The 144,179-nt window shown below is 41.8% G+C and overlaps 3 protein-coding genes across 6 annotated transcripts; all 3 read right to left on the bottom strand.

The window, feature by feature from the left end:
• Positions 1-3,526: 3,526 nt before the first annotated feature.
• Positions 3,527-55,383, bottom strand: PCP4 (Purkinje cell protein 4). The gene is made up of 3 exons (XM_057426386.1): positions 55,246-55,383; positions 35,393-35,444; positions 3,527-3,881 (listed from the first exon to the last, which is right to left on the bottom strand). Exons 1-3 carry the CDS (start codon positions 55,252-55,254, stop codon positions 3,754-3,756), a joined length of 189 nt encoding a protein of 62 aa, XP_057282369.1. The 5' UTR covers positions 55,255-55,383; the 3' UTR covers positions 3,527-3,753.
• An 18,032-nt stretch (positions 55,384-73,415) lies between these two features.
• On the bottom strand, positions 73,416-119,816 carry IGSF5 (immunoglobulin superfamily member 5). Of its 4 annotated transcripts, none has more exons than XM_057426371.1 (9): positions 119,404-119,816; positions 102,551-102,729; positions 94,521-94,841; positions 92,905-93,213; positions 88,300-88,431; positions 87,362-87,386; positions 84,375-84,487; positions 82,585-82,661; positions 73,416-74,112 (listed from the first exon to the last, which is right to left on the bottom strand). In XM_057426371.1, exons 2-9 carry the CDS (start codon positions 102,606-102,608, stop codon positions 74,044-74,046), a joined length of 1,104 nt encoding a protein of 367 aa, XP_057282354.1. In that variant the 5' UTR covers positions 102,609-102,729; positions 119,404-119,816; the 3' UTR covers positions 73,416-74,043. The 4 variants fall into 4 exon arrangements, with proteins under 4 accessions (XP_057282354.1, XP_057282352.1, XP_057282353.1 ...); XM_057426369.1 differs by lacking the exon at positions 119,404-119,816 and adding an exon at positions 105,523-105,647; XM_057426370.1 differs by lacking the exon at positions 119,404-119,816 and adding an exon at positions 105,508-105,644.
• A 410-nt stretch (positions 119,817-120,226) lies between these two features.
• On the bottom strand, positions 120,227-134,789 carry B3GALT5 (beta-1,3-galactosyltransferase 5). Its single transcript, XM_057426373.1, has 5 exons — positions 134,692-134,789; positions 130,121-130,190; positions 122,134-122,217; positions 121,829-122,018; positions 120,227-121,379 (listed from the first exon to the last, which is right to left on the bottom strand). The coding sequence occupies exons 4-5, from the start codon at positions 121,928-121,930 to the stop codon at positions 120,435-120,437; spliced, it is 1,047 nt and encodes a 348-aa protein (XP_057282356.1). The 5' UTR covers positions 121,931-122,018; positions 122,134-122,217; positions 130,121-130,190; positions 134,692-134,789; the 3' UTR covers positions 120,227-120,434.
• Between the last annotated feature and the right edge of the window lie 9,390 nt (positions 134,790-144,179).

Below are 144,179 nucleotides of genomic sequence, written 5' to 3'. Positions count from 1 at the left end.
CAGAGCATTTTCTCAAAAAGTTACTGATTTGCCCTATTCCCCTGGAATTTAGGCCACCACAAGCTATGGGTTGAACAAGGTGGCTATTGGGTATCTGAGCTACTCTACAACACATGGGTGATCCAGTCCTGGCGATATGCTGTTATTAATTTTGCCAGGTTACTCCATTCTCTTCTACTGATATTTAAGTTTGACAATGAATTCCTCAGGCTGATGTATTGCAAAAAAGACCGTGCTCTGGGCATTAATGCAAGATTTAATTCTAATTTCTGCAAGACCTCTGCTTCCCCACTATTCTTCAGTAGGCTACCAGTCTGCAGAGTGAGTTTCATTTAGAACTGTACTTTCACCAAACCACAGGTTGGCTTTGGCTTGTCTTTGTTTAACTTGGTAGAATTCACTTCCTTTACTGCTTTCCTCATTTAGGTATTCTTGTGCATCCTGATGTCGTTTCTTTATTCCTGATAGTCTCCGTTGCTGTTTACTTCTACAGGTTATTTTACAGTCCAGGCAACAATGTGAAAACAGGATTTCTAAGACTCAGGCAAATGTTCTGATCATTCAGCTGTAGGTTATTCTCTTCTGGGATAATCTGACAGTAATTTGGAGCAGAAGCAGTATGGATGTGTCTGGGGAGGGTGTGGGCGTTTGTGGTGGGAATGATAACCCTCTTCTCTGCAAAATCAGCTGCTCTGAATAATCTTTCATGTCACCTATGGGAACTTTTGGTTTATCAGCACAGATATCAACCTAACTTGAATGTTTCTTTCTATGGCTTGGTACCAGCTAGGAGTACCAGTTAACTACAGGGTTCAGTGAGTGTCCGGAAGTTAAAAGACCCACATAACACCTAGAATGTTTAAGTGTCCTCTTTTGCACATCATAATGAAGTTCCTGTTTGAATCAAACTCTTCCTCACCTTGGCAGCATCCAGACAGGCATTTAAAATTATGAATTAGTGGTAAGGAAGGAAATTAAAACCTGCCACCTTGGATATGAACAAAGGATCAATAAAGAGCAACTCAGGATGGAGAAAGCTCTCCTCTCCCAGGAACATGAATCTGTGATGCAAACCCATTTTCATACAAAGGAAATTTTCTGACAGGGGCAGGCACAATTAATCCAAATTCCATGCCAGTTCACTGTTTCCTCATTATGTTTCACTGTATATTAAGGATGTGTGTGTAAAAGGTGCACTCTGAACCTCACATTAAAGAATAGCCCTGCTGCTGAAAGAGCCATAATTCATTTGCTAATAGCCCTTGTTGCTGTGCTTCAATAATGTAATTGTTTTCTCTGTGTCCCAAGCATATGATTATTCCCGTTGTGTAGGAAATTGAAGACCAAGGAATGTCAGATCAAATATAAAAGCCTAGTGCTTACCCATAGTTTTTATTCAATTAAGTAGCCATTACAGAGCTCATGCTATTTCAAATGACATAATGCAGAACACAAATGCAGTCCTTTATTACAGATATATGTTCATCTAAACAAAATGGCACCAACACAATCCAAACCCATTACAATTTTTAAATTATTATGTCAAGGTAATTATTATATGGTGGGCAGTCTCTGTGAAAGGCAAGCATGGAATCCATGGCCTCCATAAACCACATTTGGAGCACAGCAGCAGTATTATTTGAGGTTTATTTGTGACATTGTTAAACACACAGAAACAGTGCTGCTAGAATGTGCTCTTAGAGGGAAAGCGCTGAGCAGCAGCTTAGAGAATTCTGACTTTGCAGGTGGTGTGTGGGTATGACATACATAGGACCGGGACCTGGCCCAGACACAGGTGCCTAAGGCAGGGTCCGGGCAGCATTTAGATATTTATCCCCAAACTAAGGTCTAAAGAGCCCTGCCCATTCCCACCCAGTCTTGCTGTGCTTATTAAGCACCTCACAGGTCTCTGCACTGGCTTTCTGCAACACCCACAGGATCTGCAGGGTTTCCTCTGCTCAACTTCTCTGAGGGCTCTTCCTAACCAGCACAGCCTCAGAGCTCCTATCACCACCATCATGTTTTGGCTTCTCACTAAATTGCTGCCCAGCACCTGCGTAAGGCTCTGTAGTCCCGTTGCCCTCACAGCTCTACACCCCTTCAGTGCTGTTGCTATGGTGTGCTCTCATGGGAAGCAACAGCCGCCAGGGTGAGACTCTTCCTTTCCTCTACTATTACCCCTTGTTTGCAGCTTTCTGTTTTACACAAGGGCACTAACAACACATGTGTCCTTTGCCCTGGTGATCAGAATACTTCTGTGGAAGGTGGGAGAGGAAGAAATGAATCCCTCTAGGCAAAGCTGGGAATTATACCTGCATCTCTCACAGCTGAAGGAGTCCCAGTTCCAGGTTGCCCAGTTAAAGGCAGGCAGGCAGACTGTCCCTACTCAGCATGCCTGCATCTGTCAGCCTGGAGGTGAGGCTCACACTCCCTTCTTGGAGAACCACTGCAAACACCAGTCTTCAGAAAACACTTCTCTCTCTGATTTCCCTAGAGACAAAGATGCCTACTGAAACCCCTAAATCTTCTGATGAAGCCAAGAAGAGGATGAGATTTTTTTGATACATCTCTGTGTAGTGCGTGTCCCGCTTGCTCAATCTAAATTGCTCCTTGCTCCTTTTTTAGAATATAAGGTACTTGTTTAAACCTTCCTCATGCATTATACATGCAGTCAATTCCTGATCAGGTCTGATGCCAGGCAAGATCTTTACTTAGATTTAGTCTGAAACTGGTCTGTTCCTGTTTTACAACAGGGAGAAAATAGAAATGTTTCCCAATATAAGAAAGACATTGTTGTGGATGCATTTTGTTAATTAGAAACTGGGCTAATACAGTGATAAAATGAGGGCTAATATAATGTTGAATCCAGAACAAATGGATACAGGGAGTCTGTTATGACTTACTCATCAAAAATTGAATATAAGATGAAAAGAGAGAGATGGCATAGAAATAGCTATTGATTATGTAGACAGTGAAAAGCTGTATTAGCATTTGGAGGGTCAATTTCTATTTTTACAAATTAAAACACAAAAACAAAGAAACAAAAAAACCCCAACAAAACAAAACAAAAAACTTTCCAAAGGTTTCTTTGTGTCTGATTTCTAGTTTTCCATAACAGTCAATGTGGTCCAAACTGGGTAATTCTGAATGTTACCATGCAAAGAAGACGGACAGGGACAATTTCCCCACTTAAGCCACTTTATTGGCATAATCACTAGACAAAAATAGACTGCTCAGTGCTTCCTACACCTCTTCCCCTCATGCCAGCTTCCCTCTGCAACATTTTACTTTCAGCTCATTACGAGAAAGTAATTTCATTGTCACATTTGGCTGGCAGCTGGAATTCTCCAAATGAGGTAAGCTGGGCTGAGATGCACACTCTCATCCCTCAGCAAAAACCTTGTAACATACGGTGTTGTTTATGTCTCCAAGCTTTAAGTGAAGAGGAAAACAGGCATCTGGGCTGGGCTCATTTGTAACGCGGTAGTTGCAGGATTAATATGAAAAGACAGATGAAGGCAGACACTTTAATTACTTCACCCTAACTTTTTATTACAACATCAAGTAAAGTGGTGAGTTACAGAGGATAATGGGCGTGAAACATCTGGGATGAAGTCACACACAGGTTTACGGTTTGTTATCTGCCAATGGGGGCTTAAATATTGATAATTTCTGTACATGCATCTTTGTGTTATTTCTGATTTTCTTGATAAATCATTTCAGATTACTTTGTTTTAAGCTGTGAGGTAGCTACTAAGACTGGGACCCCGCTTTTTTCTTCTGGAACTTTCTGAACTGGGACTGTATCGCCACAGCCGCCCGCTCTGTCTCTGGCGCGTCCATGTCTATGTCAAATTCCTCTTGAACCTTCTTCTGCCCATCTGCTCAAAGAAAACAAAAGGAAACATCAACAGTTTTTTCAAACTGATTATCACTGGCTAGCAGAGGTGAAAATCTCTGCCCCTCTCTCCTTCACAGACATAGCCATGATGATGTGGAACACATTCAGAAAAAAGAACTTGGGACCCAGCCAATCAAATCCCCCAACACACTCCCAATGGCAGAGTCTGTAACTAGGCACTGAGGAGTGACATTCAAACAGTGCTCAGCAGTCACCAAGCATCACCCTGATGTCTGAGCAGATCCTCTCGTGCCCAGGGAGCTAACAGAGTAACCTTCCTGTGGTACCCTGCAGGTGGAAGTTATTCATATCCTTCTATTTACTCTAAAAGGCACTTTAAAATATTTTAAAATAGGGATTAAGACCCTGTTCCTATCAATCTTCCTGCATTAGAGGAAGAGATAATACTTCCTAAGGCAAATATCCATCCTTTCACTTGTTTCCTGCCTCATTCCTTTCAACACATACCACTTCCCCTTTGAATCATTTACGTCCAATCTCTCCGTCGCTGTGCTGCTTCCATCACATCTCTCCAAGTTCTGTTGTAGCTCTTCATTCTCAATCCTTGGCTTTTTGCCCTCCTTTATTAGCAGTCCTCATCTTTTCATTCAACTGCATTCAGTCTCCACACTGACAACCCAGCTGACTTTGCTGAATTTACTTCACCCACCTTTGTGCTAAAAGTGCAGGCCTGGGAAAACTCCTGCTTCCTTGCAAAGATAACCCTAATCTACCTAGACTAATAAAGTCAGAACACATATTTACTCCACTGACCTCGTCATACCACTGAGTTTCTCTCCTCTAGAATCTTGATTGTTAAAGTCACTTATATAATTCTTGCAGTGAACACCATGCCAGGAGTCTGCAGACAGCTCTGCTTAAAACAGCTGTGGGCATTCACCTATTTTGAACCACTTTGCTTTTTATTCTTGAGATTACTACCTCTGGCTGCTCATCCCCAAGTACTGTTAATGTAAATCAAGGGAAATGCTTTCAATGTATTTTAAAATGCAAAGAAACTTTGTCCCCACTCACCCTTTCCTTTCCACTAGAAAACACAGATACCATTACATGAGCTTATAATGAATCTTGCAGTATTTCTTGCATTTACTTGTTCTTATTCAGAACTTGATTTTTGCATCCATTTTCCATGAACAGAATCCATTTTAAACTGAGAAAATATTTAAAGGGAAGGTTTTGGCATATTTCATACTGATTTTATTTTAAATACAATAATGAAATAGATGCAGCTATGTTAACATAAATGAAAAGCTCACTGAATATTTTACTTAGAAGAGCGTTTATGAAGAAAGATGAAAATGTAAGAAGAAAGAGAAAGTCTGGAGGGGAAGAACAGCTTGGAAGCTTATCAGAACTTTGATTATGCAGTATAAAGAAAAGGTAGGTTATCAAAGCAAAGATTTTATGGAAGAAAATGAATTGTACCAACATTATATCACACTTTCACAGGCACTAAGTCCTAGAATCTGCACAGTTTGTGTTAATTATTCAAGCAACACAACCACCTTAAGTACAGTAATAAAATTACTGCTTTATTTTTTATGGGGAAAGGGAGGTGAAGGTTAAAAATTACTTCCTTATGCTCACAAGTTGTTGACACAGAAAAGCAGAAAGCTGAATTTCTGAATTTCTGAAAATCTCCCATTAAAACCTTTGTTATCTACTGAAACTCTGAGTGGCTTGTTAAAGAAACAGAAATTTTTGTACCAGTTCCTAAATAATAGCTATAACACAAAACTTTATGAAAATTTTCCTATGGCCAGTTACCATCTTCTCCACATTGCTGTGCACACAGCAAAGAAACTGAGAATTTTTTCCTTAATCAAATTTCAAAAGGAATTATCATTTTCAAAATCACTTAGTACCATTTGGTTGGTACTTTGTGGGGCTGATTTTGATCTGGTATTTATGGGTTAAAGGGAAAAAAATCATTCTGTAAAAAAAAATTAAATTTTTCAGTCAGAAAATTCTATGTAAATATAGACTTTTGATTTGAAATATCTGAGGGAAAAAAAAATTAACAGCTTGATCAGCCAGCTCTAATAGCAACCACTTTGTGGCATCAGTAATGAGAAAATAAAACCTGTTTCCCTTCTCCATATGTCCAGATCTTTCCTCTATTAATAGGGTCCTATTAATTTATTCTAAAGAGAAGAGCATCACTTATGGAGAAACACCTTTATTTCTTATGGAGAAATATTTTATTAAAATGTCTATATTAATAATAAGTATTTAATTCAGCTTTGAAACTGATGACGCAAATGTCTTCTCATTGTTTGATAATTTTCATTTTTGTTGTAACATTCTAAGTTTTAGGTTCCTCCCTACCCACTCACTAGACACAGCTGTCAGTCTTAACAGTAGAAAACAGAACACCAATACTAGCTTTTCAGTAAATAAGTTACTGTCCCTTGGAAATGTCAATAAGGAAAACCTGATGAATGAATGAGTAGACACAATTGGTTTCATACCTCCTGAAATCTGGCTTGTACAACTCATTTCCTATTGCAGCCAAGTCTTAGCAATATGTTAACTTGCAGTAGTGACTCAGCAATCTTACATTAAGATTTTAGAGACTTAAGAAAACCCAGTATTTAGTATAATTTTTCTCTAAAATTTCCAGGCCAATTAATCTTTGCTTGTTTTGAATCATCATCACTGCCTTAAAATCAATTCTACTACAATAATTTACCGTATCTTAAGATCTGACTTCATTTTCGATGCATTTTTGTTGAAATCAAAACTAAAATTCCTTATGAACTCTTTCTGTATCTCTCTTTTTCCCATCCCTAAGGAGAAATGCTAGGATGAGAAGTTTTCAGCCATTACTCAGACTTGTAGATTAAGAAATCAGAAGTGTTCAGATAGGCCATAACATTAACATGGGCAATAAAGAAATTCATTATTAGCTTGTAGATGATATACAAATATCTATATAATTACACATATATGCATAATGTGCATTATAAAACAATATGTATATCTATATTTAATGTATATGACATACCTGTGTTTTCTTTCTCTTTTGATATACATGTATGGAATATCCAAATTGGAATATATAGAGAATATAGAGAGAGAATATTTATAAATAAATATATAGAAATACACAGACATATTTGCTTAAAGAGTTTAAGTTCTGTGTTTAGCTGCAAAGAGTTGGATGGGGTATTTCCTAAATTTTGGGAGTGGATTTTCTCAGAGTTCTCCCCAAAACATTTTCTATTGATGTCACAACTGTCATAACGCAGATACTTTAAAAGATGGATTGTCAATCTGGAGAGAGAATTAAGTTGTGTGCCTTCTTTGGCTTTGTCTATGCAAAGGGAAAAAGACTTCAGCTTTTACCTTGAGTTGCTTTACTAAAAATAGCCTAATGATCTAAAATAGATTACACCTTGCTGACTACACTATTTTGTTTTACTGGTTAGTTAGAATTAAGAACACAAGATCCTATCCCCCATGGCAGGGGTGTTGGAACTAAGTGATCTTTAATGTCCCTTTCAAACCAAACCATTCCACAATTCTATAATTCTATAAACTAAGAATTGACCCAGTTAATTACAGTGAAAACCCAGCCAGTGTTCAGGACCAGCACAGACTAGATATGACCTCACTACACCGACACTGAAAGTCTTTTGCACCCTTCCTACTTTATATGCACCTATGCCACACAAGCTTTTACCTGTCAGTAGTCATTTGTATATCTCAAACATGCAGGCTTCAAGTTTGAATGCTCAAATAATGAAAGTTACACAGAGAACTGAAAGCAAATCCATAGAAATGTCCTTCGTTCATTCACTGTCTGTCACTTCCAGCTCTCTTTTCACAAGGGAACACTAGCTTGGAAGCAATCTGAAAACCCAGGAAATTTTCACTCTCAGCAGGCCAGAGCATAGACAAACACTCACACAGGCCTTACTTTTGGACTTACTTTTTTCATTCCTACTGATGGAGGCCAACCATTATGCCTGATAATAAGCTACCTTCTTCTAAGCTACCTTTATATAGCAATAAAAGTAGATCTGGATTCTTTCCCCATCCTCAGTCACACACACACGCTTTTGTTGGTATCTGTGCTTTCTAATGTGCAGACTTCTTCCACATGGGTATCTCAGGATCCCTTGAGTACCACAGGCCTGCATGAGGAAACTAGTAGGAAGAAGAATTTTGGCAGTAAACTTCAATTCATAAGCTACTTGTGATATTGAGGGATTCAGAAATCAAAAAGGGTTGATAAGCACTGGCCTGTACTCTCCACTTTCTGTGAGGATCTGGTTTCATTAGCACCATAAAAAATAAACCCCCTAACCTTTTTCACTACACTTAGCTGTTTCAAGGCTTTCCCTGAAAGATTCCTTCATACTTAATCCAAACTCCCTCTCTGAGAAAGTGACTCCCACTCTTCCAAACATGCCGTGACAAGCCAGGGGTGTCAATACCTGTCCCTGCTGGGCTCTGATCACTGCTAGCAGGAGAGGTGACTAGAACAATTCAACACCAACAGTCATGGGCTGGCCACAAGAAGTCTAGGATCTGATGAGTTTACAGGCTGACCAGGAGGGTGGTGGAGTCTCCCTTTCTGGAGACATTCAGAACCTTCATGCACACGTTCCTGTGTAACCTGCTCTAGGTGGCCCTGCCTTGGCAGGGGGGTTGGACCAGATGATCTCCAGAGGTCCCTTCCAACCCTATAACAATTCTGTCATTCTGTGAGTTTTTCAAAATCACGTGTTTAATATGGACTGACTCTGGTCATGTGTCAATTCAGGCAAATCTGAGTTGTGGTGGAACAAGCTCCTTGGACCACAACATCAACTGCTTGATGAGTCCCACCATCATAAGGAGCACCCCATGACCCAGCACCAGTTTTGATGCTACAGACTACTTTGCAGGATTAAAGACTGAGACAACTTGCAGGTTGCAGATTTTACTTCAGTATATGCAATAGCCTTCCTAGCAGGAGAGCCTGAAAGAGCATCTAATTAGCTGTTTTCCACATCCAATATCCTGAAAGCTCATTTCACGTCCTTGAAATTGAAAAAGATCTATTTATTCCATTTCCAGAAGAAACGTTAGAATGCTGTCTCCATAACCTGCTACATTGCCTCATAATCCATTGCAAACACTGGATAGATAACTAAGCTGCTTGTAACAAGGAAAACAATCAAATCTTACACACCAATCTACCCAGCAAACTCTCAAGAAATGTGGTGCAAATGTAATTATCCACAAATATGCCTTCAGCTATTTCTTTCATTTACTTTTCAACTACAAAGTAAAATGAATTGTGACCACACTGAAAAAAAGAAAACATTGCTTATTCCAATGGGCCAAAAGCCTAAAGCTTTTTCTGTGACCTTCGAACACAGGCTAAACAGACTAGTCTTTCTTAAAAGTGTCCAAGGAAGGGCAAAAGCTGGTGGGATGGACACGGGGGAAAAGAGTACTCATGCTTTATTCTCAGAATGTCTCCATCCTCTAGACGATACAGCGACTGCTTGTCACCTTCTGGAAAAACATTCAGCATGAATGGAGCCTCTAACTGGCATTTCACAAGTGCTATCTTCCGCCCCTGCTGACTTGGCCCACATCCAACAGGAATTACAGAACTGTACTGAAGAAGGAATATACTCATGAAAATACTGCAGTTTTCAGGGGCTAAACTGCAGCATTTGGAAAATGACTAAAGTAAGTTTGGGACAGAATCACAATGCCCCATAAGAATGCCAGAAGAAGTATTTTGCCTCAGGCAGGATCATTACCTCCCACTGTTCAAATGATTATTCAAGCTGTGACAATCTTCATGTTACTCTGATCCTAAGCTATTACACCAGTCTGTCCAAAGAGGCAGAACGGTCCCTAATTAAAGAGGACCAAAATGGGCAGGAATTTCATGGATGTTGACATTCACGTGGAGCATTATCTTAATCTTTATGTGACAGGAAGAGTCATTTAGTCTGACTAGACTCCACAAAGCAGCCAGCCAGCTAGACAAAACATATGGGTGCTTAGATGTATGGAGGCCAGATTTAACTCCTTACAAGTACCAATTTTGAAAGCCAAGACTTGAAGTGGCCATTCTTCCCCCTCTGTATTTAAGTGAGGGCTGAGCAAGTAAAAGACAGGGTCTCATCTTCCTCTAGGAAAGTAATTTAGACTTCTGCTGTGCAAGGTGAGAGAAAATAGCACCATAACTGACCTTATGGCTGAAGAAAGGAGGCAGTCTACTCAATAAAAACTCTTCAGTCACTGCCAAGGCCACATTACTCAAGAGGGTGGCTCTGAGCTTTTCTTTTGGTCACTCTGCTGCTCCCCAGCAGATTCTCACTTCACAAGGCAGCTGAAAAGATGGCAATACTGGGGGAGGGGGCATTGCCCAAACCCAGCAGAAGAAAGGAAGGTAGTATTGGCATGCAGAAGATAGCCTTAACCTGACCTTGTCTCCTTTTATTTATTTCTTAGACTTTTCCTGCTGAATAAAATCTCAAGTAGAGGCTTCTCTGAGACCGTCAGCTCAGCAACTACAGTTTATTGCTTTCTGTGGTACCAGGACCAAGCACCTCCCAGAGCCCTGAGCATTGCCCTGGTTTTGCAGCCTTACTATCTTAGTATATACCAGTTTGCAGCTGTGGTCTGGGGAGACAGGCTGCTGTGAGGACTTTGCCTCGGCACCCTCCAGGGATGGAATGATCCAAAGAGAATTAGTTGTTTGAGGAGCCTGTTATAGCACAGTGGACTGATGAACTTCTTGGTACCTATCCATGTTGAGGGACAGACCTTTGTGATACTGCTGGTGTGATGCAATATTCCCATTGCCTAGAATGACTTTACTGCATCAGGATATTATTGGCCTTTCTGTTAGCTCTGTCTGTCTTCTGAGTTAGTGTCTAGGCACAAATGCCCTGAACTTTGCTTTTCTCATATGCATGTTTCTGATGTCACAACACAAAACTCCATGAAATTTTGGTCTAACTTTCCTAGATTGGTAAGAGTAATTTAAAACCACTGGTTCTTGTGATATTACTGGCTAATCTCAGTTCGATGGCCATCTGCAAAAGACCTGAATTCTTGAGAATCTTGTAATTACTTGGTTTACCAACATGCTAGCATAATGCTAATGCAGGACCAGGCCTTTGTGGAATTACCTCAGTGTGCAACATCTCCTCAGACACAAGAGGCACAATCCCTTCAGTCCTCTTAGCAGTAATCAAGGGACTGTGCAAGACAGAAATACTGTCTTTTAGTCTTTCTTATCCATACCTGCACAATGGGGTATCATGAGACTGTTTTATCCAACTGAAATGTTCAGCTACTTTATTTTTAAGGACAGAATTTTTCTCTAATTAGTTTATGAACAACAAAATAGTATCTCCTTTAAAATGCTGCAGGGTGAGATGATACTTATTTTGTAACAAGGACTACATAAGTACATTTGTTCTTGCTTCTTCACTTCATAATGAACTCAGACATTAAAGGGCCACCTTCCAAAGTCAAAGGCTGACTGTTGTGTTTGAGTGTTAGTAGGCAGGCACCCAGCACTGTGGGAGGTTATGGGTTTATACAAGGGTGCTCATTTTCCATGGTCAGTTATTTGAAGGTGGTAGGCACTGGAGAAGTGCTAACATCCACACAGCAACCATCTCTGAAACTGAAGAGCAAACCCTGGAGCTCAGCAGTCTCCTGTGACTTCAAAAGCACAGTGTGAAGGGAAATAAAGGTTATCATTAGTGATCAGATTACATGTAACAGCTTTTTTTATCTGAACCGCACCAACTGGCCCCTTAACATCACTCAAAGCAAGACAGAAAAGAATTAGCATCTTTCAATCCAACTGTAAATTGCAATTTGGTATAAAGAAGACGACTTCATTAGGCAACAAGAATCCTTTCTTCTTCAAATTGACCTTTACTTTTGCAATGCAGTGGTTTTATCTTGAATTCAAAACACTAGTTTTGCTGTAGAAAACAGTGGTTGTTCTTGTATGATTTTAAAAATGTTATTTCAGCATGAGGTATTTGAAGCAACAGATTAATCATTTTTTTCCTGGTTGTAATAATGCTGGAGAGCAGCAATACTATTTCTGATATTAGATAAATAAAGTAGCACAAAATCATGTATGGGGTAACATAATGCAACTGAAAGGAACAGTAACAAAATTCACTTTGCAAAAATTGTATTTTCAAATAATTTGTATCTAACTACAAATGAATTTTGTTCAACAATTAACACAGAGACAAATATTTCTTTTTCTTAAAATGCTAATATTATTTAAGCAATCATTCTCCATCTTCAAAATAATTAATATATCAGACTTCTAAATGGTTCTCAAATGCATAATTGACGCATAGATAGGTACATAATTGCTTATTAGGATCTATGAGGTGTTCTGGGCGTGAAACTAGAGTCTTGTGACAATTCACATCCCCAAGTGGAGATCAAGCTTTGTGGACGTTTAACTGGGAGCACAAGAAATTCAAATGACCATCTTAGCTTTACCATCTCATCTCATAATAGCTAAAGCTGCATCTGAAGACTGAGAGGCTGACTGGCAAATGCAATGGAAGCTTCTGGGAGCTAAAAGAAAACAGTGTTCAGGATCAAGTGCTGGCACATCAGGTCCCTCCCTCAGTTACTGTAGAAAGATACCACACCAGCAGGGCTAACACACAGCCTTAAATCCTCTGCTCCAAGACAGAGTGCCATGATCCTCATAAATTCATTCCAAAGTTATGGGAGTCTTTCTGCAGCTGCAAGCCTACAAATTCCAATGTCCCAGCCAGGTTTTAAATGTTACGATGTGTTTTTAATTTCCTGTACAATTTCCAGTTCTCACTTCCTCAGTAAATACTGTGCCTTTAAACAGCTTTGTTGGTCTACCGTGGAAAGAACTGCATTTCAGCAGTGCACAAAGCAAGCCACCCTCTTGACTCGCTAGTCAACTGCTTGATTAATATATGATCAGTTACTTCCCTATTATGGTAGCATTCAGGCGCTCCAAGTCATAGCTGGGAACCCTAATGTGGTTACAAAGGCAGAACAATAAATTCTCCCTCTCCACTGCCCCTCAGTACTATGACCTTTGCAAAAGTGACTTCAGCAATACAGTTTAACTATAGAACTTCCTCAAGGCTACCTCCTAGGATAAGGCTACACCAGCACACTACCCAAGGCCATGGTATACCTCAGTCACCATCCACAGCTTCTCTGGAGCATGTAATAGTCAGCACAGCCACTGGCATGGCTGGGACTGCTCCGGCTAGCCCACTGCCAGGTACTGTCTGGCTACTGCGGTTGCATAGCCTGGCCAGGACCCTACCTTGATGAGAAAACCCTAGGTTTTTGAGTGAAAGAGCTTTTAGTCTTATTGATTCAAGCCACTTCTAATAGAGATGTAGCCTCTAGCACTTCAAAACTCTTCATAGCCCTAGACTGCTAGAGAACTGACTGAAAATGAGTTGGCATTTGCTCTAACTGTGTGACAACCAGCAGTACCTGAGAGCCCTTGTAAGGAAAATGCAAAACAGAGGTGCTCATCTTCCATTGTGGTATTGCCTCCCTTTTGTGCTGCAGAACGGCCTCGCTTTCCAGGAATGCTCCCCCCCACCCCACCCTTTGCAATTTATAAGAGTAGCTAGGGAATAAGCTCAGAGAAATGGCAGTGATCACAATATGCCACACAGAAGCAGCAGAAAAGTGGGCTTAAATCCACGCACTGCCAAAGTGAGATGCATTGGAGAAGGTGGCATAGGTTACAGAGGAAAACCTGTCAATCAACAAAAAGGAGAGAAGTCAATCAAAATAATTATGGTATTGAGTCAGAAGGTGTTTCTCTTCACACACAAAATGAAGAAAATGAAGAGTGAGATACTGCCCTGCTCATCTTCAAAGTGGAAAATAAGTGCAGTTTCTAGACGTCATTGTATACCAGCAGAGTTCTGTTAGCAACTAATGAGAACGCTATTTTAAGTTTTCACAGTAACTTTAATAAAAACTGCTATATGAGAGCTTGGAAAACTTCACAGTGAGGAGAGAGTCTCCTCTTGCAAACTCCACCACCAGGTTCTAATTACAAAGTATTTAACCACACTCACAGCAGTGGACAGTATAAGGTACATGCACTGAGCTTTGCCATTCAACATTACACTCTGAAGCAAAGCATTTGTATTTTCAGTATCTTCTATGCCTTACCCTATGGCATCCAAGAAAGTTCTCTGTAAGAAACATTTACTGCATAAATGCAAGAAACAAACAACTTCTTATATTCAAACACTGCAGCCTTTATTTGCATGAAAACAGGCACTGTTCTGTGCTGGTAATAGGTTAATTACTTTGGCAGAATACCTCCATGAAAAAGCCAGTGCTTTAGTACAGATATATATCGTGTTTTTTTAATATCTTGCAATACATGCCAATTTGGGTGTGCTTGTGGAGATGATTCTCAAAGCCTTACAAACAGAAGCGGAGCTTGTAAGGTTAAAAATACTCCAGGAAGCATCTGGAGTCCTTTGGAGACACAGGGTACCTGATCCAGCCCACAGGCTGAAATGAACAGTCGTGTTCTAAGAAGTTCTTCCGGGAGTGTATCTTGCAAAAGGAAGTTTACCACCCCTCCACAAAACCAAACAAATCCCATCAGCTGAGCCCCAGAGATGTGGTGGATTTAAAACCTAGGCTTCTAGAGCAGTTCCAAGGTAGTTCAGTCACAGTCTGAGCAGAGACCAGCATAATCTGATGGACATCACATACTGAGACTCAGCCCCCCAGAAGATCTTACATGCTCCTGCATCAATTTGCTTTATAACTTGTGCATCAGCACCCACAAGTGCAACCAGACACAGTGCTGGATTGTTGCAGTCTGGCCAGCAGTCTTACTGTATGTTCTTTATAGAGAAATTCTCTCACAAAAGGTACAAAATTTTCGTGTCTCTGACTCCAAAAAGCAGATGGAGATTTCCATCATAAAGAAAAGCAATTCTGTTGCAGGAGGGTTCTAGGAAATTTCCACTGTTTTCTTTTGCTTGGGCTGTTATCCGAACATGCTTGGGCTGTTATTTGAACAGAATCATTAATTTGAGTTTACCATACCTCCGCTGAACACAAAAAGCCACATGATACATTTATTTCCCCTGCAGGCTGGTTTGCCTGACTTTCTTAGGAAGAGAGGAGCACCTCAGGAGAATGCATGTTAGCACTGAAATAGCTGTAAGGGGGGAGACAAATGAAGATCCTTTGGCAGTATGGCTCTGAAAGAGGATGAGAGGGAATAATGTGCTTGAGGGTGTCAGTGTATTCCAGGCTCTCTTGCCCAACAGCCATTTGGAAAGCCATGTTACATGTTGTGCAGATGCTCATTAGGCTGAACATTTTAAAACTGGATTCTAGACAAAAAAAAAAAGCAATTCCTGAGACAAATTCATTTAACCTGAGAATCACAAATCATAGAATCACTTAGGTTGAAAAAGATCTTTAAGATCATCAAGTCCAACAGCAAAAAGAAAACTACTAGCATGTGTTTGCATCAGAGCTCATCAGCAGTTCACTTTAGAAAGAAATCAATGGAGAAAAATAGACACTCTGAGGAGATGCAATTCTTCTGACCTACTTTAGGCAGACATTTTAGGATAGCATGAATCTCACCCTAGAATCCCTTTCCTATACAAGCTAGTTCTCTATTAGCTGTAAAGGGAGCTCAGGGTGACTACTTCAGATGTAGATCACAGAATCATAGAATGGTTTGTGTTGGAAAGGATCTTAAAGCTTATCTAGTTCCAACCCCTCTACCATGGGCAGTGACACCTTCCACTCCCATCCAACCTGGCCTCGGAAACTTTCAGGGATGGGGCATTCACCCTGTATCTGTGCTTGGGATTGCCCTGACCCATGTGCAGGACCTTGCACTTGGCTTTGTTGAATTTCATGAGGTTTGCACTGGCCCATCTCTCAAGACATCTGTCAAAGTCTGTCTGGATTGTATCTATTCCCTCCAGCATGTCAACCACACCACAAAGCTTGGTGTCTGCAAAATTGCTGAGGGTGCATTCTATCCCACTGTCAATGATATTGATACTTATCCAAATGAATAGCATGCCCTGAGCCTGAGTGATCCTAAAGTACTCATTGTAGAATTTCACATGAACACTCTTGCTATTTCATCTTAAATTCTTTTTCATCAAATAAATTATTTAGCCCTTATGAAAGGTACTATATTGACATGGTAGCAGCTAGAATATCTTATTTGCTTCAGGAAGGAAGAAAATAAAATAGAGACATACCTTCTTACACTATTCCATCTGTGTACTTCCATCCCATTGCTAGCAAGGAGAGAACACCTTTAACAGAGGGTCAAAACAAACATTTGTTCCCTCTGCTGAGATTGCCAGTGAAGCTGCCAGTTGTGCAGCTGATCTGGATCCTCTCATGCTCCCTCAGGAGCTGACTGAACAGTCTGCATACATTTCTCTTTTTACAGATATATGGCTGAACAGACAAAAAATCTGCATCAGCACCTCTTACCATCCTTTCAATTTATTTCAAGGATAGTGAATTTTTGTGCATGTATGTGTGTCTGTAGGCTATGGAGAGACTATTTCATGCTCAAACGCCTTTTTTTTGTTTTAAGTGTACATCAGTAATATTTCTTATATTTCCCTAATAAGAGACTGCAGTTAACACCACAGAAACTATTATCAATATATAAACCAGCAGCCAAATGACAGTTGCTGAGAAAACTATAACTGAATTTGTAAACTACTGTAAACACCAAGTATCTGCTCTGCTATTTAGCTATAAGGAGCCAGGTGATGGCTGCTGCCATTCTGCTGAAGAGTGGAGATGCTCAAAAGAACCTTGCTGTACCTAGCATGTGTCAAAGGCAGCCATTGCTTGATGGTAGGACTGAGACTTCATGAAGGAGAAGAAATAAAATAGGTGAGCCAGATGTACTACCTGTGCTGGACAAGGCAAGTATCTTTTAAAAAGTATTGCTAGCCATGCTTCTCACTGCTGATCTAAAGCAGGAATCATTGACAGGAGATTACAGTCTGCACGAATGGCACAGAAAAACATCATTTTTTCTTCTAGTACAGTTCCCAGCATGAGTCCCCTCTTCTTCCTTCCTGGGTCCTGTGCAGCACCTGTGGGTAAGGAGGAGGCATGGCTTCTGCACTGAAATCTTAGTTGATGTGCACTCAATAGAAAATTCTGATTTTGTGGGACAAGTGTACACACGTGTTCTTTAAAACATGCCAAAGCACACAAGTTACTGCTTCATCATTCGTTAATGGAACAAATACAACACCCTCCCCCATCCATCCCTGTCTTCTTTTTTTTCTTTCCCCTCTCCTACTGTAGAAACTGAAGCTAAGACTAATATGAGTATTGGCTCTGAGACAGCACGTGAATATAGCTTTGCTCTTCCACAAATTTCCTCTCATGGAGTAATAGGAAGGAGCTTATTGGCACATAGGACAATTTACGGTTTAGCATAAGAGAGTAAAAAATGGCAATGAATAGATTCTCTTTAAAAGAGTGGAGAATGAATCCAGAAGGGCAAAGTGTCCTTCTCAGCAGTTTGTTCATTACTTATAGACAGTTAGTATAGTGTGAAGCTAAAGCCTGGAATTCTAACAAGTCAATACCAAGGCTCTGTGGGATTTCTTGTCCCTGACTTCAGTGTCTGTATTTATTGAGTGAGGACTGATGGTATAGCTTAATGTAATTTTCCAAGTCTTTTCAAAGTAGCAGAGATCAATGAGCAAGATCAGGCACCAAAGGCACTAGACAGTACTTCAAATCCTGCTTCTACTGTTTTTTTTTCCTTTTCCCCATCTCATAAAAAATAAAATTCCAAATCTTCTAGGTTCCAGGCACTGACTCAGCAACATCCTTGTTTGAACTTGTTGCTATTTCACATAAATGATGGAGATGCTGTTCTCCCATAAGAATGCAGTTATATGTTCTGACAAGCATCTGATTAAAGTGTAGATCATTAAGGCTGGGCTGTATTGGGTTTATTCTCAAGTGTGCAGCAAGGAGAAGGAGCATCCACCTTGTTATATGTATCGATTAATCACATCCACACATCTTTTTTTTTTTTTTTTCATTTTTTGGATGTTGACAAAACCAAGCATGGTTTTCCAGAAAAGTCCTAGTGAAAGAAGGAAAAAGCAGGCCCATATTCCTAACTTTTTATCAGGAGGTTATGGAGCAGGGAAGGGAAAATGGTCTCATTACCCTGACAGATGGTGCACTTAGCAGACCCACGCAGTAGTACAATGAGGACACAAAGAAAGGTTGCTCATGCTTGAAGTGTGGTGCATTTCTGAACTGCCAATGCAAGTGGTGGCTAAGAAGTATTGCACCACCCCATCACTTAAGCTGCCTTCCAGCCCTCAGAGCTGTAATGAATTACTTTTGCCACCTGGAGCATTACTGACCTCCTCCTCCTCTGGGAGAGACTGTCCTCCTTTTTCTCACCCTCCAATCTGGTCCAGCATCACCTCCTTGGTTTAGTAATCCCACCTAATAGCGTTCATGCATGACCACCCCTACTGATGCATTCTTACTGCACCCCATTCACCTTTGCAATATACATGGCCTCAAGGTAGAGGAGTAAGAGAGCAGGAAAGCAGTGGTGATCCATATACAACATTGTCCTGGATGTCTGTGACTGGCTTTGTCCCCCCATAGATGTCTGCCTTGTGGTGAAAAAACTTACAGAGACAGTGAAACAAAGAAATGGCATAAAGCTGCGCAGGGATTTTGACAGGTGGTCACTACACATGTTCATTCGTCTGCTAGTTTTTTGTTTGGGTTTGGTTTTTAATTAAAAAATTAGGAGTAGGTGTTGATCCTTCATCTCAAGCACAATTACAAGGAAAACACCACACAGCTTCCAGGCAAAAAATAAGGAAGTGCTAGTACAGTAAAGCTCAGCAAGATTCTAAAACAAGTTCTTTGCTACAAATTGATAGTAAATGTTTTATACCCTTGCAAATCTACAATATCTCCCTGAAACTCAAAGATGTTGTGAGTGGTTTCTTTTCAAATATGAAATGGTTTAAATGCAAAAAATGTAAAAACTCTTTAAAACAAAAAAAAAAAAAAACAACAAATAAGCTTTATTAATGTGAGGTTGTCTGGAAGAAAAGAAGGGTTCCTATTAATTCTTTGTTTTCACCTCACTAAATTTTCACCTGGTGCTTTTTAACAATGGCTATTTAAAAACAATTTTATCAGGAAGAGTGGGCATTGATTTAGCTAAGTGCTGCAATTGCAATTAGGGAGTTATTAAGCCCAGTGCCAGGTAGTCTAATTGACATGAAAATCCAACTGAGGTCAGGGAATAAAGGTTTCCCTCCCACTTCAGTTGTACGTTTATTTCACACATAAACTATCTTAAAAAAAAAATTAAGGTTGCCAAGTCAAGCATGAAAAAGTTAGTACATGATGAACTTACAGCGATACCATCGTGCAATCAATTCAGTTAATTTTGCATAGACGACTTCAATTCCAGACAATCCTGTTTCAGATTCTTGACAGTGCAACTTTCATAGTCTTAGGAGCACGCTGTGTTTCCTTAATTTAAAGAAAAAAATTACATTCTGCTGAAACATATGGATACCCACATGGGTCCGCAGCATGACTGCTTGGAACTGTTAGATCCACCACATAGACACTGTGTTTTAATGAAGTAACTGATAGTGGTAGTAGGCTGGTGTCTTGTACTTGTATCAGCAGAAAACAGGATGAGTTGCATATTTTGTTGGTGGGTTTCATATGGCTGACAGGAAAGAAACAATGAAACAATGAAAGGTATGGACTTGCAGGATGGGGACCTTGATTGCTCATTGATGCCTTCAGATGCGGTGGCTATTTCTGTTCCACCTCATCTGTATGAACTCTGGGCTAGCACCATCTCTTCCCTGGCCTAGATCCTCATCATGGGTCTCAGTAGACCTTAACAATTCTATTTCTTTATTTGGCTACTTCTAATCTTCAAAACTGTACCAGGGCATCCCCTAGCCTCAGAATTCCACCCCAGCCCTTTCTCAAACTAGCTGCCTTATCCAGTTCTCACATCCCAGTTCATACTCCTCCCTCCCAGTCCCAGTTCCCATTCAAATCTATCAAGCCTTCCCTAATACTCTGGGCATCTAGTTTCCTGAGACTTACTGAACTGCTTTGTCATTGCATCCTTTGACCTTCCTGCTCCAGTTCCTGTGACCATCTGGTTCTAAGGAAGGAGGCACATTTTCTGCTACAATTGTGATGTTCTAGGAACACAGAAAGGGCACTACCATGCTCTTAATTTCAGTTCCCATCCAAAAGCATAGGTTACAGAAGCATGGAACAGCAATTAATGAAAACTATAATTTCTTTAAGTGTTGCAAAGACAGTGTTGGTTTAGTTGTTTGAATGCTTACCATTTGGCTAAGTGATGTCAAATTTTTATTAAAAAAAATAATTAACTGCTACACTGAACACATGCAAACATAAGACTTGTCTTTCTAAACATTTATAACTTGGCCAATTTTGAAGATAGAAAAGTCAAATTCCAGATGGCAAATCTTACATTTCTGCTGAAAATGACAAAGACTCAAAACAGTCAAAACCAAGGCCACCAGAAACTATTTTTAATTGCTAGACATGCTAGCATTTTTTTCAAGCCTCATACGGGAATGACTTTGTTGAACCCTTCCAAAATAATTCTGCTTGAGGCAAGCAATCAACATGACAAATTTGAGCCTAAGCAATTGGATTTTGGCAAGCCTGTATATAACCTAAAACGGAGCTTTTACCAGCGGAGTTCAGCAGCTCTGTTAATTGGCCTTGCCACCAGTCCAGATAGTAATAAACAATATAAATTTATATAATATAAGTAAAAGAATGTAAACTAAATGAAATAAAAGTTATGGACAGCTGGAAAATCTTTAAAAGGGGTCCAAACCAGACTGTGACTGTTCCTTTGCTGTTGTTTTGAGATTTGTCAATGATTTCTTGAAGTTTAACTTCAGAAAAAGATTAATAAATAGTTGAGTCATTTATAATGATTACATGGAGGACAAAAATTAATCAAAACTCTCCCATACACATTCTGTGTTTGAGCATTTCTCTAGCACTTAATCCTGCTGATCATTTAAAACTTCTCTAGGAAACATTTTCCCCTGTGTGAACTTAAGCTCTGACAGGAAATCCTTAAGTTCTGTTTGGATTTACAGACATGTCGGGTTGACAATAAAGCTGATGAGAAACTGCATCTTAGATGACACACATGGTTGACCAACCTCAGATGATTTTTCCAGCCCATGTTTTCTAATCGAGATGGATTAATTTTTCCTTCCCCTACTATTAAGGATTAAAAGCCCCATGAGTTTTCAGGGTTACATCTTAGAAGAAGGACTAGAAATTTAATGTTTTTCCTCTGCATCAGGAAACACAAGCTGGGTTAGTGCAATGAAGGATTTAAGTTACGATTGAAATTCCTAACTGACACCACAAGCGCTGGTATATGCAGAACGGGCAGTATACAGCACCCCTCAGAACTAGTCCCTGCTGCGCTAAAATCCACCTCATTTTCTTCACTGCTCAAATTTTAGACCTGAATGCAAACAGAACCAATTAAATATTTTTCTTCTCTTTTACTTAGGAAATACAATATTTACTCCTTCCTTCTGTCCCAAGCTAATAAGGCAGAGGGAACAGTTAAGCCTACTTGTTTCCAATCATGCTATTTTAAAGATTAGTTTTTCTGTTTCTTAGATGTGGTGCTCTTCCTCCAGGTATTTATTTGCTGCCTACTCACCTGGTCCTTGCTTTGATCTAGTCTGGGAAACAGTAAACGTTTTGTGAAACTGGAGAGAAATGAGAGACTTTAGGTGAGGGTCAACCATGACTACAGATCAGAGCATTAATCAGTAACCTTCTTTTGGTGACTGCATATTCTTTACTAAAATCCTAGACTGGAACTTTGCCTGGGAAAATAAGAGGAGACAAAATCAGGCAGTTAGAGGATGAAGTAGTGCTTGACTTAGCTGTGCTGAAGAGGCATGCAATTCTCTGGGGGAGGAGAAAGCATGAGAAGTGAGACAGAAACACAGCATGCAGGAGACAGTAAGAAAGCAAGTCAGAAAAGAAACTGCTTGTGGAAAAATGAAAGGAAAACTTCAGTTTTTATGAAGATTGGAAAAAGTAAGGAATAATAAACCTGACCCATTGTAGCTGCCTGGCAGAGAGGACCAGTAACTTCAAATCACTACAGAGCATACCAATGCATCATGTGTTTCAGCCCGCTCTCGTGGGCACACTCACTGCCTGTAAGTGTAAGGGGTCTCACTGGCAGAAAACTGTTTACCTATACAATGACTTGTTAAAAGCATCTTCGGCCTTGCATAAACCAGCAGAAACCATTGGCAGAATAGGTATGGCAATTTGCACCAGCTGAGAATCTGCGTCTCTGTTTTCTGCTGTTTACCTCAATTTGTGCAACCTCTTCTGACTAGCAACAACCAGAACATTTTTTTTTTACCAAATCAATCAGACTTTCTCCTGAAACAAGCCACTGGGGAGATGGAACATCTTTTTTGGAACTGCCTGAACTGAAAGCCAACATTGCTTTTTGTTTTCTTTTGTGGCACGCTTGGTCAAGCTTATAAAGTGTTTTGTCACATCCAGACAGCATTGCCTACAGCAACAAAAGGTATCCCTTACACTGTAAGAAAAGGCTGGCAGTTCTAAGCTGGATCACTCACTATCTCAGCAATTATACTGAAATGTTAAGCTGTGATGAACAAAAGTGGAAGTTGTACTCAGCCTTTTGCTGCTAGGCACAAAACCTCACAAACACACAGCAGAATAGAAGCAGCTGCTCTCTATTTTAGCTTAGGTTAATTAGATGCTAGTTTTTATTCAGCAAGTTCAATCAAGAGATGTATCCCTAAATATGCTTTGTGGTACTACATAATCCTGAACAAAACTACTTACAGGCATAGAAAATTATTGTGATACCCTAAGAGTTGCATGAAGCTTGAAACAAGGCTCAGATTTACACAGTCATAAAACCTTTCCATGCCAACTGTCAAGTAAATTTGGATTTATTTATACTTTGCAGAGGAAAACAATAACTTCCTGAGGATCTTTGCATCTCCAAAAACAATGGCAGTTGTGGATGTGCTTACATTTAGGTTCATTAAAACCTGAAACTTAGAACCAAACGGAGTGGGAGTTACAAGCTCCCACAGACAAATGGCGGAGAAACTACAAACAAGCACTAGCATACCTTGATGATACCTTCACCGATTTTGTGTGTGTGTGTGCAGCATCTTCCACTCAAGAAAAAAGAACTAATAAAAGGAAAAATGTAAATATTCTAATTCCAAATAATTCTGGACTGCGACCAGTCCACCACATAATAAAGAAAATGCTAATGTTAACAACAGTAATATTCTTACGATGAATAAAAACCAAAAATCTACACTAATTCTGCTGCATCTGAGAACAGCCTCTAGAGTGCATTCTTCACAAGGTCTGCCTGTGGCATAGGAGGAATGGAGGTAATATCTAAAAATTAAAGTTTCTTTTTGATGTTCTTCCATAATGGAATTGCTTTTAGCTGAGAGATCTCCTCCATCTCATGACTCAGTCTTCTGTTTTTTATTTATGTGGTCCCTCATTTAAAAAAACATAAATACTTGAACAACAGTTGGGACACTTTTGTCTGGCATAGGGTCACAGTTTAAAAGAGATCCAACAGTCAGTGCAGACTAAGTCCATCAAACCTCCTGGACATGGTCAGAACAACTCCAAGTCTTGCACCTGGCACATTAACTGGGCGTATTCGTCAGTGTGCTAAGCATATACAGGATCCATATATTGTATATGGATCCTTAATAACCAGATTTCTTTCCACTGGAATCTAACAGAGCTATTTCTTTCTCCTGAATTTACAGAGAAAGGAACTTAAACTGAAACCTGAAATTCATCTGAGATGAGACAAAGTAGTGCTGGTGGACTGAATGATGAGTCATGACTGATTAGCAAAGCCTGCGTCTGTAGCCTCTGCTGACAGCATCTATCACGCATTGACAAAAAGGTCCAAAACCTTGTATCTTACATTTGTTTCTTACCTTGTTGGCTGAAAGAAACTCAGAATGACTTTTCCCAGCTTCTCCTAGGTGATACAATGTGTCTTTGCCTCCCAGAGGCAGACCTCACCAGAGATACAGATTTTAGTTATGAATAGATTGATTGTAAAGGCCACTGAGAAATTTTTGCTAGTGAAAAATACAGCTGTCTGCTTTATGAACAAAATCATTAGATGAGATGATAATACAGGTATGCTTTGCACTGTCTGCTAGTAATTAGTCTGCTTGCTGCTAGACCAAGAGGTAGCTGCTTCAGGATGCCAAACAGCCTTGAATCCAGCTGCCTCAGCTCTGTCTAGACATCCTTCCCTATGTGGGTTCTGACCCCTGGTTATCTGAGGTAAAAAGAAGGGGAGTATCTGATTCCAGTATGTGCTGATGAACAGCCATTTATATAAGCCAGGATGAGGGTATATGCACTCCCATCTTACCCCAAGATAGGGCTCAAATGTAACCGAGGTCTGGTATTGCATGTGCATCAACATCTTTTCAGAAAGGTACCACACCTGATAACCCACATTAAACTCAGTGAAATCAGTCTAAGGCCAGAAGAATAAACATATCTTCAAGCTTTATTAATCTCTTCCCTCCTACCCTTCTGTTTAGCTGTACCACATCTGCCACAAATCAGAGAATCCAGACCAGAATTTTCTCCATAGCTAATTCTTGCTTCCTCTCAGAAACTTGGGTCAGCAGCTCTCTGCAGTGCCTATAGGGACCTCAGCCCCACATTCTTAAGGTGCTACCAACTCTAATGTTAATAAAATTATTTTATGAACACTGAAATAGAAAATTATTAGTAAAAAACATTTGCATACAACAGTGCAGCATGGTTTGGCTAGAGAAAACAGTACCTATATAAAGCAGGCAGAATGAAGAGAACAAGCTCTTAAAAAAAACCTACAAAAGGAAAAGAAAGAACTGATGAAGGCTAATCTAAGCTTCAAACTACAGAATGCTCAAGTCACAATGCATTGGAAGTTAATGCACCACCACTGCGCAATGAAACTAAAGATATCCAGGTGAGGTACTCTGTCCTACACATTGTGTTTGAAAGAGTCGTGGCAACACATTCTCAGAAAATAGCGCTTCTGGGGAACCTATGCAAGTAGAAAGGACACAGAGTGAAAAGGCCACTAGCAATCCGAAGGCCAACTCTTAGCTGTCTACCTATCAGTATGAGATCGGATTAGAAACTGTGGAGTAAGGATAGTTACTGTTAGATTAGTACACACACAATGAATCCCAGCATCCCAGCAATAATGTATTATTTTTCCTGGCTATTAGCCTGGATTTTAATTAGTTTGTGCTAATGAATGAATTTGTACATGTCTATTTTTTGTTGGCAGCTCCTAGAGGAGCTAGAAAATTGGTCACTGTGGAGTGCCCATGTTTCACTATAAACTAACATATAATTAATGCTTTCCCACCCCGAGTCAACAGCAGTCTCAGGGGGTTTTAGGTATAAATTAAAATGAAAGATGAGATACTCAGAAAACAGTTAGAGTACTCATTCATCAACCGTGATTAAATAATGTTACTGTGAGACCCTAGAGAAGTGCTGAGAGCCAAGTTCCAGTCACTGGGCTACCCACAAAATGCCCAGGAGCTGCCAAAGCACCCTGCACTTATTTCCGCTGTGACTCTTGAAAAGCCTTTTCCCTATCTGGTGCTATCCAAGTTTCTTCTTTTCTTGAGAATTCCTCCTTGGAAAATATGTATTTTTCTCAGTCATTCCTATTTGTAACCCACTGTAGGCTGGGGAAAAAATGAACCAAGTGTGCTGGACCAAAGCAAATGCTTTTGTCACGTCCGTTATGCTAGCTAACGAAGACCTCAAGCCAGCAACTATTTGGATATTTTCACATTCAAACTTCCACAGAGAAGAATCACTGGAAGAGCTGATATGAGGTCACCAGGGTCATACCAATCTAAATAAGGATAGAGTTGCTTCAGATTGGATTAAGGAGAAATTAAATGCCCAGGTCCAAAAATGACATTCTGAAAAATCCTGTTGAGCATCCATTTAATTATAGAGATATACAGGCTCTGTATATTTGCGATATTGCATGTATTTCATTTTATATTGTATATCTTTTATTTTAGTATTACCCACAAATTCCTCAGCCTTGATAGAGACAAGCAAATCAGAAGTCATTTTATGCCAACATCAGATTAGGGTCTATAAACACCAGGCTCTCCAAAGAGGCTCATTCTGATAAGTATAATGTCGCAAGAGAATACATTTCTCTCTGTTGACAAGAAGCAAAGCTTTAGGTGTCTCACAAAGATGTACACCGATACAGCCAGGCAAGAAGAATTTTACCCCTTATCTATAGACAGGGACAGAGTTTACTATTATTAATCCTAATACCTCTTGTTCATCATAGGAACTCGAGACACACATGGGCTGAAGTCCCACTTTGAGACACCCTTTTCTTACATTGTATAGCCAACCTAGGCACTTTACATAAGGTCCTGAAATAAGCTCTGAGCACTGGGACTGAAAGTGCGGTGTTGTGCTGGTTCATGTTGTAGCATCTAATTCCTTTTTGAAGCCTTAACTGGTCACTAGCTCAGCTAACGACCAAATTTTAATCACGCCTGTAACACTCCCGCTGTTCTAAATTCTGATGCCTGCTTACACAAGGGAGCTTGATAACATCAAATTACAAGCTAATTTTGGAGCATCAAGCTAAGTGCATTAAGACAGCTGTGTGCTAGAAATTAAAATCTTAAAAACTTCAGAAAAAAATGATTAATCATTTAACAAATTGCTAACAGACAAGGAACTTTTAAGTGGAAAAGCATTTTCATTTTTTTTACAAAACCAGGTCTTCTGGAAAAGAAAAATAACAGAAGTCAGCTGTATGAAGTAAAGCAGACAGTGCGTACAGTCAAAGAGAAAAGTCATGTTTCTACAACAGTAAATCCTGGTAACCACTGTTGTGCATTGATTGTGCTCCCCTTTCATTTTTCACTTCTACTAAATTAAAAAATATGCTGCTGAGCTACACCTACCTCTTGTAGCCTTTTAAACATCTATTGTTAGTGTCCAGAAACATGTAGAGAAAGATCTGCAGCTTGTGCAAGTCAGTCCAGCTCCACAGACTTTCAGTGTAACTACACTAGCTTACATATGCCATTGGATCTACTCCTGGTACAGATCCAAACCATCCTTGATAACGTAGGGACAGATTCATTTGACAGGTAACATTGGGTTTATTAGCATTGACCTGGGTCCTTCATTTGGGTTCCTACCAGCAGCAAAGCAGAACTAAACATTCCTCTTTCCCAGAGTATTGATGACAGCACATTTTCAAATGAGTGCACATTTGTGGAAGTGAGCCAGTGTGTGTCAGCTACGTGCCATGGAAAGAAATCTTGTTCTCCCTGGTGCATAGTTAGGCAGCACACTGATAATTAGACTGATTTCCAAAAAAAAGAAAAAGATGGCACTTATCAAAGGCATAATTTCAGTTCTGCCTTTCCTCATTAACGCTTGAAGGGAACACCAGCATAGATATGAGTCATCAAAAAGAAAAAACCACCAGTATCACCAGAGCTTTTTTATTATTTTCTTAATTTAGAACTGACTTTTTTTTTTTTCCTAATGACCTAGCCTGATTCTTACAGACCAGCTTCTCAAAAAGGATTAGGACTCCTTATTGGGATTGCATGGCAACCTTCTGGTAGCTAGAAGCCTACAGAGGTGGCTTCTAGAAGCTTCCCCTGTATCCAATAGAGCCAATGTCAGCTAACTCCAAGACAGACCTGCCACCGGCCAAGGCTAAGCCCAGCAGCAACAGTGGTAGCACCTCTGGGATAACAGACTTAAGGGGGAGGGGGGGTGGGAGGTGGGAGAAAGCTCTGAGACAGCATGTGAATCTGGAGAGGGGAGCGAGAATATCAAGAGGGAAAAATCTCTGCAGACACCAAGGTCAGTGAAGAAGGTGGTGCTCCAGGTGCCAAAGAAAGATTCCCCTACAGCCTGTGAGGACAACCATGATGAGGCAGACTGTCCGCCTGCAGCCATAGAGATCCATGGTGAAGCAGCTGTCACCTGCAGCCCATGGAGGACCCCACACCAGAGCAGTGGGATGACCAAGGAAGGCTGTGACCCCTTGGGAAGCCTGTGCTGGAGAAGGCTCCAGCCAGGACCTGTGGCCCCACAGAAAGAGGGGCCCATGCTGGAGCAGGTTTGCTGTAGGACTTGTGACCCAACTTAAGTTGGAGCAGTCAGTTTCCAAAGGACTGCACCCCGTGAAATGGACCCAAAGCTAGAGCAGTTTGAGGAATACTGTCCCCCATGGGAGCGGCCCCACACTAGAGCAGGGGAAGGCATGAGGAGTCCCCCCCTTGAGGAGGAAAGAGCAGCAGAGACAGTATGTGATGAACAGACTACAGCCCTCATTCCCCATCACCCTGTACTCCTGGTGAGAAGGGGATAGAAAATTCAGGAGTAGAATTAAGCTGGGGAAGAAGGGAGATGGGGGAGGGTGCTTTTAAGATTTGGTTTTATTTCTCATCATCCTACTCTGACTGTTAATAAATTAAACAAGCCACAATCAATGCAAATATATACATTATTATATATATAATATATACATTTATATATATTAAAAAACAAGGACAAAGGAGTAAATCAAGATCCTTGTGGGTATTCTGAAGAAGCTCGGGTGTCAAGACTTCAGCAGTGTTCTTTCTACCTTTAATTTTACAGACTCCATTCTTCCAGGCAATTTCACTCAGCCTCTTTGTTCCCACTGAACCTGGTTTTCCTTACAATACAGTAAGCTTTTGCCAGCAGACAAGTTTCCCAAGTTGCATGCAGGCACTGTGTGCAAAACAAAGACGCATAAATTAATCAAGTTATTCCTGTAGCAACCTGGAAAGAGATGTGCTGGGGAAAAAATTGTTATTGTGATCTCTATTTTTAAATACTTGGAAGACACTCGGTTACTATGGTGGTGAGGACCATATAAGTACCTAGGCAGATTCACTTGTAACAGGAGTGTTAAGTGTGAAGGCTTCTCCATCTTAAAGATGCCAGCTAGCTCTGGTACCTTTTCCTCTAAGGGAAAAGGCATAAATATATTTTGAAATAATTTCATATTTAGGTCCTTAAAAAGTGAATTTAAAAAGCTGACATTATTCTATGGCTGTGCTGCCCTTGTTTGCTTTTACCCTATGGGACTTCTGCATTTAATTTGCTCTTCTGGTGCATTTTCATCAGATAGGAAACCTCTCTTTTCCTCTCCAGAGCAGTCTCAGGGGGGAAAACAACCCCAAAACAAAAAGCAAAACAACATGTGAGAAAAAGCTGATTAATTGACATTATATCAGCATACACAGACATCCTTCATGAGCATAATGATATACCCTGTGTCAGCAGATGGACTTATTTGGTAGTGTTGAGAGTAGTTATAAATGATACACAAAATGAAAACTTGTGGGGGATTTCAAAGACAGGACATTAGCCAGACTACATGAGCACTACTGGCTCTGCTAATTGATTAAGCTTTTAATACAACGCTGGGTTGTGGGGTTTGGTTTTCTTTTTTTAGAAAAGATGCTTCTGCCTAAACATTTACAATTCTCATTACCAGATGAAGTGCAGCAGTAATGCACAGTATCAAACCAGACTTGTCAGGTAACAAAAATAAGAACAGCATCTGCTCTCTTACAACTATGACTTCAATTTAGATTAGGTATATTCATTACTTAAAACTCTACCAGAGGGATCCTCTCCATGAAACCAGATCGCTACTGGATGTGTACAAACACGTGGGGGAAGGTGAAGTTTCAGTACAGAAGGTGTCTATCCCAAACATGCAAAAACTATTGCTTTAGAAGTTTTTGTTGCTGGATAAACCTCAAAAGTTGTTAATATGAAGATTTTTGCGAGCAATCCTTCATTGTCATCACTGCCCTAAATAAATAAGCACACATTATTCCTCTGGAGAGAACTTATCCTCTGGCCTCAAGAAATGGAAATTCACCTAGGAGAAGAAATGAAGTTCATGTATAACTTCCCACTCTTCCTTTCGGTATCCTCTCTAGGGAAGATCTGTGAACAGTCGGAGAGCCTTGTTATTAAAGGCTAGATCTGCCATTTGCTGAGACATGCTTGCAGCCTGAAGATATGAACAGACTCCCTGACAAACAGGCCAGTCTGGGGCAAGGAAGGGATACAGGCCAGGAGAGGACCTGAAATATGTTTGGGTTGGTTATGGGCTTGTGTTGCTGTCCCCAAGAAAGTGCCTGAAATAAAACTCAGCAGATAAGGTTACCTGTACTGTTTTTGCTATATATAGCTATGCCTTAAGATGGCATTTGTCTAGAACTCTTTATTTTGAATTTTTCTCCTATTTCTCATCTGAAACATTCAACTACAGATCATGGTATTGAGCTCACAAAGGATTTTTTTTTTTTTTTACACCTTCTTCTAAGCCTGAGCAATCTCTAGATGAGCAAATACAACTTAGGTAACTATGCTGTAGGTTCAAACACTTTTGGACTTAGGCTTTGTGAAGCTGTTATTTGGTGGTTACATCTAGGAACACTGCTGAGACAGACTTCATATTTTAAGAGATAGGGAATGAGATGAAGCACAAATTCTCATCTCACTCTTAAATCCTCACTAATACTAGATTTGTTGTTTGAGATAGGACACAATTTGGCTCTGGATATAGACTGGAAGAAGAGGAGAGACACACTGCATTACTGGCTTTGAGACTGTATTGTGTGAAACACCACTTTCAAGGGACAAGAGAATTTTAGCAAACACCATAATGCAAAGAAACAAGAGGACAAGGTAAATTTCCTCCCAACACTCAATCTATTACCCAGGAAAACTCAGTATTAAGTAGTTTCCTATAGTTCTCCCCATTCTAACTTCTGATTAGTGCAGTATGGGTCCAGTATCAGAGAGAAGCAGTCTGAAAGGGTGGGGTTTGTGTTTCCTTTGGGGGTGGTTTTCTGTGTTTGGGATTTTTGTTGTTGTTGGTTTTATATTGATTCAGCAGTTGTTTGCAAGACCTATTTTATCTTTACCACAAAAGATTGTTTGTGTGGCAAAAGACAAAACACAAGAGGCATTGCATTGCTACAGCACAGTCACTGCCCTTTCCTGTAACTAAGGAAAATGACCTCTAGACCTGGGCAGATATAGCAAACCATGTTCCATGAGATCCTTTGAATATTTATACAAGTTGGCCTCATGTGTTCCCTCCCTTTCCAAAAGTTTTTTCCACAAGTTTATTTGTTGGGCTGCTCCCAAACCCAGTATATTTTTACCTAGTCTTTGGAGAATATTAGTGGAAAATTAATTTCAAGTACTTTAATAGATATTTATATTAGACCATCTTATAATAATGATCCTGGCCTCTTGCCAGGAATTAAAGCTCTATTAAGCTAAGCACTCTACATAAATAACTATTAAGATGATCATTCACTGTCAGACCAAGCAAGATTCTTTATTCCTGAGTGCAGTGTGCACGGAGTGCAGAATTTCACAAATTCCTTGAGTAGATGAGATGGGTAAATGGACTGTTGATAACACTGCAAGATTCATATCCCTCTACTGGGAAAGCTTACTAGAGAGGGATCTATCTCTATTCTACCACACATTATTGTTTTACAGTTCTTTACCATTACAGTTGGTGCTTTCAAAAAGCATTCTGATTTAAGTGACTTTAGGTTACTCTATTTTAGGTGTAAAGATAAGAATTTTACTCTACTATTTTTATCCTTATGTTAGAGGCATCCCATGGCATACTGTACAGAGAGAAGGAAATGCATTTACTTAGAGTTTTTAGATCACCCCAAAGCAGAAACCACTGACAAGACAAATGCTTATGAATGAGCAGAAACTGAAAATAGTTTCACCTCCAGTACAACTGGACATCTTGCTGTGATTGTGTATGCCTAATCCACCATGATATGTAAATTCATGCAAACCTATTCATTTTCATTTCACTCATACCCAGGAAGTTATAGAATTCATCACATGAAAGCACGTATTTTAGTATTATAAATATTCATATTGCTAAATGATAAATCTGCTATTACAAGAAAATTATTAACAAATATCAATTAATAATCACATGTCTTACGTACCTTCAGAAGAAAGGGTGAAATCTATTAATAGGAAAAGAGCGATTCTAAATTTGAAGATAGAAATAATTGGTTCTTGTGCAATTATTTCCCTGCCAGTTGTGCTAGTCTATGAAGAGTAGATTGTATGATACCAGCTTGCAAATTACATAGAAAAAAAAACCACAGGGTAATGTGAAACAGAATGAGAAGTGACAAGTGTTAACCTTGTGACATTGCCAAGGTAAGAAGAACAGTAAGGTAGGAACATCCTGTTTTCATTTAGGATGCATTTGCAAGCACAATAGACTAGATTAAAAAAAAAATAAGTAAAAAGGAAATTACAGCTTCTTATCCCACTGATTCTATTAGAACAAGTCAGATTCATATAGCAGGATGTGCATGGGGATAGTTCTTCTGTCTTCCCTTTGGATTTTCTACAGCAGAGAACAGTATTATATAGTAGAGTTTACAAGTTAAGTTTGTTATGGCATACACAAATAAACATGGCTCAGCTTTCAGGTAGACTGAGTTTCTCCAAGACTCAATGAGGTCACGGCAGCTACAGTTACATGGGTCCTGTATACAAGTTGTTTTTATATAGCTGTTTCTGTATGCACAGTATTACTGCTAATATTTCTTTAAAACTAGTCCTTTCACCCAGGAAAACTAGCTTATGTAATTTAATCCCAATAATATTTTTGTTGGCATACAGTATTTATAGTACTGATACAGCTTCAAGAACTACCAGGTTTGCTGCTGCATAAACCCCAAGAAGATATGGTGGTATATATTGTACAAAATATAGTGGAGAGCAATCCTGTCTGCTAATGACCAGTGCTCTGAAACAGGGAGCTTTGTCCCCTACACCTTACCACCTAGCAGTCTGGAAATCTATTCCAGAAGGCAGCTGAGGAAAGACAACTGTTGATGAATGAAGTTCCGTGTCGGTACAACAGTCCATTCATCAACATGACAACCAGTACAGCTTGTGTACAAGATTTTCTTCTCCTATGATCACAAACTCCCACACTGTGGCACATCACTGCTCCACACTACTGGCTTTTTGAAGCTCATTCTTTTCCGCAGCTCATCCCCCTGAGCCAACAAGCAAGGGTGCTAGAACAAGGCAGTAGGCATTGGGACTGAGCCTGAATTTTGTGTGTGGTAAAATCCTCCACTAGAAGGGAAGCCAGCTAAGAGAAACCACTGCTGTGGCAGTAGGAACTAAACGCAACTAAGGACATCATGCTACTATCTAATGAAGGTCAAACAAGAACATGCATTCATAAGTGTCTACCAAATCTATCACTACTATAAAAGGAATCTTCAGAGACTGAACTTCCCCAAATGCTTCTCAGTGACAGCAACACGGTACGTGTCTTCAAAGAGGGAGAATGCCGACTGCCACGGTTAGTTTTATTTTCTTCGATTTTGAACTTGCCTAGAGACAGGCTCAAAATTCATTTTCTAACAAAAAAAAAAAAAAAAAAAAACACTCAAACCCCCCAAACTTGACCCATAGCAACATCTCCACTGTGTGAATAAAAAGAACTCTGAAATTAGTCTTAACAGCACAGATGCTCAGCTGATTTTCAGTAGTTTCTCTTCATCCTTTAATCAAGAACAAGGACAATGAGCAGAAAACCTTGCCTCCACAAACATTTTCACAGCATGACTTTTTTTTAACAAGATGAAAAGGGTTTTCATTTCTTCTTCCTCTCCCCATTTCAACAAGAAGGAAAGCTTCCTTTTGACAGGGAAACAAATACCTAACGAGGCAGCTGACAACAGCCCCAAGGAAAATTTAAGGCATGGACATGTTGCAGACTTCTGGCCAGAAAAAAAAAAAGAAAAGACAAAAAAAAAAAACATGTAACAGGATTTATATTGTGTATGTAGGTTTACAGAACACCCCAGTTTTCAGAGGAATAAATCACTCCTGCATGAGTTCTAACAGCACAGAGCTAATAAAGAAAAAAGGACTACACATTTCTGCTTCTTTGATTTAGACCTCTGGTTCAAAGTTCTGATTCTGCTTTATTTTCATGCAAGCATAGGGACTGGGGAAATCAGAGGACACTAATCCATTTCCCCTACTGCTCCACTATTATACATAGGTGACAGGTTTGTTGTTACAATTTCATTACAAAAAATAATTGGCATCTACTTGTCTAAGATTAACTGCACATCTGCCTGTTCATATTAGGCCTAAAACTATGCTACAACTAGAATCATATAGATTTCTGAATTAATGATGCAGCCCTTTCTCACTCAAAATTCCTGTTGAGAAAAAAAAAGAATTAAGAATGCTGCAGGATCAGTAAATCTAAGCTAAACTTGACAACAGGACAATTTTATTTGGGAAGAAATTCAAGGCAAATGAGCTCAGTTCATAATGTGCTCAAACAGTAAAGACAGAAACATGCTTCCCCTGCTGCCCAAATGGCTGACATAATTTTGCTTGCTTTCCTTTCCTGTTAACTTGAGAACACAAATGACTTTGCTGTCAGGGTACATTTGTTCCCACTAATTCAAGACACTATAACAAGCCAAAATATTTATTTCTTTTTTTCCACTCTAATTTGTGTTTTATCATACTGGGAACAACATCTACAGATTTCATTTACTGTAACATTATGCGAACAGCCCTTATGGGAAAGTCACCTCTCTGTATTAGGAAAAAGTAGGCATAAAGAAGCCTCTTAATGTTTTAAGGTATGTTGTCTCAAAGAGCCCCAAAATTCCATTCAGACCAATGTAAAGGCCAAAATAACTGCTCAAGTCTCCCATCTTGGAAAACCCTTGGCTTTTCAGAGAAGAGACTTACATTCTTCCTCCTTTTCAGTAATTAATTGTAATTAGTTTACTTTTGTTCACCTTCCACATACATTATAGCAACTGCTAATAATACTTAACCTAGTTTTTTGGTGTTCTTTGTTCCTAACATTATCTTGTTCTAGCTTCATTCATATCTGCACTGACTTCTGCAGAGTCCTTTGGTTTGCTATAGTACACGCTTAGAATCTGCCTCTGCTTTAGTAAATGATTTGAACATACAAATATAAAGAAAATAATCCCATTGAAGCCCTTCTAGTTTTTCAAATTCATTCAGAAGATTAAAAAAAAAAACAAGGCCATTGCTACCTAATGTCTATCATTACAGTAAAAAATACTTTTTGTCAATTTAACTTAACAGTCACCATCAAGAAATACAGTCTACCCTTACCATTCTCAGCAGATGTCTTCTCTTTTCCATTTGTAGCTCCGGTTCCTTGTCTCTGTTGTGGGGGAAAAAAATCAAAATAAACAAGTGATTAGAACAAACTTGAATATGCATTTTCCCCCTTGGAGTTATGAGCAGTTATAGCTTGATTTCTTTTCAGTTATAGCCTGAGTTCTTGGACAGTCACGCAATGTTGCTTTGAAACACTACCAGTCAGAATAGGAATACTTAGGTAGAGTTGTATAACCATGAGTGCAACTGTATATAATTATCACATGTCAATGATGGGATGTGCTTAACCAGGTTTCCAGCAGTGCAAAGGTATGAGCTACAGCAGGACATCTCTTCAGGTCCCTGCTATGCCTCCATTTCCATGATTCTCCTGACCTGACTCTGGCCAGAGGGCTCCTCTTTCTGTTTAGCCAAAAGTGGAGGTAGAACTTGCCATTTCGCTTCACTCTGTCCAAGGAATAGGCTCATGACTTTCCATGAAAAACTGATTTAAGTCACTGTAAGTAACATATGGCTACTTCAGTGCAGTCCAAATAACTATTCATAGCATTAGGGTTGTATTAGTGTAGTTCAGCTACTAGGTAACTTTCTCCCTTAGGAATAGTCACTTTATACAAACTATGCTGCAACCCTCAGACAAATCACCTCACTGCTGGAATTAAGGTACTTTAAGTATGGCAAACCACAATTCTTACTCAAAAATATTCATATATGTGTGTATTACTGAAAGACTAAAGAATAAATCCTCTAGGGCTGTACATATAAAAAAACTAGGATTATTAAATGTTGTGAATAAACCCAGCTGCATTCAGCCAGAGGCAGCACATCCTCATGCATCAAGAAAGTTAACAGCTACAGCAGTCCTGCAAACTACAGTTGAAACCTTCTCTACTGCTGGGATTTCTGTCCATCATCTCTCACAGCAGTGGTATTTTCAGGGTATTTTGTGTATGGAGCTAATAATGATGTAAGTACGAAACCTACATGTGTACTCTTAGCTCTTATTATAGAAGCCAGAGGGGAAGAGAAAGCTCTTCAAACCCCTCAGGAGAATACAAAAGAGCCAAATATGGTCTATAGTGCATCCACAGGCCAGCGGTGGATTTTTCAACTCTGTGGCAAACTTCAGTGCATCTCTCTCTACCAGCTCTGCCCCATCTCTCACTTTGTGCAGTGAGACAGAGCATCCCTAGAGAAAACAGCTCTGAGTCTATAACTACAGCTGCAGTCCCCACATACAATGGAAATATATTTTGTTTCTCCCTGGAACCTCAGACTTATGACAGAAGAGAAAACTTGGTTGATAACAAAGATAGGGATTCTAAAGGGATAAACGTCTTTTACAAAAGCAGAACTTTCCAACAGCCAGAAATCAATAAATCCACCCAACAACCAGTTCTGCTGAAGATATTAACCTTTATGCCTTCATTTAAAGTTTGGTTAATATTTCTGTATTTAAATTTCAATCCACATTTGAAAATAGATTTTAGGGTTAATTTACTGGGGCCTCCCAAAAAGCCCCAAAATACTGGTATTTTCTTGTCTATAAAAATAGCAACTATATTGCTTTTTCCTTCTCTGTTCATTTTTAAGTGCTTTTCAAGTTGTCTTATTTCTTGAGTCTTTCAGGCTGTGCTACTTAGCCTTTATGAAAGCTTCTCTTTCCTCCCTAGGCTATACCTGTCAGGTTTGGTCTACTATTGATGAAGAGCTGGAATATGAATCCACACATTTATTTCTTGTCTCATGATCTCCCCTCAGGGAGAGGAGAAAGTTATCAAAGAAAACTAATAGAAAACTTGGCTTTGATCAATGAAGGTTTTTCTATTCATAAGGTCAAGATTTTTTTCTTTAAGTCTGAAATCATTCTAAGTATTCTACAGCCATTCATTTGATCAGTGACATACACAGACTGAAGCCTGAAAATCTGCCAAATGAGCTTCTGATAGCTTTTCTTTCAGCTATATACATATTCTGATCTATAAACACTGTGCTGTCTTCCAAGTGTGTGCTGTAGATTTGAAAGTGAAAATCAGTTTCTCATTAATAACAGACTGAAGCTTATGAAAACACCATATACAATGTGATCATCCACCTGCAAAGCCTTTAGTCTTTTATTTCAACATATTCAGTGGAGCTACATTTTAAAGCTATTTTTTTAAGACACTTATTATTAGAAGCTGGAAGCTCTTGCTTCTTTTGCCAGATTTCAAGATGCTACCACAGGCTGCAAAACAAAGGTTAGTTCTTTAACGTCACTGGGAGCACAGAGGTCTAAACATGAGGAGGATTTACTAGGAGTATTTTCAAGCAGAAGTGAACAGCCCTCCAAAAACTGGTAAAGTCCCCAAGTTATTGACAATAGTTTAAAATATGAAAGCAGTCTGTTTCCTGTAACTTGCAACTAGCTTCCTTTATTCAAAAGATTGCTTCTAAAATTCCCCATCATTTTCTAAGGCAAGCACTATGAAAGCACCATTGAATAAACCTTCCACTAGACATCAAGGAACAAACACCCGAGCCAAAATGAGCATGAGTGCAAAACCATAATGATTATACAATAAAACAGGATAAACAGTTTTGTTGCTATGTTGCATAGGAGCAAACACAGTTTATGACTGCTTGGGGCTATATTTTTATACTCTGTGGTTTTACAGAACACCAAAGGCACATCATTAAAAGCATCTCCAAAAATCAGTTACTCCCAATTTGTCAGAAGAGGAAGGAAAAAGGGCTACTGCTATATGCCCAAAATCCCAGTAAGAAGTTTATTTTTTCTGTTAAATTCTCAGTGCTATACACAGCAGCTAGTTAACATGGTATGAAAACTATAACAAGTTAGTCCCCTAGGTATAAAAACGAAGGTCAAAAGTGAATTTGTAGCTCAGAGGGCTTTTCAAGAAGAATGTTAAAGCACTGCACCAGCTTTTCGAGCAACTCTTCTAGCCCCTCCTTTGCCCCCAAGCCTGATTTTTGCTTTTAATCTTACATTCTTGTCTTCAAATAGCCTGACCTTTTCAGTTATGCTTCCAGTTAGCACCTCAGTATTCAGGATTGTAGTCACATGGTGATTACAGAATTTTCAGGGGCACAGGGGTTGTTTTGTTCCTCCAGTGAGCCACAGAAGGCCCAAGATCAGGGACATGAAACTGCCAGAAAGTTCTTTGACAAACAGGCCCTTACAGTAATAACATTATTCTGCTGCTTCATCTCAGTGCAGGGCTAACAATGTACAGCAGGGCTATATCTCAGTAAAGCAGCAGCTGCAAATTTTCAAAAGCATATTGTTTCTATATCAAAGAAAGAAGGAATATCCAAGAGCAGAATTAAAAGAATAGAAACAGTGGAAAGTTTTTGTGAAGTGAATAGCAGAAAGAGTCAGTGTAGACTTGGCTCAGGATGAAAAAATAATTGACTTGACTCAGGATGAAAAAATAATTTAACTGACACATTTGAAATGTTATTAGGATGTTCTGTACTCACTGACAAGAGGAACAGCAGTGAAGTCTGTACATATCCTAAGCTTTTCTTAAGCCTTGTTTCGCTACCAGATCCATCCCTAGGCTTTGACAAAAGGAAATACACATTGGTACTATGCAGCACAAAAATGGCTGTGGGTCAGCCAGCTGTGTGCCAAGCAAACCTTTATTCTGCACTACCATCTGCTCTCCGTATAAAATTTTCTCCATAAGAGATGGAAATTGACTCAAACTGAACTGTTTCATAAGCACCTTATTTTTTTCAGTCTTTTGCTTTGAAGAGTTCAGCTGCTTTACCCTTAAAATGAAAAGAGTACCAAGAACTACATTTTACAAATTCATAGCTTTCTGCAGATAAAAATGTTACTGTAAATATCTGCTTAAGGACTTCCCATGTTTTCCACGTAAGGAAAGCTTCCTAGTCAACAGCAGACCAATCAGCAATTTCTGCTGCTTTTTAGCCCTAAATACTTCTTGCACAGTTCCTCAGATAAGGACAATTAAGGTTGACTATATCCAGGAACAGCATGAGAAAAATTTCTTACAGGCCAGTCTTCACTTATTACAGTGAGGTTCATTGGACTACAGGCATAGGTATATCCCAAAGCATACTTATCATATAACCATTACTGCCTCAATACTCATTGTATATTTAGTTTCCCCATAGTAGGATTTTGAGGACATTACACTAGCATGCACACTTCCTGAAAGCTAAAAATTAAAAACACAGGAGACTTATGAAGGAGGAGAGACTTACAGGAGTCCCGTATCCTGGGCTGCATCAAAAGGAGCGTGACCAGCAGGTCGAAGGAGGTGATCCTGCCCCTCTACTCTGCCCTTGTGAGACCTCACCTGGAGTATTGCGTGCAGTTCTGGTGTCCTCAACATAAAAAGGACATGGAACTGTTGGAACAAGTCCAGAGGAGGGCCACGAGGATGATCAGGGGACTGGAGCACCTCCTGTATGAAGACAGGCTGAGAAAGTTGGGGCTGTTCAGCCTGGAGAAGAGAAGGCTGCGTGGGGACCTCATAGCAGCCTTCCAGTATCTGAAAGGGGCCTACAAGGGTGCAGGGGAGGGACTCTTCATTAGGGACTGTAGTGACAGGACAAGAGGTAATGGGTTAAAACTTAAACAGGGGAAGTTTAGATTGGATATAAGGAAGAAGTTCTTTACTGTGAGGGTGGTGAGGCACTGGAATGGGTTGCCCAGGGAAGTTGTGAATGCTCCATCCCTGGCAGTGTTCAAGACCAGGTTGGACAGAGCCTTGGGCGACATGGTTTAGTGTGAGGTGTCCCTGCCCATGGCAGGGGGTTTGGAACTAGGTGATCTTGGAGTCCTTTCCAACCCTAACTATTCTATGGTTCTGTGAAATGCAGGACTACATACTTCACACAGCCTCCTTTCCTGTGTACCTCCTGTCCAGGTATATTATATTTAAAGCTCTTGGTTCTAAGAGCCCAGATTTTTCCATGTTTTTAGTTTTTGTTTTGGTTTTTTTTGAACACTAGGTATAAATTTTCTATTAAAAAAAAAAACAAAAAAAAAGGAAACCACAAAAAAGCCTCAAGATATATCTAACATTTTATAAACAAACAGTGGGTGTTGAGAGAAGCAGCAGCTATTGCCAGTAGCTCAATGCATTATTCGTACATGCCACTTGACATTAATTATGCAATGAGGTGATATCCTGAGCAAACTGAAATCAATCAGATTTTTACAATTGCCTTTCACATTCTAGCAAAGAACATAAGCTGTATGTCAGAAACTAAATGAAGTTCCAAACTATTAGCAGGGGCAAGAACCAGGCAGCTGTGTGACCTGGAATAAAAGGATAGTAGAATTCATGATTTCAATCTGACCAATTAGGTTAAACTCTTCTTTACTAGGGATTTCCGCTTCTTTATGTTTGACAACCTCTTGCCAATGTTATGTATTGACTTGAAACAACAGCATTCAGTATTGCACATAGTTAAGTACGGAAAATATTACTCTTAACCACAACACAGTAAATAATTTGGTAATAAGACATACAAAATAAGATAAAGATTAAGATAAAAGAAAGAAAGTTTAAGATAAAGAGCGGAAAAAGTAACACTGCTGTGACAGAAAGACTGATGCTGCAGGGATACCTCGCCTCTAAAGGAATGGGAATGGAACTTTAGCACCACTGTGGTTTTTGGTATTATACAGCAAAAAGCATGAAGATAAACAGCTGAGGAAAAAAAAAAGGTGTGCTGCTGGAGAGCCACACACAGATTCTGCTGTTTCACTCCTTCCCTCCTGTTATAAGTAGTCTTAGAACTGGTCTGCAATACAGCCAGAGGGCAAACCCCAAACCAGCTTCTGTGACATCCAGATACATTTATCAACATATATTTCAGTATGAAGGAGTACACTCCTGGTTATGGCTAAGTTTACATTTCTGGTAGAAGTAGCTTTCTGGAGAACACCACTTTTCCCTGTCTGCTCTCACCCTATGATCTCACTTTTTTTAGGATACGTCCTCTGCTCTCATCTATGTCACACCTTCTTTGTATGCTCCTTTATACAGACAGTTTTCTGGCTGTCCTGCATTGCCAGGCAGAATAATATTGCCAGAGCAAGAGTGCCAGGATCCACCTTTCAATACTGGCTCTTAAAATGAAACAATCGCTGGCACTTTGACAGTGTTTATAATTATCTTCATGGATCAATCAGTGCTACACTTCATTAGCTCTTGATTCTACTTAATTTTATTACGGCTCTCCTATAGCTATTTTAATTAAAATTCCACAGGTAGACTCAGATGAACTGATAGGATTCAGACTGAAGTGGCTAAAAGTTGGGAGTGACCAACGCTGCTTTTCTATGGCTTTTGTAGTTGCTGAAGGCATATTAAGTATGCACACACATACACATTATCATCCTAGAAAACCACATAATATTTGTCAGAAATTAGAAAGGCTGTGAACAACTACAGATGTTTTTCCTTCTAGACACTGTGGATCAGTGCCTGGCTCTTGCTGTTGCAATGATATGGGCAAGATCCAATATCTTTACAATTTCCTTTCATGTTTCTAATAAAGGATACAAGCTAAACCTCAGCATTCATATCCTTGCATCTTTGACAGTCATTTACACTGGTGCAAATTAAATCTCAAACACTACTTTCACACAGAGAAGGAAAGCAGTATACTCAAGGTATAACTGTCAATACAAGCTGCAGACTGTGTGAAAAGCAGACTATTAATGAGATTGACAGCTTATGCACTGGTTGCTGCACTTCCCCAGGAAGGATGGCATGCAGGTTTAGGTACTGTTTACTCAGGGTGAATTCACAACTCCCATAAAACAGTAGAGGAAAGTGTGCTGGTAGAAGGCCATGGCCCTCCTGTTGATGCACTGGACAAGGCACAGAAAAACCAATGGAAATTGAAGGAGTAACCTTGAATCTGGGGCTTCTCAGAGTAGTTGAAAGACAGGATTGCAGTCCCTGCTTCTAGGTTATTTTGTTTGCAATGTGGTCATTGTCCATGTAAAACACATCTATGTGTCTATAAAAAAATGCATACTACACCCAATGGGCAGAATGCCTTAAGAGGATTGACCACAGAATTAGGGTATTTGCTTCGATTCAGGAGGTGCAATTTGCTTTCATCCAGATAGAGCTTTTGGCTTGAGGAAAGTCCTCAGAATAGGCACTTCCGAGTGTACACAGAGCAAGCTTCAGCACGCAGCACACTTTAAAGTTAAATAAGGAGAACCTAATGAAAACGGGCAGAGAATCACTACCTGAGATGCAAGAACCCACTTACAGTGCTGGTTTTATATATTCTAATAGTACAGAAAAGCTTTCCCAGTGTCCCACTTTCACCAATGATGTGGTGTAATTTATAAATTCCACAGTGAGAACCTGCTGATTTTGTGCTCAGATCCAATATACTGTTCTAAACAGAATATTTACACCAGTACCAAATGTAATCAACATAATTAGCGCAAACAGTAGCTTGCTTAATATTTAGGTTATTAGCATATTTTGAATTAAAACGTTATTAAGCAGATATTTCTCCAAAGGCATTGTAATTACTTTTTTTTTTTCCAAGACAGGGATTAATGGAATCTTTGAAGTTAATTTTGAAAGCAGCTGCAAGAATGTATTTCCCAAATCCTGTTAATTACCGTGCCAGCCATGAGAAGTAATCCCTCTTTCCACAGGAAATGGAGGATTTGATCCTGCAAGGCTTATTTACTGGGTAACTCATATGTGGACAAGTAGCTGTCTTCAATTCAGCAGACTCACTCTTATGAGCAGAGTTGGAACCTCAGTGCGGTGCTCAAATTTCTCTAAACTACATATTAGGTTTTGTATAACAAAGGGCAAAGAGGGTAAAATCAACTACAGAATAAGGCTTCTCACACCACTTGCCAAAAAAATTACCTCAGCTTTCCTTTGCAGATGAGCGATATAGCCCATATCTTAATTACACAGAAAATTGATAAAGGGAATTACTAAGGTAACCCAAAAGGAATAATTCAATTACATAAAAATTGATTAAACTAGATGTCATAAATGAAAAATGACTGAGATTAAGCTGGTCTCTTCTTTTTTTCTCCTATTATTTCTTATCTATTGGTAGCATCAGACTTGGCACTATTGTGCCAGAAAGGGCATTTTTTAGGCAGGAAATCGACCCTAAGAATTCCCACTTCCCAGTCTAGCCCAATCCAGCCACACCTTTCCATCCCCAAGGCCTCATTTGTTTTGATACAATTGTTTGCAAGGTCATGCAAAAAATATGAGCACTAAAATTATTCAAGTTAAAAATAACCCTTCAGCAGAGCTGTGTTGAAAACATTGAAATGATCCAGCTGAAAAGAGATACGTATTTTAACTGTTTCTTTTGATCATTTCAGTAACACAGTTGATGTCTCTGATCCACAGTAATACCAGGACAATGGAACAATCAGCAGATGGTACCATGGTGGGGGGAGGCTCTGCAATTTTTTTATGGGAACTGAAAATCAGAGCAAGTCAGTGTTTCATACCATGAGGTATCTCTCTGTGTTGTGTGATTGCCTTTAAGCAATCTTTACTCTGCAACAGAGCAAAATGTGAAGCAACACAGGTACATCCATGCAGCCTAAATTATAACCCATGGCCACCTGTAAAGGCAATAAAGACAGTTAATCAAAGAATCATAGAACAGTTAGGGTTGGAAAGGACCTTAAGATCATCTACTTCCAACTCCCCTGTCATGGGCAATGACACCTTACACTAGACCACATAATTCAAGTCTCTGTCCAACCTGGCCTTGAATGCTGACAGGGATTTGATTAGGAGCAAATCAGAACCCTGGGGATCTGGGAAAAGCACCTGAATTCAGACAGTATCTTGGGTATTCTTTAATATTAGCATCCCCTGATAGGAAGAGTTCCCTAAGCCAATCAGGGGGTCAGGATCCTTGCCTAGACAGAATATGGCAGATTACAGATAGTGTTTTGGTAACAAAAATTTATTTTTTATTTCATTCTTCCAAACCCGTCTGAAGTTTAAGGTAATTTAATTTGCTGAGCTATAAACCCAGCTGTAATTGAGTTAGAGGCTGTCTTCAAGGGACAGCTTGGATTATTAATGGCAAAAGTCTGCACTGACAAATTGCCGCATATCTGATCATATTTGCTGTCATTATTAAAACAGACGGCTCCTTCCCAGACTGCAAAAATTCTGGCACTTTTTTCATTGTTTTTTTTGTTTATTTCCAGTTATACAATTTAAAAAAAAATTGTTCTCATTTTGTTCCTATTTCCATACATACTTCAGCAGATAACAGATGTTATTGCAGTCTGTTAGGCTGCACTGGACAGCTAGGTTCCTAAAAAGTATTAATTATAGCAGTTTCAAGTTGCTATGCAAAGAAACTTTCTGCCTTCACCCTAAGGCAAACCATCTGATTTTCAAGACAAGAGAAATACTAAGTGGCAAGGATGTTTATGCATCAGCTACTCTATGCCTCAAACCCCTGGGCAGCCAGTCTGGTCACAGAGAGCAACACTGAGCAGCCCCCAGTCATCTGTGGTTATGACAGGTTCTTTAGGGCTATTCCAGTAGCAGGGGAATCACTGGACTGACTGCATGCTGCAGCTTTGGCAACACATCCTGCCCAGGGACTGCACAGAGGGATGACTCAAACCTGTTATCTCTGGCTCTGTGCCATAAGGAGATTCATGCAAGGAAAACCCTGAATCGCCTGCTGAAGCTGCCTCGAAATGGGGCCTTGCTTGACAGAGGATTTGTGCTGTGTAGTTCAAACCTCTATCAGAAATCGCCCCCTGAGACTTTAGGGGAGCTGCTTTCTTTGAAGTGTGGTGCAGTCCAGCGGAAAGCTGTCCTGGCACTACGAGTGCAAACCGCAGCCAAGCAATCAGAAACAACCATGCCATACTAAAAAGGAAGATGGACAGGGTGATGCACAAGGTCACCTTGATTGCCACGAATGAGGGAGAGCAATCAAATACACTCACACACAGGGAGCAGAAGAAAAGCCAGATCACTAGCTCTGCCAAAGAGCTAGCCCCCAAAAAATAGAGATTTCTGGAAGCCAGAAGCTCCTGGGACCTTGTAGATGCTCAGTCAAACTCAATGCCACTACCACTTTTCACTGTTAATAGTAGCATAAAAGATAAGAAAGCAGTCTTCACTGAGCAGCTGTAGGTAGCTCCCAGGGTCCTCAGCTCCAGGACAGACCCACAAGGTTACCTGCCCTAAGACTAAATGCTCTACAGCTCCTGCAGGGCCCTAGCTGTAGAACAAGTGCAGGGAAATGTGGTCAGGCAGATTCAGCAAGAGCTCCCCTCTATTGTTTCAAACACTTTCCCTCCACAGATCTGTTTTTCAATTCGAGTTCAGTGAAAATTTGCAAGTTTCTCCACTCCAAGTAGTCATCAGTCAGTTCTTCTGTCTATTATGTATCAGGCTACATTCTGCTTTATGTGCCTCACATATGTAACTTATTCACATGAACAGGGCAAGTCATCATGCGATGCCATTCAAGAAAGGCATTAACGTGCTCCTCCAGAAAAAGTCATGCATTCATTTTGTTAATATTCTAACATACCCATCCTGTAACTAGACAGAAAATACATTCCTTAGAAGTTCCACGCAGACAGCAGAGCCACTTAGATCCAGCTGAGCACTACTGCCTGACACATTGCAGTTAGACAAAAACATCTATTAAGGACTTACATGGCATGACCACAAAATATTGCTGGAATTCAGATAATCTGAACTTTGTTGTTTGGGTTTTTTTGTTGGCTTTTTAATTATTTTTTTTCTGGGATTTTGGGGGGCTTTTGTTTGTTTGTTTTGTGGTGGGTTTTTTTGCTCTTTACAAAACTAATGCTAAATCTTTTGCTACCACTGTTTACCTGTGGATCCATCATGTTAGTCCAGTTCCAGGATAGAAATGCACCAAGCTGTTAGTCCAAGCAAAGTACTGCTTTATAAGAGCCCTGTGAAATAGAGGATCTCCTGTAATCTAATTTAAGAGGTTCTTTCAGCTTGGCTTAGGTGTTAGTTCTGTCCAGTATCTTGCAAAAATATGCTGAAGGAAAGAAGTGATAGTTTGCCAAGTCTGACTGGCAAATTAAAATTGGCATGAAGCTGGCCTGCCTTAGGCATTGGGCTGTCCTGCTTAAACTGCAGCCCATGTGTGCTGCTGGCACATGCATTTTAAAGTGTGCCAAGCCAACAATGTGTTTGCTCTCTTTTCCAGTGGTGAGGGTGTATCTGTCGGATCACAGTGCAGTAGGGGTACTTGAGGCAGCTAAGAAGTTGAGTGTCTTCTTTTTCCACCATGTCATCTGCAGAAGGCTGCCTGTCTAGGCATCCCCTATTACTTAGTATGCTCTTCCTCCTCCTTCCCTATCAAGTTAATACTTTTAATTTGTAGCAGTTTGTATTCCCTCTTGCTTTACTTCACATTCTACATGTTTGGAATTCAAGGAACCAGATTTCAGCATCATTCAGATTTCTTTCTCGAACACCACATACTACCTCTTAATTTCATATAGAAGTCACTCTTCAGAGTACTTAAATTAGTGTAAAAATTATATGCTTAAGAGTCAACATGCAGAGTACCTGGTACTGTAAAACAAAGTTTCTTTTTATTTGAAAGAAGCATATTTGTTACAAGAGAAAGAGACAGCAAGAATCCCATTACTGGAAACATTCAAGCTAGAGAATGAAAAGTCCTAAGATTCAAATCAAAAAGAAACTTGTGATTTCTTATGAGAATTATTTTTCTGCCTCTGTACCTCTCCCTTGCTGCCCCACCTGACCTTGTCCAACCTTAAAGTCCAACCTTTGACTTTAACATTTTCAAATGTGTTTTCACATTTAGCTGGGCATTACACTCTAGCTCATCTCAGGCAGGCTTCTCTCCATCACCACATTACATTGGACCTATCTGATGAAGTTTGTACTCACATTGTTTGGTCTCTTTTACAGGGAAGTCCACCTGGTATTTGAAAAGCTCAGCTCTCTCGTGCCCTAGTAGAAGGGAGCACTCTTTCATCTGATCAAACCTAACCTAACTCCACCCTACCACTTTTGGAGAGCTTTGTTGAATCACACACAGATCTTCAGCAGAGGAACAAAGGTACGCTAGTGTGTGCATAGTGGTACCTATCTGGGGTGGATCACTTGACCAAATCTGGAACAGAAATACCAATTCATTAAAGCCAAACTTTTTGTGTTTTTATAGGCATCACAGCACTTTCACATTCTCGCAAATCAGTGATCTTCCTTCTTACCATGAGTGTCACTAGGAAAAGGTCAAGCATCACCAAAACCCTCAAGAAATCAAAGATGCCCTCAGATATTAATTTCTGCCTCATCTGCTTGCTTACACACCTGCACTGATTTAGTTTTCATGACCTTGATACCCTTTCCCCTGAAATGTATCTTCTCCTGTAGTCAGAGTGCTGCCAACTACAATTTCAATATCTTTCTTTCCCTCTAGTGTCAAATTCATAAAGAAAAAAGCATCACCAAGGCAAATGGACAGCCAGGCACCCAGACTAGTGATATCAGCTGGATAGCAAAGCTCATTTTACAGGTCACAGAGGACTCATGGAGATGCAAGTCACCCAGGCATTAGCAATGGGTACTGTCTGCTTTCCATCACCCTGCCCAGCGATTTTGAAGCTGAGCAAGTCCTTGGTTTCCTTGAAAGTTCTCCTCCACCCTCTACTAAACCGAGTCTGCTTCCGTGAAAAAACTGCTTTTCATGTGCAATCCTATTAGTTTCTATAGGAGACGATGACTTGACAGGACTGCTCCAGATGTCTTAGTGACTCACTTCAGAAGATCCTGCTAACTCTTGTCAAGCTTAACAAACTTTAGCATAACACTGTCCTGTTTCCAGGGATAGCCCTAGCCAGTGCTAGCTTGAACATTCCTGAGCCATGCTCCATCATTCCCAGAAAATGTGCACTTAAAGTCTCTACAAATACATCTAGACCAGTCTGTAGAGCTAACCAGGATCTTTACAGGTCTCCCCTCTCCTCCTTCATTTTTAGGAGACTTGCATTGTGCTGTGATTCAACATGACCTTCTCAGTTGAAACCATTATAACCTGAACATTTGATTCAGATTTCTCCCATTCTACTACTTGGTTCAACTAGATCTATTATCTATTTTCTAATCCTGCTAGCACTATCCCGCAGCTGGCTCCACAGCACAGCTAGAATAAAACCTGCCAGCCAAGGAACTGCAAATATGGCTAGTGACCATGCAGCCACTTTTTTGTCAGGCATTTGGACACTAAGAGTCCATGTTAAACACACTAAATATACACTTGCATACAGTGTAACGGTTAGCTCTGTCTCTTCACACGTTAGTATATCCAAAGCCCTCATATCTGGTGCCACCCTTCTCACCAGCTTTTTATCTCTGTCCAAGAATCCTTGAAGTCTGCAAAATCAGAGAGAAGGGCACCACCTTTCACAGTTGCAGGGGGCTCTCCCCCCCACCCTTCCCTTTTGTTTCTTACTTCCAGCCTTAACAAGAGATCTCTGCCATCAGTCTGTCTACTGTCACAGTACCCACAGTATCAGCTGCACCACTACTTAAGATCATGGATCATGCACTATATACTAAGGTGATAATGTAAGAACATTCAGTGGCTGTAAATTAATACTTTTCCCTTTAGGAGAAAAGGCAGCTCAGCTGTAACTAATATTCAAGGCATGTAGGCAGACAATTTTCATTTCTTCTCTGACTAAACTTGTGCTTCTTCCAAATTCCATGTTAGTGCATAAAATAGGGATATATCCCCCTTTGTATAAACTGATCAGATGAGACAGCAGCAAAGATCTGGCGTATGTGACACTTTCCCAGTTTCCCTGTAAGCAGGCTAGTCTGGTCTCAGAGCAGACATGAAGAGTGGAGTTAAATCATGACATCAAATCCTGTCATTACTAACAAGTTTCACAATTGCAACTCTTCTGCAACTTGCTTGCTCCAAGTTTATTCTGTCAAGACTGTCATTTATTTTCCTATTAAGAGAAAAGTAGCCTATATAGTCTGTCTCTTCCATCTCCTTCCATAAGGGAAATTAAAACTTATTTTTCTTAATTAAAAGTAGAGGAAAAAGGGGGAAAAGGACTTTTTAGTTATTGTTAAATCTAGTTTCTACCTATCTACCATGGGATTTCTTTATTTAGAAACCAAATGTCCAAACAAGGGAAGAAAAAGAAACAGAACACCTCTTAGAGTTAGAATGTATGTTATTCATCTTCATCAGAAGATCCTCTGCCTTGCAGAGAAGAAAGCATTACACAGCTCAGTGAATTTAAGGTTCCTGCAACCGACAGGCTAAAGAAAAGCACAGCTTTCCTCTGATGCATGCAGCCTCCTTCTCCCAAGCCTCTTTGGCCAAGAAGTGGGTGTCTCACGATTTACATACACAGTATCCAGCCCTAGGCACTATTACTTTCCATGCAAAGTTGCAGTGAAGAGGTAAAACATGTGAACACTGACACATTTCAGAAGTCATCCCTAGGAAAAAAAAAGCAAGGAAGACAATAGCAAATAGTGGCCAGGAAATCAAATATTTTATTCAAATTAATAAAAAATACCCAGCAACATTTGATGACCTATTACAGGCCACCACTGTTCCTGTGGAAGTTAATTGCTACTATACACCAGATTTCATCATTAACATGATCTAGTTAATGTAGAAACTCTTGGAAGATAACTCTTATAAGCTCACCAATGGGGCTAGAAACTAATACACTTTTACAGCCTGAAATGATATCCTCTCATCAAGTACAGCAGTAGGAAGGATGGAGGTTTCCTACTTTACAAATGCATATATTTTGCTTTAAGTTACTCTTTTGCAGGGAAGCATGACACCCGAAGCATACAATTAAAACTAACCATCTTTTATTAAAGTGTTGTGGTGTTTGAATCTTCTGGCATTCTAAACATTGCAAGAAAGCCTGTGCACTTCTAAAAGACACATCTGCCAGTTTCACCAAATGAAAATCAATTTCCAACATCACTTCTAAATGCTGGTTTAGAAGATGCTTGATCCCACTGAAACCACACTGATGAAAGGAGTAGGCAAAGTGACCAACTTAAAACTTACCATTCTCCTTTTCTCCTTCTGTTTTGAGCTGCAATTTACCACTCAGCTAATAAATAGATGTGGGCTAAAATTAAAAATTGATGTTCATGTGCCTTATCTGTTCCACCCCCATCCTGTAACAGCTGCAAAACTTCCTCCTCCACCCTGCCATGTTCTTGCTGCACTTTTTAGATCTTTACAGTTTTGGACTTATTGTGGGTACAGCCTCTGTGAGGCCACTAGTTAACAGCTGGGGACCACAGCAGTACCTGAGAAGTGCATCCAGAAGAGCCCCTCCACCACTCAAGATGACTGGCTGACTCAGACACACCCCCAGAACTGCAAGCACCACACAGGAGAACAGGAGCTCCTCCAAACAAACAGAGCATGTGTTTCCCCTACAAACACCAGTTCTTTGGTTTAGTGCTACCAGGATTATCTGCGTACAATCCTCACTTCAGTGTTTAGATACATCTGGTTCTAAAACCCTAAATACAATTCCAGCGGTATGGCTTCAACTGAACTCAGGGGAGCAACTCATGAAAGAACACCAGTTTTCCCATCTAAGTACCTAAACCAGCTACAGTTTCAGACAGAAGACTCCACGTATGTCCAATGTTTCATGCTCTGACATGTGCCTCTCCTTCTCCAACAGGCTCCTGTTGGGCACACGTGCCCAGAGTGATAGAGATCTGTTCCAGGTCCTTCCCTCAATCTTGAGGAAAAAGGACACACACTGTTTACTCTGCCAGTTTACAGGCATGCCCAAATGACCAGGCCAGGTGGTACTACTGGTTTTGAAAACAGCCACAGCAGAGACTGCCTTGATGACTGCTATCTTGCATGCACACCTCAAGGACTGGTGAAGCTCAATTTTCAGAAAGACATCTTTGTTATGTCAACTTTCCAGTGAAGCTTCCATCTTCACTGATTTGACTAGCTAGGTATCTCCCACTGAAGCTGATCTCAGCTCCAAAACAAAGATTCAGTACTCCAGGCTGCAATGGAGAGCTGACTGGATAAGTACGTGATGTGTGCTCTGTGCACCCCTATTACAGGGCACACGGGCAACCTTCATGATCCTTCAGAAGGTGGACACAACACAGCAATTGCGGCAGGATCCAAGAGCCCAGAAACAATATACAGCAAAGGGAAATCTTGCTGTAGCTCCAAGAAACAAGACCTGCTGCTCTTTGTATTCAAAGCCCGACCAAAACTCTGCATTCACACAGAGATCAAGTCACCAGCTAAGAGACCTAAGCACACTATGGAATCAAGCCCCTAACAGCTCTCTCACATCTTAACAAATTTCACATGCTTGGTTGCTTGACACCTATTTAAAATGAAAGATGGAATATTCTTGCTACTGTCTGGTCCCTAGGCTGTTCTTCAAATACACAAAGGTGCTGGCCCCAACTCTGCTTTAAGTGGTGCGCATCAGCACCCTAGCAATCAGCACGGTACTTCACTTACATTGTGTAACCCTCTTCCAACTTCCAATGCAAGCTCTTAAGTCACAGGAGCATCAGGCACATGAGCCAGTGGCTCTCTCAAAATCAGGCACCTGTTAAAGCTCAGCCCCTTCCCTACACCAGCAGTACCACTCTGATCCTTAAGACCAAAAGTAAATAAATGCATCCAACAAGGCAACCTATGCTAATGCTATTTTAAGGTCTGACTCCTGACACATGTGCTTCATCCCTGAACCAGGGATGCAACACCATATTGTTTTGCTACACTCCTCCCCAAGTCCAGACCTGATTCCCGATGACAGCCAGAATCATTCAACACAGTAGGCAAGAGGGGCAGTGAATGTTGTAAAAATGTTTGTGTGCCAAAACATTTCTTGTGAACCTTTGTGCCCTACTGTCACCATGACCCAGCATCATCTGCAACATCAGATAATTAAATTACTGATGACAGGATTCCCTGTGGTGTATCAAGTTTATGCCAGTTGCAGGTCTAGAGGCTCACTAAGTAAACTGACTGTGAGCAGTGATTTGGCATTGGTCTGTGAGACTATTAACCAACACTACTTCCCCCAGTTTATCCTGTGTGACCAGAGATCTTCAACATATGGGCTGCATCTCATGGATGCTCACTGTGGCAGTAGCTGATATTTTTCAATGCAGCTCTTCTCTGTAGACTCATTAAAATAACCAAAACCAACTACAGACCTAAAGAAAAGGCTCCTTAGTTATTTGAGGACAGATTTTTCAAAGCTACTTTGACACCTCGAATTTCATCTCAGTATACAGTGACTTTATGGAGAAGTTACCCACACAGCTAAGAGATCTATCTGCACTGAAACTAAGCTGCAGAAAGTTCTAATGATGTTTCACAATGGTACTAGATAAAGTCTTATACCTCAAGCTCCCTGTGACTAGTTACAGGGACAGACTTTTGCCCAGAGACAGGGCATCTTAAACACATTTTCAGGCAAATATTGCAGAGGAAGAAGTGTAAAGGCTTTCTGTAGAAAATGTCTTTATCTTTCCTGACAAAAAAAAAAAAAAATGTTAGCTGCTACAAAATATAAAAGTATTACTGTCAGAATAACAGCTGCTTCTTTTCAGCTTTCTCTATCACCAGACTGGTAATCACTGCCCCTAAACAGGAAATAAGTTAATTTGGCTTGGAGCACCAAACTAAGAATCCATGCAAAGTCTCAGCAAATAACTTGAGGGACATGAAAGCTCTCTTCAGAGATTTCTGCAACAATATTTCAAGCTCCACTCAAATCCTGACAAGCATTAACATAAAGCAAAAAACCTTCTCACCCTCCCAACACCATTCTATTGGGATAATCTTTTAATGGCTGTAGTTGAGCCTCTTGTCAATCAGTCTGCCCTCATATTTTCTAGCAGAATAAAACAAAGAAAAGAAATATTTTTCAGTTGCAGCCTTACATGTGAAATACACCAAGATCCCCATCCAAATACTACAAAGAGATATTTAAGGAGCTCGCTTTCTGCTAATCTTTTTTTCCTCCCTTTTTAACAGTCTTTTACAGTGAGGTGGCCCACTTGCTTTCATCTGCCTTTTGGAAAAAGAACAGTCTTTTGAGCATCGCTGACAGGCAAAGTAACAGTGAAGAAGCTTTTCTTCATTGGAGCTGTGAGAGATACACTCTCCGATATCATCAGTTGAATGACAGCAGCACTGAAGACACCAAGTGCAGTGCTAAGTGTCATACATACAGGGCTTAGTGCTATGCCAGAGAAAGAGACATTTTCCAGCTCCGAGGGTTTGCTAGGTATAGTGCTCTGAGACAAAGGGAAACATTACAAATAGAGAACCCCTATGCTGGTATTAGGGATGACCTTGATGTTCATTGAGACTTACAAAATCCAAAAGGCAAGCAACTCAATTCAAACCATTAAGGGGTAATTGCTGCGTAAATCCAACTCAGTACAAGGCTGCAACAAAAAAGTGTTTTGCACAGTTATAGTATGCACAGCAATATCACCTATTCACTACTCCACACTAGAAGATTTTTCCCTGAATGCTATCTTAAGAAGTAGAACAGCAGTATTTCATCTCACACAATAGTTCAGCTAGCCTGGGGGCCAAGGGGGCAGAGACTACAAAAAACAACCCCACAGTGCATGCATTCTACCCAGTTGATATAAATACAGGCAACAGCCAAGGAGAGGTCACCGACAGCCTGATGCAGTACACCTAGACAGCCTGATCCCCTCAAGCACCAAAAAAAACACAATGATGATTTCCTCTGCTCTCCCCATCTGGCCTGACCTGCAAGCCAAGATGCAAGCTTGTCCTCATAAATCCCCATACACTGCTTTTTGTCCAAGTTTATACCCCATCTAAAAATACAGCTGATCTTAACACCTGCACAACAACTAGTCAGAACTTCTTCGGTGTTGCTCTTAATTTCACTCTTGCTGCTAAGAAAGGGATACCCGTTCATTAATGAAGCAGCAGACCTTTTATAAGAGCAAATAGCCTCTGAATAACAGGTGCTGGGTAAGGCACAGTTATAGGCATCTTTACTGATTCCTAATGGAAGAGCTGCACTGGAGATTGTGAGATCCACCAGCTGAACCTGCCCGGCAGCTGATTGACTGTGCTGTCAGGTAGTGATCATGCATGACAGCACTGTTCACAAGAATTCTGCTGTGCCCCAGATAACTTTTCCACAGGGGAAAAAAAAAAAATGAAAGAAAAAAGAAAAAAGAAACAACCCACAGAGCACAAGTGAAAGTTCTCAGCTTATTCCTTTACAAGAGTATGAGTGACCCTTACATGGCTGGCACTATTTACATTTTTTCCTTAATTGCAATCCTTCCCAGGACACTATTTATAAAGTTTACATCAGCATCCAACTACAAACAGGGCATTTTTTTCCATGAGCTCTAGCAGATAACTTTAGCACAACTTACTAAATCCCTCTTTCTGCACAGGAAACCATTAAATGCATCTTTAGATTATTAATTGGCAGGGAGGGTTAATTATTCTGCGCCGGTGCATATGGTCCTTCAAAAGGCAAAACACCCCCTTGCTTTACGCTCTGAAGGAGCATACACACCTGTGGCGGTTTATCAGAAGGCAGGGTTTAATAGAAGCTACACGTTTCAGACTCCCCACCCAGCCCGGGACCCCTCTGAGGCACGGCAGATGCTGAGGGGCTCCCGGCCAGGGCAGCCGCTCCCGAGCCGCTCTCCCAAAGGGAAGGTTACGTTCACTGCCGGGTGCTCCCCACAGGCACCCCCTGTCCCGCCCTCGGGGCTCACCTCGCTCATGTCGCGCAGCGGCGGCGGCGGCAGCCCTGCTCGCAGCAGCCCAACCGGCAAAGCGCTCCCGCTGCCCCGCACCGAGCGTTAAGAACCGGCGCCCCGCGATCAGCCCGGCCCGCGCCAGCCAATGAGCGACGCGCCCGCGACGCGTCCCCGCGCCACCACCCCGCCCCGGCTCCCCCATCCGAGAGAGCGCCGCGCCCCCTGGCGGCGGCGGCGGCTCCTTAGGGGCGGCCGCGGGTACCCGGTCCCCGGCGCTCCTTATTCCGCACAGCCCGGACCCCGCCACCGCTTTATCCCTCTCGGCCCCAGAACACAGCGGTCACAAGGAGCGGGACTGGCGCTTTCCCCGGGCGGCCGGCACAAACAGCGCTCCCCTCGGGGGGTGCAGGGGAGAGCAGCAATCACTGGGGCAGACAGCCCGGGTGCGCGGCAGGGGGCTCGGCTGCCAGCTTAGGCACCCTTCAAACTGTGTGCTGGAGGTGGCTTGAAAGCGCGACTTAATGCGTGTGGTTCATAGAATCGTAGAATCACAGGTTCATAGACTGGTTTGGCTTGGAAGGGACCTTAAACATCATCTGGTTCCAACCCCCCTGCCATGGGCAGGGATACCTTCCGCTAGACCTGGTTGCTCAAAGTTCCTTGTTGAACTTCATGTGGTCACTGGCCCATCTCTGAAGCCTGTCCGGGTCCCTGTGGGTGACATCCCTTCCCTCCAGAGTGTTAGGTTAAAACGTCAAAGTTCCACAACTGTCCTTACCACCTGGGGCTGTTCCATGCTGCTGAGGGCTCAGCAGGTTGTCACACAAGTCTCACTGCCTCTTCTGTTCTTCATCCGCCTGCTGTCACAGATATACGGGAAAGAGTCTTTCTTTTTGATCATTTTTCTGAGCGAGTAATTAAAACGGAACTTTGGAAAGTGTGCTGTTCTACCCCAGCATCCATCTTTTGATGGAGCACGGTTACTATATTGGGTAATACAAATTCAGATGCTCTGACTCATGTTATCTGCGAAGAAATATAGATTCAATTTGGTCTGGGAATGCATTTAACTTCCTCAAATTTTTCTCAAATCAATAAAAAAGTTAACGCATTATTTTGGAGAGCCCAAGAAGCTTGCCAAACCTTTCCGCTTCCAGAGACTACCTTGCAGCAGCCTCTTCTCTTCATCAAAGTCTATATTCAGGACCAATCTTAGCAGAGACAGTGAAATAAATTTTGTGAGCCTTTTCTGGAAACTGCCTTTCCCCTCTGAGTTGCAGAGGCACAGGCACTGCAGCTTCACCTTCCCCTACCACCTTCCCCAACCACCTTCCCCTACCACCATGGCTGGGATTGGAAGGGACCTTAAAGATCATCCATTTCCACCCCCCTGCCATGGGCAGGGACACATTCCACTGGTCTAGGTTGCTCAAAGCCCCATCCAAAACTTTCCTTGGACACTGCCAGGGATGGGTCCTGCAGATGCTCAGTAACAGACGAGAACATGGACCTTTCCCATTGCAGTCACCACCACCACAACTTTCAGTCTGCTCCTGCCTGAATGCCTGGGCCATGTTCCTTCCAGCACTCATCACCAGAAGGCCTGGGCTGGGCTCCTCCATCTGAGGATGAGGAGTCTCCACAGGTAGTGGAACCAGGGATATGTGTTCTGGGAAGAATATAGGGATGCTGCCCGGATAGGTAGAGATGGGGTTGGAGAACCTGAGGCACAGCTGGAGCTGAATTTGGCAAGGGATGTGGAGAATAATAAAGAAGGCTTCCACAGGTGTACATTGGCCAAAAAATTAAGATAAAAGAAAACTTACGCTTCTGGTAAATAAAACAGGAAAGCTGGTGACAACCAACATGGAGAAGGCTGAGCTACTCAACACTTTTTTTCATCAGTTTTCAATGGTTTTCTTGCCTCAGTTTTCATCTCTTTTCCCACATCTGTCAAACCCCTGAACCTCAAAGCAGAGACTCAGAGAATGAAATCTCTCCTGTTGAAAATAAAGTTCAGGTGAGAGACCACCTGAAGAACCTGAACAGACAACTTCATGGTGCCTGACAAGATGCATCCCAGGGTACTGAGGCAATTGGCAGTCAGGCAAAGTCCCCAGTGACTTGGAAAATAAGAAACATCACACCCATGTTTCAAAAGGGTAAAAAGGAGGACCCTGGGAGCTACAGACCCAGGGTCAGCCTCACCTCTATGTCCAGTAAGATCATGGAACAGATCCTCCTGAAAGATTTGTCAAAACACAGGGATGGTGATTAGAGACAGCCAACATAGCTTCAACAGGGCAAATCATGCCTGACTAATCTAGTGGCCTTCTACAATGGAGTGGCTTCATCAATGGGCAAGGGAAGAGCTACACATGTCACCTACCTGGACTTATGAAAGACCTTTCATATGGTCCCCCATTATATTGCTGCAGAGAAATATAGGTTTGGCAGATGGACTGTTGGATAAGGAATTGGCTGGACAGCCACATCGGAAGAGTAACAGTCAATGTCTTGATGTCCAGGTGGAAGCCAGTAACGAGTGGTATCCCTCGGGGATCTGTACTGGGACCAATACTATCTAATATCTTCATTAACAACATAGATAGTGGGATTGAGGGCACCTTCAGGAAGTTTGAAGGTGACACTAAGCTGAGTGGTACAGTTGATTCACTACTTCTCTGAGGAAAAAGGAAGAGCCCTGCCTTTTATCTCTCCTGGGCTCCCAGGTTGGCAAGACCTGACCTGCCTACCTTTGTAAATGCATTCATACCCTTCTACTTGAACTGATAAACATGTTATTGTATCAGCTCAGAAACTTGCTGCCCTGGCTTCTGTGCAAGAATAAAATGCTAAAGCATGATTTATCCTTGTTCTGGAGAAATTTGCTGGTTCCTGACAAGGTAAGAGTCAGTGCAGCAGTTCTTCTCAGACACTGATGTAATTACTAGTCTAAGTTAGCCACTGTAACTTTCAGTCTTCATTTTGAGTAAGGATATGTGGGATCCCAGTCTTACAAGGAAGCAGAGGGGTGGCTGCATTGTGTGAATCCACGTAGCATTGATCCAGCAGCAGGCAGAGGACTTTCTTTTCCCCTATTAAACACAATGTCATATTTGCAGTTTGTGACATTATGTGACTAGTATTTTTTCTTCTTTAACCTGAGCTACTGCCACATTTGCAAATACAAATAGTTTCTTTAAAAATGAGTTCACAGCATGAGGTGGTTAAAGAAGAATCATCCCACTAAATGAATGGATTGCCTGGTTGTGTGATTAATAGGTATAGGTTAAGTATGAGTCCTGACATTCACAAATGGGGATCTCAACATTGCAGGGACTCTAGCTGTTATGAATGTTTGAAGTCTGGAAAAGGTTCTCCCCACACCCCACTCTGGGGCTTTTCTGAGACTTCTCCAGGTTACTCGTGATAACAAAAGAGGGGGAAGACCTCATTTAAAATGCCATCTTTGGTCGTCTTTCATCACGCTATTAGTCTCAGGACCTCCACCAGCATTTGGCATTTTTAAAACAGATACTTATTATCCCAGCTCTTTTGTGAGTGAACCAAACGGGCAATAAGCATGGTAAGAGTTCACTGCATGAGTAGCTTCAGGAGTGTCAATACAGTGTAAAGGTCCAAAGTAACTATGATGGAGTTTAGCCCCTGAAGAAGCTATGTATTATGTGACAACATCTTCCAGTGAAAAGTAATTGTGGGTACAATGAACTAAGATTTTTATTCTGACAGGAGTGCAATGATGTGTCAGTTTACGGACACAAAGCACAACGCTAACACAAAACATTAAAGGGGTATTTCTATCTAAAGGCCCTATAATCATATGGTAAACAATACTGACAGCTGAGAAAATCTTTTCAGTTCCCACTGACGCTGATAGGAGTCATATTGGTCTCGCTCTTCCTTATCAAAATAAATGTGTCAAATTCAAGAAGAAACTCACATGGTGATAATTCAGCCTGTGCATGCCACTATGCACAGAGAAGCACGTTGGCAGCAAAGGCTCTTTGCACTAGATTCAGCAGGGAAACATAGAGTGTTCTACTTTTCTGACCTGTTTTGAGGAGTTCATAGTTTCCAAGACAGGCACACTAGAAAGCAGACTGAGCTGTGCCTGAGGAAGCCCAGAGTCCACTGACATTTAGTCCCATGTCCTCAGTATCAGCCACTGCATGACATCCCTGTGGTCCCAGTTCAGTACCTGTAGGTATGATTTATGTGAGCTGGCATTTTTGAGGAAAGAGCTGGCCAGATTGCCTAGTGGGAAAAGAGGAGGGTGGAAATCCCTTCCTTCTCCAGGTCCTATGTTAAATTTGAGTTCATAGGCAGGTTGCCACCCTTTTCAAATACAGCACCAGGCATGATCTCTTCTTCCGAACAATAGTGCTCATGGTGATGGCAGTGCCCTCCATGCAATGACTTTCTACTCTGAGCACAACTTTCTACTCTGTAGCCTGCAGTAGCAGTATAAGCCACACAAGCTGCCCTCAGACAGGTTCCTGAGGGAGCACCAACTCCTCTCTCCCCAGTGAAAGCCCTTGACCTGCAGAGATATATCTGTTCTTTCTCTCTCCTTCAGAACTGATATTCACTCCCTCCCAGATTTGTATATCTTACACTGGGGAAAGATTCCATAGCCAACCAAAACAATCTAGATATCAGCTGTGGGCTGAAAAGCTGTATGTCTCTCCCGCTTCTCAGAGTGGACCTACTGAACTTACTATCTCTTGAATGCATACACACAGAGATGCACAGATATGTCCTCATCTTGGGTGCAACCTGAGCTCTGATGTTTTCATTTATGAGCCAGCTTAACTTCAAGTATCTTGAGTTCTGTAAATGCAACAGTAACTTGAACTTTTCAGAAAGATCTTATTGATATTTATTATATTTACAGTGTGTCTTTTATGCTGTCTCATGGTACCAGGTTTTAGTTTTGAGGTATCCCTTCACAGGCAACCTTTCTGACCTACCCTTTAGCTTAAAGGTGCCCCAAAGCTCAAGTTTACTTAAGTGCACAGATAAGTAGTGACACTTCTAAATAGAGAAAATGTTCTAAGCTAATCTATTTTCAAGAGCTGTTATATCCTGAAAATTGACTATTAAAATACCACCTCCTTATTCATCATGTCTGCACTCAGTATGTGTTCAATCTTGTCTGCTGGCATATGACTGCAATTTTACTGCCTTTTACTCCCACTTAACTGAAAGGCTTAGCAGAGAGGAGAGAGCATCTGAGCTGGATACTGAAACAGAAAGGTTCACAGGCTTCCAAAGAGTTTCATCCATCTGAAGGGATTGAAGACAGCTCTGCTCTGCAAGAATAAGCAGTGCATTAATTGAAGAACCGTGTGTTGCACATGTGCAATGAAAGAGCTATTTGTATGCTCAGTCTTTGTAACTGGCAATGACACACAAGTGCATGGTCTTGCTTTACTTTAGATCTCGCTATTGCAGGTGTCCATGAAGTGAAGTGGCTTTGTTAAAAGTACGGTTAGCTGCAGCATCGCTCCAGAAGACACGGTAATGCAGAATGCAGAGGAAGATGACTGCTTAGGCGGCTATATTTTTCAGTCAAAATTTGACTCTAATCAAATCAAACTCAAAAAGAACAAAATGAAAATACAGTTGTCTTGAAAGGTGCTCCATATTCCATCAGAGCAGAGCCACCCCCTTTCGTCGAATATATTTTAATTTTGACTGTCACTGCAAAAACTGAAGTTTCCCAGCACTTGAGATTGGTTCACTGAAGTGAAATGAAACTTATGCCTCTTGCTGGCTTTGCACTCTATGAATTTTTAAAGAGAAGGAACAATTTCACATAAGCTTTCTGGAAAAAAAAAAAAGGGGAGAAAAAGAAGCCTGCATTGCAGCTGAAATAAACAATGTGGATTTCAAACAGAAAGCTTTCATTTCAGAAAGACCTGTGCCTTTGAATGCTGGAAAATAGAAGGGGATGTGGAACATGACCTAAATTACAGAAAATACGCTGTAATTATAGCCTTTGGTTTGCTCTTTGATAGTAATAGATTTAACAAGCATAGCCCTAGACACTGTATGATGTATGACTGGTCATATGATACATATCAGCCAATTTGCCCAAGTAAAAAATGTAAAATGCAGAAAAAAGACAGTTTCCACAGGCTGAACTCCTATTAGTGTGCCTTTCTACTTTCTAATGAAGAAGCTAATAGCTTTTGGTAGTTAAGCGACAAAATACCTTTGAAGATCTGGGCCTTAGGGCCTTTGTTACAATCTAACCTTTGTTCCCATGCAAGAGGAATGAGTCAATGATTCCAACAAAATCCTATAGCTGCCAGTGCAACAAAAATAACCAATATAATTCGGAAAAATGGAGTCTTTTCTCATGAGAATTACATGACATGACTTCTTGTACAGTGTGAGTCATCTATCCTACAAAAAAAACAACCTACCCAAATATAAGTGTCGATTCTTGGTTCATCTGAAGAAGTTTGAAAGATGTGTCCTTAACTCTGGTACAAAAAAAAGAACATTCTCAGATTAAACCAACTTCCCTAAACCTTTCAAAGTCTGAAGAGTGTTGTGAGTTTTGACTCTTTGATTGGCTTTGTTTTGCATAAGCCAGAGGATGTGAAAGTGTAAAGCATGCAGATGGTACTTGGCACTTACCCATGGCAGTTAACTTTTCAATTAAAACGTAAAAAGACATAATAATTATCAGTTAACAATTTTCAATCTCTGTGCAGACAAAGGAATTAATGTGATTAAAAAGATCCACAACAATTATAACTTGCAGTATGGAGAGATAAGGGAGCTTAAAGTATACTTCTTCCCTTACTTTACTTCAGCAACTTTGGGGAAATTCAGGTTAAGGGCAAATTCTCTGTGCTCAGAAACTCTTTGGATTAAACAAAGGAAAAATAAAACTTTTTCCCCAAAAATTCTTAGTGGCATCTTACAGAAATAAAGTTTTTTTCCTAGGACAAGCTGAGAGCATTAGGTACTGCATATGTATGTATGTATGCACGTATATACGTATGTATGCTGCATATGCCTGGGTGAAATAAGACTTCTAGGAGAGTGTCAGGTGTTCAGGAAGCTTTTTCCCCTTTGTGGGCTCCCTAAATCTTATTCAGCTCTGAGAATGGATCTAGAAGGCTCCCAGCTTCAAAACAGCTGAAGTGTAGCCCAAAGCTGACATCATAGCCAGTGTTAACCTCCATGTGAAACGTAGGGATCACAGTCTTCTCCCCTACTCCAGCTGTAGAAAGCTGGTTTGACTGAAAATGAAAGGCAGTGCTAGGAAACCCCTTCCACTGTGCACCACTCAGCACTGCTGCTATGACTGCTGGAGCTGCTGGATTATTTTTTTCTCGGTCTCTATGTCAGCATAAAGCTGAAATTGAGAAGAGTTTCTATCCCGTTTGCTTTTCATCTTTAGACAGAGCAGAGGCTTCAAAAGAACCTCTGATCTTGTGTCATACCACTCCTGAATTTTGCCAGACATTTTACAGGAAAAAATAAACAGTCAAGACATTCAAATCCTTTCATTCCACTTACCCCAGAAACCTTTTTAGTGCTGTATTAATAGTAATTACAGATAACATATTCCAGTAAAAGAAAGTTAAAGTTAGAAGGTCAAGTGATCCACAATTAATGGCTGTCTAAAAGAAGATACAAATGAAAACATACTTCATCTCTGCTCATCCCTCATGCAAATAGATGTTGGGGTTCTTCACTTTCTCAGAGGGAAGGAGTCTTCCTCTGTTGTGCAGGGTGGACCAGGTTAGGGTATGGATCAAGACCAAGCAGTTAGCTGGAGAGTCCTAGTATTATGAGTACTAGGACTCGCACATAGGAAAGTCAATAAAAATGAGTATTTGTCTCTACCTCTAAATATCTTCTTGAAATTGTACACATGGGTTAATATGTGAAGCTTTGGAGTTCTTACCCCAGCTTCTGGGGCCTTTTGACCCTTACATACCTTTTTTTTCTAAATGGATCTGGTTATAATTAACATTACATATAATGTTGGCTGAAGGTAGGAAGAACAACATGGACTTGATAAACCAAGAGATCTCTTCTAGGCCTATTCCCTACATTTGTTTTATACATAAAATGTGATCTCTTCCACTTATCAAGGTAAAGATATTTACTTAGCATTCAGAAATCAAGCTGATCAAAGAAAATGTAAGGTCAGCACATTTTAATTTCTGGGATGTAAAGCGCAGCAACAGACTGAGACACATTGTGCTGCTTCTAGAAATACCCTTTTAGTAATGGGTATGCCCAGAGACCCAAAACCAGGCACTTTAACACAGGCTGTTCTGTGCCACTGAGTTAAATCTCTTCTTTTAGCAATGGTTAGTTTGCCGAGAGGAATATAAGACACAGGAGGGAGACATAAAGTATGCGAGAAAAAAAAACAGTTAATCATGTTCAGCATCTAAAGATCTAGAGTGATGAATAGGTATAGCTAATTGGCTGAATCTTTTTTTAATGAAACTATTTGCATTTTTTATCTTAAGAAGTGATAAAATGGAGATGGAAATAAAAGCAACTCCCAGCTGACTGATGGGAATAGATAGACCTTCACTAAAAACACCTCACTTTAAACATAGAGAAGAGCTGCTTTCCGTTTCCTTCATCTTTCTTCTACAATGTTTGCGTTCCCAATGATAATACCTTGTTTAGCTGTTTCCTATAGGCTAACAGTGACATTTCAGTTTAATGGCTGATGAGTTTTCAGAGGTCCTTGTCTACCTTCTATCCTTGCTAGAAAGTGCTCTCTCTCTGACCCAATATCTTTAATTGAGGTGTTATTAAGGAAAGGTTCTTGTAAAGGTCAACATAACTCTAAAATAGAGTCATGAACAAAAAAGAAACATGGTTCTCTGTCCTGACTCACTGCAGTGCCATTTTATCCAGCACAGAGTTTTTCCTTGGTGGTATTATCAAAGCACGATCGTAAGGCAAGCTTGGAAGAGTTGGACTCTCGGGGATCTCTCTGCAGTTCATGAAAGGACAAGTTTCCCCTGAGGGAATTTCACGACATAGCTGCCCACCCTGATTTATGTCCTGGCAGAGCATCTCCTTCCCCTTCTCTCTCCTTTAACTTTCTAGTTAGATGAGGGAAGGGGAAGTACCTGAAGCTATTTTTTAATCATTGTGTATCTACCTCTATGGTCTGGCACAGAAATCCTTCCCCTAAAAGATTAAAATCTTATGTAGCTGGCAAGAGGAGAGGCTGAGAACAAGGCCAAGCCTGAGGATCCCCCAGTTCCAACCTGACAAGCTGTGTGTCTGGCACTGTGCAGCTTCTGCACTTTTTTCTTCTTATCTTCCCTCTTCAAAATGCAAGCTAGGTCACATGTAGCTTGTCTAACACTTCATGCTGCAGAGAAATTAAAAATAGCTGCATCGTGCTACTTAGGACTAGAAAAAAAACAATGTTCAGTTCGATTTAATGCATTCTTGTGTAGCTGGTTTCTCCCTGTGCAGCTCTAGTTCAATGAAGCATAGGCAGGTCTAGCATTTATCCTGGTACTCTCTGATCTGACCAAAACAAAAGACCAGTATTTACTCCCTTAAATGATCAGAAAGGAAATCATCAGTCAATTAGAAACAGTTCAGACACTACAGTGGATATGGCACTGTGATGGGGCACTGGCTATGGCCCTAATGGACCAACTTGCTCTGATCTCAGCTGCAAAATTTAGTAGTAGTCCTGGATTGATATTTTTTCAGGTATTTGGAGTTTATGAATAATAAGTAGGCTCATTTATATAAATTACTCCAAGTTTCAGAAGCTGAAACTTTAATGATGTTATGCAACTGTGAACAGATGTGCTCACCTGATATTGAAGAAGGGTATTAAATAAAGTCCCTCTTATCCAGGAAAGGCCAAAAACTTGCTAGGGCTTCTTTTACAGAGGATGCTGCCATTTTGTTGAGCATTCATTTACCTTGTTTCATGTTTCAAACAGATTCATAGAATTCAGCTTAGGTCAAAAAGGATCTCTGGAGGTCAACGGATTCCCCAGCTCAGCGCAAGGCCAGCATAAGTGAGATCCTTGTGTCGCTCCAGGAACAGCTATGAAATACAGCCCACATAAGGAAACGCAGTGCAACCATATGATATAAATTTCTGGACACCACATGCAAGGGAATCTGACCTAGAGCATGGAAAGTTTTTGCTTGTTTGTGTATACAGTTTTGTCAGTAATGCACTGTTGTATTGCCTGGCGGCATGGAATTAGATGTGTGAAAATATTTTCATGCAAATTTCATATGAGTAAAGAGGGCTTCTGTGTGTACAGTAAACTCACTGCAGTTCCTACCTCTAGCACATTTTCTGTATTTGCAGGAATATCTCAGCAATCCTAATACACACTACCAGGTTTCCGGCTGCCATCTGGTCTCAAGTTGTTCCTTGAGTGGGGAACCAGCCTATGTACTTATTTGGTTGCGGAGTTACATCAGAACAGAGTGGTGTCCGTCTCCCCCTGTACATGTATCTCTAAAGGGCACATTTCTTGGGATCTGAAGTATGCCCAAATTTTCTGGGAAGCAGAAAACCTTTCAATCCAGGTCCTAAGGGCAAGGGCTCCCTAATGTTGGACCTCTCTTACCCTGGTGCGGTAGGAAAGGAAAACCCTGCCAGTCCTGCATTAGCCTGTTTGGATGACTCAGGATCTTTAATGTATTCTGAAGCTTTACCTCCTGATGGGATTTTCTGTTGTTTGCTCTTGAGAGCTCAGTTTGATGAGGCATTGAACAGGGCGAGGACTGAGAAGTAGGTAAAAAGCATATTGTATACTATATTGTGTACATACCCTTAAGCTCTTTGGTGATACCCAATGACACTTCATTAAGTAGGATGGTTAATTACATTCTCAGTACTGCATCTGTAAACAGTTTGCTATTTATCTGCTTAGACACATTTAAATTCAGTATTAAAAAGCAGTGACAAAATACTGTCACTACCCTACGCATATATCAGCAATACATGGGGTTCAGTGGGAAAAGGTAATTATGATCAGTATAAAACTGGTATAATGCAAGATTTGACTCTTGGGAGAGTTGTTAGCAGAATAGGCCAGTATTTTGCCTCTGTCACTGCAGAGGATCTTCAGTGCAAGGTCTTTAAACAAAATCATTTCAAATGAATGAAGTTTGGTTTACAACAGCAGAGAAGACGTGATAGTCAGCTTCTTTCTGTTTTCTACTGCTGAAATGTGCTTTTCCCTTCCTGTCCCTCTTCTCCTTCCTCCATCACTGCTGCAAAAGAGGGGGAACTATTTTGGACTGAGACCAGAACCTCTGAATGAAACACTGCCAAAATGTTTCTTGCTACTTTCAGTTCAGATCATGCAAAAAGTCGTACAAGCACATAAACATCCCAATTGAAGTCCATTTCTGTATTAGATGTTTATTCCCTTGTTCCTTTACACACATTTCTAAATTAAAGAGGTATATGACTGATGCCTAGAGAACAAAGTAACCGTTATGTCCTTCAGAGTTTTTGTGTCATGAATTATCTTAGCCATAAAGTACATTAAAAAATGTACCTGGCTATTGAGAATTGCCATGCTTTGAACACTGAAATGCCACTTCTAACCCAGGGGAAGGAATCATTAATAGGGTAATGAAATTGAAAGTGTGATAATAGATTTATTACTTAAATTTTTGATTATGCCAATTGACCTTTTAGTTAGATCTTTAAACCTTCATAAAATCCTCTTGCTCCTTGACAGGAAATACCCAACGACCCTGTGCTAGCAATTATAGTCGTTGACAACTATGTTTGCAAAGCAAAAACAGAGCAAATGGAGCAAACTGAGTTCAGTGAACTCTTACCTATGAGGTCTCCAGCATCAACTCAAGCAGCGCAAGGTGAATCCTCTGCACTGTGTGCCTGAGGTAGGAATAACAGTATAGTTTCAGCATAGCACTTACATGTAAATCATTGCAATTACTGGCTGTTTAGTTGATGTTTTGAATTAACTTGGCCAATGACCCAAGAATGTGTCTGCAGGCAGCACTTCCCTGGAAGCCAGACACAGAAAATGGGATATGGTGTGCACTGGCTCTCGCTTGCCACTGCAAGCAGCTACAAAGGGCACAAAGGGCACAGGTATCTGCTAGGCAAATCTTACACAGCAGCAAATTTAACAAATACAATTAAATGAGTGATTTCAGTAATAACATTAGTAATCATAGCTCATGGCTCTTCTTACAGTTTCCATTTCAGAGCACCATTAATGACTACATAATCATCTAATATTAATGTTATCTACCTCTGCCCTATCAAAAAGGATTAGAAGGGTGTGTGACTGAGCTCCCAGGCCAGGAGCTCAGGGTGCAAGAGCAGAGGCTGTGGATGAGGCTTCTCACCACTCTTCCTTACAGCTTAGCTGTTTTCACACAAGTGTAACTGAAGCTTGAAGAGGAGGATTATAGAGAAAGACGGCTATGGAGGCCGTTGGCATACTTGGGGCCCTGACAAGTTTCTTATGAATGCTATCAAAACTACTAAGTCATTTCATTAGGTCTCCCAAGACCACAGCTATTAGGTTTCAGCTCAGAGCAGTGGAATATATATGTGCTATAGCCTCCTTCTTCTTTACCTTGTACTTTCTAGCCCTTGCACCTCCCAGTGTTCCATCCTCTTTAGTACATGCATCTTGTAAACACATTTAATACACACAGCTAATCTTTACGTGTTGAAAAAAGATGTAAAATACTGCAGCCTTGGAAGGAGTATATTTATTTGTAACTCTAGACAGTCCTACTGAGTAAGAAAGGTCTTTCAATTTTAAAATAGATTTACCCCACTGAAATCAGCAAAGACTTTTCATGAACAAAAGGAACAGAGTCTTGACTTGTGATTTAATACAAATTTATAAAATTTCCTCAAATTTGGTTGCACAATACAATATAGAATGTCACAATTCTTTTCAGAATCTTAAGATGAAAGGTAATCAGTAATTAGTTCTTATGTTCGTACTGCTGATATTTCAGTACATTATGCCCAGGAGAAGTTTCTTCATCAGAAAACTATGACACCTTGCTGCAGGACCACAAAGCCATATTAAAACCTTGTCTCATGCTTTAAAGCATTGCACAATTCAGCTATAGCCCACTATGACAGAATCCATGATGTAACCATCATATATAATTTTAGGGGGAAAAGGGTTAATTTTATTTTAACCTGTGTTGCAGTTACAGCTGTTCTTCAAAGCATATTGTTCTAGTCCACTTAGGGAGCATCACACTGCCCCACCACGGCTGTGTGGACTCCTGGTGATCAGCAGTCCCATTCTTGTCACTCCTCTGTGTTTGCCCCCTGCTCTGTCAATGGATGAAAGGAGTAGGGGAAAGTAACTGTTCCTCTGCTGGCTCAGATTCTTCCCTAGAAAATTTTGATAGCTCAGCATAGACACTGCATCTCTTTGTCCTCTTCAAGTTGTTCATTTCACTAATGGAAACTTGAGAAGCAGTGATCAAATTTGAAGCCTTTTCTGAGTTCAGGCTGAGGTACCATCTCCTGATAGGCAGCATCAAAGGGCTTGGCTGATGATGCAGATGTTAATGAGGATATCTTCAGAGGTCAGGCAGCAGCCTTGCAAATTTCCAAGGCACATATCTCCACAAAAATGGCTGCTAAATTTGCTTGTATTTTAACAGAACAGTGTCTATTTTGCATGATTCAAGTGTACCTGACTGCTCTATAACAAAAAATAATGCAATGCAGAGTACATGAGGCTAATGTGCGAGCAGGAATTGCTGCCTTACCATTCTTTTGATGTGGACCAGCAATCATTATGAAGGTTATTGGTTTATGCATAGGTGCTGCAACATGCAAGAGAAGCACTGAGACAGACCTAAAGCGCGTAATGCTAATTTTAACAAATTTTATGGCTCTGTAGTAAAATCAAGTAAATGTGTCACCTCATCAAGGGGGATTTGTTGCCTGTCCTTTGGAAGGACAGTAGGGTAACATCTAAATTAAACTGTGTCTCTGATGGGTGGTATGGAACAGTCCTAGCATCTGGCAGCTCATAGCACCTTATGCTGGGAATTAAAAATACAGTCTGCCACCATCTCTGAAAGACTATGGGGCAGGAGATCTGAACCGTAAGCCTCCCTTTGTTCTTTCATAGTATGTCTAAAGGGGTGGTAGCAGTGCTGCTGGAAAGTGGCCTGGGGTGCACAAACACATGGCCAAGCAAGCAGAGCTGAGACCACAAACTGAAAAGTCGTTTGCACTAAGGGGATCAATAGTACAGATGAGCTGATCCAAGGTCAGAGCAGTCCCTGGGCTTTTTGTGATGGGAAGCTAATGGCCTGCAGGCAGAGCTGAGATGGATCTGGTTGGCTTCTCTAATACAAACATCTCAGTATTGTTTTCCCTGGATTTTGGCATTCTTTCTACATAACAAAAACAAACAGAATGTTTTACTGGAACATGATTTTTTAAAAAAGCACTTAGTATAAGCTTCATTTGAGGGAGTGATCATACCACAGTAGAAAATAAACAATATAAATAACATCTGTGTGACGTGAGTTCTGCTATGAGAGCTAATGTGAATGACACTTGAAGATCCAAGACATTAATTCTCTAAGCTGAAAAGAAATAGACTATTGCAACATTCCTCTGTGCCAGCAAATACCCATATTCATTTAAATAACTATCCGTGCTTATCTAGCATAAATAATCCATGATTTCTAGGATAATGTAAAGGCGTTCTTATCAACTTGCATCTCCTAAAGAACAGAAAGCAGGGTGAGGAATGGGTAAGGGAAAACTGAATTCCCCAGGGAAAAAGGCAGGAACCTCATTCCGCACAACAGACTGCAGCAACACAGAGTGCTCCTCTCAAATGCCACCTTCACAGCAGCATGGCTAACTCTTCTACTGGCTGAGGAAGTTTGGTGCAGGCACATTAGTATGGATCTGACTTGGTTTCTCTTTCTTTCTCTGATTTCTCCCAACAACAGTTCAGGAAGGTCAGTTGAGGTTTACATAGTGCTCCTGAAGTTCCAATGGATGGGGTGATGGAAATACACAGCCATCAGTGGGTGTACATAGGCCAGAGAAAGTCTGCAGGTAGAGGCAGTGTGTTTTATTGGATCAGCTGGTATTGCTGGAAATTACGTAAACCTTCAGGTATGCAAGCCCTTATTCAGGTCTGAAATAGAAGCAGCAATTTTCAGAGCTAAATACAAGCTGAGAACAAATGATCAGATCTTAATTATGTATGTATCAATTAGGCCTTTGTTTAAAGAAAAGATATTTGGTAGAAGAAAAGATGGTAAAGAGGGAGGAAAGTGAGACTTGAAAGTTAAAGTTAAATGAAGCTGCTTGTCACCCAGAGGGAAGAAGAGACAGGTAGTTTATAGGCTGGAGAACAACAGTCGATCACGGTGAGTAGGAGGAGAGTCTAATCATAAAAGTCACATTTACCGAGAGCGTGCTCCTCCATAGCAAGTGGCTTTCTGAATTTCAATTTGCAACCTCATCTTTAGAAGGAGGTTTGGAGCAGTGTTCTTTTGGTAGCTAGGGGTGTTTTTTTTATTATAGCTTGATCACTTGGGACCATTCCTGTCTATACTGATTGATATTGCTTAATTTTACTTACCTAGTTACTATGAGGCCACTAGATTAATTTTACTGTACTTCTGGGAATGCGGCTGTGGCGTTTAGAGAAATTCAGGAAGGGAGAGCTAGGGGTGGGCCCCAACTTAGATGGGTAAGATTATTTGGGTGGAGAGGGAAGGGTAATGAGTTATCTTCAATGCTTTGAGGGGTCCATCCTCCGGTTTTCTGGGAGCTGCTGGTGGGGAAGCTTGTAGGAAGCTGTGTCCTTCCTGCCTCACGCACGATCTTTTTGAGGAAAGAGATAGTGAGGCCAGTAATCAAACAGTTCAGATCTCTGTCACTGGGAGACTCAAATACTCAAGAATGGTGTATTGCAGGTTAGCAGCACCACATATTATATATTCTACCAAATAAATATTGAAAATAGCAGCTCTGCTCAATCAGATCTGTAAGAAACCAAATGTTTAGTCAATATTGTGAGTACTCTTTGGTGAGAGTTCATCTGTTGATTCTGCTCAGCCCACACAAACCTGAGGTGCTTTTTTATTGTAAAAAAGAAACCTCCACATGAAGACAGTGTTATTTTTAAGTGGCTTTCTACTAAAGGTAGTCTGAATGTTCTATGAAATATTAAACTGGTGAGACAACTTTAGGAAACCTTACCGTAGAATGAAATACTGCTTACCTCTAATGCATTTATTTCCATGTATACATGTACGGAATCCAAATCAGAACATTTTGTAAGGAAGCGTGGAAGGGTTTTGTACTATCCAACTGTGCACAGTCTGTGAGCAGTAAAAAACTAGATACTTCTAGATTACTAAAGTCATAACTATAAATCAATATGCATGTGTACAAAAGATTAATGTCTCCATAAAGTGCCTGAAATTCAATATTCTTAGTCTACTGTGCCTCCTGAAAGTACCTGCATATTTTATATTCCCCGTGTGCTAAAAGTTGTCTCTGTATTTTATGCACTGTTATTTGTGAAACACTATTTGCAAACATAAGTAACAGCTAGTACTGGCGATGATACACAGGCTGTATAACATGTCTGAAGAAAACAAATCAAGAAGCATACAAATGCCCACAAGTATAAATTTCAAGGACACCATAGGAATTTTAACCGCATGCTAATGCTGTTAAGAGTATACCATAGCTGTGTGGGATGCATTCTTGTAGCTGGCAGGAAGAAAAATAGCTCCAGACTCTGGTAAATGTGTGCGTTTCCATGGTTGTGGTACCTACCTATGCAAAAAGCCTTTGCTCCAAGCAGTGGGATGTGCAGTCATTGCACATTCCTATTGCTGTCCACTGGCAACCATCTGCTGGCAAGTGGCTCCTGGGTAAGCATGGCATGCTGGAGCACCTTCCAGCTCAGGTGAGATGAACAGCTGGAGGGTGACCCGGCTGCACGCCCCTGATATCTGACTGACAGCTTGGAGCTGTTAGCAGGGAAGATGTTCCCACAGAGTTACCTGAGAGGGGGCTTCATGTCAGCTCATTCATTCACCAGCAGCACCAGAAGGTGGTTTTTGCCCAGCCACAGCCTGAAAGGTGATTTGGGAAGCACTTCCAGTGTCCTCTGAGGAGCCTCAAGCAGCAGGTAGCACAGCGTGGAAATCTCAGTAGGGACTCCCCAGCATGGAAGGCACCATATTGCTGACACAAGAGTCTGCCTCTTAGCTCAGAGAAAAAAACCCACAGATAATTCATAATGTGAATTGCTTATATTTTCTGTGTGTAACATACAGTTACTTACATATAGTGCTGGTGGTATAATGGCATTCAATAGGAATGCATTTCAAAGCTCCTCCTTAACCAAAAAGGACAGAAAGAGTGTAGATAGTCAGAATCTGTAACAGCTTTGTATACAATTGCAAATGGGAGACTGTGAATGGGTCTCAGCGCTTGCTCTGACAGACCGACTGAAAACACAACTAGCAGTGCAAAATCTGTTACAGTTTAATGAGATGCCAAATGCTAAACATGCAAAACAACCTCTTCTTCCTGAGATTAGGTTTCAGTTTTTTCCTTTTTCCTGCACAGATTATCACTGAAAATAATTCTATGTACTAGCTTCTTCCAGCACTCAAAGAGCACCTGCACTGGTTCATACAAAAGATTAACATGCAGAACACTGAATAATTCAGAATGCTTTGAGTGGGTAGAAAGCTGAGCACACTGAAAAGAACTTGTTTTTCTGGAAGAAGTTTGCCATTTTGTAAAAAAACCCCATAAGCCTGAACTTTTTTATGATTAAATACAAAATTTCAAACAAAACATTTTTAGATTGAGAAGGAACATACAGGGTCCATGTGCTAGATCTGCTCTACTGAGAAGGTTGCCTAGCTAAAGTGTATTTCCCATGGTCATTATCAGCTCTGTCCCTGATGAAACAATTTGGTCCAGCAGTCACCATTTGCTATGACCCAAGCCACTTGGCTGCCAAGCTCAGCCCACAAGTAGAACAGAGACATAAAACATTCAAGGAACAAGTACTAAAAGTCAGGATTTTCAAATCCACATTTTTCAGCTTAAGATATTGCATTTCAATCTAAACAGATTTTTTTTGGATACATAAGTAATTGGTTTTTATTTAAAAATAGAACATTTGATTTAAGACAAATGCCTTTAACAAAATAACATATTGAAATGAAACAATTTAATTTCTGATCCAAAGATATTTTTGTTAGAAATTTTGAAGCAGCTCTCATGAAACTTCCCTTGATTTTATTACAGAACTGAAATTGAAAAATATTGTTGATCTATAAGCTCACGATGACCAGCTGTACATAAAGTACATTAAAAAAGCAGTACATATTGTAGTAATCAGTGTTATTATTAACCAGTTCTTCTGAACTAAGAAATGTCTTGCAGTTCCAGTCCTTGATCTTGCTGTGGATAACCAAACATTTCTGTCTGATAGGAGTTTTGCTGATTTCCTTGGGATCCAAAGCACAGATTCTTGTTCTTGTACAGTCCCATCATTGCCTGAAGTTAAAGCTGTCATTTATGTCCATTATTTTGCTGAGATATCATGCTACATTATAAAGGTTGCAATTTTAATTCATTATATGAGGAAAAAATAGAAAAATAACTTATAGCTTAAACTGAGAGAAGTAGTGTTAACCTTTCTTTGTTGCAGAAAGCCATCCAAATGTGCAAAATAAAAGTGATGGAGAAGTTCCCTGGAGAGGTACATCCTAAACAAGTGTCATGTTTCTAATTTTCTTTGGGCTGATCAGATAATCAGCACGTCTTTGAGATCCCACCTATGGGAGAGTAAGAGCAGTTATGGAAGTTGAAGAAATCCTAGAAAAGCAGTCCCACAAAGGTCCTCAAGAGATCACCTGCCAAACCCTCACCCCAAAATATTATACCAAAATGCAATCTATCAGCATCAGCTCACTCAAAATCTAAATACAAAGGAAAGAATGAACAGCAGAACAAAAGCTTCACATGCAACACACAGCTGGCAGTTCTGGGAATTCATTAACTGGTCTTTTGCTGAAAACTTTTTGTGGACTTTGCAGTCTGCATTCTTTTAAGCAAAACATGATGGACATTTCTCCTCTGGTTCTCTTAAGGAAACTACCCATTAAGCTGTAACAAAAACTTAACATTTGACATGGCTTTCCAAATACATTAGAAATTGCAACAATAAGCACACCAGTATTTCATGTATCTGAAAGACCTCTGTCAGTATCCCAGTGTTTTTTCAAGGCAAGCTTTTTTTAAAGTTTCCATGATTGGCATGATGCCACTTCCACCAACAGCAGCTTGTTTTCAAGTTGACCCCAGTGGGATCAGTGCAGGGCAAATGCTTAGCAGTTTTGAAATCACTATCCTCATTTGCAACCACTGCAGTGGATTTCCAGTCCTAATTGCTTATGTGCTTTTATGAAATATCATTGCAAGGGAAAAGACAAAGAAAAATTCATTCTCAAAAGCATCCAAGAAACGTACATTTTGGATATTTAAATGTAGTAGTGGGATTTCACATAGATAATTACAAAGTAGCCCTAAGGGATGGAAATTTCTTCCAAAGTTCTAAAGAAGTCTCTTCGCATAGCTTCCTAAATGAACCATGACAGCCAAAGGGTTTGCTGTGGCCAGCCCCAGTGTTGGTTTTATCTACCTCCAAGTAGATCTTATCATCTGCTGGCTACTGTTCCTTGCAACTTCCCCACTTGGTCTCAAGGCCTTGGAAGTGAACGGAAATTTCAGATCCTCCCAGTGGAATTTTTCATCAAGCCCAATCGGGTTCCTAACTATTGACCAGTCTTCCTGTGTTTTGTTTCTAGAGCATTAATCATGTACAGTCTGTATTGCCTTGGTCTTCTTCCAGCATTAAACATCTTAAATAATGCACTTGGTACATATACATTATTGAATGAGCCATAGAGGAAAATGTTAGATAACAAATGTGCACAACATGTCTCTGGTAGTTAATGAGTTCCAGCACCTCAAGGAAAAGCATGGGATAAATATAACTATCCTGGAAACATTCCGTAAGACGGCTGCCTTCTGTTTTAAATACAACTCTCCCCCTCCCCCACCTCTTTTTATTGCCAGAACATACTGCTGTTTTCTAAATTTACCCTTCTTTACTGTTTATTTCTGCAGAGAAGATAGGCTCTGGGAAGTAACAGGATTGCCTGTTTGTGCTCAAGAGACCTTTTCCAGGATCTCTCTGCTGCACTTAATTTCTTGCAGTTCAGCCCAAAGACCTTATTGATGCTCAACAGAGACATCTTTCATTTATTTCCAGTACACATCAGAAGTTTCCTCTGCTCTGAGTTACCCTGGAGATTAATATGTGATAAGATTTGTTCCATTACAGCAGAACAGTTATTTGGAATTTCATGATCTTTCAATTACAGGTCTGTTATACCAGGCTTTCTCACTAGGACAAAGTTTTGAGAAGCTCTCTACTCCTGCTCCTCCCAAAAATACCCAACTTACAAGTAGAATGGAAGGAAAAAACAATCTGAACAATGCTGAAGGCAAGCATTATGTATGTGGAAAACAAGTGCTTTCAGATACTGTGGACTGCCCTTTCAGCATATAGTATGCTGAACTAGCCAGCATACTGAGTAGCCAGAAAGTTTCAGAGGGGGTCCAAAAGCACCTCACTGAACTCTGTTTCTGAAACTTCCTGAAATAGTTCATTATTTGAATCTCATGTTTAGCAAAATACTGGGGTGGAAATATTTCCCAGAACTTTTTGCGTGAAAATACTGTATTGCATCCAGATTTGCTAAAGAACAAAGATATTAATCAGGAGGTTCAAGTAATACCAAAAGAGGCAGAGGCTAGGGCCATTAGTAGGCAGTAGAGCAGAAACTTTCGGTTTGCATGTGGTTTTGAACAGGAGGGAGTCAGAGGACTTGCACCAGCTGAATCTAGGCTGCCCTGAGAGCACTGGGGAAAATGTAACCCAAGCATGCCTCTTTTGCTTGAAAAATCTCATCTGCAAGTGTAAGCCACCCAGCCCCTGCCTTGCCTTGTCATTTCTCCTCACCACAGAAGCAGAAACCAAACAGCAGGTTTGCTCCTGGGCTAGGGACTGTGCCCACGATGGTTTGCCTTTGCCCTGCTGTTATTTGCTCAAGAGCAAAAACTATAGGTTACTTATATTTTATTCTCACTGTGCTCTGATATCAATTAATGAATAATTTCATGAATTTCAGTCAACTCATGCTGTGTACTGGCCCATTTTCAGTGGAGCTTTCTTTGAAATAGCATAGCCTCACTGAGGTTTAAGTTCATTGGATATAACTTTACTGAAATGGAGGCTGCTGGCTGCTGCTCAGTGACCTAAAACTCATTTTCCGGTGCTGTAGAAGTTCTCATACAACACATTATAAATACAAAATGCAGAGGAGTAAGACCACAAGAACCATTTCACATTTAGAACCTGATATGCCACAACTGCTAGAGCCTTTGCTTGGTTTTGATTTCAAAATTGTTTCTTCTTCATATTCAGTGCTCTATTAGTCTTGTCAGTCCCAGTTTGAGAAAAAATGGTTTCATTAATCATTACATCCTACACATTGAACAGAAAAAATGACAGCTCTAGTGGTTAGCTGCACAGCCCAGCATTACAGGAGCGAGTTCCTAAGGTGGTCCCTTCTACCAGTAAGGATGCAGTACCATCAGCATTTCTTCTACATGGCTTTAAGTCTCTTTGTACTGTCATCCTGGCATCTAGTTAACCACAGCTATTTGGCAGGCACAGGTTTCAAAACCTGCCTGTTGACTTACCATCACTTTTCATAGGGATTACTATAAAAAGGACTATTATAATAGGAAAAGCTTTGCACAGTTTGTTGGTTTGGTTGGTTAAACAGCTGCCCAAATCTTTCCACCTCTTCCAGCTGTTCAGCCAGACAAACAGACAGCTAGGAATATATGGATGAATCAGAATGTAAAATGAGTGTATCAGCTGATTTCAGAGTTGGACCCTTCAGTGATATTTTGAATACACTTCAGTCTTCAGTCGATGAAAGAAGGACTTCTGCTATTACAAGTATGTTGTAGTCATTTCTGCAACCCATATGATATCAGTGATATGAATGATGAACACACATCTGGCATTATGAAACAGGGTTCTGATCTTTACATTAATTTGACAGATGGCAGCTCCTCAGACGCTGACGCTGTGGAAATGTGTGATAAGCTGAAGGATTTGCCTGCTATTAGCCAGCCAAAAAAAAAAAACAAACCTCCAAGCCCAACTACATTAAAACAAATTGCTGAAATTGATGTGGTAGAAGTACTTCCAAAAATGTCTGCATGCATCACACATTTGCCTGTTAGAACAAAAATCAGGGAGGTACAGCTTCCTGTTTCTGAAGGTTATATTTCCCCCTGCTCTCAGCTTTTAATTCTCATTCCAAATTCACTTCATTTACAGGAAAACACCCACCCAAAAGTCCTGGATACCCTCAAAATAATTCGGATACACTATCACTTCAAATAGCAAACCAGTTCTATCCCGGCAACTTTTCATACACGCAGCACATTTCCCTGTCCATCAATACACATACAGCCTGGAAATTCCTTCTCAGTTCTTCATGGGTTAATCCCACCCACATAGCATCACTCCTCCCCTTCTTTCAGACACTTGGGAAAATTACACTATAAACTGCACCTTTCTTTTCTATATCATCAATATTTATTACTCTCTTAAGATATGTTGACCAATGAATACCATAACATGACATACTCTATAGTACATTTCACCCGTAGAGGTAAAATTATTTGCCATCATTGGTTTATATTTCTATTTATTGACCTTTTAATTCGATTTTGATTGCTTAATTTTTCTTTTCAAACAATCCTCAGAGTCAGAGCAGTTATATTCAGTGCAATAAATGGAGCTGCAATTCATCATTCATTTCCTGCCCAGTATAAAACCACAACCACCACTAAATAATATTTCCAGTTTATAGAGTGTCATTTGGAGTATTTAAGAAGAAAAACAGATCCTTCCCCATTAACAGAGCCGTGACTCACTCTGGACTGGAGAGGAGGAGTGCAGCTGTGATGGCAAGTGCAAGCCTCCTGTAGCTCTGCTGAAGTCAGGTGAATTTCACCAGGGATGAATGTGGCCCACTGTAAGGGAGCACTCAGTCCCTTTTATGAAACGGTTTTCTGATCTACCACAGAGACACTTATGGCATATTAAATGGAATAATTATGAAGCTTGTACAGAAGTCTGTCCAGTCCTTACAGCTCTTTTTGTACCAGTGGGACTTGAAAAAAATGCTGTTCCTCAGAGATGTCACTCAGGACCTGGCAGAACTGACCCTATGGCCCTTGTTCAGGCTAAACTGTCTGTGGGACTGCCCCAAAACCTGCTAGAGACAAGACAAGGGATCCCCACCATTGCGCTTGGGTTGTGGAAGTAGCTCTGTGCACTGGGTCAGGGCATGAAAAATGGGCTCTTGGATGACACCTTGGTCCCTAATACCTGCTTGGCCTGAAGCTCAACCTTGGGAGTAGTAGCAAGGATCGCTCCTCCCATCACTGACAGTAACAAAATATGCAATTAAACAGAAGCCTGTAATTCTACTTTCCATGTGACCTTTTCTTGGCTAATGAAATCAGAATGAAGACCTTCCAGCACCCCTGACTGATGCTCCTGGTCTCCTCTTCTAGTGGCTGGTAATTTTTTCCTCAGCTCAATAATTCAGTTCGATAGTCATCATTTTTTAAATGTGTCACATGCCTCTTTTTTTCTCCCTTCTTCTTCGCTCAGCTATTAGTTTTCCCTAAGATTATTTGCCAAATCTTTTGTTCACATTGTGAATTGATCAGTGCAAGTGCTGGGCAACATTTATCTTCCATGAACATTTTATATTAGTTTCTGATTCAAAGAGTTTGAACTCCAGTAGCTGACCTAAGCAATTTTCTATTGTCACCTTTTACAGTGACACCCACCAGGTTTTTCAGCTCTGTACCTGGTTGTGTCCAGGTACAGGAAACAAACACTGCGACACCAAGTCTCCGCTAATCTCTGAAATCATTTGAAAATATAACTTTTTACATACAGAACAGAAAGGATAAAATTTGAAGCTGATACCTTCAGAGACTCAGGAAGGATGCTTAATGCCTCTGCCCTGTGCTGAAATTTTCCACACAGTTTTCTCTCGGGGGTGGGAGAAATGGGCTGTGCAGCAGGTATGATCACCTCTGTTCAGTCAAAATACTAACCTGATTCACTGTGATAGCCCTGCTTTTCATCTCATCTCCAATTCTATGAGCTTCTTCTAATTTTAGAACTGTCCATTCAGACTTTGCCCACATAAACTTATTTTCTGGCCTTGCTGTTGTGGTTAATCCTGATCCTATAAGGTGACAGGGAAGCCAACCACAGAAATATTAGATTTTTTCACTTTGCAGGTGGAGAGCCAAGGCTTTAGGTCTCCAGTCTCTGTGACTCTTTCCATAAGTAGATGTTTCTTCCCCCATGCTCCTGAGGGAGGACTTGGATTCTCCACTCCTTCTTCTCGACTTCCATAGAAGCACTGCAAGGACATTTGCTAATTTTTTGTGATTATCCAGGGAGAGAGAGGCAATTTGCTGGAGTCTACCCCTTTATGACCTCCTTCACTATGGAAAAAAATAAAATTCTCTTCTCTCTAACTTCTCCTGTTTTTTACCCCCTATTTCTCATTAAACAGTCCAGAAAAGTAAACAATGGAATACCTTTGGGAACATTTCCAGTCTCCACACAAGGAAAGTCACCTGAGAAACACAGCTCTTTGTATTTAGAAAATGCAGTGGCAGGAAGGCAGGTGGTTTCTGAAGAAATTGTTTGATTCAGCATTAATCAGCAAACAGTTATATGGCTTGCCATTTGATTTCTCCTACTTGACAAGAAATATTTTATAAAAAAAGGGCACCATAATGTTTAGTATGCAGTATATTGGCAAAAGTGGTGATTAAACTTTATTAGAATGAATCCAGTAACACTTTTTGTCAGAAAACCTTTATTATTATTAACAAGGAAGATTATGAAAGTTTGTCTGGGAAATGTTTTACTATGTTTGTATGTACTGCTATAAATATAAGTTATGGACTGCAAATTCACGATTTAATGCAATTTGTCAAATTTTATCAGCTTCTGCATACACAAGATAGGGCCATCACAATATACTGCAAAGTCCTGTTCAAACTGAGAAATGGGTTGCCTTCACAAGCCATTTGTACATTGATAAATCTTCCTCCAACATATGGAAAACAGCTATAAATAATGTTCACCTCTAGATTATCTCTTTTCAAAAATGCGTATGCAGTTAGTGATGCAGCTAGAAGCCACCACAACGGACTTACTTATACCAAGTATTACCATAGACTCATAGCATGGTTTTGTTCGGAAGGGATCTTAAAGATCATCTAGTTCCAACCCCCCTGCCACAGGCAGGGGCACCTTCCACTAGACCAGGGTGCTCAAAGCCCCATCCAGCCTGACCTTGAACACTACCAAGGACAACCGGTTTAACAGAAACAGCTCAACTTTATGCTTCGTGCCTGTTTCTGTGTTCCCTAGTCACTGGGTTGCAAGAGACCTCCTAGGCCATCTAAACTAGTATTTAACATAGAGTGCTGCACCTACATTCATGTTTCAGCTTGAATCAGGAGCATTAACTCAATACTTGTGAACACAGTCTCCTGTTGGTCCTGACTCACAACACTACAGTTCTCACTGTGAAGCTGCCTGAGAGCACTCAATTTGGCTACCTTTGAGATGACACCAGATAGCTTAATTCACAGCACATCAACCACCAATGAGAACCCAGTCACTGGGAAACAGGTAAGGCTAACTGAAGTTATTGCGTCCCCGTGAAACGCGTATATGGTGGATACAGGGTCCTCAGCAAAAGCGCTTTTGTTTCTCAGAGCAGACCATAATATGCCATATGCCTTGTGCATGTAAACATAGCCAGTGCCTTATAATCCTGTTCATAAGCACATCAAGCACTGTCTCAAACTATTGCTCAGCATTACAGATCCACACTGAACCTGTTCTGTACATGCTTTTCAGCTTTGCTTTAATAGTGGTTTTTTGACAGGTAATTAGTGTCAAATATAATAACCACCAGCCACAAATACATCAGTAACATTGCTATTATTGTTACTGTTATTATTTTGATCATTGTTTTAATCATTGACTGAGTACTTCCTAAATTTCATTGTGTGCCAAAAGAACTAGACATGCTCTGCTACGATTTATATGCCATGTCATCCCAAGACAGATTTCTGCATTGTACATGTTGAAACAGCTCTTCAAAAACAAATGAGTTATCACTGTGTTGAGGAGTGAACTCAGTACCACATCATTGCCACTTTCCAAGAAAAATTGGCAAAAACCACCATGAAGGTGCTACAAGTATTTTACAAATATAGGGCATAAATTAAGATCTATATTAGAATAGCTTCTTAATTGGAAGCTAAGTGAGCCCAGCACCATCTTTCAGAACAGAGGTAGCTGAGAAGAGAACAAGCAGAGGAATAAGCACTGAGCTCTACTTCTTTACCTGTTAGCCATGTGGAAAGGGAACAAAGCTCTAGGGTGGACTAAGTATTAGCTGCACTTTCTCCTTTCCATCATTTACTTCTGAGATACCAAAGGTTTCTAAAGCCAGTGTAAAGCTCCTGAGTGAATCAACTTCTGCAATGTGGAAGTGTAATCGGAAAATGCAATCAAGAAATGATCCAGAGAAAATCCATATTTATTTACTGTATCTGCACTGGATTTTGTTTGCAAAGGAACCTCAAACCTCAACTTCAACAGTGCCTCCATCTTATACCCACATCTCCTCCAGTCTGGCAACTGGGGAGAACAACAAGAACACTGTAGACTTTGGCAAAGGCATTTATATAAAAGCTGTCTAGAATTATTACCTTCTCAGAGCAAAGCAAACCTCTACATTATAATGGTTTAATGTACAGCATACACAAGATGTGAATTCTCAAAAACCAAGCCAGAGTTACTCTGAATGTCAAGGCTGTTTCTCCCTCACCTCCCATCTTTCCCAAAATTCAATCTAAATCTGAGGCGAATACCCTCACTTACAAACTGAACATTCAGGAATGCTGAACAGACATTCTACTCATCCAATTGCATCTTCAACTGACTTATAAATGTCTACCTTCACCCAAAATCTGTTTGGATATAGTATAATACACAGTTTGAAAAAGAAAAAAGTTCAAGAGATCATCATTATAATTACCTTTCGTGAAGAACTGATGTGTAAATCTGCAGCAGGGACAGTGAACTTTGAAGATACTGCAGGAAGAGAGGCAATTCCTGTAACAAGGATATATACAAGATTATTATCATTCGGTGTCCACCATGGCACAAAACACAAGCCATTCACAAATACAGCTAAATATAATTAAATATTGTGAGCCAAACTCTAACTAACTTGTTGGACTAACATTGTAAGTTTTTTGTAGTAGTGGAGAGCTTGCAGGGGAGACTTCTGTGAGGAGACACCAGAAGCTGCTCCCATGTCTGACAGAGCAAGTTCCAGCTAGCTCCAAGATGGTCCTGCTGCTGGCCAAAGATGAGCCCATCATCAACACTGGTGGCACCTCTGTGTTTAAGAACAGGTAAAAAAAACACTGTGCAACAGGAGGTGTGAAAGAAGAGTGACAAAATGTTAGAGAAATAACCCTGCAGACATCTAAGTCAGTGAAGAGGACATGTTCCAGGTACCAAAGCAAAGATTCTCCTGCAGCCTGTGGAGAAGACCACGATGAGGCAGGCTGTCACCCTGCAGACCACAGAGGTCCATGATGGAGCAGATAACCACCTGCAGTCTGTGGAGGACCCCATGCCAGAGCAGGGGGACCTGCCCTGGGCAAAGCTAAAGCATGTGGAGAGACCACACTGGAGCAGACTCCTGCCAGGAGCTGTGGTCTGTGAAGACAAGCAGGAACACATTTTCTGTCTGGAACTATGACCCTATGGGGAACCCATGCTCAAGCACTCCATTCCTGAAGGACTGTATCACGGAAAGGACCCATCCTAGAAAAGTTCTTGAAGAACTGCAGCCTGTGGGGTAAGGATCCACACTGGACAAGTCTGTGAAGGACTTCAATCTGTTTTCCTGTCCTTATATTGACTTTTCTATCCTGTTTTATTCCTCTGTCCTGCTGGGAAGGGGGACTGATGGAGCAACTTGTTGAGCACTTGGTGGCCAGCCAAGGTCCACCCAGCACACTAATGACTATGAAAGGAGCCCATCTAGGACCCAGTGGAATCAGTTTGTCCAGGTCTATTTAGTTTTCCTTTAATATTTTTTATACCTGTTACATTTTACAATACTACATGCTCCTGAAATCTTTCCACTGTACTTAATTCTTCACAATTTATTTGCCAGAGAGAAAAGGATGTATGCCTGGATTATAGACTCTGCACAATAATTTTATGTCATTAAGTGTTTGATTAAACGTTTTGATAATAGCATGGTTATAAAGGCAAGTGGTGGGTAACAATTTAGTGGAGATTTACATTTGCTTTTGAAGACTCTTTGTACTTAAGGACTAGAATTTATAATGCCTTAGTCATTTATCAGTAAAATCAGAGTTCACTAACTGCCTTTTTTCATTCCCTTCTTTTTTTGGGGGGAATGGGGGTGAGGGTGTTTTTTTTTTTGTTTGCATTCTTTTTTTGTTTGCGGTGGTGGATTTTTGTTTTTACAGACCAACTATAAAATACTGCCTAAATTTACTACGTATGGGAATCCAGTACTCCTACCTCTGGCCCCAGGAGATATTTTGAAGAATAAAGACATTTAAAAAACAAACCCAGAACTAAAACTAAACTCAACTGCAATGAACTTTCATATTTTCTCAATAATTTTGAAGGACCATACTCTAGAAAATCTGAAACGTTCAGACCAAGCACGAGTCCTTCACAAAGTATTATGGAATCTTGTAATTGCTTGAAATGTTGTCCAAAATGCCTATACTGAGAAGCAGCTTGACAATATGTGATTCACCAGCTTATATTCACCTGGGCTTTGTTCTGTGTTCCACAGTTCTTCTGGAATATATCCCTGATTTTCACTACCATGCCTTTGCCTGTTTTGCAAATCACCATGTTTGTTCTTCTCAGATGAAACTTTTCTAGAAACAAAAAGGCCTGTGATTAGAACTTCATTATGATACGAGAACTCCTGGGTAGTAGGTTACAGAGAAAAAAGTATATGCTTTACTTCAGGAAAAATAGGTGCAAAGTATATCTGGGCCTTCCAAGTAATTAGCTAGTACAAATCTTGTCCCATATAAGTATTACCTTATTGTGAAATTCCATTTAGAAAGTTCCATCATTATCAGAAAGCAGGAAAATAAAGTGAGCAATCTTCAAAGACTGAAGACTCTGTTCCAAATCACAGGTTTTGTAGAAAATTAATTCTGATTTCTAATTCTAAATTACAGGATATTCAGTGGCTCAGTAATGGAATACAAGCTAGGTCACCTGTGACAGCTCATCATTTTGGTGATTTGAGTCCCCCTCAATTGCCAAAACAAAGCATGTTATCTCACATCACCACAGTTAGCTCCCAAGTGATTCATCTGTACACTCCAAAGTTAATTTTCACCTTCATAGCTGCACAGTGAGAAAAAAAAAAGTCCCTTTTTACTCAAAACTTTTATGCTAGAAGAGATGTGCTATTCATCTGTTCTGACCACAGACTTCTCTTCAGGATAGTCCCAGGTCCATCTCTGCTTCAGTTTCTGGTGTGGCAAGCACAAAATGACACGATTCTGACAACCCAGGGATTTGTAGGGGAAGCGGAAAATATTCTTGGTTAGCAAAATTTGTGGAAACTGCTGCATTTGCTTTCTTATGTTTAGTAGGAATTTGCAGGCCCACAGATTTTCAGATAAGCATTACTGACGCACATATGGATCTGATGAGCCAGGTTCATCAGTGGCTTTTTTTAGGAGATAAATGTGTTAGATACCACTAAGAAACCTCTCATGGTTGCTAGAAGACAAGAACAGTTGTTTAGGAATATCATCTCCACATGCTACATGATACTGTACTGTCTATTTTATCTGATCCTTGGATCTCAACAAACTCAGTGTAGTAACCAAATCGAAAACAGCTACAAAAAAAAGTGTAGGAGTTACAGAAACATAGCAAGCAGAGTCAAAATAAATGTTGGAAGTAAAACAATGTTCTTTAGTCTCACCACTTCTTCATTACTACTACACAGCTTCCAAAACAGAATCATCATTCTACTGCAGGTAAGTTCTCCCCAAGAAGAAAAATAACCACCAACACCTAACCTACAAAATCTGTAAGTTATTGTAAATAATTGCTGTAGTTTCAGTGTCATTATTTACACATGGTAAAACTTTGCAGAACTGTCAATACTGAGCTTCTAAGTATTCTAAGAGCTGAGCCATAGAGCCTGGACTCACCCCAGTGGTTTTGTATTTGGTTAAGCATTTGCTTAACTTTCAAAGTGTAAGCAACATTTATGAAGTCAGTGCAATAACTCATGGTTAAAATTAATGGGAAAAAGAGGAACTTTTCAGGTTTTCTGAAAGAAAGCACTGTGCAGGCACACATCAGTGAGGTAGGGTTCTGGGAAGGACAAAGACCCAGTCACACTAGTCCCCACTGTGGGGCAGATACTTCCCTGCATATTCAATTGGTTTTTGCATTAGCAGGGTTAACACATCTGCTTTTGGCAGAACCAAGTCAGAATCCCAGCATAAAGGCTTTGTAGGACTTTATTCATAGCAAAACTGTTATGCAAGTTGTACCTGTTTCTGGCCTACCATTCCCTGATGGTTTAGACCTGCCCTATTCATATAACTGCACCTAGCAAAATGGTCAGTCTAGTATTACTAAGAAATCATGTGGAAGTTTACTAGTATGGCATGGCATAATTAGCATGATTTCATCAGGAGAAAATAGTGTTTCCCTAATCTCCTTACTTTGTTTTGTATCAATAAAGTGCTCTATAAATGGAAATCTGTCAACAGACCTTCATAAAATTTCCCTGCAAAAGACTGTTAATGAAGCTGGGTATTCCTGTAGTACAAGGCAACATGGTGTAAGGTTTTGTAAATTCATTAAGAGACATTCATTGGGGAGTTGAAGCCCCACAAGCATAAGTAGAATATTAATTTGCAATTGTCCCTAGAAGCTTAGAAAAAATAATTTCAAATAACCCCACTGACGTTGCTGTCACAGCCACACTGGCGCCAATAAATAGGACCTTAATGCTGATAACCATCAGCACATGATTTCTAAGGTTTTCCAACTCAACGCAATAATGTACTAGCAGCGTGTTTCATAAACGCTTGATTAAGCGTTGACTCTCATCATCGGGGCAGTTTTGTTTAATGTTTATCAGTCTAACGCTAACAAAAAGAACAGGGGAAGGTCTAATTTGCCTGCCAGTCTACCCCAATGAGTTTGCAGCAACGCTTCTGACTGGAAGCTCGGGGATTCCCCCCCTCTTCGCCGCGGCCGCCCAGCAGAGCTGCCGGGCCCGCAGTGACCTCCTGTGGCGGAGCCGGTAATCGCCCGGCTCGCGGCGGGCAGCAGCAAGGAGCAGGCAGAGCTCACGCCCTGCCCTCCCCCGGGCACCTGGGGACATAGCCGATCTTCAAGAATTTGCTCTATCCGTCAGTACCGGTAGGAGTGTGTTTTGTTTGTAATTTCTGTGCTTGCTGAATCAGAGAGGTAGAGTTTGTTTCCAGGATTTTGATTCTTTTCACCCAGAGCTTGCAACCTGCTGCGAGCTGTGGCCCTCGATATTTTCTCTTAAAGGCAGTCCTCTTCCCTGCATGTTTGTCCCCCACTCTTTCACCTTCTGTGCATACAGGAATGGGCAAGGTCATTCAGCAGGACAGCACCCGAGCGTCCAGGGAGTGCTGGTCAGTGGGGCATGTTAACCTGTACATCCCTCTCACCGTCCTGTGGCAGCCTGAAAGAGTTCAGTTAAAGGAAAAATTCTCCTGCATCATGCAGCTTACCTGATTTCATTTTGATATGCAGAATCTAAGAAAAGAAAAAAAAAAAAAAAGAAAGAAAGTGTTTAAAATTCAGGAAACTAAATTGTGACCTACTGCAGAGCTCCTCTTAGAGCATGCACGGTGTTCCAGCTACCACAGCAGCATCTCTCCCCTCTTTACAAAATTGTGCAACGTCCCTGTAGAACAGCTTATGCAGAAATCGGAAATTAGGCACACAGCACTGAAGGTCTGCATCAACAAAGAACCTCAGCAGAGGAACTAAACGTCATTGAAAGTTAAAGTACTCCTGAAAAACACATCCCACTTCTAGTTAATATGAATGGCTGAAACTGATTACTTTGGAGCTTTGGAGAGTTGGGCTTGTTCAGCCTTGAGAAGAGAAGGCTCCAGACCTTTTAGCAGCCTAACCTTGTAGGCCCCCTATCTAAAGGGGGGCCTACAAGAAAGCTGGAGAGGGATTTTTACAAGGGCATGAAGTGACAGGACAAGGCGGAATGGCTTTAGACTGAAAGAGGGTATATTTAGATTGGTTATTAGGAAGAAATTCTTCATTGTGAGGGTGGTGAGGCACTGGAGCAGTTTGCCCAGAGAAGTTGTGGCTGCCCAGTCCCTGGAAACGTTCAAGGCCAGGTTGGATGGGGCTTTGAGCAACCTGATCTAGTGAAAGGCGTCCCTGCCCAAGGTAGGGGTTTGGAACTGGATGAGCTTTAACGTCCCTTCCAACCCAAACCATTCTACAATTCTATGATGATTCTATGAAAGTAAGGAGTATCTTAACCAGGTTGTGGTTAAGAGTAGGATCTGTCTGTTCACACTTCTGCTTACAGGTCTTTGTACAGCACCAGAGCTGACACAAGTAGGAGATCTATATATCATTGAAAGTACTTTTTAATGTATAGACCAACTGTGAAGATGTATATAATGTACAAACCACTTACCTTTCTTCTTTATGCAGCAGCAGCGTACAACAACCACGATAATAATGATCAGAAGAACAATACCAAGAAATGAAAGCACAATTGCAAGTACAATAACCCATGTGCTTCTGTTGTCTTCACTGTAATAATTTTCTGTTAAATTAAATGGAGAAACATTACACTCTCACAGCCTCAAAATAGCCTTTTCATCATATTTATCTTTTCTGTGATCAGCTATTAACTGCTTGTTGATTATTTAACAAGGAGTCTGCGTTCTCCAAATGATGGCCTCTGTATTTATGGATGGTGCCCAAGAATTTAAAACGTTTCTAAATGCAAAATCTTTATCGCAACTGCAGCTTTTCTCACTGCTACTTTTTTTTCTGAAAAACACAGGATTGCAATCTTCCAAACTACACTTTGTTTTGTAGATATGCTGGACCTCCCAGCATCCTTTGGAGACATTTGAGGTTGGGCAGAGGGGTTAAGGTTCCATTTAGATGTCTATACTGCAGATACTAAGTGTCTTGCCTAGCTACTCTTGGCAGTGGAAAGAAAATGGGTACTTTGGGTTACAATTAATTTGGTCAACTGTGTATATGCCCCTTTCAGTAAGATGAACAGCTCTGAAGTGTCTGTTTCTCCTGACGTACCACAGCAATAGTCTTAGGTAACTAGTACAGATGGAGATCTCTAGCCTGTAGATACAATTTCCTGAAGAATTCCATTTTGGGATTGTCACATCATCCTGCCCTTCTGTTTCAACCAAGTATTTCAGAAGCAACCGAATTTGGCTACCTTTTGAAAAGCAGCCCCAAAATAATTTTGACAGTTGTTTAGAAACAAGTTTCTAATCCAAATTACAGGTGTGAGACACATCCAAACTTGACAAAGCCCATTCTCTCACACTGGGTATATGTTTATTTCCTCATTAAAGGTCCCAGCTAATGACTGCATAGCCATATTTAGCTGACAGCCTCTGGAAAAAGTACTGCAGCAATCTAGGTGATGAATGACTACACAGTGTTGGGTCTATTCCCTTGCAAAATTTCCCTTGCAAAGTAGTTAATTCTGTAGGCTGCTATCAATTGTGATGACGATGATAAACTCATTCATAATATTTTTATCTAGAAATACTGAAACAAATACGTATATTTTATCACATTTTGTTCCATAAAGCATGCCACTGGGATTTCAAGCTGCCTTAAATATGAAAGACAGCTACTTTGCTATTGGGGAAAGCTTAATCTTAGTGTGAAGGGAAGAGCTAAACACATCTGTACTGGCCCATACCTCCAGGCTGGCTGCCACCCCAAGGTATTTTGCCCCCTGACAGGTTCAGGTTGCATGTCACAAGAGGATCTACCAAGCTGAAGCAAGGATAGCATACAACACAAACACTCTCAGCACTTCAGCGCTGTAGTTTTTCCCCAGTTTTAGAGGATCCAGAAAGAAACTGGACCTAGGACCAACAGGCATGAATGCAGGAGCTGCCAGCTCAACACACAAGTAGGGTTGCAAGAGAGGGGCAATAAAGGATGAGGGCATTAAACCCTTTTTATCCCCATTAGAAAATCCATACCAAATTACATGAGGTTCTTAGTGTGGACAAAGCCACTTCTTCATTCTATAGGGCCCATCCTCTGCTGCTACCAGACCTCTGGACCCTCCCAAAGCTGCCCAAAAATTTACTTAGGCTAAGTATCTTCAGAAAAGAGGATTCTCACTGGCACATCCTGGTGACCAAAGAGAAATGAGAAACCAGAAAAGGCTGCACATTATTTCTTGTACATTTTGGAGCTTTCTGGCTACCTTAAAAAGCAAAGGAAGATCAGGTTCATGGCATATTCCCTATCTCCTATGGGTCAAAGTCCACATGAAGTCAACAGTGAAGCCGAAGATCTTGGGTCCACCTAAGGGACTCTGCCATGGACCCCATTTCCCAGTAACAGCTCTGTGAATGCATCTGCCGGGGCAATTCCATAGAAGTTACCAAATTTGGCGGTCAGCTGAACACCACTGTGAGTATGGTGACTTCTGGAGGAGGAGTGACTGACATAAAAATGCATGATCTTGCACGGAACGGTCAAAAGGTCTGAGGTTAAGACTGGTCTAGAGGTGCAGGAAGGTAGGACATTCATTGACCAAGAGATGGCTGGCTCAGGAGGGCTGACTTTTGGTTGCAATGGTGTGTGAATGGATGGGTATTTCTTGTGAGGACCATGGAGCAATTTGATTCCTCAAGCTTTTAAGTGAAGGCTGAAATTAATATTACAGTAGTTTTGGGAAGGACTCCTTAGATGTTTGAAGCTATTCATATTCTCTCCTGACAACAGCTAACTAAGGCTGAGTCTGTATATGAAAAGTCAGACAAGCTCTGCGATTTCAAGTGTAATATACACATTATATAGCTTCCTCTGTCATAAACGCCATGACTTCATATTCTCATATCCTGACAAATTTTGAGTGTCTGCTGCTGCACAATGATTTTTCCAAAGAGAAATTAAAGAGGGTCGTATGCAATCCCTAATTATACACTAATTGTGCTTCATGACATCTGTTTTTCTCGTCCTCTGATTTACAGTGAGTAGCTATGGAAACTGAGGGTGGATACCTCAGTATTTCGCAGTGAGTAGGCAGACGAATTTATTAATTTCCTCAGGATAGTTCTATTTTGCTTAGTCAGTAATTGGGATCAATGTGACTACAAAAAGTCATGTTAAGAATGGTGAAAAGACCTTTTCAATTGTGTTGCAAAGCAAGTACTTCTGAAAAAGGCTTGTTAATAATGACTCATACTTAAAATAAAAGACACAGTTACTCAACCTCCTCACCTGTTTATATGTCAAAACTTCTATACCAAACCCCTCATCAATCCACTATAAGAATGTCTTTGTATGTGCCATGTTTACCCATTACAGGAGAAGAATCAGTTCATCAAGAGAAGATGTCAGCATGATTATAGACGTTCACGATGCCCACCACATCATAAAAAGAAACATGGATTGGAGTACCCACTCTGAACAGAAGAAAGCTGGAGATTCACAGACCCATTGCAAAAAAAAATCCCTATAAACTATGCATTTCCTGTTCCACAGGATAAGGCTAATAAAAGTGTGGACTACAACACCATAGGAGACAGTGTGCCTGTATCCAGTAGCCTCAGCTCTCTGCCATGTAATTAGTGCTTCAATTTTAGTTTGCCTTGAGATTCCTCCACCTGACAGTTGAGACATTTGGCTAGGCACAACAGAGAAAAGCTCATAAGGATGGTTTGGTATTGTCTTCCTTGTCTGCATTAAACACTGCTAACCCACAAAGACTTGCTCTTCTTGTGTTACGGTTTGGCAAAGAAAAACATTTTTCATAGGATTCTGTTAGATTGTGAGGTAGATTTGTAGTGATAGTCCCACTTGCCTTGTTCCACACTGGCTGCACAGATAAGATAAAATCACCCTTTTCCTGATGAACATCCAAGCACTGTCAATGTTTTAGATTAACGAATTTTATTTTCATAGGGTGTCAGTGAGTTCAAAGATCAGCAGCATTACAGAAAATGCTGACAACCTTAGTGAAAATATTTAGGGTTATCAAAGGTCTTGTTAACTGTTCTTGAGATATTTGCCCAACATACAAGCTTGGATTATAGCATCCTTGAATTTTCTTAAATAAAAAGGCAATTAGAAGTAACCAAGTGCACCATCCAAAGAATTCCACAAATGTTACTGCAGGAAATTTTTTACCTTCCTCTAAGATGTGAAAGACACTATGCCAGGAAAAGGAAAGCAGGCCCAATGGCTTTTTGATCTAAGCAGACTTTGGGATAAGGCTCAAAAATATGCAGCTTGTTCTGTTTCTTGTTCTTTAAGGGGTAAACACACCACATACAAAGACTTTCCTATAGTAGCTTGGGGATAGCTATACGGCATAGAAGTTCCTACATATAAATGCTACCATCTGCAATTAGGTGCTATGCTCAGTGCAGCCCTGAGAACAGTATCACCATACTACAACAGCTCCATCACATCCAGTCATTGCTCATATGGAGAACTTTCTATTTGCACCTGAAGTGCTAGTACAAAATCTGTTCTGGGTTGTGTGCAGACGCTGCGAGTAAAATCTAGGGGTTTTTTTCAAAGTCAGTGGTAAAACTGGTATTGAATATCATGAAAAAGAATTTCGCCTGAGGGTCTGGCTTTATGTAAATGAGGTCTAACAAATTATGTTAATATATAGCAGACATGGCCTAATCAAGAATATTTCAGATCTAAATTCATTAGGTGTTTACTTGGTCAAGGAGCAAAGGTTGGTTTTCTTAGCAGTGACTCCAGTCAGTGGCAGATGTACCGTTTTGTTTGTCTTGCTCAGTCCAAAATTGGACTCTGTGGTTCATTAGACTTGTATCATTCTCTCACAGATGTGAATTTAACCCTACCTATGTATCAGGTTGTGACTACTGGGTTTTAATTCTATTACTTTTGCACATCTCATAGTATTTAATTTGCAAATAAAAGGGTTCAAAATAAAACAAAGCAAAACAAAACAAAAAGCACAGTTCTGAATATAGGATAGGCAGTACAGTACAGGCACTACTGTATAGACAAAGTACAACAAACGTTCACTTACCTAAAGTAGAATTGACAAAAATAAGAGTTACAGATGCATTCTGAGGGTTAGGGAGTGCTTCTATGTCAGCTAAACAAGTCAAAATCTCAGTGTCCGTCGGAGTCAAAGTTAGGGTGCTCAGGGCATTGTGGAGGCCATTAGATCCTTGACTTTGCTGGGTAGCATACCTCGACTTATCAATGAAGGAGTCATTTGTCATCCAGGTAATGTCTGGAGCTGGAGCCCATCCTATGGCTTCACAAACAATTTCAACTGTTTTGTTCTCTTTTACTGTTAAGGTGCTATTTTTGATGAATAAAGATCCATTAACTGTAGAAGGGAAAAGATGTTTTGTTCCTTCAGAATATTTAGTTGCATTGCTTTCCTGCTGATAGCTTTAAATCTTATCTTGCTACCCAGAAATAGCTATGCCTTCAGATATGAAGTCAAAACCAAACATTATTAACACAGATATACCATACGCATGATATAGACATGCAGATAAAATTGCAACTTCACGGACACATTGTCCAGTGTGTCTAAAGCACAAGGCTCAGTTTTCAGTACCTTTCCAATAAAAGGCAGGAAATTATACTTTTTAGCCATCCTGATGGCTAAAGATAAAAAGCTGAAGGACAACATAATGAAATAACAGTGTTTCTCTCGCTCAGTTTTTATCAGGGAAGGTTTATGAGTAGATGATGAGATGCTGCCATTGCATGAAGTACTTCTTTGACAAATGGACAGTGTCTGGGGGTTAGAGCTTGCTTTACTGGCTGCGCTGTGTCACTAGTGATGCTTCAGAGGACAAAGGGTCTCGTATGCAGGAGCTTCATACGTAGGAAATTTTTATTCCTTGGAAATGGTAGCTTGCAGCAGCAATCGTATGAAAAATATTACTTTGTGTCTCAAGGGCTGTACTTCTAAACACTGTTAAATCAAACTCGGGTAAGCTGGATACACTGAATCCTGCGTCAGAAAGCAGAAGGCAGATCTGCCCTAAAGACAGCAGATGGTTCATGCACAAAGATATGCATAGGGGTAATACATACCATAGAATTATAGAATGGTTAGGGTTGGAAAGGACCTTAAGATCAGCTAGTTCCAACAACTCTGCCAAAAGCAGAGACACCTCACACTAGACCATGTCATTCAAAGCTCTGTCCAGCCTGGCCTTGATACTGTTTCTAGACAAAAAGATAATTTTTGACTGACTGCCGTCAGAGACTTTAATGCAATCCAATAAAAAGGTAAGAAAGAGATGCAACAGGAAAAAATAAGGGCAGTTATAACCTGTGTTAATGGCACTCTGAATGTGAGTCTGAAACCAGCTTTGGGAGTAAAATTAAGACAAGGAGGACAGGAGGTAATGGATGGTAATGAGAGCATGTACTCCTTCACAGGGGTAATTCAAGTAATTCATCAGAGGATTCCTTTAAGTGCAGTATAATCATAGAATCATAGAATAGTTAGGGTTGGAAAGGACCTTAAGATCATCTAGTTCCAACCCCCCTGCATGGGCAAGGACACCTCACACTAATAGAATCATAGAATAGTTAGGGTTGGAAAGGACATTAAGAACACCTAGTTCCAGAGCCTCTGCCATAAAATAGCTTTCTATTGGTGTCTATACACACCTTGAACAGAAAGAAATGCAAAGCCATTCTCACTAGTTTGCTGGATGCTGCATTCAATTTTTCCAGAGTCACTCAGCTGGGTTTTGTGGATGATCAGCTCCGAGGTAAACCCATTGCTACTGGTATAATTTTGAGAGGTGAAGCGGTCTGATGTTTCAACAGCTCCTTGAGAATTGATGACAGTGAGAACGGGGTTTCCGTTGGACAGCCAAATGAGAATTACCCATCCTTCTGATACTGTGCAATTAAACCGGGCTTCCAAACCAGCAAGGACTGTTGCATTACTAGGGCCACGTATAATAGAGTAACAAAAGCCAAGACCTGATATGAAGAAAAAGACATAGTCTGTAAATACATATACAACACCACAACCACAGGCCTTTGACTTAATTTTTACTGTCAGTAATTTAAAGTCAAAAAGCCAGGCATCCTGATTCAAACAGTATTATTCACAAGGAGCACTGGGGTATTAAGCACTTAGTCATGTTTCTATCAGGAAAGGCTGTTGATTCAGCTGAGCTGGCACTTCACCTCTGACAGTTGTCAGTACCTGGTGCTTTCAGGAAGATTTTTATTTCATTTTCTATAATGCCTGTCAATACGTAGTCAAAGACATGCACAGTGAATTGAAATTGCAACTGAGTAATATTAATGCCGCAGCAATAAGCAGTCGTCAAATGCTACGTTGTCATAATGGACCCCCAAGCCAGTCATTACAAACCTAACTTCATGTTTATATAGTTTAAAAGATCTTAACCAGTTGAGATGGATCTTTCAGCTCCAGCTTAGATTAAATGGTTTTCTTTAAAGATGCATTTGTTTTTTTGTCTCTCCTCTTCCAACTCCAATATCACCTCTCTTTAGTGATTCACTAAAAACCTGACATCATTTTGCTGAAAAAAAAAGTTCCACTTTTAAATACGAAAATACATGACTTCTCTAGATTTCAATAAAGTCTAATATTCAGTAAAAATAAATGGAGTAACTAGTCCCTTATCTGTACCTCAGATTGCCGCTGATTTTTTGCAGCCCCAGCATATATCCTTCTATGCTCTTTCCCCTATTCATTGGCCTCTTCCTTATTTCTCATGCATGCACCACATATATACTTACCCACATTTTCAGGCTGTTAACTAGAACTGCTGCAATTCATGGGTTTTCTTCCTTAAAAGGTAGTACGAATTTTTGCTACCATTTCTCAGAACTTAAAGCTCCCTTCTAATGGAGGCATTTTGTTTTCATTTCCTCCTCAACAGATACAGGGCCTCCCATTATTCTCAGAGGAATGGTGGTGCCGCTGTTGGCAGGCAGATGGCAGATCTCCCGTGACTGGGAAGGCAGAAGCACCCACTTCTACCAAGCCAAAAGTAAAGGAAGAGCAAGGCTGAGACCCTCTTTTTCAAAGCAGCAGCTGTGACGTCAGTCCCTCAATTAGCCAGGGTAAATTGCGCCATTTTGAAGGCAGGCAAACTTCAGAGGTCAGAGAGAGAACATTGTATACCCTAGTCTTCATGATGGACAAACCTGAGCACTCTAAGAATGTTCCAGATTATTTGATTGGTGTCTTAGGGAACAGGACTTGAAAGCGCAGCTCACCAGGGTCTTTCCTGTATCGGGAGCCCAAAATGGTATGCTCTCATACCCAGTCCCTTTACTAAGTCACTGCCACCACCAGCCCTGTTGGCTGCAGGTGGAGCGAAGGAGGAAGGAGAGTGCTGCCATTGCAGACCTTTCTGTCACTGAGGTTTATCTCAGGGGACTGCCTGTGCTCCTCATGCATCCCACGGGGCAGTTTTAACTCATCTCCCAGATACTATTGTCTCTTCACCTGCCTCTAAGCTCAGGTCTGCTCCCTTTTGTCCTAGTGCTTACCTGAACGTCTCCGTGACAGAGCTTCTCTTTGTTGGGGACATTGAAAGGTTTTGGTGGCAAGGGACCTCAGGAAATCTCTAGCCCAATCCTCTGCTTCAAGCAGAGACCTCACAGTTAGGACACTGACACAGGACCTTGTCCTGTCAAATTCTGTGTATCTCCAGAAACAGAGTTTTCACAAGCTCCCTGCAAATCAAGCAGTCCTGCCAGTGAGATTTACCTCACCAGTGAGATTTTCATCATTTACTGTAAAACACATGCTGAGGAAGCACCAGGACTGCCAGTGCCACATCTAAAGATTCAGCCTGTAGCTGCATAATTGCAGCAATTAGATACTACTGTCCATAGCAGTTTAATTAAAACCCCATGATTGCAAATTTGGCCTAAGAATAAGTGTTCAACTATTTTCCAGGAGAAAGAAAGTCTGTAATGACCATTACTCCTTTGCTAAGAATATTCAGGACAATAAGTGAATTTTAAAGGTTTCATTCAACTCGGGGTTTGTACATCTTAGGTGCTTTATTCATTGATGGATTCATTATGAATTATTGAAAATTTCATTTTTCATTCGGTCAGTAGCTGACATGAGTAAAGGAGAATATGTTGTAATTTTTCACACAAAAGAGATGCTTAATAGTTGTATAAATGGAACTCAGTTACAACATTGCAACGAGAGCCTCGGTCAATGCACTCAGGACATAGGGTCTGTAATCTCATTGCTGCAATGTCAACATAATTTTCTAATTCCCAGATCACATTTAATCCTAGGCACTGTATATCTGACCAGGTTTGTGCCAAGAATTGTTCTTTAATATAAATAGCTCCCCTCTTTCCTCCCACCTGCTGCATGTATTTACAGACAAAAGCCTTTTTATTCTTTGTTTTGCAGGATTATACAAACCTAGCTTTCCCTGGTTCTTCGTGTGATTGACTCTGAGTTCTGTTGTGTTTACAAAAACCTTTACAAAAAATTTTCCACCTTCCTGGGTTATGCTACCTCTGCCATGCACCTTATTCTCCAAAGTATATCTCTGTGTGAGCAATAAATATTAAATGAAAAGCAAACTTCACTTCCCCTGATAGTTATTAAAGCTAGATAAGATACAACAAAACATATTTCTGTTCAACTTAAATGTCTCATTTTTTTCCAGTGGCATTTATTCAAAGCTCCCTTCAGACTTGTAGAGGTGAACTGAAATGCTTTAACACATGAAACATCAATCAAATCTATGCACATACCTAAATACGTTGCTTTACAAACAGCTTATAAAATGACTGAAAGCCATTTCCTCTCTTTTCTATTTGTCTCCTTCTTAATGTTAGGGATTGGCCACACATCTGTGGATGGCATCATTTACAGGACTACGGGCTTTCTAATGAGCGTGCACTGATGAAGTGCATTCCAGTGAGACCATTTGTCACATGATATGGCCCTCTTTCTGATACTCAACATCCAGTTGTCATGATTTCTATCATAACTTACATTACCAGGGTTGAGATACTGTCCTAAGCCCAAATGTGTCATTGAATTAACTATCTTTTCCTGGCTCATATTGTAGCCAGCCTTTACAATACTACTTCCTGTGCATCTCTGGTGTCTACAACATATTTATGTGCTGATTTTTTTTTTTTATTTTAACACTTTGTTTGAAGTCTTCCTGACTGATTGAAGTGGACATAAACAGCTACCATGATGATACACATAGCATAAACAAACTTTCTCAGAGTTAATACCAAAATGCATTTAGCTGCTCATGAAACAGGAGCTACAATACTTATCCACACTGCTTCTCTTAATGCAGGCTGATCTCAGTGCATTTGTGACTTATTTCCATCCCTGTGCAAATACTTTACTTTTTAAGGAGCCATGGTTTGCCATGGCTCTGAATAAATGATGTGACTTTCAGTACACTGCTAGCTGTTAAGTAATTATTTGCTATGAGTTCGTCTGTGGGTTCCATTATGGTCTTGAAATTTATCCCTAAACATGAATAATCAGTGATCATCAGTTCTAAAATTACATGGCTAATATTGCTTTTGTTTTGTTCAGACAGTCAAGACAGTCTGAAGGCAGGCAGATAGGCAGGTAGGTATGAGTCATTCCTTCATTTATCTAATATAATACCTGATTTAATTGGAAGATGTCCCTGCTTATTGCAGGGGGGGTGGACTAGATGACCTTTGAAGGTCCCTTCCAACCCAAACTATTCTATGATTCTATAACTCTGTTTTTTTATCTGTCCATAGGTATAGTAGGATTTACAACTTCTTCCACCAACCGTCTCTGCTGGAGCAATAGATGGTCTTTCACCAACTTCTGTGAGCTAGGGAACAGGTCCATAAGCCCCATGGGGGTATCGTATAGGTGGCAGAAGGACTGAGAAGCCAGACATAGCTCAACCTTGCCTCTATTTAGATCGCCATAAAGCCCCAGCACAAGCAAAAAAGAACTTCATGAGCCTTCTCCACCTGCTGCCAAAACATTTCTCATGATTTTAACTTTGCCTCTTTATCTTTTTGCTTTTGCTTTTTTAGCCTGCAATAGCACATGTAGTCCTGAACCAACAGTGCGCTCCATTGTCTAACCCATGTACAAACACTGATACAGTAACTTGTGTAAGGTCAAAGAGAACATTCATGACAGAAATGGGATCTAAACACAGTTACCAGCGCCTTGAGCCAGCGCTGTAAGTCCTTTTGATGGACCTTGCTATTTGCACTAAAGAGAAAATTTTACAGCTAGTTTCATCTAACGTATTGCTTAAAAAATATTTTGCAGATGGTTGCTTTTAGACAAATGAAGGCCTCAGGCTAGACTGTCATTGTACTTTTCAGGAATTACATGTTCAGCTCTTAGCTGGTTTAGCATCTGCTCTCCTTCCCCAGAAATCCCACCCAAGCAAGTATCATCTATAAAATAGGGAAATGTGAGGCTGTCTTTGTGACACTGCATTCCCCCTGCTTTTTGAAGAAGAAAGCTGAGTTAGGACACCTTCTTTGAGGCACATCACTAAATGTTTATGAAGCAGTCACCATTGGTGAAAGTTTGCTTAAACTGGGAAGTTTTTATGGTAACCCAGTTGCCCAGTCCTTCCCAACAGCATGCAGAGTATACACCAACTCCTTATGAACTCTGTCACACAAATTCACTGTGGGTTTTGACAAAAAAAAAATGCATCTCGTTCACTGGATGATGCCTGCACTGAGGGAACTTCATTTGCCAAAAAACTGCCCTTGCCCTTCACCACCAATGTTTTTAATTCCATGCTTCAAACAACTCTAAAGGACCACTTCCTCATGCTGAAGGTTTCAGCAACATGGACACTGAGATGTGGCTACCTTCATTTCCTTCCTTCCTCTCCTCTGCTGAATCTGTCTTTTCTCTTTTCTATGTGACCTATCTAGATGCAGCACTGTAAAGGACAAGATGGGCTTATCCTTTTGCCACAATGACTCCTTTTTTTTCCCAGCCACATTATGATATTTCAAAATAATTTTCCCCTCTACAGCTATACTGCTCTTCCATAAATGCTGCCTTTTATCCTTCAGTTTTTGCATCTAGACTCTTTCTTCCTCCCTTCCTACTCTGCTATTTCTGTTTGAATTTCTACAGTTTTTTCTTTCCAGTCTGTTTTAAATGCCTTTTTCTTTTCATTCTTTCTTTAGTCTCTTGCTCACCCACCTTGACTTCCTCCTTCCTTGCCTCATTGCTGGCCCACTGCTGCAGCAACAGCTCTGCAATAAATTGTTTTGGATTTGGCAAGATTTTTCTTCAGCACACCTGAAGTCTAAACTTCAGCACATCCCAAGTTTATTTCAAAAAACAACATCCCTGCAGCTGAGCTTTTTGAAAATCAAAATAGTTCAGAGCTTGTCAAAGCTTGCAGAGAAGGACTAGCTTGTTTACTAGCTTAACAAAACTTTTTAAATGCTTATAGGATGTTTCTGCCAAGTAATACTGGTCTGCTGGTACTCAGCAACATGTATTTCCACCCGCTGCACACAAACCTCTCCAAGTGTGTCTTCCCATCCCTTCTCTTACTGACAGCTGCCTCTTGGCTCTGCTGCTGGACTACTCTTCTCCTTCTAACTGTCTCTTGTCTCCAGTGGTGAGAGTCCCCAGACTGAGAGCACCACAGCACCACCACCAATATGCTGGCAGCAGGCTGGGACCCTGCACTGCATGTCAGGCTCGTGGTCAGCAATGCTTTTGCTGCCAAATGGGATGCAATGCCACCCAAGAGGATGCTCAAACCAGTTATGCCATGCTGTCATCTCGGCAGCCTAGCCACACTGCCCAGCCTTCTGAATCCTGGCATCCCAAGACCAGCAATACTTCTCTGAAGAGCAGCACTTGTCTCTTCGCAATATGTTTTTCCTCGCTGCTTCGGGGTGTGCTCCCATGGCTGTACTGTGGGCAATGCCTGCCACCCCAATATGTCTTTCAGGTGGAGCAATAAAACATCCATGGCATGTGCACCTGACTAAAAGCATTAGTGAAGGCTAACAGAAGTCCTCTAAAACTTGTAGTACTCTGCTCTGGATGCTTAGGAAGACAGTGCAAGAAACAGAACAAATAAAAACTGCAGCTTCCTTGTTATGACTTCTCAGTGTCCAAGAATAAGAGATCTAGGGACTTCCTGAGCCAATGATTGCATCTGCACCTACATACCCCCCATGGTATTTGTTTCTGTATTTTTCCAGCCTATTTAAAGTTTGGTAGACCCCATATCCAGTGACTACAAGCTTTACTATTTATACACTGTGAGGAAAACTACATTTTTGGTTTGCCTTAAATCTTCTTTCTGGTAATTTTACTGGTTGCCATTGTTTCTTTTTGTCATGAGAAATTGTGAATAACCATTTCACATTTCACTTACATGTAATTAATTATCTTATTCAATTTTAACTATTTCTTCTTTTTCATAAGCAGAATAATATGACATCCTAATGAAGGCCTCCTCATACCTTTGATCACCTCTGTCCCATTCCATACATTTCCCAGACCTAATATGCCCTTTCTGAAATGGAATGGCTAACAAAACATCTGTCAAAAACTTATATCTTTTAAAGGCTAACAAGACATCCAGTTTTGTTAGCCTTTGAAAAAGATAACATTTCTGTGAATTTATATAACACCAGGTTTTATTGTATTTCCTTTACTGACAAAACTACATGGTGAAATTTTCTTGCTTTTTTAGAAATATACTCTCTTTCCAAGGTATCTACCTTTTCCCCCCACTAGATATCTTCACTTAAGTGATGCTTTGCATTCAATGTTTGCTGCTCCTTATTACTTATTCACTTGGCATCATGACGTTTTCTGGAAAATGTTCCTAGTCTCTTTTTGGATTTGGCTGCCCCTAAGTAATTCTGTACCACCTGCAAAGCCTGCTACCTCACAGTTCACTCCCCTTCACTAGGTTGTTTAAGATCTTATTGAATACCACACATCCCTGTGCAACTCCTCTGGGAACACCACTCTGCTCAGAAGAGTCAACATTTATTCCTGCACTGTGTTTCCTTTCATCAATTATTAAGCTATGACACTACCTTCCCTCTCATCCCATTGCAGATCACTCCTTTCAGAGCCTGTTAAAACCCCAGCTAGACAATAATTAAAAAGAAAAATCAGCCTTGTCTCCGTTACCCGTCACTTTATATTCACATTTTCTTTAGAGCTCTACCACAAAGATACCTTTTATCTAAATTCATTTTGAAATTCAATCATATAAAATGTAAACTGGAGGCAAACCAGCAAAATTATAACTTGCACATATTTCTGGAAGCAAAATCAGGTGCCGATACTGACTTCTCTACAGATGCCCCTCAAAAGCAGTCCTAAACAGACAGGTGGAAGATGAATGCAAGGAGAAGGAGAAATAAGTGGAACATCCCAGCCCACTAAACGTGAGAGAGGACAGCTTCCCCATCTCCTCACCACCCCATACGCTCCTCATTCCTGCACAATGAAGCCCATTCTAAGACATCACATCATTCATGCTTGAAGCGTAAATTAATCATTTCAAGCAGTCTAAATAATCCCCCTCTGGGGCCAACTACTCAATCTGATATCATCAGTAACTCCTGTTTACACCCCTTTAGTTCATACATTTTGTCCATGGTGGCTCATTTCTTGGGTTATGAATGTGTCCTACCTGGTAGTGAGGCAGTTAAGATGAGAGGAAGTAAGATGAATTTCTGGAGCCTTTCCATTGGAGCATTCTCTTCTGGTGCTTAAGGCAGAAAGCCACCAGCAGTCACCGAGTACTTGAGAAGCAGCTTGGTAATGAGCTGCTGCTTTTGTGTCCTGTGATAAAATGTGACTTTATGTGACCTGTATTACCAACAAGTAGAGAAGATTAAATGAGAGAGGGTTTGGAAGAAAAGCAGTGTCTTTTCTCAAAACAACCGTTTAAAAAGAAGTAGAGGAGCTTCCTTCAGCAGAGAAACCTCCTCCTACAGATCTTGCATCTCTCATGCCCTTAGTCCCTCCTCACTATTACAACACTACTGCTTCAGGATTGACTGTGTCATGGGAGCTCCATCTGCATCATTAAAGTTAATCATGAGCAGCTGGCAAAAATAATTGTCTAAGCTGCCCGCAATTTCGTGTGCATTGTGGGTGCACCATCTGTGCCGCCGGTGGCATTCTGGCAGACTCATGAATCCTGTGCTCCGTCACTTACTGTCATGCAGGGCAACTGTGTAGGGTGCCAGCCGCTCCCCTGGGGTCAGAGGGCACAGAACTCTGTTCAAAAGGGCTATTCCCACTCCACGGGAAACTGATGCCACCTGTGCTAGGTAGCCTTCAGGGAAGGAAAAGAGAATATACCCCAATGCACCGATACACCCAGAAAGTTTTCTTTGGGGTTTTTCTGTGTGCTTTACTCCAAAACTAGGATTGCTATTCATACATTTCCAGGGAGATCCTGGTACCATCATTGCTGTGGCAGTCCCTTCATGCTTTCACCTTGCAAGGGGCCACTCAGCTGAGAGAAACAGCTCCTGCCATCCTGGTCTCTCCATCCCTCCTGCCTTGGGGCAAAGATGAGAAACACCAAATCTCCTTCCAGCTCCCCAGACTGAGTACTCAGAAAGGCTGGTAGTGCAAAAAAGATCTCCATAATTATTTCTCTGAACATGTGAGAGTGCCTCTTACACCCCAAACCAAAATACTGCCAGACCTTCACTGTGGTCAGAGATAAGATACAGAGCCTGGGTGGGAACCATCACCTTGCTTCTGCATTTTCTGCTTTTTCAGTGTTTGTAATTCACTTGTGTGATACTATTCTCCTCTCCCTCAAAACATGTGGGAGAGAGTCTGACCGCGCTGCTTGGTTTACAAACTTCTCAGCTGGGAAGTTGAAGATTGTCTTTATGAAAGGGACACAGGCCAGAAGATGTGATTTTGTGGCCAGCCCAAATTTCTTGTCAGGAAAGTGGTTGTTTGATTTCAGAGGTCTTCTTTGTGGCAGTGCTGTACAATGCATAAATATGAGTGCCACCATAGAGATACCCTGAGTTTCCTGTAACAAGCATACTTTTTTAAACGCCCTTTTGCTAAAACCAAAACCACAGTAAGGCACAAAACACAAAAGCTCTGGCCCAGCGGTTTTGCTGCCCTTAGGCAAGGAGTTAATTGCACAGTTTTGTGTGAAAACCCTGCATTATTTCCCAGCAGGGCTTCTGTGAAGGCAGTGCTGGTGGGATGGCACACGAGTGTATGGCAGGCCTCTCACAGGGTGCCCATGTGGAAGGAATTCCCCGCTGCCAGACCTTCCCTGCCTGCTGCTCACTGCAACCAACAAAACCCATTTTTGATGGTTTTCCAAACATGTTCAGTGGCAGCATCAAGCTATACAGGAGCTCTGTTCACTGCTCAGTGCTTTAAGCAGGGGGTCTTGCTGTATTTAGTGCAGCAGTTGCCACCTGACTGGCTCAGCTGGCAACTTCCTCTATGGTTTCCCGTTTTGCAAGCTTTCAGTTTACCTTGCGAGCTTAAGGGACAGCCCTGTCAACTTACTAACACTTTAAGCTGATCCCATGGGCTGATTTCTTCACTTGAGTGTGGGGAGGGGGGTAGTTTGTAGGCTGGTTTGGGTTTGCCCTGTGCATTGTGAAAGGTTTTGATTTGTTCTCTCTTCCATGTTTCATGTGCATAGGAGTCCCCAGCAGGCAGCCAGGACAGGAGGGTCACCATGCACAGCTCAGAGAGATTTCTCGTTGCTCTATCACTGTGATAGCTCTCAGCACATACACAAATCAGTCAGTAAATTCTTTAAGAGTTAGTATTATCTGTCATATGAAATGAGACAGCTAAAGCACCAGAAAACAAATACAAAAGGCAAGCCCATGTATTTTTCCAGGAATCTGTGTTCCCAGGCAGTGTCTACAGGCCTGGAGAGAGCTCCATCAAGCAGGGCAGCAGCCTTCATACCTCCGCTTACTAATCTGGCTGCACCAACACAAGCTGAAGTGAGCGAAGTTTTATGGAGAAGGGCACACGTGTCCCTTTATGGAGAAGGGAACTTGCTAGGATCTTATACCCAAATTCATGCCAAAATCAGTAAACAGCTTGTGGTGAAGTAAAATGAGAGGGAAAGGATTTACAACACCTTGTTTTACTTTGTTTCAAAATGGACTTTTAAAGGGCCCAGAAATACTACCCATTCCACAGATGAAATAGGATATTTTGGACAGTGATGAAATAAATACCTTGGCCTGAGCTGCTTTTCACCTTCTCCGCAGGTGCCTGTGGTGACGCATTACCAGCACTGCCAGGCACGGCTTTTAGCCTACTCCCTCCTGCATCCATGTCAGAGGCAAGGGGATAATACTGATAATATCACCCTAAAGGAGCAGCAGCTGGATCCAGCCCGGCACAGACTGGGGCTCGAATGCTTTGCGTGACACAAAGCGATGTGGGGGACACCTGCCCTGAAAGCTGGGGAGCACAGCAAGAGATGAGGGTCACAAAATACCTTGGCTCACTCTACTGTTACCAGCTCAGGGCAGGCTTCCTGCTGAGGCAGAAGCAGAGGAGAGGTTTAAATTATCTCTCAGCTGACAGCTCCTTGTGCTGGGAAGCAAATAAAAGCTCTAGAGGGTTTACCTGGATCAGGGTTACCTGGATCACTTCCCTGAGCGCCGAGAGGGTGTCTCCCACAGCTTTCCCTTTGACGACGGCCCGCTCTCACCGTCCTCCTTGGGGACGCAGGAGGAGGCTGGTGCTATTCCAAGCGAGCAGACCGGGGCCAGCCCTCGCTTCCTGGCCCCAGGGAAGCCCTCCCTGAGGCGGCGTGCAGCTGCCCAAGGCTCCACAGGGTGGGAGCACCGGCCTCTGCTGCCTCTCAGCTACGGGGCCACAGGGCACACGCCTGCCCTGACATTGTCCCCATGGCGCCGTGAGGGAAGGATTGCCTCTCCCTTCTTCCCGCCCAAATACGCCTGGCACGGTGTTAATATTTAACCAGTCCTGCAGGAGGAAGGCAGGCGCAGCCGGTGACACGCACAGAGGAGCAAACTTCATGTTGTCCCAACCCTAAAAGCTGGATGGGCGCTGCCGCTTCATGTCTTGGCAGAAGACGGCCACGCCACCTTGCCAGGATGTGACACTGGGCACAATGGGAGGCGTGGGGTTATTTTATCCCAGTTGATAACTGCACGGGTGAGCTTGTTGGTGCCTGGTGCCAAGCTCAACCCACTGTCACAGCGCTGCCGGCAGCGTGGCAGAGAGCAGAGATGCCCCCTGGTGGGCCCTGTGACAGCCATGGCCTCCCCAGTGGGGCTGTCACCCATAGCCAGGGGTGGCAGGGTCCACTGTCAGCCCCCAACAGGGCTAGGGACTGAGACAGAGTCAGGAACCATCCAGGGGTGCAGTCAGGAGCTGAAGGAGATGGGTCGAGAACAGTGCTGGTGACAAGGCCATGAAGTGGTGCCAAGGCACAGGGGTGGGGCAGGGGTGAAGCAGGCTGTGGCATTGCTGGGGCAGGAACTGATAGCCTCAGGGAGCTCATATTGGGCCCTGCATCATGGGCACATGGAGAAGCCCCAAGGAGATGCCAAGATGCAGCCAGGGCCCCTGGTGCCCTCAAGGCTTTGAGAAAATGTGCCCTTGCTGTTGTGAAATGCAACTCTATAGAGTTGCAGCCGGTGAGAAAAATGAATTGCTTTTCTTTTAATGGAAAACACTCTCTCCAACTGATTTTTTTGTTTGTTTGTTTTGTATTTTCATATTCCTTGCCTCCTTTCAGTTTATATTTTGAGGATTTTTTTATGTTACATCAAGAAAATTTTCATTAAAATACTTCATTTAATTCTGTAATACTTTTTGTTTGTTTGCTCATTTAAATCACACCTTTTCCTGCCACTTTGACAGCTATGTTTGTTCACCAAATCTGAGATGCTGCCTTATGAGAGATGCTTCTTCAATGGCTGCAGCCTTCACCTTCCTCTGAGAGCTGAACTGCATCCTTCACATTATGCTATTGTTGGTCAGTGCATTGAACTGATGTGACACATTGGGAGATTTTTATGATTAGTCCATCTGCTGGGAAGCTTAAATTGTAAAGAAAGGACATACAACTTTCCTGAACTATATTTCATACTAAGCATACTGACAGTTCTAGCAAGTAGAAATTAATGCCACAGTGACTTAAAAGGTTCAGTTCAGCAAAGGAAAATAAAACATCAGGAAATTTCAATCAACTTCCAAAATTAAATTTCAAAATCTTTGCATTAGTAGAAAAAAATATCACCCCTACTTGTTAAAAAGAAAAAACTATGAAACTTGCAGAAGTCTTTTTGGCCAGTTATAATTATTTCTTTTTGCTTCCTTCATTTTATAAATACTTTTTTTTTTTAAGTGTAAAATCTGATACTTTTGTTCCACCAACACCCCTACTTTCATAGCAGTATAGAATCATAGAATCATAGAATAGTTAGGGTTGGAAAGGACCTTAAGATCATCTAGTTCCAACCCCCCTGCCGTGGGCAAGGACACCTCAAGCTAAATCATATCACCCAAGGCCTCGTCCAACCTGGTCTTGAACACTGCCACGGATGGAGCATTCACAGCCTCCCTGGGCAACCCATTCCAGTGCCTCACCACCCTAACAGGAAAGAATTTCCTTCTTATATCCAACCTAAACTTCCCCTGTTTAAGTTTGAACCTGTTACCCCTTGTCCTATCCCTACAGTCCCTAATGAAGAGTCCCTCTCCAGCATCCCTATAGGCCCCCTTCAGATACTGGAAGGCTGCTATGAGGTCTCCACGCAGCCTCCTTTTCTCCAGGCTGAACAGCCCCAACTTTCTCAGCCTGTCTTCATACAGGAGGTGCTCCAGTCCCCTGATCATCCTCCTGGCCCTTCTCTGGACTTGTTCCAACAGTTCCATGTCCTTTTTATGTAGAGGACACCAGAACTGCACACAATACTCCAAATGAGGTCTCACAAGGGCAGAGTAGAGGGGGCATGATCACCTCCTTCGACCTGCTGGTCACGCTCCTTTTGATGCAGGCCAGGATACGGTTGCTTTCTGGGCTGCAAGCGCACGCTGCCGGCCCATGGTAATTTTCTCATCAACCAACACCCCCAAGTCCTTCTCCGCAGGGCTGCTCTGAATCTCTTCTCTGCCCAACCTGTAGCTGTGCCTGGGATTGCCCCGACCCAGGTGTAGGACCTTGCACTTGGCATGGTTAAACTTCATAAGGTTGGCATCAGCCCATCTCACAAGCATGTCAAGGTCCCTCTGGATGGCATTCCTTCTCTCCAGTGTATCAATCGAACCACACAGCTTGGTGTCATTGGCAAACTTGCTGAGGGCTCACTCAATCCCACTGTCCATGTCAGCAACGAAGATGTTGAACAAGACCGGTCTCAACACCGATCCCTGAGGGATGCCACTCGTTACTGGTCTCCAGCTGGACATTGAGCCATTGACCACAACTCTTTGTGTGCGGCCACCCAGCCAGTTCTTTATCCACCGAGTGATCCATCCATTAAATTGATGTCGCTCCAATTTAGAGACAAGGATGTCGTACACTTGAGATACTCTGTACAGCTTTGTCCAAATAAAGAAGAAAAGGAATAACATCTAATAAGCAGATTCCCTCTCAAGTTCCCAATTAGGAAAAGTGCAGAAGGTTAAAATGGATTGACTGGATTTTCAGCTTGAATTAATAAAGATAACTCTTCACAAAAATGCTTTGGAAAGGATAATAGCTGCTTTTAAAACTTTTTCAAAACCACCATTTGGCTGTACTGAGAAGACACTGGCTCTGTCATTTTTTTAATTGCTCTTCAGATAGATTCAAGTGCTATTAAATCACCCTTTAACCTTTTCTTTGCAAGAGTAAAGTCCTGATCCCTCAGCATCTCTTCACCAGTGCTGTGCTTTAGACCATTGTCCATTTGATGTCCTGCCAGCAGACCCTCTCTGGCTTCTCTATGTCCTGCTTGAACTGAGGGGCACAAAAACACACACAGATTTCCAGATGTGTATAGTAGAGAATAATAGTATCTCTGAATTTTCCAATAATGCTTCACTGAATGTTCCCTAGTACGTGATTTGCCATATTTGCAATGAGAAGGCATTGTTGGCTTGTATTCACCCTGGTGTTCATTTCAGACAGGTCTCCTTATCAAGATTTCTAGCCCCTGTCACTTCAGTGGTACCACTTCAGCTTGTACCTCGAGGTTCTTGCACCTGATGTGCAGAACTTTGTGATGCCTCATGCTGGATTTCATGATATTTCTGTTTGCCCGGTCCTCTTGGTGGACATGATGGACGTCATGTTGCTACATCTGTGCTACTGTTGTATAAAACAAGCTAACCACAGCTTGTGATCAGCTGTCACTTTATCACATTGAAGTCTGTCATGGTCTATAGATCAGCCACACCCATCACAGGCATTTCATTCCCATCCCCTCAGCACAGAGAGGACAGGTTGAAGCCCAAGTGGAAACTGGATGCGTCATGGCCTAGATCATCCACCATGTTAAAGTCCTGCTCTGGATTTGACCCCAGTGTGATTCGTCAGGAAAGCATCTGTCACCTGCACCCACACACTCACTGGCTTGGTTTCATCATCTGAAATCCACCTGGGTGAATCTGGTGCACAGTGACTGGATTCAAATGTGCTTTGTTCTCCCTGGAGCTGCTTAGGCAATTGACACATTTAATATTTTATTAATTATTTATTACTGCCCTTGTTAGTTCCTTCCTTACTTTGACTTTCTTAATGAACCATGATATCGTGATGAATACAACCTTTGTCATCGTTTAAGATGTGTGTGGGATAAGATGTTACACAGCATGGTAAAGTATTTGAAGCCCCAAACGCTCAGAACAACGTGCATGTACAAGGCTGCCCATGCTCATTACTGTTCAAAAGATAGGTCCTAAGTTTGCCAGTCTAATGCAAATGGAAAATTGTTTTGTGAATCATCTGCCTGCATAGCAGGCAGATTCCTACCTCCCACTCCAGTTTTCCTAGACATTTCTTTCCAGTTCTTCCTTTTTCTTCTGCCTGTGAGTAGGAGGATTTTTCTTCCCCCCCCCCCCCTTTTTTTTTTTCTTAACCTGTCCAAACTTGTTTTGCACACTATATAATGTCCTATGTATGGTGTGCAGATTGTGTAAACTGGTGGAGCAGCCCTCATAATTTTTTGTCCTAGAGTGTGTTACTCTGAAACATATGTCTATACAGCTTGCTGTGCAAACCCACGCAAGAAGCTCCAAATGAAATGGACTGAGAGTTGCTTAGTGAAGCCTTCTGTCATTGTCATTGTGGCTGTAAGACTATATTTTTCCCTCACAGGAGAATTGGACAAATTGTCATGATGGAAAATGAAGAGCATTTAGACACTTTCATTTGTAAATTACTCCTAATTGGCAAGGACACAGCAGGGGGAAATCACCAGTCCATACACTTCCATTCTGTACGTTAGCTTGTTTAGCTGGGTCAAGGCAATATGGTAAGATAATATGAGTGTTAAAATAACAGGGAAGAGGCACGTACGTTGAAGCCAATTTAAGGTCAGTGCTAGAAACAGGAATAAAATTTTTCATTTCTTCATGAAGACTGGCTTGAAAAGGGGATTGAACACTACAAAGATTTTGAAAAATGTCTCCCAATTAAAAAATAAATGTACTTTTCTCTAGCAAAAAAAGAGAAGAATTGAAATATCTAGAAAAGTCTAAGGCAGGAGGCAAGCTGACCTAGTGATTGAATTATCTATCTCTATCTTGATGACTACAGGATGTTTCTTTGTCGTAATCAATGACACCAAAGAGATGTTAAGCTATAACTTTTCCAAATCTGCCTCTTTTTTGTTCCTTCTTTCTATTCTCTTAATCTTTTCCTCATTGCCAAGTTATTTGGTGCTCTGAAATGCATGCTTATCATTCAAAACAGATGTTATTAGCATTAGCTATAAAAGTCTGAGACACACAGGCTCCTCCTCTCACAAGTTTTAATTTTTAAAAGTCTTTTAATTAATCTATTAATATATTGAAGACTCAGCGCAGTTTTAAGCTTTGATAGCCATTTATCCTTTCTTAGAACCTTAGAGGAAAAGCTCCAGAAATAATGGGGCCATGCCACTTCCTCTATGCAGTACCTATACGAATGTTAAGGTACACTTTTTCCCCACATTGTTTCTGCCTTATGGTGTATGAGAGCTCTGGAAACCCTTTTGTGCTTTCAACATCAAGTGCCTCAGCAGCTCAGTACAAGCTGGATCCTTGCTGTCTACTGCATATATATTTATGTGAAAAATTAAGACACTTCAAACGTCCCATCCCTCTATTGCACAAAGTTGTAACATTTGTCTCCATTTTCAATGAAACCTTAGTTTACAAAATATTGTTGTACAAACAAGAATTACTGGAGAGATATATTGACTATCTGAAAGACACTGACTGTTTCTTGTGACATCCCCATTGAATAGTTGATGTGATAAAAAGTCGGACTGTGGGGGCCCTTCCAGAGGAGCTACAATCCTTATGAATGCCAGTAATTATGCACAGGATGCCCTCTTCATCTACTGCTAGCCAGTTAAAGCTCAGGAATCTATCTTAAGCTATTCATCAAGGATATTTTTTCTGTAATCATTAAAGTTATAAAAGTCCTACCAAATGATGCTTCGTTTATTCTGATACAGGAGTGTAAGGCAAGCAAGATATATCACCCTTTGGTGACGTCTACCTCATTTGGGCTACTCAGTAGTCTGAAAGACTGGGTCAGACCAGGTATGCTAGTTTAGGCTGTAAAAGTTAGCTGAGACCAATCCCACCAAGAGAAGGTGCTTCCCCTTGATCTGAGAAATCCTGGTTTACCTCTTTCTTAGGAAATCAGGTCTTTGCCTTGACCTACAGATTCATAGAGTGATGCTACCATGGATCTAGGTCTGGGTAAATCCTAAAAAAACCTCATAAAACCAGTATAATAAATCTGATATTTTATTTAGGTTTTTTCCTGCTAATTGTTATAAAGCCATAATAATACTGTGAAAAATTGCTGTGGGACTTCTATAAGGAAAGCTTTGGATATAATATTCTTTCAAACTTTCATACACAGGAGGCCACAGGATTAAATACTTTATTTACATGAATATCCCTGCAGTTTTTATTTGGCCTTAATAAATCTGCACAACTGGAATGTAGTTCTCAAGTATTTTCCTGCCAGCACTCCTTCTGAACTGCATTCCACGTTTTCTGTTTGCCAGGTGTGTTCCTCCTCTCCAGCACTGAAACTGGTGATGAGCTATAGCTCGTAAAATGAAAATGCCATAACTCAGGGAACAGAGATGAAAACGTTCATCATGGAGTCCAGGCTAAGTAAGAAGCTTATCACTGAATGAAAGAAGATGAAGCTTTGATGCTGTTAGGAGGAGTGTTAATCTGAGAAGGAAATTTTTAGTGCTCTCTAATACATCAGTTCCCCTGGCAACAATTACTTTAGCTTTAGAAATGATTTTGTCTCTAGTCCAAAAAGCTTAATTGCTCTGGTTATCATTCAGTTTATCCTAAGGAACTTTTCAATATATGATAGTGTGCCAAGAAAATATAAACATCGCTCTCTACACTCATTTTAATCGCTATTACAGTTTTCATTACTGCTTAAAGTCATGATTTTAGACCCCCTCCTGAGCTTTATATGCAGAGCCAGATTCTTCAAGGAGTTCAGGCAAAGTACAAATCTATCATAGCTCCTTCAAAACTCATGTGCTCAACACCTATCAGCCAGTGCATGGGAAGTCACATGTCAGATGAACAGCGCACAACCCTTGTCAGTGGCAAGCATACACAAGCATTATACCCAGGGCTCCAACTACCCACAGGACTTCCCTGATAAAGCCAGGAAAACTACCATGAGACTATGAAATTATACCCCTTTTCTTTCTTTCCTGATGATTTTGCAAGGTTGCCAGTTAAGAGAAACATTAATACTCACACCTCTAAAAATAGAATATTAATGAATATTCCCTAGGTGACCTGCAGGCATGATCCAAAGTGACACTGCAACAATGAGGGAGCACATTATCACTGTAAAAGGAGGAATTATGTTGGAAGACCTGTACCTTTTTTGCATTTTCATGAAATACATCCTATGACTGACATCTTGCTGCTCCCTTTGGGCATTCAGTTAAGATCACTAAATATAAATGGCAGGGTTTTTTCTTAGAAATAAATGTCTCCTATGCACTGTATCTGTGATACGGAGTCTGGGACTGAAAGCTGCACTTTTACAGTAAGAGAACACAAGTCCCTGGCAGAGATGGTTTCAGATATTCAATTTCTGTTTATGTGGCAGAGTAATGGAAGTGCTCTTGATCAGTGCTGTATTTTGGTTTCCTCTTATAGAGGAACAGTGAACTTTATATTTGGCTATTTATCTCCTTTGCAACACTTGTATTGAAAATGAGATTCCCTAAAAGCTTAGGCAGCTTGTGAGTACTGAAAGACCTCAAGATATAGTAAAGACCAATATGTTTATAGGGTAAAGTTTCCAGTCTGCTCTTCTCCCCTACCCTATGCAGCACTTTCCTCATCAAAACTGGAGAAGACATTAGCACTTGGTCATAGCAGCAAGCCTCCTGCCACTTGAGTTACACCTGCAAGGCATGCAGGGTTTGGCCTCAGCATAAGGGGATGGGATCATTAAAATGGCCTGCAGCAGTGGGAAAGTACTGAGGTGCATTGCATACCCTCGCCCTCAGTGCTGATATCTCCCCACCAGCAACAAGTGCTACTACCCTGCTGCCTCCTCACCCCTGTCAGGAGCAAGCTGCATTACTCACATGCACCTTGGCTCACTCCCACTCCTGCCTTACAGCTCAACTCACTTGTCTTTTTAATTACCTCACTGAACCTTTACTAGCAGAAGCACATGTAAAAGCTGCAGGTCCCTTTATGTACTGGAGTCAAACATTTACTTACAACTGCTGTTCCAGCAATAACAATTAAATTAAACATGAAGGGAGTAGAGTTGCTTGGAAGATCTACAAGATGGAGGTGTAAATCACACCACATAACTAATTTATGACATTCTGCACCCACAGCTGTATACTGACAGTTTGTAGGTGTAAGGGCAGCTGTGATTTCTAAGTGCTTTTGGAAATAGAAGACCAGGAAACACAGGATTACACAGGCCTCTATCCCTGCACCCAAATTCATAAATAAAATGAGGTCAGGTTAGGTCAGTAGCTGGATGCAAGGGATGTTGTATACATGGTTCAGTTGGAGAGATTCTGAGAAGGAGCTTAGATTTCAAACTTAAAGAGGGGAGATTAGGTTAGTTATAAGGAAGAAATTCTTCACTGTGAGAGTGATGAGGTGCTGGAACAGATTACCCAGAGAAGCTGTGAATGCTGCATCCCTGGCAATGCTCAAGGCCAGGCTGGACAGGGCTTTGAGTCTTCTAGTGTGAGGTGTCCCTGCCCATGTCGGGGGGGGGGGGGGGGGGGTTTGGAACTACATGATCGTAAGGTCTCTTCCAACCCAAACCATTCTATGATTCCATGATTTTTATATCCCTCCCCCCCCCCCCAGTTATGCATTTTTGAATTTGTGAAATGTAAGGCAAGGACAAGGTTATTTCTCAACTGAAATTATCTGATTACATTTTTCAGTGAAAACATACTTGAGCAAACTTTTTGGAAGGGTAGCCTTAAACCACTGTGTTACAAGGCTTTGAAAAAAATCTCTATCTGCTCAGCCAGAACATGTGCAAATTTAAGTCTGTTTTTTCAGGAATAAGCTAATGAATTTAACTCCAGCTGCAATCAAACAATACATCAGAAAGATAAGGGAGGGAAAAGAGTAAAACAAAGATAAATGTAGTAAGGAGGACCTTTCCTAGTTACAGTTTTTAATACATAACTGCTTGCATTTGGCAAACAATCCGATGGCCTTGAGTTATTTGACATTTCCCTTTTAAGTGGCAGGGGAACAGCTCTGTGCTTCCAGATCCCAAGGTCATTTAACCACAGTCAAATGGTGCTGCCTGTGGTGACACAGACAAAACCATTTCAGATTGCCGCTTGATCTTCTGAAAGGTATCAGCTGTGGTTAAAGTTGTCATCTATCAAGTCCCTTGCTATGGTTTTAACAATCTTTCACTTGACACTCTTGTCATTTGGAAAAAAAAATGTTCTGAATTCAAAACACAGCTTGTTTATAAGGTTTTGTTTTAAGATGCCTTTGACTTAAAGGTCTACCACATGTAGATTGTTAATGGCAAGAGTGGCAAATGTGGCAGGGTCGCATGCTTAATACTTGGGAAAACAATCTCATTCTTGATTTATGGGAATTATGTGTTTGCCTTAGGAAGAGAAACCAACTAGTCATTTTTGGATGTACAAACTAAGGCATTTTAGAAAAGGGAAGAAAATCTAACAGATTCAGATTCAACAAGGTTTATTTCTGGGTCCTGCTCTTAGGTCACAACAGCCCCATGTAACACTACAGGCTTGGGGAAGAGTGGCTTGAAAGCTGCCTGAGGGAAAAGGACCTGAGTGAGTTGGTTGACAGCTGGCTGAATATGAGCCAGCAGCATGCCCAGGTGGCCAAGAATGCCCATAGCATCCTGGCTTGTATCAGAAACAGTTTGGCCAGAAGGGGCAAGGAAATGATTGCCTCCTGTACTCAGCACTGGTGAGACCGCACCTTGAATACTGTGTTCAGTTCTGGGAGCCTCACTCTAAGATGTGGAGGTGGTGGAGCATGTCCAATGAAGTACAACAAAGCTGGTGAGGGGTCTAGAGCACACATCTTCTGAGGAGTAACTGAAGGAATTGGGCTTGTTTAGTCTGGAGAAAAGGAGGCTCGGGGGGACCTTACTGTTCTCTACAACTGCCTGAAAGGAAGTTTTAGTGAGGTGGGTGTCAGTCTCTTCTTCCAAGTAACAAGCGAGAGGATGAGAGGAAATGGCCTCAAGTTGTGCAAGGGGAGGTCTAGTTTGGATATTAGGAAAAAATTATTCATTGAAAGGGTTGTCAAGCATTGGAACAGGCTGCCCAGCTTAGTGGAAGGGTCACCATCTCTGGAGGTATTTAAAGGATGTGGTGCTTAGGGACATGGTCTAGCGGTGGACTTGGCAGTACTGGGTTAATGCTTGGACTCAATGATCTTATGATTCTATGATTCTATTAATTTTAACTGGAAAAATAGCAAGCCTCCTAACTTGACTACATCCCAAGATTTTAATACCTTCTCAACCAACAAGAAGTGAACATAAAAAACTATGGTAACAAAACACTTTACTAAAACATCATGCATTGAATAGTTATCTCAACACTCTCATGTTCTATGCAAATAATGCAAATACTGTCACGCATTTTATATTAACATTATATAGTAATCCTCACAAATCCAAGAAGAGCAGCATCCCTGTAACAGACAGTTAGCCCTTTTGTTCCATTCAGCTTTTACGTAAGGCAAATGTTTCATTACAAAAATGTACTCTGTATTCCCAAAAGTGGCGAGAAGAGTTACACCTTCTCAGTACTATTAAATCAGATAAGCTGTGTGACCAGATCCTTCAGGGACATTTTTTTAAATCCTAACTTAAAAAATAATACATTGAGGAGTTAAGAGTTGTGGAAAATGTATTCATTTTTCTGTACTCAAAACTGATCTCTTGTTGAAAAAAACTGAGTATGCTGAAATGCACAACTCTAACCAACTCTAAGACACTACCAGCTCTTCTGCTTTTCACACTCTTTCCTACTAAATGAGAAGCAAGGGAGTAACTTTTCAGAGTAACTTTTCAAATCTATTCACAAAAACTGGTTTAATGATCATCTGACCCAGAAAGCATAAAAATGTTAGGATCGTGCACCACTTTTACACATGAATTGCCCCCAAATTGCTGAAATTCTTTAGTTAGCTAATACAAAATTTTAACAATAAGTATACATATACAGCAGTATCGTGTTTACAGTTCTAGTTGTATTTACAATCTTTTTTGTAATGTTTTTTCATAGGAAAATATAATTTCTTTTTTCTTTTTTTTTGCAAAAGACCACTAATACTGTTTTGATTGTGTTAAAAGCCATGATCTGAGGCTTAAGCTGCAAAACCTAATTTCATTCAGCTGATACATATGGTTAGCACAGTTGTTTTCTTTAAATGAATGAATTTGCCTCACATGCAATCATCCACTTTTCTTAAATGACCTTTTCCAGCAGGATATCCTTATATTTTAAAGAATGAATTATTCATTTACTATATTCTTATTCAAAACAACCTACTGAATTGAGAGAATTATGAAATCATCTTCTAATTTATGCAAACACAAAGAAAATCATATGTTGAGGAAAATACTGTGCAGCAACTTAAAGCATTAGCTTGGGAAGCTACTTTGCAAAAAGGAGAGGAATGGGCTATCTGAATTGGTAACATTTCAACCTGTACTCATTTGCTCCTCATCAGAGATTTAGCAGCAGCAAGCCAAATGCTTCAGGTAGGCAGGCCATTAGGTGCCTAACAACATACATTCAGTTGGGACAAAATATTTCAAACACAGTAATAAAGAGAGGCGTCATGCATGGGTCACTTGAAATTGCAAACAGACTCCCTGGAAACAATATCCAGAACGGTATGTTTTATGAAAACATGCCTGAGGACCTTATTCCCAATGGCATGGTGGCTACAAATTTAGCCCCCAAAGTAGCAGTAGCAAATGGGATTAACAGAGTATATCACCATCTTCCTACTTGGTAGCTATATTCAAGTAATTAGGAACACTCCTGAACTAAAATAAAAGCCACAATCAAGAAGTATAGCAAAACTGACCATGAAGGGTAACTTTTTTTTATGATAATTCAAAACCACAAACTGCTCAGGCAAGACATGTTTTAATGCCACTCACTAGCAGCCAACGTTCAGGGAAACAACCCAATATACTGTCTTCTAATGGGAGACTTCACCCTTTGGCCATCAAGTCATCCTGACAGAAGACCAGCAGCTGCGCTGATCCAGAAGCCAGGTACCACCATACTTCTTGTATCTCAACACCCAGAGGAGATGACCAAGCCAATACATCTGTATGTAAATTAATAGTTATTCTGCTGAGATACAGATTTCCTGGGACTGCACGGTTGAACTGGTCCTGCCAGCTGGGATAAGGCTGGCAGCAGGCACAGAGGTGGAAGTGAGACCCACAAAGGATTGCAGGATTATTTCTCTGAGAACAAGAAGAGTCCAGGATGAACATTAGGCTGCATTACGCTGTCCCATCTCACAGACCCTCTACCCTATGAGAGAGGGAGCTAGGAGAAGCCAGGAAGCATACATTTATGCTCAACATTTTTCCATAAATCAAACCAATAGCCAGCTTGCACCTTGGGTACAATAGCAATGAATGGCAAAAAGACATTTCTGCAGGTTACATGGAAAGAATCGTGATTAAAGTACTGTTGCTAGGCTGTATCAGTCTGACCCACTGCACCCACTAAAGGCAGCAGCAAAAGTAGACGTGCTACAGCAGGGCTCTGAGCCAAGGGCAGATACATCTGCAAAGTTGGGGTGGGAGGTGGAGAGATGCTGTTAAACCCAAAAGCTGGGCTGCTCACCCTCTGGCAAAGCTGTGCATTGGGGAAAGGTAAACACCTGCCTGAGCACCTGGATAGCCATATCCCTACAAACACCATATATGCAGCTATTTTCTGAATAGGAAACTTAAAGAAGATTATTCTTCAACAAAACAAATAAATATTCTTTCTTTCATCATCAGTTGTCAAAAATAAGTGCATGAGCTGAGGTTACTCCACATCAGAAGAAAGTATTAATATATTATTACCATTATTAAACACTTTTCCGGATGTGGCATATTCCTGCTGAAAATACTTATCCTGCTCTTCAGACACAGGCAAGTAAAAAGAGACACTTCAACAGTCCTCACAAACTTAATAAAAAGAAAAGAAACAATAAAAATAAAGAACCCCAAAGTGATAAAATATCTTTCCCTGTCTTTCCTCCATGTTTTTTACCACATTCAGTATATGTCTGCATCCCCAAAGCCCTGCTGCTCTGCCATCCCAGGGCAGCATCTGGCCCTGATTCCCCACACTGGGACTGACCTGGACCCCCACCTCTCATGACCAGGGCCCAGTCATCACAAGCTTGACCTCAGACCTACCTCATCATCATGATACTGCCTTAAGATCAGGACACTTGGTTGGACCTGGCCACCATCTGTGGGTCTGCCCTGCTAGTTCACATGGGTGTGTGGGGCTGAGCCCTGACAGATGTCAGATCAGCTCAGCTCCCAGCTCACCTTTCCCTAGGGAGCAGCTCCACGTTTACTGCTCCCTGGAAGAAGACATTTCACACATAGTGTAGACATTTGATAACTCTTTGCTGGTAAAACTGACTTTTTCTTTGCATAAAAGTAAATCAAACAGGAGTATTGCATCAGGCATGATTTGATGAACTCCTTTTCCCTCCCCACAGCTCAAATGTATTTTTCACAGCATCTACTGTTAAGACTCAATTCCTTACCTCTGAAATCTCCAAACATCCTGGTGATTTCATGAGTCTTTGCTTGGTAATGCAATAAGCAATAAGGCTCCCAGCCTGAATGACTACTCAGGCACATTTTTCCATTAGAGGTCTTGTTTAAAAGAGAAAAATTCTCCTATCCTCTCCCTTGCACATTCAGTTCCTCCTGGGGAAAAATGTCTAAATCAGATGCACTGCTTAGCTCACTGCAAGCGACTCCAGTTTAGCCTTGGCAAACCATTTAGAGTAGCTTTCAAGCAATCAGAGTGAGACACAAATGTAAAAGATGTCTCCAGTGTCTATTTTAATAGAAAGACCAGGACACTCTCCACTGAGCATGGATCCAGCTCTACAACATATAATTTTCAGCAGGAGGTATGTCTAGGGAAACAGATGCAGATGCCGTACACATTGACTGGTATGTGTACCTAAGGCTGTCCTGTGGGGCAAATTGTTCCATTTGTGCAAAAAAAAAAGTGTAGAGTGAAGAATGGATCTGTGCCACTACGCAGTCCTGCCCACTCGGAGCTGGCTGCAAAGGCAGGGCTGCAGTTCCCTATGCCAGGAGGGGAACGTCCTGACAGCTACAAACACCTTTTCTTAAATGCCTGCACAGTGCAAATGCAGGAGTCTATCAAGGGGGCCAGGAAGAAGATGCAGATTTTCTTCTCTGAACAGAAGTACTTTGACTTTTAGCTTGGCGCTGCAGAATTGTCCCCAGCCCTGTAACAGCAACATTTGGAGGGCAGGTTTGCAGGCCTGCATCTTTCAGAAAATAACAGTAATAATAAAATAACAGTAGTAATAAAATAACAGTACTTCTGTAGAGAAGGGATGCAAAGAGGTGAGTGTGAATGGGAGATGAGAGTTTTGAATGTTGTTGGGCAGAAATGGAGATTAAAATAACCCTTAAAAAAGTCTGTAACATGATGGATCTAGAGTTAATTGTGAGTTTTGCTGGACTTCAGAGAAGCCCTGTTAAAGTGGAGCATTTCAGTTTCTTAGTTTGAGCAGGGAAGGTGCTAGAGCACTCATCCATGGGTTTCTGTCACTAAGCGATTCCAGTAGCTCAACTGCTCAGATGGTTCTACTTCATGGCACATCACTATTTTCTTAAAGCGAGAAACAGAGAACGTAATCCTCTCTGGGAAAAAAGTCTGCTCTGAATGAAGCTCCTCCAGGTGAATTTTTAGTTTGGCAAGGCACAGTCCTATGAATACATCCTCCAGTTTAATGAATGAAATGCTCTCTGAAATATTATAGATCTGACTAGCAACATCAGTGGATAAAACGTAGCCAGTCCCGGAACAAAACGGCGGGTAGGTCTTTCTCGGATACTCCTCTTTACTCACATACCACTTACTCCTTCTTCTCCGTATGGGGAACTCATGCAGTTTTAAAAAGCCTGTGAAGAATCTAGTGGTTCTCTTTTTCCTTAGAAGAAGCTCAGTGAGGTAAAAAACATTGACAAACACATCTGTGTCGGTTTTCATCACAAAGCTGGACTGGTTACAAAATCTGTGAATCCATTCAATTCCCATCATGGTCTTCAAAGTCAAATTGTAATACGTGTCTGTAAAATTCTTTTGAATAATGTCTTTGTACTTTTGGCTTTCAGCAGTGATATCAGCCTGCTGCCTTAGATTCACAGTGCTTCCCAGGAGGAAATATGTCACCAGGCGCTTGCCAGCAACTGTTCTCTCCTTCCCCCAGGTTTGCCGGATGGCCATCCTGGCATCAATGTGGTGGTATGAGGATGTCACAAGCAGGACGAGGAAAGGTGGGTTCTTCTGGCAATCTGCATCTGGGAGCTGTGAGAAGTTTCCTTCGATTCTCCTGAAAGTCTCTATGGGGAATATGTAATCCTGGCTGTTTTCACAGAATATACAGAATTCAGTCAAATCGTAAAACCCCCAGAGGCCAGCACAGCTGAGCCCTATAAGGCAAACAATCAGCCTGAATTTTCTGAAATACACCTGAAAGAAACAAGGAAAAGCATATTAAAAAAAAAAAAAAAAGAAAGAAAGAAAGAAAAAGTATTACCTAGTTCTTTTCAAAGAACCAAACTGTCTGCATAGGAATTCGAAGCCAGGTCGTATCTAATTTAAATCTCAGGGCATTCACCCACATGCATTTCTCTTAGTATCATTCCCACAAGATGTTCTGCCAGAGATCAAATTCACACTCTTGTTTACTTGAATCTGCCCCCCAAGCCAGCATATCCTCAGAAATCCACAAAAACATGGCCACTGACACCAGATTAGCCTGGCTGAGACTTCAGACCTCCTTCCCGTTTTCAGCATCTTACAAACCATGACTTAGATCCACCAGGGCTCTCACAAGCCAGAGGGTGGAGAAGCAGCAGATACATGCCCATGCCAGGCTGGAGAGAATAACAGCAATAGTTGGAGGTTTTTTTAAATACCATGTTTCTCCATGTGTTTGAAAAGTGCTTGTGTCCCAGAGCAAGCAAGTGCTGTCCAACTGGCAGACTCAGCCAGGTTCCTCCCATCTTCACCTTCTTCATGTCCTGTGGGGCTCTTGCACTGACCCAGAAACTGCTCCTGATCTTTTTGCTGGAGGGGCCATGAGTCACATATTTGAAGTTAGGTCAGCTGCTCAGGAAAAAAAACACAGCAGTGGGTCAGATTATTTAGATATTTCACCTTTTGCAGAGTTTAGGTGACACACGTGGTGGTGCTGAGTTGAGAAGGGGTTGTCCGTACTCACCTCTCCTTTCTGCATGAAAGGGATTCAAACAGTAACAATGATGGGCATTCATTCATCCTTGTAACAGATTAAAGTGCTGTGTATCTGGTTACAAATAAATTTTGAGAGAGAGAAAAATTATCAAAGCAAATCCAAAAAGAGACAAAAAATCATACACATCTCCATAAATTAACCTGGTGAAAAAAATATAATGCTTCAGCTACCCATTCCCTTAACCCACAGGTCCACCAACTACTATTTTAGAGCGCTAGGGTGGGGGAATTTTACCAGGGGAATAAGCATTCATCCCTGCTCCTCCCGTTCTTTAGGAAGAACTGGAAGTGGCTTCCTATCTAAAAATAGAGAAAACCAACTTTACAATCCTCAGATCTGTAGATTTCATGGAAAATCTATGCCTTCTGACTGTAATGTTCTGCCTAGACTCCCTAAAACCATGTTAGAGCCCCCTTTTTTGCTCGAATTCCCCTTTCCAAGCAATGAAAAGCTTTTGAGTTGCAGGCCTAACCTGCATTGCAGGTTCCTGGAACCAAATTCAGGTCATTTCACCCATAAGAATAGTCCAACTTCAGCTGGTGCTCTCAAAGGCATGAAACAAACAGAATTGGAGTCCTGACTTACTGAAATTCCTCCCAATTAAATGCATTTTTGCAGTGATTAGTGAATTTTGAAAATATTTCTAAAGTTCACATTTAAATTAACCTTCTCTTTAAATACAGTATTCTGCAGATCTATTTTTTATTGAATGTACACCTCATAGTAGTCTTGTGGTTAACTTTAAAATTGCTTTAATTAAATACATAAGTAAAGTTGTGTGATAATATACATATGCATACATATATATATACACACGCACATAAAAAAAAAGATTATACAAAATCTGCTGTGCATCTGTTCATCTTCAGTGGCCTGGGAGGAAGCACATGAATACCCTGAAAATAGTGTTTTCAGGAACGGATGATGTTCTGGAGTCAACAACAGAGCTGCAGAAGAGGTTCACTCCTGTTGCCAGCTCTCACAAGACTGTTTGAGGGTCTGGCTTTTCTCTGTCACATGAATTCCAGTATTATGGGGTGCTGGTTTTGCATGGGGTAGAGTTAATGCTTTTCACAGTAGCTGGTGCCGGGATGCGTTTTGGGTTTGTGCTGGGAACAGTAGTGATAATTCAGGGATGTTTTAGCTATTGCTGAGCAGTTGCTTACACAAAGACCTTTTCTTCTTCACCCCACCAGCAAGGGCTGAGGGGGCACAAGGAGTTGGGAGGGGATACAGTTCGGACAGCTTACCCCAACTAACCCAAGGAGGGATATCCCATGTCATATGGGGTCATGCTAAGCCTGTGAAGCAGGGGGAAGAATGAAAGGAGGGATTTTAAGAGTTTGCCTTCCCAAGTAACTGTTATGTGTAATGGAGCCCTGTTCTCCTGGAGATGGCTGAACACCTGCCTGGCCATGGAACATGGTGAATGAATTCCTTGTTTTGCTTTGCCTGCATGTGCAGCTTTTGCTTTACCTATTAAACTGTCTTTATCTCAACCCACAAACATTCTCACTTCTACCCTCCAGATTCTCTCTGTTCTCTCAGTGGGGGGTGAGTGAGAGGCTGTGTGAGGCTTAGCTGCCAGCTGGGGTTAAACCAGGACATACGTACAAGCAAAAGTCCTTCAAATATTGAACTAAGAAAGTAAATGAGAGCAATTTTCTGTTAAAACCCATTAAAACTTTTTCAGAAATACTTAAGAGCAAGAACCATAACATACTAATTTTACCAGATTTCAGTAGAATCATACTAATGAGACTTGACCATATTTACTTCTTACTTGTTTCCAGGTTTGGGCCCTGGTAACAGAGCTAAGAAAAATTTAAAAGGTTCCTGTTCTGGACAGCTGGGAGAGCAGCCTCCCAGTGTATGTTCAAGCATGTATTTACCATACTGCCTATCCAGAGCCAGACTGTCTTCCTTTTTCAGTCCATGTATGCAGCATCAAACCTTATATAGGTATATAATCATGCACACACAATGCAAATGTTTGTAAATTTATGTAAATTGTAAAACACATTTTCTAGATTTTGCGAATCACACATATGATATGCATCATTTCACAGCAGGTCCCTGCCTACCATCAATGGGTAGGCAGTGGCCTTGTAAGAAATGCACACTTCCCAGAGTGGAGTCTCATGTGGTTCTGGCCGTGTGAAAGCTGGAAAATACTAGTTTCTGTCATCAGTTTAATCACCAGAGGCAAATTTGGGCTTACCTGGAACTGGTAGGAATGGTGTTCTTTTTAATCTCAGATGAAACATTTGCAATTACCCACAGAGGTATTTGCAAAGGGGATTGGGAGAGAGGGCTTGTGAGGACTCAGATCACACCATAGCACCTTGGGCTTCCCCAGTTTGGTGTCTCAGCTCTCTCTGCCTCCGCAGCCACATGTAGGAGGGAGCCATCCGAATAAGAAAACAGTAATTAAAATGTGCCTGAATTAAAACATCAACTGCTGCACCTCACTCAGGGGACTCTCCCAGCTGCAGCTTCTCACCATGACCCCCAGTCCTGCAGAGCCATGCAAGCCCTGGACCACGTGCAATGGAGAAGTTTCTTACTCCCTGTCCATAAAGACTGTGCCCCATCTGCTGTTGCAATACCATTTCTTCCCTATTTCACTCTTGGAATGGTTTTCCTCAATATAGAATCATAGAACCATAAAATGGCTTGGGTTGGAAAGGGCCTTAAAGATCATCTAGTTCCAACCCCCCTGCCATGGGCAGGGACACCTCACACTAGACCATGTCACCCAAGGCTCTGTCCAACCTGGCCTTGAACACTGCCAGGGATGGAGCATTCACAACTTTCTTGGGCAGCCCATTCCAGTGCCTCACTACCCTCACAATAAAGAACTTCTTCCTCATATCCAATCTAAACTTCCCCTGTTTAAGTTTAAATCCATTGCCCCTTGTCCTGTCACTGCAGTCTCTGATAAGAGCACCAGTTCCCCAAGCTCCCCTCTCCAGGCAAACCCAGAAAATGCATGGGTGAACACAGGTGTCTCTCCTAATGGGCCTGCCTTTAATGTCTCCGCCTTGGAGCTCAAGAAGTGAAGAGTTGCCTCAGATGTCCCTGTGGCCAGCAGGAGCCTGTGGTGTGACTGGTGCAGGTCTGTTGCACAGGTACAGCCTTGGTGTCCTAAGGACCCAACCTGAGCAATATATTACAGAGCTGGCATTTACTGAAAGAACACGAAGAAAAAGGTGACAAAGAGACAACCAGCTTCCTCTCACTTAGTTCATTTTTCTTTTAAAATCATCAATTTAATTCTTGATTTCAGGTGAATAGGGAAAACTGTGAAAGTCAAAAATATTTTACGTTAACATGGGCAGGTTGGATACAGCAACTAATTTAGTTGCCGTATCAGGGAATTAAATTATTGGCTCTTTACCCTTGGGATGCTGAGCACCTTTCCTATCCCTCATCCTACTTGCGAACAGCAGGTTCAGAGTCCTGGGTGAAGCAAATAATCTGTCTCCCCCACTGCTTGGGAGAACTGCTATACATGAAGAACGTATGGAAAACAATGGCATCTTTTAAGTTTCAACAGGGCAACATGGCTAGGACTGCATTTAGCAAAACCATCACCATCCAGCCTAAAGTAACTTTCTTTACAAGAGATACAGGCATAGGTTAGGTGTGAAAAGGCCTGTGGTTTCTAAATTACTTGTCACTATATCTTTCCTCATTTGCCTCCATCTGACAAACAATACAGTCTGTGATTCAAGATTTACAGCCTGCATGCACATATCTCCATGGAACAGTCCTGGAGACATCAATATTGAGGGAACAATAAGCATACAGGAGGTGGTCCAGAAAGAAATGGAGACTTAACTAGCAACCAATCTCTTTTCTAGAGGTCACTTTGAGCAGCATTCAGAGGTTTTGCATCAAAACAGCATTCAGGGGTTTTTCATCTGGGTTTATAGAGAATCATTTTGCATGATGTTATGCTTGATTTTTCTCTCTGACCTGAGTCAGAAACTACAGTTGGTAATTATCTCAAAATGTTTTCCATCTCCTGTTATTCCAACTGGGAAGTATTTCGAGTAGGGCATTGCCAAAAAGTTACCTTCTTTGTGTCCTAGAGAGCAGCTTGTTTAAACTAGCTGGAGCAGTGTTTCATGGCTCTGCAGATCCAAATGGGGTTTGCATGAAGTCCTGCGACCCAAGCAATGTGGGCTACAGGTGCCAGCAGCCCAGTGCTCCTCTTTCATATGCCTGAAACGAACACATGAACAGAACAAGAAGGGAGTTGAGGTCTGTGATTCAAATCAGCCACACTGCAGCCCTCTACTTTGCAAGTTCCTATTTCCACTACAGGCATGAACTTCCCCCCACATCCTGCCACAGTAAGAAGATTGGCTCCAGGGTCTCTGCTCACACCACTGACCCTTCTGTAACTCCTTCTTGTTGCACAGTGACAGGGCCATGGTACCTCCTGTGATGAAGCCTATTTATTCCATCAAAATTAATCTGACACCTCCTTTAAGCCTGTTAATGAGTGTAATTATCTAAAATGCACCAAGAGATCAAGACTATATGCCGTATAGATTGGGAAAAGCAATCTGGCCTGAGGCAGAGAGAGGTAAGTAGGTCTAGAGTCCCTCTGAGAAACAGATTCAAGATATCGATTTAAAGAAATAAAGTCGTCTTAATTTTTCTGGGGCAAAGCTACAGTCATGCTACTGAGTCCAGTGGACGATCGGCCTTGGCTTTGCATTGGGGTTGCACACATCAGCCAGGGAACAACCTGAACCACAAGTGACCGAAGTGCTTTTGACCATCCTGCTCTGTAAACAGAGACAAAGCAGCTGCCACATGGCAGACCCAAAAACAGAGGCACCATTTAAGTGGGCAAACAGGAGTTACAACCTCAAATACTGCACAGTTAAAGTTGGCAGCTATATTCCCATTTTCCTTGCCCAATAATCGAAAGTAACATGCGCCCTAGTATAAGTACTAGTAATACCTGCTAACTTTTGATTTCCTCAGAATAAAGCCTCTAGATTGCTTTCTCAAAAGCTCAGCAGGACACGAAGAGAGAATAAAGACGCATAGATAACAAGAAATTGTCAAGTACAGCAGGAAGCAATTATTTTTTCCTAAATGCAAGCATTTCAGACAAGCAGTGGCAAGCTTGGAACCCAGAAGCTTTCTGCTATTCCCCCACTCCTGAAGCAGGACAATGCCCAGCACCTACCAGACCTTGTCAGGAACAGCAGAGCCCACTAAGTCCCATGCAGGACTACCAGAAACAGTGATGGTGAACTACGCAAAATGAAGAGTTGCACAGGGACTGCCTTATCCTGCCTCGTCCCCGGGAGCACTGCCTGGCTCACTCTGCCTTGTATACTCTGTGGCAGAATCCCACAGAACCTCCTGAACCCGTGGTGCTGCTTCCAGCTGAAAGAACTGCACATGAACAGCCATTGGGGTGATGAGGCTAAATGCCCCTTCCTGGCACTTTAAAATGCCACTTTTCACTTTGTACAGCAATGTGTATTAACAATGCCTTGCCCAAACCAAACATCAAGACTAGCAGGCAAGAAAGATGGAAACTGGAAAAGGATATGGGGCAAGGGTAAATATTTTTCTGCTGTTCTTACTGTCAGACCAGAGAAAATCTTCATCCTTCTGCTACCTCTCATCAGCCTCTGCTATCAGAATCGTCTCTTCGTATCAGCACATCAGCGAGTCAAAGCAAGACATTGTTCCTCTGCTTCACACATACCAGTTTCTATCATTTAAACACTGAGTTGCTAGGCACTTTATTTACAGCAAAACCTTCTCCCTTTTTTAATTACTACTTTTTTTTCCCCCTTTTTTATTTTGTTTTTTTTTTTTCACCCACCCAACCATGACCACTTGCTAATGACATTCACTTGGAAAACCCAAACAGTAACCTTAGACCACAATACAGTTTTGCTCTCAAAACCAGCAGAAAGTTCAGCAGGAGGTGGAGCTGCTCCCATAATGTCACAGAAGTACTGCACCTGAAGAGTCAAAAAGAAATGTACTTCCAGGGACTTTAGCCAAGCCAAGAAAACTTACTTCTACCTTAAAATACCAGTTTGCTTTTCCAAGCTGCCTGTGAAATTCTCTGGATGAATCCTGGCCCTAAAAAGCCCACCACAATGTCAGCTTGGATATTTAGTTAGGCCAAACCCCTTTTCCAGGAAGGAGAAAGTTGTTGCAGTGAGGGTGCAATATGGGCTGTCAGGCACTTTGTTGTGAAGCTCACACTATCATCACAGACAAACAACAGGACAGAGGACAGGCCCTGGTGCACACATTTTTTGTCCTTTCTAGGAGCATATTCGAACAGTTTTGACTTAACCCATTTCCACAGGTTTCCAATCACATCTAGCAGACAACCAGCAAAGAGACACCTGCCTCTGGGGCCCTCCCTCCTTCTCCTCCCAAAAAGGACCTTTTATTGTCTTGGTAGTCACATTTTCCAGTTATTCAGCCTAAAAGTCGTCTCCGTCTGTCTTTGTCTTCCCTTCACCCCCTGTGCAGAAGCGTTCCTTTCCAGGTTTCTCGTCAATGCCAATAGACTCACATCTTCTAATGCTCCCTCTATTCCTACAATACCCCCATTTTCCATTTATCACTGATGCTAATGGACATACTTAACTTTTCAAAAATTGCCTTGTGGATCAGCAATTTGACTACAATTACTACGTTCCTTGCTATATTCAAAACTCCAGATCTCATTAACAATAAGCAATTGTCCACAATGGGATGAATCATAGCAACCTTACCTTGTATAAACCCATGTGGTTCGTTGTGCTGAATAGGAACAAAATTCAACTCACAGCCACCCTCTTATCTTCTTAAACAAACAAAGCAATGAGAAAAATTCTTCTTTAAGCTCTTGCTGTCAGTCCTAGGACTCCAAAAGCCCAGTTCTCTGAGCTAGGGAAAAATCATTCTTAGAAATTGTATGTATGTGTCTGTGTTCACCAAAACAAATTATCTGCCCCTGCCCATGGCAGGGGGTTGGAACTGGTTGACCTTTAAGCTCCCTTCCAACCCTAACCATTCTGTGATTCTATGATTCTACGGTTCTCATTTACAAACAGTGCTACACATTGGATTTTTCAATTGGATTAATGAAAAAAAGAAAAATAAACCTGAAAACGGTGTTTCAGACAGGATGAGGCTCTTGCTTGTCTCCCTCAGAAGCAATCTCAAGATACATGAAGAAATAAATAAAAGAGTGGTGTAGAGAAGAGATGGCTATGCAGATTGCACAAAAAAATGTTGAAAACGGGAAAAGTCACCAATAGACATTCCAATGTCACTCTTAAATCTTTAATAAACAGCTGAACTAAGTCTTTGCATGTACATCTTTATTCAAGAAGCAGTCTGGTAGTTTTGGAGGATAACGTTCCTGGGCATCATGTAGTTTCTCCCCAGGGCAGAGAAAGCCCAACGACAGCCACCCAGGCTCCCCTCACCACCCAGCCCTGCAGCAATGCTAACTGGGGGGACAGTGTCCAACTTCTCTCTTGATTAGCAGGGCTAAGGAAGAAAGAAGGGGAACAGAAATCCCACCGTGGGAACCTCATGCTGGCAAATCCTTCGTAAATAACTGCTTGGCTTTAAAAGTGCTGGTTATACACAGTGTTGGAGGATCAGTCCCAACAGCTGCTTTTTTAATTACTTACTTGCACCTCGTGGATCTTCTATTTAAGAGTTTTATCCGAAGTCTCAGCGAACGCACGGGACAGTGAGGAAAACCCTGTATTTGTCCTAATCGATCCTGTTCTTTATCTCTGAACCTGTCCCAGCTTACAGGCTGCAGAAATGTTTCCCCACATTAAAACACAAACTAAATCCTCTGGCAAATGAGATTACTTATTACTACCTTCTTACTATCAAATCAGTCCACTCCTCATGACAATTAGCATGATGTGCACCCCATCACCCATTTTACCAGAGGATGGGCACTGCAGTCAGGATCCCTCAGCCGAACCCCATGTGCCATGGGGCCGCATGCTGCTCAGCTCAGGGAAGTCACTTCGCTGGATAGGGAGGTCCCGACTTTAATCCTCGTCTTTGACCCAGTGTCCACACCTGCTGTCCCCTTCATATCCGACTCCTCTAACCCAGCCGCGGCAGTCAGCCAGTTTCGGACAGTCAGTGCTGTGGCTGCAGGGGCACGTCCCTCGGCGAACGGACTCCCTGCCCACAGCCATACCTGCTGCTGGAGTTAGGGAAAGAAGCGGGCACCTCCTCACCTCAGGCGCTGCAATGCATCCTCAGCGGCTCTGGCTGCGTTGCGAGGGAGCTGAACCGGGTGGGCTGCTCTTCCTACTGCCGGGCACCGGCTACCGTTTGTGAAGTCTCCTCTGATCCCCCCACAGCCCAGACATCCCGAGTGAGGCGGTGCATGATCGTCTGTGTCCCCGGAGCGAGAAGCGAGGGAAGGCAGTGATGCAGCAGCGGTAACCCGAACTCCCTGCCTGTCTCTTCCTTATCTCCCTCCTCCCTCCCGCTCTTCCTCCTTCTGCTTGCCTCCCTCCCTCTCTCCCGTAGGTAACAGACCAACCGTACTGCTGCAGCTCCATCGGCAGAGAAGGGAAGGTTAGGAGCTGTCTGCAAATGTATTTATTTTGGGTATTTTGGATGGGAGTGGGGGGAGGCAACAGCCTCCCAGGCGCAGGAGTGGTGCTCACGGAGCTGGAAATCGTGTCAGTGCAGAGCCACCCCTTCTCAGTGCCGGGAAAGTTCAGTTCTGCACTCCCAGTTACGAGTGACACTGCCTTGATTTGCACAGTGGGAGAGAAATCTCCCTCTGTTAAAAAGGCTGCATTGAGGCACCCTGGGAGTCACAGGATTTTCCTTGATGAGGAATGACAACCTGGTGAAAAGGGCAAAGGGGAGCAAACACCAACCTCTCTGTCCCCCCATCAGTCCTCAGTCTCCTCTTTCCGCTCCATCACTTCATTGTCCCTCTCCTCGTATCCCCGTTTGCTTCAACACTGACACTTTGCTGTTTGGGCACCACCCTGCGTTCAGGACAGCACTCAAGACTTCGCTCTAGGTCTGTTTGAGCCCAGGTAAGACGTTTGATCCCTTTCAAGGGCCACTTCCAATACTTCTTGGTGCAAGTGGAGAAGTGCAGCATTTTTAACTTTGTATATATGCCAGCTGTCCCCTGGGGATAGCAATCAATGACAGTTTCACATGACAACAATTACTGAAGCAAATGGCTTCAGGGAAATACATTTCTCTCCTAAGGGCTTCAAGCTCAAGCAAAAAAGAACACTTCTGAATCAATGTTATGGATAAAGCAACTCATTTAATAGCAAAATACCCATTAAATATTCATGGAGTTTTAATTTCTATCAAGAAGTATTTGCTTTGATTTGTGATTGCCATTTTTTGAAACAGGTTGTTCTAGTGCAGCATAAAAAACAGGAGCTGAATCAATCACTATGGGCTGCTGGCAGCTCACTTTCTCCTCCCCCTCCACGCAAAGGCTAGAGATGGATAGGTGTAGTTAAGGAGACATACAAAATGTTGTTTGCTTGTTCGACTTTGCAGGAGAAATACAAGTAAGAAGTGAGGTTCAGATCCACTTCTAGATTTGCTGCAGAGAACTGCTCCAAAAAGCTGCTGCACATCCCATCACTCACCCACTGCCCTCTGGGCATTCCTAGCCAAGGAGCATACTGAAATGGGATTGCTAAGGCAATCATATGAAATCTATTTCCACTCCCTTCAGCCACGGCAGTGAGAGGTTACTGCTCCCAGCTTGCTCTGTGGGTTTTAGCAGTTCGCTTCTTCCAAGCTCTTAGCCTGCCCAGCTATTATTGAAGCCAGGGAGACCTGGGAGTATTTGGCACACTGAAATGCACATGCTGTGCTCAGAGATTACACAGGCTAATGTCTGGGAGGGGCACAAGAGGAAGAAAATTAGACTCTGGAATATCTAGCCTTTGTCCTGAAAAACACCCCAACCAGCTAACCAACAAAAAAAAAAACCCAAGCAAAATCTACTTCTTGGTACCTCTGATTCAGGATTGTGCTTGCAGCATAAGCCCACCCCTACACCAGCAAAACATTTAAGCAGAGTAATGTAAACATATGCCTATATTTCCCTAGCAGTAAATTTAAGTCAACATATTTCTACATGAAGTCAGGCCTCAAAGAGTGAGTCAGGGCCTAAATCAGTGTTGTAATTGAACTAAAATAATCTAAGCCTTCTCTAAATGCACATAGCTTTAACCTGTCACATCAAATGAAAATTATATACTTAAACTATAATCTTCCTGTTCCCTTAGTCATCAAAAGAGGGTAGATAAATTAATGGATGCTGCTCAGCTGGCTGTGGAGGAGGTGGGGCTCACAAAGCAAGATATTCAGCTTGAACCAAGGGGTATTTCTGCTTTCTGGACCAGAATCACCCCCAAACTCAGCATCACCCATCCACATAGCTCCTTTCTCCTTCAAGCAGGAAACTGGCAGCTCAAAACGCTGATTGAGTTGGTGGCTCTGTACTGTCATTTCCCCTGACAAGTAACATTGGTTGGACGTGGCCTCACTAAGTGACAGTTAATATTTCCATATGAGAGCTTGTTCAAGCACAAGGCAGGCAGAGATGAGATCAGACTTCAAACACCCATCAAAAGATGCCATTGTTTGCTTTGGGTTTGGGTTTAGGTTTGCTGTGTTTTGTTTTTGTAGCAATATGAAAAACTTGAATAGGAGCTCTGTCCTTGGGCTTTTCTGAATGCTTGTGCTGATAAGACAGCTGTTGGGGGGAGGCAGAGAAGCACTTGCAGCTGAAGAGGGTAAGTGATTCTCAAGCTGTATGCTTAGTGTGCATATAGGATGTTTAAACAGGTTCTTTACCTGACTGCATTGGAAGTTTCAAGACTATTCATTTTAATGCAAATTAAATCCAATTTACATATACAAGTTTTCAAGATTTTTCTGCAGTGAATCTACACTGATTTATTTCAGTCAGGGGAAGGACTTTTGTTGAAATAACAGTATCACCCCTGCAGTAAACACAGTTTATGCTATAAAGACAGTAATAGCAACTCAGGTTAATCTGAGGAAAACTGTCATCAATAAGACCTACTTGTATAGTAGCAAAATGGTTTCTACCCTCACATTTACAGTATTATAATTCTGATGATGCAAAAACATATCTTTGGTAGACAGTGCAAGAAAAGCAGGCACACCAGATACCTCGCTATGCATGAAGTTTTATCTACATAACAGCATCCCTGCTAGGGAGAAAGTGGCAATAGTGATCACTGAATTATATCAAAATATGCCCCAGAGAAGGGCAACAAAGCTGGTTAAGGACCTAGAGCCCAAGTCTTATGAGGAAAGGCTGAGGGAAGTGGAGTTGTTTATTCTGGAGAAGAGAAGGCTCAGGGGGGACCTTACGCTCTCTACAACAGCCTGAAAGGAGGATGGAGAGGGGAGGTGGCTGGCCTCTTTTCTCAAGTAACAACTGATAGGACAAGAGATAACAGCCTCAAGCTGCACCAGGGGAGGTTTAGGTTGGATATTAGGAAAAATTTCTTCACAAAGAGGGTGCTCAGGCATTGGAACAGGCTGTCCAGGGAAGTGGTGGAATCACCATCCCTGGAAGTGTTCACAAAACGTGTAGATGAGGCCCTCGGTGACATGGTTTAGTGGTGATCTTGGCAGTCCTGGGTAAAGGTTGGACTTGATGATCTTAAAGGTCTTTTCCAACCTAACTGGTTCTATGATTCTATGTGAAGTTCTACAATAACTTGTGCAAACAAGGCTTAAAAACCTCTTAGCATCAGTAGCTAACAGAAAGCCAGTGCTGTGTGCTATTCCCCACAGCTGACTCCTGTACTTGTCAGAACTCTCAGGGCAGCATCTTGCCCTATTTTAATTCCTCAGAGCACAGAAGGGCTTCTGCTGACCTTCACACACCCTGTGCCCTGTGTTTCCTCCTCAGCCTAGCCTAGCCTACCCTACCCTTACCTACCCTACCCTACCCTTCCCTACCCTACCCTACCCTACCCTACCCTACCCTACCCTACCCTACCCTACCCTACCCTACCCTACCCTACCCATTTCTCTGTTGTTCTTACATGAATCAGCAGGTGGGGTTTTAAGCCATATGTAGGTAAACTTATTAACACTTCTTTTAATCTAGATAAACCTTTTTCACCATGGCCTAAAGAGCAAAGGAGGATGAATTTTCCTGTCTTTGTACCCTGCTTCTATTCACACTGTTTGCTGAAGGGTACAGTCATGCGTGGGGCCACATGCAGAGGGCTGGGACAAGGCCAGGGATGGGGTTAGCAAAGGAGGAGACTGTTCCCTCCCTTGGCAGGGTTGGGTTTAGCGGCTGCATCACCAGTCTACTGCTACACTGAAACCAAAACGTATTAACTGCATTTTAAAGGAAGTTTACAGAAAGCAATGCTCCCACTGGAAAAACACATGCTGGCTGGTAACGTGACTCTAAGTGTTATACTCACTCAGTTGCTTCATATTCTTCTTCACAGCAGATTGCACCTGGTTGGTGAGCCTCAGTCGTAGCTCACTACCTCCCAGCAAGAAGCCATTTACGAAAATGCTGGAGACCAAACGGTCATGAAAAAAGCCTCTTTGACAAGCAGTTTCCCATAAGAATTTCATGTGGAGGGAAAATCTTAAGCTGCCCATAGCTGTTCACACCCTAACTTTGCATACCTGAATAAAGCCAATCAGTAAAAGGACATAAAAGTCAGTTAATGGAACCACTTAAATACACACGTCTGGCTTTAAAAGCTTCCTTAATTGATCTTCACAAAGGATACGGTGTTCTTAATATTAGTTTTGTTTATGCATGCCTGATACCACTTCTACCCTTCACTGGTAAGAAACCATGTCAGTAATACATGAAGAAAATTTTATTCAGAGGTTTCAAAATGTTCTGATTTTCTTTAAGGTACATTGCTAACGATTTTTTGCTAGCTAAGCCAAACTCTTACAGTTTCTGTATACATACAGTTGTAGTATAGTATGGATGTAGTATGTATGCCTACTATTTTTGTTTGGGGCTATGAATAGGCCTTGCAAACTGTGAAGAACTACAGTGAGCCCAGGAGTGTCTCCACCTCCTGCTGAAGGTGTGAATATATTCCTTAACAAATCACCTGAGACATATGCACCATGACTTTCCATTTCATCCTGTATAAAACCTTCAGGCTATCCTCAGCCTTTTCTCATCCCAGTCATTATTATTTCTAATGCTAATTACTAGTGGAGCCTGGAGCATTCCATCTGCTGAGAAAAGCCAACGCTTCACCTTACAATGCAGTCTCCTAAGGATGGGAGCAGAAGTGTGCTCATAGCAACAGGCTCCTGGTTTGCTTCTTCCTTGGAAAGTTGATGCTGTGGGCTGGGTGGAAGCTGGCTGTGCGTGGTGGAAGACAGAGCTGGTATGAACCCACGGCCCTAGTCGTAGCTGGCATTTGTGGGAAGCAATGCAGCCATGACTGGGCTAGGGGTACACCCTGTGTTTCACTGGTGGCACACAGTCCCACAGCCAGCAGGGCAGACCAGCTCTGGCCATCATCCATCTCCTGGCCAGCACGTGCCCGCAGGCATCACCCCACAGCTCTCACCTGCACTCGGTGAGGTTTGGCTGAATGACAGACTGTCTTTCAGAAAGGAACCCCAGCTTGACTTAGGGCCCATGAGCAACAAAAACCTCTTGCTTTGACTGATAAGCTGCCCAAAGTGCTAACCATCCAAACTGTAGGAGTGTTTTGCCTTAGTTCTTGCTATGCTTTTGTTGGCTGGGGCTTGCATCCTGCCCAGTGGAGTTGCCTTGTCACCCCATCAGCAGACACAGACTGCCATTGAGCTGTCTTGAATTTTGAATGAGTTGCCCAGATTTCCCCAGCCATCTTAAATTGTGAGCAGGCGAAGACAAGGACCTCATGACTTCCACACTGGCACAGTAGATGAGGCTGATGCTGACCACAGTGGAGGGGGGGGGGTGGGCATATGTAGTTTCCTTGCTGCTGCCACGAAGACTTGTTAGCTGAAACATCCAGTAACACCGTGCTGCATTTCTCTCCTGGGCTCCTTCAAACTCGCCCATGAGGACAATGAAGCTGTCTCACTGCTGCAAGAGCGAGGTGACCCCTGACTCCACCTGGCTCTCAGCCCTCCCTGTCCTCTGAATGTAGGAGCAGCACTGCAGGTTTTGGCCACTGGTCATCCTCATCCTCACTGGTCTCATGGCTGGCTGGGACTCAAAGGTTTGGCCTACAAAGGTGACCTACATACCACAGTCTGCTCACTCCTTAGTCACCCTCTTGCTAGGCTGAGTGACCTGAGCTGATTACATCCCCATTTGCCAGGTTATTTTCCAGGGTCTGGGTCCCATTAACTCTTCCCATCACTTCCACATCCCTCTTCAAGCATGACACCAGCATCCAACAGAGTACCCCAGAGAAAATCATAACCCTGGTGCTCCCAATTGCCACTGGACCTTCCCACATCCCTCCTGGTACACCATCCGGAGGTTAGGCTTCGAGCCATTGAGGCTTTAACTAAGATGGTGGCTTATTTAAATAAATAGTGCAGGTTATGGAACACAGGAGCCATCAGGAAGGTACAGCACAGCCTCCGTCTCACTGCCTGTGGCACTGTGGCATTTTGCATCTCTCCTACAAGGAGCTTATAGCACATCTCCATGGGGAAGAGGCGGGGGGGGGGGGGGGGGGGGGATGGACACAACTGGGGGTCACCATGTCTGCTGCAGGGACCAGCAACTCCCTGAGCTGCCCTGAAATGTCCTTTCTCACAGCAGGCACTGAGCACAGCCTTTTGATAATGATGATAATCAAATCACATGCTTCAGGGCTTCAGTCGGCAGGAATAAGGAAAACAGAGGTTTTGGCCCCTGCCCACTGCACAATTAACTGGAAGTATGTGAAAGCTTTTCATTTGTTTGTGTCTCTTTCCCTTGTCCCCCATTTTGAAGAAAGAAAAAGAAAAAAGACAAAGAAGACGAAAAAAGAAAAAGAAAAAGGAAAAAAGAAAAAGAAAAAGTTAAAAAAAAAAACAAGGAAAAGGAAAAACATTTGCAATTGTGTGCAAGGCCCTGGGCCACAATGGCTGCAAAGCTGTAAAGCATGTGCCCTGCTCATATGCCTTCATTTTGCCTCAAGAAGGGTTTTCTGCTCCCCAGCTCAACAGCCTGACCTGGGAGAAGGGAATGGATGGGGTAGACACAGAGGGTTTGCTTTCATCCTGCACCAGGGTTTATGGCTCAGCCACTGGTTCTGGACCCACTCTTTTGAGGAAACACCAATATTTCTTAGAGAAAAAACAGTTCTCAAAACACTTCTAGCACATTTACAGAAAGCTTGCAGAATGCTTTCCCCCAGAGCATCAGCAAAGGAGAGATCTGGAGCCACCTACCCAAATTCTCCAGAGAGCACTCAGCCCAGGGTCACCTCCGCAGGGCGAGTGAGGACCAGGGTAAGGGATGGTGATGCAGTGTCCTGCGTGACAGCGTGTGCCTGCAGCAGAGCTTCACCCTGCCTCAGTGGGATCCAGGCTGGCAGCTGCACCCTCAGGAGCAATGGGAGGTCCATCTTGCAAACACAGCCCTCAGTGGCAGCCTGAGGGGCAAGATAGGGCTTACCTTGTGGGTAATTGTCTGTGCTGCCCAGCACACGTCCTGCAGAGTCCTGTGTAGAGCCAGCAAAGTCATATAACATTGTCAGACAAATCTAAAGTTCACTGATACACCCGGTGTGTTGTTATACACTCACCTTGACGGGTAAAGTGCACCTCAGCAGACAGCTTTGGCTCAGGTCTTGGGCTGCTCACTGCAGTTATGATGGATGGCTTGATTTCACCAGCCTACGTGAGACCACATCTGGAACAGAATTGCACCAGTGCAACGGAAATGAAAACCAAGCAGAGCTGCATTGCTACAAGTGTATTGCAGCTGATACAGACTGTGGCAGTTTTTAAGAAGCATTTTCAGCACTACAACACCAGCAGGAACAGCTCCTACACTGTTTTCTTCTTGAGCAGAAGTGCTCCAAATCCAGCTGAACACAACAAGCGCATCTGCTGTCAGGCACAGCGTGGGCATAAAATGGGATGCAGAGGAAATCTGATGTGATATTACCTACAAATAGATTCAAAATTAAAAAAAGTTCTCCTCAAAGCTCAACAGAAATACAGAGGTGAAACCATTTTTACATCCTTCCTCTTTGAAACGTTTCCACTCAGTTTCAAGATGAATTCCAGGAAGTGAAACATTTTTCACTAAAGAAAGGCCAATCAAAAACCTTGAACTTCTGTATAACACATTGCCATGTCAGCGTCTGAAACAACAACTTTACTTATTTCTTCCCAGGGAAACCTTGTTCACCAGTACAGTTCTCCATCTCCCTGCCTGCAACCCTGCTCTACTACATGACTTTCTGTTACCTAAAAGTATTATTTGCAGTGATTTAGTAAATTGAGCAAAACCACTGACCCCACCAATATTTGTCAATGCCTTTTATATATTTATAATTTTAAAAATGTACAGGTTTTTTTCCCTGTTGGGTTTTGGGGTGGGTTTGTTGGGTTTTTTTCCAGGTGAATGACAGTGAATATTGGTAACCAGGATTTCCTGGCTATTGAATTCACACGTGACATCTCCTATATGGACAGCTTCCAACCTTTCGTCTTTGTTGCTTGAGGACTTCTCCCGCATGTGAGACAGGGAACTCATGGATGAGGACCCCACCTCTAGAGCAGGGTTTGCGGGTCCTTGCTCTCACTGGGGGGAGGCAGCTTCCCTGGAACCACCTTGCATCCTCCTGAATCCCCCGAAGCCAGTGGGTGCCCCCAGTCTGACTGGCTGAGGTGGGACCTCCCTTATTCGTGTATGCCAGGCTGGCACTCGCAGTCTCACCTTTGATAAGGGCCTCCCTGAGTGTATTTAAGAGTCACTAAAAATATAAGTAGCTGTTGGGACAGGGAGCAGACCCTGCTCAAAATCCAAGCTGAAAAAGACCTCATCTTTGCCCTCCATCCTCTGAGCAGAAGCAGCTTGGCTCTGCGTGGTGGCAGCTGGGTCTCTCCGCAGCCAGGACTGACTTGCGTGTAGCGTCCTGACGCACTTTCTTAGATGTCTAAGGAGATTTTCAATGACCGAACATTTCAAAAATAGGCAGCTCAGCAGCTGTAAATAGGTATGTACTGCACTGTTCTGCTATATTTTGAATGCTAACCCATATCCTCTGCAACGTTCTTAATACACAGCACATTAATACGAAGTGACTTTTTAGGACCATCTGTCACTTTCCACCCTACTCTGCAAGGCAGCTGTTTCACTGTCCATGCTTAACCTATTCAAACACAGCCATCCATCTTGCTTTCTTATTTCCCTTGGTTTCCATCAAAAAATTCATAGGCAGCAAGCTTTCATAGCATTACAGTCAGCCGCAAATTCAAGACAGACAGAACAAGGTCCCAGGGCAGCCCCAATGAGTTACAGAATCAGGGTACAGCAACAGGCTCCAGACCAACAGCTTCAGAGATAATCTATTTCTAATAATGGTACCATGACAAACATAGACCAGCAGCATTATTATCCAGGCTGAAACAACAACAAACCCAGTAATTCACCAACGCTGGGTTAAACTTTGCATTCAGGAGCACAAAGACATACAAGGGGGAGGCAGGCAGGCACCAAGCAAGGCAGGGCAGCTCTCATGGTTTGGGGCAGGGCAGCTCGAATGGTTTGGAGCAGGGCAGCTCGAATGGTTCAGAGCAGCCAATGGGCTCAGGGAAACCCAAATTCCCTGTCAGACAGTCCTCTTCCACTGCTGAGCTGCGGAAGTGCCATGGGGCCACATTTGGTAGCTCGCACTCCCAGCCCTGCTCCCACTGCTATCCTGGCTGCACAGGTGGCCCAAAATACCCCACAGGACAAAACCCACCTCACAATACATTTAGGGTTAGAAGTTCCCAAGTAATTTCTCCCCAAGTAACAACTGATAAGAGAAGAGGAAATGGCCTCAAGCTGCATCAGGGAAGGTTTAGATCGGACATTAGGAACAATTTCTTCACCAAGAGCACACTCAGGCATTGGAACAGGCTGCCCAGGGCAGTGGTGGAATCACCATCCCTGGAAGTGTTCAAAAACCATGCAGACGCCCTCAGTGACATGGTTTAGTGGTGGACTTGGCAGTCCTGGGGTAACAGTAGGACTTGATGATCTTAAAGGTCTTTTCCAACCTCGCTAGTTCTATTACTCCTTTTTCAAGCAGAGGGTGTCTCCGGGTTCCTGCCCACAAAGGAAAGAGAGGAAACTGCCCCGTTAAACAAAATTTCAGGCAAAATTTGAGTAAATCACGGAGCTTTGCTTTTGGGGAACTTTTGTTTTTTTTAATCAAACTCCTTTAGAGGTAAATGACTCATACAAAAAAAAAAATCATCCAACTCGTGGAACAGAATTGCTGGAGTCATTATTTTTGCTCAATAGGCAGCTGGTGGTTTCTAACCTGCAAGCGAGCCATGTCACCAAGAGACAAAAGCCTCCCCCTGCTCCTCTGGGTATGCCATTTACAGGTAATTTCTTCTGCCAGGCTCTTGCTCTCCAGTGCCCTGCAATCTTCCATCCCAACCAAACCAGCACATCAGCGGGGTGTGGTGTTTTATGTCAATGAGTACAGGGTCTTATTGAACGTTTCTCTTTACTAGTCTCAGTGAGGTTAGGGACAGTTTACTGGGTGACACACAGTTTGAGAGTGATTTTCTGTTATCTCAGTTTGGGGCATTAGCAACCGTACACCCTCATTGTCAGCAGCTGATGGATGAGGCCTTGGAGAGAGCAACCCTGCCCTGCCACCTTCAAGTATCATGCGAAAGCAAGCAAGCAAGCTGTCACAAGGCCCTGGCCTCACCCTCCAAAAGCTGTTTGCTTGGCAAAGGCTTACCCAAAGATAAGTGAAGCCATCTGTCTGGTAAGTCATGTCCTCATGCCGTGTTGCACCAATATTTCCAAAGCTGCTTCCTGCAATGCTTACATCTGCAACAGTACCTAATTTCAACAGGTGACAAACGAGCTTCCTCCCCACTACGCTCCATGACCTCTTGGTGAATAAAATATACAAAACCAAGTATAAAAACCTTGGTTTATTTTACTGTTGACTTCTTGCTAGTGAGCAGAAGATGCCTTTACCTTCACAGAGGTACTTGCTGCTGTTTCAGCACAAGAGGCTGAGAAAGCCATTGTAATCACACCTAATTTGGAAGTGAATAATACATCCTGACAGGACACCCTGTAGAAGTCTCTGACCTTCACCTGCGGCGTGTCGATAAGCCTCGCTGCCAGCTTTTGGGACTTGGATGTAGCCCAGGGGTAACTGTTGGGTGGGCCTGTCTGTAACCCAAAGAGGCTTTGTCACCTCCCAGGGGATTATCTCAGCACATTTCTGAGTCCTGCCTGCTGACGCAGATGGGAATCAGATGTCTGCCAGGCTCTCATGATGTTTGAATAGTAGCGGACAAGACTTCAACACACACCCTTAAGACACCGCGCACCAAAACACCTGTGTTTGTAGCATTAGTCACTTGAGGGATGTTGATGCTGGCCTGAGGAATAGTTAACAGTCAGGCAAAGATCACTACAGATTAAAATGTACTGTGAAGAACAGGAATGCTGAAGATATATAGCACTGGCTGAATTCACTCTTCAGCTATCTCTAATATACTACAGGCATCCCTAGATAGCAGGTTTCCACCAGTGAAGCCCCGGTTGCTAACAGCAGCCAGTTTCTCAAAGGGAAGTTCCCAACTTCCTTGTGAAGTTCTGCAAAGTCTCAGCTGTGTCACCACAGGTAAAAGCCTCACAGCAGTGCGAAGGGGACCTGCCACTCTGTCTGCTTCCTCTCTTCAGGTGAGAGACATTCCCAGATCCTGGAAATATTCCTGCTGTCATCCTGTTTCTCAGTGTGCTCAGCAGCCTGTCCTGTACATTCAATATGTGCTCTCATACAGTCATGGTCTCTCCTTGCTTTATTTTTCATGCAGCTCCTCACGGCACATAACATAAAATGTGCAGTGTGCATCTGCTGAAGAGACATTATTTCCCCTTCCTCTGGAGTAACTTCCTTCTCCAGCTTTGTGTTTTCTCTATTCCTCAGTACAAATCAACTTTCAGTTTTGAGGGAATTTTGGGGAATTCCAAGTTTGGCAATTTTGCTGGACTACACCAACCAAGGTCCTGTCACTTCCTTTTGTAAATTGGACAGTGCAAGGCCTTGATAACTGGAATATTTCCATGACATCTCAGTGTGAATGTGTCCTTTTGACCAGGGGTTCAAACATTACACAGTACCTGACCCAAAGGAGGTGCCACTGCAGTGCTTTGCAATGTTACTCGGTATTCCCTTCACTTCTGAAAATAGCTCCTTAGCACATCTACTCATCACATGCCTCTTTGCTACCAGTGCCTCACATTACAGCTCCTTGCGGCTTGGAGGTGAACCTGTGCGCACATGCCTTTCTCCCCCTGTGCCATTTCTAGGAGGATGGGCTCCAAGCTTGCAGCAGAAATTCTCATTTGCCCCCAAAGCACACAATGCTGTTACTCCATACACCAAATTTTACCTCACTTCTGCATTTTGAGTCTTTCACTTTTTTTCTGGGACACCATCCCATTCTCCTCCATATTAGAAATGTGCCCCAGCTCTTTGCCAGTGCAGAACTTCATCAGCACATGCATCCTGTGCTGGGGCCACTGGTTAAACATGGTCCCCAGGACCCATGCTTGGAGGTCTTCACTACCTTGGGCACATCCCTGTCAGCACTATGTCTCCTTCCTCACTGCCTTCTCCTCTCCCAGTGCTGGCCATCAGGCGGAGGTGTCCTCACCACCTCCAGAGACAGTCAGGCAATACCTCACCCACTGCCACAGTCGGCATGGCTGGTGTCTCCCAGTGCAGATTTCTGTCACCAGAGCCCATTCCTCTGTCTCCTGCATTGTCTGCAATGGGCTACACCAGCAGCTGCGCTGAAACCAGCCCAAGGCTGGCCAGAAACCCAATGTAATTTTCTATTATTGCTTCTAGCTTTCATCAGAATCTGATTAGGAGCACATGGATGCCAGTATCAGATCCATTTAAGCTGGATGTAGCCAATATTAACGCAGTAAATTACATCATTAAAATCCAGCAATGCTATAGTCCTTATGGAAAAGTACTGGTGCACACTGAAAGCCAAAACTTCTCTAACACACTATACTCCATCACTGGCTGCTGAGAAATGCTCATGTGCAATCACCAGAAGATGCTTCCTGGCCCAAAGGGGATTTTTGCCCCCATTTTCTTTCTCACTTTTCTTGCTTTTCCTTCCCTTCACTCCAGCCTGGGTAAGGAACCATCGAGTTAGTGCCAGGATTTCACACCTGATATGCTGCTGCTGAGTCGGCTGGAAGGGCTGGAACACACCCCTTGTTGGGGAGCCCAGGAGAAGCACCCATCAGCATCCCAGCCCTTTCCAGCTGCACCCCATGCACAGCCCTGCTGCCTGTGACTTGCTGTGCCTAGGGCATCACCCAGGGCTACCACTGCAGAGATTGTTGGGCAGGGCAAGGGAAGGGGAAGGGGAAGGGAATATAGGCTGAGCAGCAAGAAAGAAGGCAGCTCATGTGCTTTGTGCTGCCTGGCAAGCCCTGAGGCTGCTAACTTTATCAGGCTAATGTGATCTTGAAGGCTACAGCTGGCAATAGCAGGGCTCACCATTGCTCAGCATGCTGCTCTGGCTGTGCAACAAGAGAGCTCCATGTAACCCTCTGTTACTGAGCACCTGCAGACCCCATCTCTGACAGTGTTCAAGGCCAGGTTGGATGGGGCTTTGAGCAACATGGTGGAAGGTGGCCCTGCCTATTGCAGGGGAGGGGAAGAAGCGGATGATCTTAATGACCTTTCCAACCCAAACCATTCTGTGATTCTATGCAGTGGGCTGACAATGGGCCCATC

This window comes from Pezoporus wallicus, unplaced genomic scaffold, assembly GCF_028554395.1.
Source record: "Pezoporus wallicus isolate ANWC-B61680 ecotype Strahan unplaced genomic scaffold, APGP_CSIRO_Pwel_v1 contig_8747, whole genome shotgun sequence".
NCBI classification, from domain to species: Eukaryota; Metazoa; Chordata; class Aves; order Psittaciformes; family Psittacidae; genus Pezoporus; species Pezoporus wallicus.
The sequence above is the reverse complement of the archived record's forward strand: the minus strand, read 5'-3'. Positions and strand labels throughout refer to the sequence as shown.

Excerpts from the sequence above, each read along its gene's own strand:
- PCP4 (XM_057426386.1), bottom strand. Across the intron at positions 3,882-35,392 it reads GAAGACATCTGCTGAGAATG|ATGGGCAGAAGAAGGTTCAA; the intron begins GTAAGGGTAGAC and ends TTCTTTGAGCAG.
- IGSF5 (XM_057426371.1), bottom strand. The coding sequence starts at position 102,608 with ATGGAAAGGCTCCAGAAATTCATCTTACTTCCTCTCATCTTAACTGCC. Across the intron at positions 93,214-94,520 it reads TGCATTTCTTTCTGTTCAAG|TTAATGGATCTTTATTCATC; the intron begins GTGTGTATAGAC and ends TCCCTTCTACAG. Across the intron at positions 88,432-92,904 it reads TTTTGTCAATTCTACTTTAG|AAAATTATTACAGTGAAGAC; the intron begins GTAAGTGAACGT and ends TTAATTTAACAG.
- B3GALT5 (XM_057426373.1), bottom strand. The coding sequence starts at position 121,930 with ATGAAGAAGGTGAAGATGGGAGGAACCTGGCTGAGTCTGCCAGTTGGA. Across the intron at positions 121,380-121,828 it reads CAAACACATGGAGAAACATG|GTGTATTTCAGAAAATTCAG; the intron begins GTATTTAAAAAA and ends TGTTTCTTTCAG.